The sequence below is a fragment of the Tursiops truncatus genome, chromosome 10 (assembly GCF_011762595.2).
Source record: "Tursiops truncatus isolate mTurTru1 chromosome 10, mTurTru1.mat.Y, whole genome shotgun sequence".
In the NCBI taxonomy this organism is placed as follows: Eukaryota; Metazoa; Chordata; class Mammalia; order Artiodactyla; family Delphinidae; genus Tursiops; species Tursiops truncatus.
Window position 1 is genome coordinate 99,934,022 of NC_047043.1, and position 142,015 is coordinate 100,076,036.

The window sequence follows — 142,015 nt, forward strand, 5'->3', positions numbered from 1 at the left end:
TGGATCAAAATGCCCGAGAGCGGCACAGCAACAGTCGCCATGGAAACGGGGCTTCTAGGGTGCTCGAGGAGCCATCAAATCACCCCGGAATCAACTATGTAAAACATCCCCTCCCTGCAATCTCCTCCACACTCGAAGCAGGCACTCCAGCCGGAGAGAGCGCTCTCTTGGCCACTGGAGATAAGCAGGGATTCAAGAGATTTGCCCCCAAAGAGATTTCTGCTCCCCCAAACACACTTTCAAGCCACACAGCCCTGAGTGTGAATCTCGCTCCCCAAGGCCCACCTGTGAGACTCTGGGCAGCCTGCTGGGTGCCCGAGGCTCCCTTTCCTGGTATGTCACATGGCTGCATCTAAGGCAGCTGTCGTGAGGACCACGGAGCCGGAAAGGGGGGGGGTCCGTCCTGCCCCACCCAGCGCAACAGGGGCTGCCAAGGCGGTGGGGGGGGGGACGGTCAAGGCCGGGGGCCCGGCCGAAGTGTGCGCTCCGCCAGGCGCCGACGCAGAACACACGCTCAGCACACACTCTGCCCTGTTTCTTTCCTCCTCCGTCTGTACGTCTCATGGGCTATTTTAATTCATGTTTCGGGTGAAAGGGAACATGTTAAAGCAGAGCATGAAATCTGAGGAGGATCCACCTTAAGGGGGAAAAAATCCACCTTTGCAATAACAAACGGTTGGAGCTGGTGCATTGCTGGTGAAATTGTTACCCCTCGAGACAAGTCTAAACTCTTCAGCGTTATGAAAACTCTGCAGATTGCCGTGCTACCGAAAATTTATGGCCCCCAAATCATTCCTGAAAGACAGTGCGCATTCCCAGCTGAGGGTTTTCCTCTGCGCGACCAACCTCTCTCTCCACGCAGCTGCGTTCTGGGTGCCAGTGACACATTTCTGCCTGAAGTGTCTGTCCGGTGGGGCCCCGGGGAGGCCCCTGCACACAGTAAGCACTCGACAAACATCTGTCTTCCTGTGTGTCTGTCCAGGGGCAGCACCAGAGGACAGGGCGGGAGGGTCCCCTTCTCCCGTCCCTACCTGCCACGCATGGGATCCCAGCTCAAGACGCATGCTCACCCGCAGGGGAGGAGGGACCTGCGCCATCCCCCTCCCTTACAAAAAACGCTTTTGCCTTCGAACATGCCTACACTGAAAGGGAACTTCTAAACTTCTAGAAGCTTCATCCCTGAGTTGCATAGATAAGGAAACCCAGGCTCAAGGTGTCGAGGAATCCTGCCCTGGCCACACAGGGTGGAGCTGGGGTCTGGGCCCTGCTCACTTGAACCCAAAGGCCTGGCTCATTTCACCCCAGCAGGTCTTCAGGAAGTGCCTGACACCCACGGTGAGGCCCGGTAGCAGGCAGGGATTTGAGTCCAAAGACCCAGACCCAGGCTGCAGTGGCCCTGCTGTCTCCACGGCCCCAGGGTAGGAACTCTGAGGACAGTGTGTGTATCCACCTCAATAGGACGGGCACGAGGGTAAGTGCATCCTTTTATGTCACAGCTGACGTCACAGAGAGACAGGTGCCCCCTTGCTCAAGACCCCGCATGGCTCCCCACACGCCACGGTGTGGTCTGGGCACCTGAGCTCACTTCCTCGGCCCTTTGCCAGCCCCCAGTCACCCCTATGGCCCTTCCCAGACCAGCTGCAGTCTTCCCAGGTGCCCCTCGCTCTTTCCCAGACTCCCCTCCCCCCATCTTTAGACCTCCTGTCCAGACCCTCAACTCCCTGGTCTTCCAGGAGGTCCTCTCGATGCCTGGCACCCCCTCAGTGGTGCCTCCTGGGGCCCTGACTGCCCTGGATCATGAAGCACCAGCTACATACCAGGCCCTTTCCCGCACTAACCCCCGACCTCCCCACAACCACACGCCTCCAGGGAAGAGAAGCCCACAGAAGCAGGGGCCTGAGAGGTTAAGTAACTTTCCCAAGGTCACTTAGCTAGAAAGTGCTGGAAGCAGGACTCAAATCCAGGTCCCTCTGCCAAGTTGTTCCCATGCCCACTGCCTCCCTCTGACGTTTCCTGCATTGCCGCTCACCTCCTGTGCGCACTGTGAGGGGGAAGCACTGAGCTCTCCTACAGGCCCCAGCAGCCCAGCTGCCGTCAGCCAAGACCAAGACGTTCCCAAAGCACAGACGAAATGCCGAGAGGGCCTGTGCTGAGAACCTCTCCAGGTGCTGCATGCTTCAGTCCATTCTGAGGATCAGAGAGGCTAAGTGACTTGCCCAAGGTCACACAGCAGATAAGAAAGGAGGCAGGAATTCCAAAGCAGGTCCATTTAGGCAAGTTAGGGGGTCTCGAACTCAGGCGTCCCAGGGGCCAGCGGAGTACATCAACAAGGGCCCTGTGTGGAAGGGGGTGCGGGGGCTGGAGAACGTGCCCTCCACCTAATGGGGAACCACTTCCAGCTCTGGCCGGCCTGTGACCAGCAGATGGGAACATCAACAAGACCAAAGTTATCTGATTCTTTAAGAGAAGGTGGAAACCAAGATTTTTATGGGAAGCCTCCTATTTTGAACATTGACCCACACCTGCTCTGAATGCTCGATGTAACACAGGGCGCAACAAAGAAAACGCTGCTCTGATCAAGCACTAAGGCCCCTGCCACGGAGCTTGGGATCCTCAGGAGGAAACTGAGGCCCAGAGATGGAAACGGCAGCCTGCGGTTACACAGGCACCGCGGCAGAGCCCAGGCCAGCCATGGCTGGCCTTCAGCAAAACGGATGAAAAACCCAACAGACAAATGCTGCCTGACTCCGGACCCAGGGGCACAAGCCGTGGGGCAGTGTATGGGAGAGACCAGGGACTGGGGCCAGAGGCCTTCCTGTGTGGCTGGAAGACCTAATGTCTCTGGGCCTTGATTTACCCACCTGAAAATGCAGAAAGGCAAACCTAAGAACGTCTCTCCTCGTTTCTGTCTTTGTGAAGATGACAACAGAGCAGCGTGCTAAAAACCGAAGAAGGGGCAGGTCCCCTCTCGGTCCTGGACAGACCTTCCAGGTCTGAGACGCTGGAATGGACCCCTGTGGAACGGACCGCTGTGACCCCGGTGTCACAGCCCTCGACACTGAAAACACGTGCAGGACTAGACCCTTCTTCCTCCTCTCCGGGACCACATTCACAGGCCGAGAGGCTGCGGCTTAGCAAGCCTTGGTGAGTGGCCGGCAGACTCAGGCCCGGGAGCCTCCTGGCCGATTGCGGACAGGCCCCCCGGGCTCAGTGGGCTGTCACCACTGCCCCGGCTTCCCTCACTGCTCCCTTTGAAGTTCAAAGAATGGGCCTCGCCCCTCCGAAGCAGGCAGTAAATCAGGCAGGAGAAAGGAAACTGTCCACCCCAGCTGAGTTATGGTGGCCATGGCGAGACAGCCCTCACCCTCTGGGCCAGCCGGCCCCACCCTTACCTGCCCCTCCAGCACCCCCCCTGCCCCCTTCCTGCCCTGGCCGGCCCCTTCATCACCCCAGAGCCCGCCGCCCGACCCAGCTCCTCCATCCCCTCCGCCTCCCAGGGTCTCTGGGTTGAGGCCCTTCCACCCCTTCTCCATCAGGAGTTTAGCCCGTGTTTGCACACCTCCTGTGATGGGGCACTCACTCCCACACTTAGCCAGCTTCGACCCAGAGAAAGCTATCCCTTCCACAGGCTTGGGGTTGGCTTCCCCATCTCTGCTCCTGTGGGCTGGCCCCATGCTCTGGGTCACATGCCTCCTCCTCCCTGCGGAGATGGCAGACAACAGGGCCCCCTTGGGTGGCTCTCGTTGTCTCAGAGGTACTGGGGGTGGTCACGGGGAACCTACAGGTTTGAAGGTGTGAACTTGGGGACGAGGACGCACGTGGAGATTTGCACTCGGGGCCGTGGCCTCATGGGTGGGCTTGCGGATCAGGGATGGAGAGAGTGCACGTTGGGGGCAGGGGAGGGGTGGAAGCGAGCGTAGTGTGTGTGACACCAGCGTGGCCCTTGGCACGTGAGAACACGGACCTGAGGGAGAGTGCGCAGCAGGGCACGTGCGCGCGTGGGAATGCGTGTCGGGGGTGTGTGTGTGTGAGACTGGGGAGTGTGTGCTCTGTGGCCAGGGGGGCAGGACAGTGAGTACAGGCTGTGTCAAGGGGGGAAAGCACAGGTGTGGGAGTGTGATGGGGAGCGGCTAGGGGGTGTCTGAGGGCTGTGGTCCCCAGCCCCAGGGGACAGCCCCGGGCCAGGTGACGTCACTGAGCTCATCTCCTGGAGGATCCGAGAAGCCGGCTCGGGAGGGTGACGGCCGGGCTGCGGGGAGGGCGCACATGTATCTCAGCCCGGGACCACCAGGGCCTCGAGGGCAGAGGGAAGGGCCTGGCTCCTGACTCCCCAGGATCCCGGGGCTTCTGGGCCGGGGGAGACAGCACAGAGGGTAGTAGTGGGGCTCAGGCTCTGAGCCCAGACAGGCCTCAGCACCTTTGCGCCCCAGAAGTGGGCTGTTCGCACCCCGTCCGGCACTGCAAGGGCTCGCCGCTGGGCTGCCTGGTCTGGGTCAGCGAGCTCTCTCCCTGCCGGGCTGGACATGGCCAGCCGGCCAAGAGGGCAGTTGGGACGAGGCCTGCTCCTTCTAGAACCCTCACCTGCTTATCTGTGAGTCAGCCTGGTACACCGGCCAACACCTGGAAGCCATCCTGTCCTGCCCACCTCCTCCGGCCCCCCATCCAACCACCGCCAAGCCCTCTTGGTCTCTCTGTGATGCAGTCCCAGCTCTCAGTTGCCATGGCAACCACTGGAGTTAAAGCCGCCATCACCTCCCACCTGGACAACACAGCATCCTCCTTCCTGGGCTCCTGCCCGCTGACAAACACACCCCCACAGACACGTGTGCCCACCAGGCCTCCAACAGGCACTCACATACCCCTTCCCAAGCCAGCCTCACTGTGGCGCTGCTCAAGCCAGGTTCTGTGTCCCTCCCCATCTAGTCCTATGCTCGTCCCCAGCAGAGTGAAAGCTTTATCTTTTTCTTTTTCTTTTTTTTTTGGTAAGAGACTGAGAATTGCTTGTCACCTTTGGACGTGAAGTAGCTGCAATGCCACACACCGTAGGCTCTCAGTAAGGAGAACGTCACTGAAAACACAGAGACGCAGAATGTCTGAGCTCAGAGGCCGGCGGGGTCACTTAGGCCATGAGTGCAAACCTCAGAGGCCCACAGGGGCCCAGCAGCCACCGTATATGAGGGGAGTGGGCCGGGGGCTGTGCAGGGCGGGGAGCCAGTGACCCAGATACGGTGGCTCCGTGCCCGGCACCAGCTGCCCTACGGCCCTGCAGGAGTGTGGACCCAAGGGCCTGGATCTCCCTGATTCCAAGAGAGGCCAGAAATCCAGGGCAGTGTGTGACATTTCCCAATTGTTAAAATCCCCTCAATGGGCTCACACTGAGAGCCTCTCATCTAGACCAAGACGCTCCTTCTGCTGGGGGCTCCGCAGAAGTAGTGGCCCAGCAGTGCCCCGAGGAGGCAGAAGTCGAGGCAGCCCTCCACCTGCTGCGCAGCCCGGGCCCCAGGGAGCAGGTGCAGCCAGGCTGGTGAGGTCGTGGGTGCCGCTGGTCCCCAAATCCCCTGAGCGGGCGGCACCCATGCCCCAGCTACTAACAGCTCGTAGCCATGCCTTTACTGAGAAAGTACCCTAAGAATCTGGAAATAAATAGCAGGGAGATTTCTGTCCATCCCACACGCGCCCTCAGGAGCGGTGACTGACCAGTGATGGACCTTACGAGGTCCAGTCCCCCCACGGGGGCAGCTCCACAGCACCTCTCCTCTGCAGAGCTCTCCATGGGTCAGGCTAAGGCCACACCTCTCCTGAGACGCATCCTTGCTGTCTCTTTCCCCGTCTGACCCTGCTCCTCTCCCTCCCAGGTTCCCCTGAGAGCTCTCTCAAGAAACCCCAGGCACCCAATCCTCGCCTCAGGCTCTGCCTGCAGGGAGCAGGGAGACTGACAGCAGGAACGCAGGTGGAGACAAGGGCAGAGGGACCTGCTGGCCACGGACAACAACGGTCTGAGCACATCTGAGCCAAGAGGAAGGAGATGGGTGACAGAGAAGGAAGCTGCTGGGAGCGTGGGTGGGGGGCGCCCCCAGGGAGGAGTGTCCTTCACTCTCCACAGTGTCAGAAGACATCAAGTCAAAGGACATTTGGTGTCAACAACATGGAGAAAACTTGGGGGACCGTCATCATCACCATTTTCCCTAAGAAATCCCACAGCCAACTAGTCACCAAGATTAGGCAAGCCTCCTCTGGGCTGGGATGCTGCAGGGAATGCATGTGGCCAGGAGGTTTCAGCCCTTTAGCCCTTCCCTCCCTTCCATCCCTCCTCTCTCCCTCCTTCCCCTCCCTCCTTCCTTCCCTCCTTCCATCCGACCTCTCTTTCCAGACCATCTCCCAGCCCCTCCATCCTTCCAGATCCTGCTTACAGTAGATTTGACACACACAGAACACAGCAAAGTTCTGGGGACCCTAAGAGAGGAAGAGAGGACAAAGAGCTCTAGAATAGCCCAGAAGAGGGAGGTACTGAATCAGACAGCAAGGCAGGCGGAGAAGGCTTTGGGAGGAGAGGGGCGACACGAGGAGGGGATCTGGGTGTCAGGGAGGGCAGGGCTGTCATTTGGGGCAGTGTCCAGGCTCTCCCCTAATGCTCCCAGATGTCCTTCAGAGCCCCCCTTCCCCATTCTGGAGGTCCCCTTAGGCAGAAGGGGATGCCCACCTCTCAGCACCAGCTTCCCCCTCTCCTGCCCAGGGCAGCCCCACAGGCTGACGAACTCTGAACAAGGAGGAGCTGGCAGGCCAGCGGTCAGGTGACAACACGGTCTCTGCCAGCTCTCCAGAGAGCCCTCCAGGTACCTCCCTTTTTATAAACACTGCTCTTGCATTTTATACAAATGTATCATTGTAAGTATCCTTTCTGTACTTGCTTCTCTGGCTCAACGTTATACTTAGCCATGTTGACATTTGTCGTTCAAGTTCATTCATTTTAACAGCTATATGATTATTCCAGAATGTGAGTGTGTCAGAACTGCCCAGCTGAACCAGAGACTCGAGAGCAATAGCACAAGCTGATGTTTGAAGAAGCTGAGTTTGGGGTCGTTTTGTTACACTGCAACAGCTGACTGATACCGGCGCAGGTGCCTTTGGATTTCACCACCATGGGCAGCAGAGCAGAATCCAGTCCTATGTGTCTCACGGTGTCCACTAATCTGAGCAACTCCGAGAAATACCCTCAGAGGTGGTGTCGGTTAGGGAGCAGAGTTTGAGCATCATCAACTTTCGCAGATATTCTGGCCCACATTCCAAACTAGGTCCTCCTGACTCCAGTGATTCTGTGAGCTTCACTGGCCCTTCAGTAAACTCCCTTCTCTCAGGTCACCCAGAGTGGAGCCTGGTCTAGATGAGAACCAACCAGCTGACCACAGACTTGAGAGCAAGAATAAATGGGTGCAGAGTTAAGTTGCTAACTTGGGGGTGGTGTGTTACACGGCAATCACTGATCCAGAGGGCCATCTCAGTGCAGCTCCCAACTAAGAAGCATCCAAGTTCTCCAAGATGGAGGGAAGGAACACACGATACCAAAGTAGCCACGCGAAGACAGTTAGGGCATTCTCGTGCAAAAAAAAAGTGCCGTTAGAGCGCTTCACGTAACATCTCTAAACCGGGGCTCGGAATAACTGACATGTTGTCCCAGCTCTCCTCCGGCATCATCATGTCGTCATGAGAAGCAGGCAAGTCCCGTTCTGCATCTGAGTCTCAATATTCCTGTCTGTAAAATAGGGCACTAATCCCTAATGCACCGACATGTTGTGAGAATTAAATGAAAGAACAGGACAGCACACAGTTGCTGTCTTTCAGGTCCACTACCCCACGGACTGAGTAACCTGGGACAAGCACCTGTCGCTTTCCAGACCTCTTCGCCTACAGTTTGGGATCACTCACTACTACTTCAGGAGAATCTGTGGCGTGATGCCAGAACGGATGTCACGTGTTGTGGCAGGAAGGATGCTTTTGGTGGCGAGTAACTGAAAACCCAATTTTAACTCATCTAACCTATAAGGCGGGTTTACTAGATCACATAATGGAAAATTCCAAAAACAGATGACTTTGAGCATGGTTTGATCAAGGCTCTGTCTTTGTTTCTCTGACTCTTTCTTCTCCACAGTCCTTTGGATGCTGGCTTTGCCCTCGGGGTGACTTGTCCCAGTGCACTGGTTGGTTTAGGCACCCATTAGTGGTCCATCACTACGGTAAAAGAGATGGGATTGTGCCTACTGGCTTGGAGTGTCCATGGTAGTGCTGAGGTGGAGACAGTGACCTCCCACACCTCATGACCGCTGCTTAGTGGGAAGGAGGGAAGGGTGGATGCTAAGGTGGCCGCAATGAGGACCTTGGCAAGTGTCCAGTCCTATGACAGATGGGTAAGGTACCACCAGCTCCATTAAGAGCATACCCCTGTCTGGGCCTCAGTCTCCCTTGCAATGATAAGAGGGGCTGCCTGCATGGCGTCTCTAGACCTCCACCCCACCCCAACTCCTGGCACTCAGGTCCTGATGAACTAGTCTGCATCTTAGGTGGGAGACTGGAGCCCACTGCCTGCCACTCGTGGGGTGGACTGGACTCCACAAGCAAATGCTCTGAGCAGAACCAGTTCAGGGCCTTGCTTCTCGTTCTCCTCAGGGTAAATGATTTCCAGAGCTTATTAGGGTGGGTGAATGATTTCCTCACCCTGCCAAGCCCTTTCCAAGACTATAATTGCATTTCTAGTGACACATTCTCAACCGGAGCCCCCAGTGAGGGCCGGGATGTGGTGAACTCCAGTTCACACGTTTTGAGGCCGCCTGTCTGTCTGTGGCCCGCCTACCTCCTGTCTGCAGCTGCACTGAAGTTCCAGGCCTGGTTCCAGCACCGCACCATCCCGTGGAGCAGTCGCTAGCCACATGTCTGTTCCAATAAAAAATTCTGTCTTCTGTCGCACTAGCCCTAATTCAAGCTCTCTGCAGCCACGTGGCTAGTGGCTACCATATTGGACAGTGCAGACATGTAACAGCTCCATCACTGCCGAAGGCTCCACTGTCCAGCCTATCTCCAGTAGAGATTCGATGGGAGACCTCAGGCCGGTCCCTCCTCTCCTCTGACCTTCAATGCCTACCTGCCCTTCCCAGCTCCGAGCCTCAGCTTCCTTCTCTGTAAAATGGGGGTAACAGGGCTTATAGAAATAGAGCTTACAGAAATAGATGCATGAGATAAGGGCTAGGAAATACTGAATCCAGGTCCAGTAGTCACTGGAATATGGTCCGGAGTTTAGGCTCTCTCCAACCCCAAGGTTGGGGGCTTGGGGGAAGAAATGTGACAGGGGAGGGGCATCGCAGCAGACTTCACAAGGCAGATTTGGCTGGGTGTCCACACAAGAGTCATTCCTCCTCTCTGTTTAGTAACAAGGCCCTCATTTCTCAGTGGGGCTAAAACACATCGACCCAGAGAACAAAGGATGATTGCTGCATGCTAATCATGACATTCTTATCATCATTTGCCTGTGACTGGCCAAGGGGTGACCATGTGACACCAGGAGAAGTCCGCTGGAGGCTTCTGGGAAAATGTTTCCTCCCTGATAAGGGACTAGCACATGAGGAGAAAGTCCCTGGGTACCCTGCTCTCTCACTTCCTGCTTCGGGTCTACGGTGCCTGGCTGGCGTCTTGGCAGCCGTTTTGGGACCATGAGGCACAACCCTGAAGGGAAAGTGACCGTGCAGAGGAGTCCACTTGGAAGGATGGCAAGAACTAGGGCCCTGGTGTCTGTGTTGAACCCCTGAACACAGGCACTGCCTCCCTCACCTCCAGACTCTCTGTAAGGTAAAAATAAATGTCCTTGATGGATAGCTTTCGTGCAGTCAGAATCATCCTGACTGACTCTCATTCAAGAGTGAGTCAGAGTTTTCATGTCAGCAAGATGCACAGGTACATTCTGAGCAGAGGGGACGAGGTGTGTGAGGGTGCAGAGGTGTGGGAGGGGATGCCCCCTGCAGGGAAGTGAGAGAATCTCCCGGGGGGTGGGGGGCTATAGCTGATACTGGAGCTGACAAGGGTCGAGGGTCCGGTTCGCACCCAGGGACAAGTGCTGGAGTTTGGTCTCCACCTGCAGGAAGGTCGTGGGGGGCAGGGGAGGCGGAACATTGCAGCGTTTTTAAAGGAACAGTTGGTTTTGAGTTACAGGGTGAACTGTGGGTATGGACAGGCTGGCAGAGAGAGACTGGAGGCAGGGAGGCCAGGGAGGAGGCTGACTGAGAGCTGAGAGTGTGAGAGCCGGCGAGTGACAGGAGGAGGGACAGGGTGACGGGAGGTGAGACGATGGCGAGGGAGGAAGGGAGAAGCAGGCAGTCTTGAGGTGATGCAGGGGAAGGAGTCAGAGGCAGAGGAGAACCGAGGACAGAGCCCTTGAAACCTCGACACCTGAGAGAGGAAAGAAACCAGCCCAAAGGGAACAGAGAGGGGTCAGAGGAAAGGCAGGAGGAAAATGCAAAGAGGGTTTCCAGGAGGAGGCTGGGTGCCTGGCAAAGCCTAAGCCAGGTCACCGCCCTCCCTGCTCCACACCCTCCCTTGGCTCACAGCCACCTGGGATGTTCCAGAGACACCCACCCCCCACTCCAACCTCATCTTCAACTACTCTCCCCCTCTTGAGCTTCAGCCACTCTGCCTCTGTGCTGGTCCTCAAACAAGCCAAACGTACCTCTGCCTCCGGGCCTTTGCACTTGCTGTGCTCACTAACAGAACACATTTCCTGGAGATCATTCCCTCCCCTCCTTGGGCGAGGTCTTCCCCGGCTACCTTATATTTATACGATCTGTTCCCTCCCGCCGTGCTCTCCACCCTCACCCTGTGCTGTCCTCCTCCTCCGCAGGCACATGCAGGACACCGGACATGTGCACAGACTTTAAACGCCGCTGTGTCCATCAGCTCGAAGCAGGGGCGGGGATTAGGGTCTGAGATTCTCTTCACCACGGTTACCCCTGGGCTACAGTAAGTGGTCACTGAAAATCTGTAGAATGAATGAATGAATGAGGGTCAAATGTGAGAGGTCTGCAACAGTCCTTTTTGGCCATGAATCCAGAAAGTAGAAGATGGGGAACAGAGACCGGGGTGTAGAGGACTCATTCAGGAAGTGTGGAGAAAGGGAGAAAAGAAACAGCCTGCCAGGGAAGGAAGTGAGCCAGCAGAGAAAGAGGGCTTCAAGACACAGGAGAGGGGGTAACTCACAGAGGCTGCCAGGGAATAATGAGAATCATGTCAGTGGCAGTGTTTCCTCCTTTACTTGGCTACTAGGAAGCTCAAGCCAAATTTTAAGGTCAGCTTCTAAAGCTGTGTAGAATTCTGTGGCCCGTATAGCTGCATTCTTACTTTCTTCCCAGACTTGATCTCTAGAAAGGTTTACATTTTGCCTTGTTGGAAGTTCTTGGTTGTCATTGCTTTTGTTTGTGGGGCTGCACTAGATAGAAAATCTAAATAACTGTGGCTTAAAACATGATGCTGATTTGTTTTTCTCTCTTATAACTAAAAACCAGGAGGTATATAGGCCAGGCCTAGGCAGCAACTCCGCACTATCCTCTACCTTCCTTCAGGTATGCCCCTTGTCCTCATGCTCACAAAATAGCTGTAGAGTTCCAGCCATTACATCCAAATCCCAAGCAGAAAGGAAAAGAATTGCCAGAGGATGAGCAGCCAAATGAGTTTCCCAGAAGTCCCTCCCAACAGCACCTGCTTAGAACCCACTGGCTAGGACTGTTTCCCATGACCACTCCTAGCTGCAAGGGAAGCAAGAGAAGTAGCTCTTTGCCTTGGCATAGTGCTGCTCTGAACAAAATCACATTCCTGTTATTGAGAAAAGGGGGATATGGTTATTGGTTAGGTAAATGGCAGTATCTATCATGCTAATCTATATTTTTCTCTTTCATTCTTTACAGAATTAAAATATATACAAAGGTTGGAATGGAGCATTAAAGCCCTACAGTTTTTAGGGTAGCTATAAGCTCTGTGTCTGTAGCTCTGTCTTCAGCTCCATGAAAAGGAACCAAGTTCCCCTTGCATGGAGGTGTCACTATCCCTTCACAGCAGAGGAAACAGCTCTTCTCCAGAACTCAAAGAACATCGAACCACAGAATCACTGGGCTTAAAGTTACTATTCCACAGAGGAGGAGACGTGGCCCAGAGACATTAAGTGACTTGCTCAGGATCACGCAGCACAACCATGGCAAAGACTAGAGCCCAGATCTTTGAAGATACATTTCAGATTGAACCTGGTCTGGACAGATCTCAGCCCTGAAGGTTGTCCAAGGCAGGGTTTCTTACTCCCCGAGATGCTGAAATTCCACTATCCACAGTAGCCTTACACGTGGGTCCCAGTGAGGTGGGAGACCAGAGTCGCCTTTGAGTCCTGCAGCTGCTGTAAGGTCAGGGGAATGGGGAAAATAATTAATCAAAACTTTCAACCAAATGCAGGGTGAAACTGCTAAACAATGAACTTGAGAGTTGGAAAAAAATGTTTTCCACTACAAGTCCATTTCCTTGGGTCAAAAGCATTTCAGCAGGATGGGTTTCCAGTAGACCATGAAGACCTGAACATACCCAAAATATGTAATCCCTTAAGAAGCGCTGGAGAAACCCTGTACCGGCGCCCTAACAAGCTGCCACCCGAATCACAATACAGTTTCAGCCCCCAGAGAGGAATCAAAGTCCCCGTTATTAAAATGCGTTATTTATGGCTTACAGAAAGTCTTCCAGACCCCTGACAGCTCAGGAATGACCTCAGAAATTAACTCTTTGATATTATCAGGGCCAATTCATCTCTCTGAATTCTTCACCCTGTGTTCTTCTATTCTTTTCTTTTTCTGAAAGGCACATACGGAAGAGGAATTTCATTCAAGGCACACAGGAGTGACGAAGTTGGCTGGGGCGCTGCATTAGTCCCCTCACTGACCAACCCTCTGATTCATCCGTCCTTTCTGTAAAGACAGAAATGACTTTTTGTTTCACTGAAGGTGGCTGTGAGGACCGGAGAGCCCAGGAGGTGGCTAGGGATGCAAAGCACGAGGCTGGAGAGCTCCCAGAGACCACCTGATCCCACGGAGGCTCAGAGAGGGCATGGAGCCTGGCAGACGTCACACAGCAAGCCTGTGGCCCAAGGTTGGGCTGGGGTGGCAGAAAACCAGAGTCTCAGGCCAGTGCCTCCCCCCTGAAGGGCCCTGGCAAAGTTCTGACTCTGCTTGGAGCCTGTTTTTCCATCTGTAAAATGGCTGTGGACATGAGTTCAGCGTCTTTCAAACTTTTTTAGTGGTTGAATTCCTATTTATTTTTCAACTGAAACCATTAAAGAATCCCCAAAACATAAAACAACAACAACAAAAAAGATGAAAAATGCTGTCATTTTCCTCCTGGCCCATCGACCATGAAGGCCGAGGGACCCCAGAAACTCTGGGCCACACAGAAGCTTGTGTGAGCTTCAGGCATGAGTCGAGACTGAGGCTCTTCCCATGTGGAATCTGCTTCTGTGTGTGGGAAGCTGTTCCTCTGCCCCTGAGCTGAATTCCTCCTGCGCTGGTCCTCGGCAATAGCACAGCAACCGTCCCCAGCTCTAGCTTCATGTCCTGCCCCAGGGCCCCCAGTACAGAGACGGGCCCCTGCTGGGAGGCAAAAGAACTGGCCCACCCACCTTGCCTGATTCTGGGGGCTCCCAGCCCCCTACCAGCTCACCCTCCCAGAGGCCATTCTAAGCAGGGCAAAGAGGCTCGGAGAGGCAGGGCCTTGGGTCAGCTCCCGTGTCAGTTACCAGCTCACTGGGTGACTTTAGGCAAGGTCTCCCTCTCTGGGTCTCCCTCCCTGGTTTCTCTACAAGTACAATGCCGGAGGGTATACTGGGCAGGATTACTTCAGGTGCAAAGGGCAGCCAATGCAAACCGGCTTTTAAAAAAATGGAGAAAAAGGCACCCTTGTGTACTGTTGGTGGGAATGTAAACTGGTGCAGCCACTATGGAAAACAGTAAGGAAGTCCCTCAGAAAATTAGAATTAGAGCTACCATATAACCCAGCAATCCCACTCTTGGGTATTTATCCAAAGGACACGAAAACAGGATCTCAAAGGGATAGCTTCACTCCATGTTCACAGCAGCATTATCTACAACAGCCAATATATAGAAACAAGGTAAGTGTCCAACGAGGGATGAACGGATAAAGGAGATGCGGTTTATATATATACAATGGAATATTACTCAGTCATTAAAATGAAGGAAATCCTACCATTTGCAACACCATGGATGGACCTTAAAGGCATTATGTTAAGTGAGACAGGCCACACAGAGAAAGACAAATATTGTATGATCTCACTTATACGGGGAATCTTTAAAAAAAGAAGTCAAACTCATAGCATCACAGAGTAGACAAGTGGTTGCCTGGGGCTGGGCACGGGGGGATTAGGGAGAGCTTGGTTAAAGGGTACGAGCCTTTGGCGATAAGATCGATAAGGACCTAAAGTATAACATAGCGCCTATGTCGACAGCCTGTGTCGTATAATTGAAATTTGCTAAGACGGTAGAATTTAAATGTTCTCACCTCACACACACAGAACACAAACATACACATGTGAGGTGACCATGTGTAAATCGACCAGATGGGAGGCACCATGTATACGTAGAGCAAATAATCATGACGTACACTTTAAGTATCTTACAATTTTATTTGCCAATTATACCTCAATAAAGCTGGAAAAATACATGAAAAATGAGAAATGGAGAAGTAGGGAACACTGGCACACGTAAATGAAAAGCTTAGTGGTGGATCAGGACTCAGGCAAGGCTGGACATCTGGCAAAAGGTGTCCCCAGGACTATCTCTTTGCCTATTTCAGCACCGTTTTGACCTGTGTGGCTCGTCCTCAGGCAGGATCTCTCCTGCGGTGGCGAGATGCCGGCCAGCAGCCCCAAGCCCCTAGAAGGTGGCCCCCTGAGGGAGCCAACCTCAGCACCGGTGCTGACTGGCCTGTCATGTGACCTCATGTGTCTCATGTCATGTGACTATCCCTGAGCCACATTCAGTGTGGTCAGGACATGCTCTTCTCTGAATGGCCAGGTGTGAGTCATAGCTCACGTCTTCAGAAGACCACATCCACAGAGGACCCTAGAGAGACGTGGGGTCCAGCTCGTGTAAGCACGAGACCCTGACCTCAACACCCAACGCACGAGAAAGCTCAGGTCGCTTTGGTGGAAGGAACTGCGTGGTCCAAGACCTGCTCACACGCTGCCTTCCCCTCCTCCCTGCATCCCAGCAGGGATGTTCAAAGACCCATCCAGCTCCCTAGAAGAGATGCTTCCATGGCCTCGGGGGCTAGGACTCGCGGTCTGTACCGCCAACAATAGCCTGAGATCAGGACAACAGCGCCAACCTGCGCCTCCCCGCTGACAGGCCCCAAGGTCATCCTACCCCACCTCCCATGTGACAGCTAAATCCCTCCCCAGCAAACGGTCTCTCCACCCTCCTTCCCACCTCCAGGGTCAGAGCACCCACTCGCTCTCCTGACTCTCACCCCTCCAGGTGTTGTCGCCTGTTCAGTCTTCACTCCAGACTGTGAGCTTTGCAAGGGCAGAAATAGAGCCTGTTTCCACTGCTGTGACCAGCCTAATGCAAGGAAGATCGATAAATACCGGATGGATGGGTGGATGGATAGATGGATGGACAGATGGATGGATGGATGGATGGGTGGTGGCTGGACAGATGGATGGTCAGATAGACAGAAGGACAGATGGATGGATGAATGGATAGATGGATGGATGGATGGGTGGATGGATAGATGGATGGATGGATGGATAGATGGACAGATGGATGGGTGGTGGCTGGACAGATGGATGGTCAGATAGACAGAAGGACAGATGGATGGATGGATAGATGGATGGATGGATGGGTGGATGGACAGATGGATGGACAGATGGATGGATGGATGGATGGGTGGTGGCTGGACAGATGGATGGTCAGATAGACAGAAGGACAGATGGATGGATGGACGGACGGACAGACAGATGGATGAAAGGAAAACATATCTCTGAAGATAGCCCATCTCTTCCCCAGAAGTTGGGACTGGGAAAAAGCACTTCTCAGACAGAGCTACCAGCCTCCCTCACTGTCACATACACAGAGGGCCCTGACCCTGTGCTCTGACCCACAGACTTGCCTGCTCCCCAGCCCCCACCCCCCTTCATTTCAGGAAAGTCCCTACAAAAGACACCAGAGCAGGCAGTGACTGGGACCCTGGGTTCGCCTCTCTAAGCTGAGTGGCCCACCTCCTCCAACCGTTCCCCGTGAAGTGATGTCTCTGTTGCCTGGCTGCCCACCAGACACCCCCAGCCTACACCTGTCCTTGTCCCAAGGATCTCAGCTGTAGCATTTAAGGGATTCTGAAGAGTACAAGGGTGAAGGCAGCAACCACCTTCCCCCTTCCAGGCTCTACGCCCTAAGTAATATGGCCTGGGGCACATCTGCTTGTCTATACCACACAGGGACTGAGCTCCTGACCACCAGGGACAGCGCTAAGCCATAGCCTCTGACTCTGGCCACATGCCACTTGCTTTGGGGACCCCAGTGCTGGAATTGACATTTATTGCTAATTAAATTCACTTCGCATCGTTCCTGCCAACGTGACAAAACCATTCCAACTCCTGAATCCGTGTGTGGCCTGTCCATGGCTCTGGGCCATCTCCACCTGTGGCCCAGCCACAGGCAGGACATGATGGCATTTTCCCTGGAGGGACCACAGCTGACAGGGAGCTGGAGAGTGGGGAGGGCAGGGCAGTGTCCTCGTGGCGAGTGCAGGAGTTGGACCCTGATCCTCGACCTTCCCCTAAGTGTTTCCTTTTCCCTCCTCTGCTTTTCCTTTATCCCACACTTGCGGCTGCAGTGCCCCATCTGCCAGAAGCTTCCCAAAGACTCAACCCTACTTTTCCCCCCGAGAATCACTGACAAATGTGGGCAGATAGGGAAACTGAGGTCTTTGGAGATGATGCACCTTGCCCAAGGTCTCCCAGAGCTCTGGGAGCCAGACCAGATCCCACCTCTGCTAAGGCATCCCCACCACTTAACACACAGGGCTGTAGAAATGAAAACAAAGATAAACGAATGGCACCTCATCAAACTTACAAGCTTTCGTACAGCAAAGGAAACCACAAACAAAACAAAAACACAACCTACGGAATGGGAGAAAATATTTGCAAATGATGTGACCAACAGGGCTTAATTTCCAAAATATACAAACGGTTCATACAACTCAACAGCAAAAAAACAGACAACCCAATTAAAAAAAGTAGGCAAAGGACCTAAATAGACATTTCTCCAAAGAAGAAATGCAGATGGCCAACAGGCACATGAAAAGATGCTCAGCATCGCTAATTATTAGAGAAATGCAAATCAAACTGCAATGAGGTACCACCTCACACTGGTCAGAATGGCCTTCATTTAAAAGTCTACAAATAAATGCTGGAGAGAAGGGAACCCTCCTACACTGCTGGTGGGAATGTAGATTGGTGCAGCCATTATGGAGAACAGTACGGAGGTTCCTCAAAAAACTAAAAATAGAACTACCATATGATCTAGCAATCCCACTCCTGGGCATATATCCAGACAAAACTATAATCCAAAAAGAACCATGCACCCCTATGTTCACAGCAGCACTATTTACAATAGCCAAGATATGGAAACAACCTAAAGGTCCACCAACAGATGAATGGATAAAGATGTGGTACATACATACGGTGGAATACTACTCGGCCGTAAAAAAGAACAAAATAATGCCATTTGCAGCAATGTGGATGCAACTAGAGATTATCACACTAAGTGAATAAAGTCAGAAGGAGAAAGACAAATACCATATGGTATCACTTATATGTGGAATCTAAAATATGACACAAATGAACCTATTTATGAAATGGAAACAGAATCACGGACATAGAGAACAGACTGATGGTTGCCAAGGGGGAGGAGGTTGGAGGAGGGACGGAGTGGGAGCTTGGGGTTAGCAGATGAAAGCTATTATATATAGCATAGATAAACAACAAGGTCCTACTGTATAGCACAGGGAACTATATCCAATATGCTATGATAAACCGTAATGAAAAAGAATATTAAAAAAAAGAATGTATACATATGTATAACTGAATCTCTTTGCTGTACAGGAGAAGTTGACACAACATTGGAAATCAACTATACTTCAATAAAAATTGTTTAAATAAATAAATAAATAAAAGTAAAATAATGAATTAAAATTTAAAAATTAAACTAAAACAAACAAACAAACAAAACAGGCAGGGTCACACAGTGGTTATACAAGGGGGTGAGTTTCTGCAGTGGAATCCTAGCTCCAGCCTCCATGACCTTGGCCAATGACCTCTCTGGGCTCAGTCCACCTGGTTGTAAAATAGGGATGTTTATTCTGTTAGGAATGGGGCCGCACAGCAGGAGGTGAGCGGTGGGTGAGTAAGCGAAGCTTCATCTGCCGCTCTCCACCGCTCGCGTTACCGCCTGAACCGTCCCCCTCCTCTGTCCGCAGAAAAATTGTCTTCAGTGAAACCGGTCCCTGATGCCAAAAAGGCTGGGGACCGCCGCTGTATTATAGGATTTACCACATACCGTCCAGGTGCTATGAGGATTAAATGAGGTACCCTATGCAGGTGCAAAGAACAGAGCCCCAGACATGGAAACGGCCAAGATGAAACTCTGCATATCTCCACTACTGGGTACCAGACATGGCACTGGGCACCTGACATACATCATCACCTTTCTTCCTCACAACGCACATGCTAGTTAGAAAGCATTATTCCCATTTTACAGCTGAGGAAACTGAGATTCGGAGAAGGAACCAGGCCTGCTGCCCTCCCTGCCCCTCAAACTGCCCCATGTATTCTGTTGAACAAGAGGCCAGAGTGTCCACTCTCAGGTCACTGCCCACCTGCCTCCCAGCTCATGGTCATTCTCATTCTCATTTCCAGGCACTGGGCTCTCGGGAGACTGCAGGGAAGGGCACAGGGGAGGTCCTGCTTCGTCTGTCGTGCAGAGACCTGGGCTGACCTTCAGCCAATCCACTGCCTTCCTTTGGTGCCCCCGGTACCCCTTATGCAAGTAAGCAAATACCTAAAAAAGACAAATTCCAAAAGTGAAAGTGCTATGATGAGAATAAACAGAAGAATAAAGAGATGAGGGTGGGCAGGTATTTATTAGCTAGGACAGCCAAGAAAGACCTCTCAGTAAATACAATTTGAGTTCTTGAGGAAACAACTCAAATTGGCTGTCTGAGGGAAGGATTCCAGAAAGAGGAAACAGCAGGTGCAAAGGCCCCGAGGCAGGCATGTGTTTGGCAAGTTGGAAGAACAGTGAGGTGGCCAGCCCAGCTAGAATGAACTAGAAGAGGCAGACAGTGTGAGGCTGACACGAAGGAATGAAGTCTGCCTCTCAGGAGGTATCGATTCTCCCAGAGCAGGGGAGATCGTGTTTGAAGGAGGAAACAAACAAGACACAATCACTTTTCATCCCAGGACATTTTGCATAAAAACTAACACACAGCTGCTGGGAATATGAACGGGTATCAACAATCAAACATTAAAAATGCACATCCTGGGACTTCCCTGGTGGTCCAGTGGGTCAGACTCTACGCTCCCAATGCAGGCGGCCTGGGTTCGATCCCTGCTCAGGGAACTCGATCCCGCATGCGTGCTGCAACTAAGAGTCCACATGCCACAACTAATAGTTCACGTGCCGCAACTAAAGATCCCATGCGCAGCAACGAAGCTCCCGCGTGCCACAACTGAGACCCGGTGCAGCCCAACAATTTTTTTAAACATTTATTTATTTTTTAAAAAATGCACATCCAAAAAAAAAAAATGCACATCCTTTGACCAGGCGATTTTAGCTGCAAGAGTGATCAGATGCATTTAATTACAGCGGGCACGAGGTGGTGGCGGGGGAAGGGTACGGAATCTAGTCAACACTTTGTGTCGATGGAGGGTTAGGCTGGGTGGATCATTACACTGTATCCAGGCCTCAGTGTTACGTGGTGGCCATGGGAAATGATGCTGCGGAGTAATGATTACCAGCACAGAAAGACGTGCACTATGTTCCGTTAAAAGGAAAAATGGCGTGGTCCCTTTTATCTAAATACAGATACACACAGGCGTAGCAGAAGAGACTGGAAATGCCAACGGCCATCTCTAGGGGAGGAAACTGCAGGCAAGTTTTCTTGTTTTCCTTTTGTTTATCTGGGGGTTTTCCCTCAAAAGTTACTTCAATTCCCCTGAGTTAAAATGGGAACTTCAAGGAGCTGCATGGCTTTGTGGTTCTATAGCTGGTGGGTGCTGGGCCGTGGCTCTGGGAGATGTGACACATATGGTTGCCACCTCCATGGGTAAGTCTGCCATCCTCAGCCCTGGCTGGTGATGTGCTGACCCCCAGCTGAGTTGTCAAACAGGACACTCTTGGGGGACCCGGGGGGGCCTACATGACCCTGGGCCAGCGCAAGGAGAGGGGAGGTGTGGCGGCAGGGCTGGGCCTGCCGGGCAGGCAGGACACCAGTGGTCAGCATCCGTGGGGCGGTGGCCTTGGGTGCCCAGCCCTGTGTCAGAGCTGGCCCCACACAGCCTTCCTTCACGACCCCAGCAACCCAATCTGGGGGATACTGTGGTCCCCACTTTACAGATGGGGAAACTGAGGTTCAGAGAAAGGCACCAAAGTACCCTGGGTCTCACAGCCTAGCAGCACCAAAGCCAGGACCCAAACTCAAGGTGTGAGGACGTTTGATTGGATGAGAGGGTCAACCTACAGCCGGCGTCCACCTGCCCATTCAACAGCTCTCAGCTACTGCCACAGCCTCACGATGGGAGACAAGCACAGAGAGATTAAGCAACTTACCAGAGGCCACACAGCCTGTAAGTGGCAGAACCTGGGGCTCCAACCCCCACTGCACACTTCGGCTTCCACAATGGGAACAGGCCAGAGGGAGCTGGCAAGATAGCCACCTCCTGTCCCTAAGGACTCGGTGGGGAAACTGAGGCAGTTGTGGGTGGGTCTTGGGAGCTGCTGATGACCCCCTTCTGGGGCATGCCAGCCTCCCTGCCTGACCCTCCAGAGCCTGAGGATCTTGAGTGGGAACTGATCGAAGTATCCATTGGAGGTGCTCTCAGAGCCATGGGGTGCCAGGAGGAAGCCCAGAGGGGGCAGTGACTTGCCCAAGGTCACAAAGCACAACAGCAAGGTGGGCCCCCTTCCCGGGCACCACAGCCTGGAGTAAGGGGGTTGTCAAGGAGGAGGAAGGAGAGGAGCTGCGTCTTCCAGGCAGAGAGAGATTCCTCACGTCTGGCGATCACGTCATCGGCCGGGACGCCGGCCCCCGGAGTCTCCGTCCCCGTCCTTCATGACCTCATCTCTTGGCTGGGCCCCAGCACAGCGCCTGGTGCCTGGAATCAATACCCCTTGGCAGGGCCCGAGGCCCCCTTGTCTTCCTGCCGGCCTCTCCCGGGCGGCCCTACCCAGAAGCACATCAGCCTTCCGCCCACCTCCTGCTCCCAGGCAGGGAGTCAGGTCGGAGCTGCCACCGCTCACCGCAGGTTGGAGGTGACCCGGAGATCTTCAAGGGGTTCCAACTCATCCTCCTGCCCAGCAGCTCCCCCAGGCTGCACTGTCTGTTCAAATCCAGATCCCTCGCACACTTGCCGCCCCCTCAGGCAGCTCACACGGCCGCCTTGGGGCTCAGTTTCTTCATACGTGAAAGCCGGTGATGAATCCAGCTTACAGAGCGGCTTACAGTGCCTGGCAAACAGCAGGTGCTCAACAAATGCTCCCTTCAGCCTGGAGCTTAATAAAGCGTGTTCAGGGCCATTATCACTCTTGGCAGCAACCATGAGAAGGAGGCAGGGTGGGGACAAAGGACTCCACTTTACAGATGGGAAAGTGGAGGGTCAGGGAGGGACATATGGAAACAGGTTTGGAATCCAGCACTTTCTCACTTCAAACTGCAGCTCAAGGTTGCATTTAAGTGCCCGGGCTGGAAAGCCTCTGAAAGAACACGTCACCAGCCCCCTCCTCGTTCACAGGTGGGAAAACCAACCAAGGCCCAGCAAGGTCAAGGGAGCGCCGAAGGTCACACAGCAAGTCCCAGGTCCGGTCCTGTGCATTCTGGTCAGGGCACACCCCTCACCACACACCTCACTCCCACTAGCCCAGACTCCCCCCGAGGGCCACACCTGGCGGTGGGCAGGGGCCGCATGTTGGCCTTGAGAGGGCATGGCTGCCGCGAGAGGCAGATCGTGCTCCCCACCCCGAGACGTCCACGTCCCAACCCTGGGACCCCGAATGTGTTACCACACACAGCAAAAGAGACTTGCAGATGTGGTTAAGTCAAGGATGTTGAGATGGGGAGACGACCCAGGCTATCCAAGTAGGCCCCACATAACCACAAGGGTCCTTAAAAGGCAGAAAAGAGAGACAGGTCAGAGTCACAGGCACTTGCCTCAACAATTGATCCAGATAACCCGGAACCAGAGCACCGGCATCCTCCTGCCCCAGGAACTGGCACAGAAACGACCTAATCCCTGCAAAGGCCAGAGCCTCTGCTGGCCCTGCTAAAAATCCCACATGTGAGGCCTGGAACCTCTGCAGCCACTTTGCCGTCCTGAGGGGGTGAAAAACCAGAGGCGGCAGGAGCAAGAGAATCACAGTGAGAGAAGCTGAGGCCTGAGCTGGAATAGTGGCTGTGGAGAAGGCAGAGGGGCCAGAAGGAGGAAGACTCAGGAGATGGGATGGGAAGCTGGAGCTCCATGCTGCTGGGGCAGGGGACAGCCTGCAGGAAAACAGCCGCCAGCGTCTCAGCTACATTCTGCCCACAGCAGCAAGGGGCACCCCGTGAAGACCTAGGTCAGAGTGTGACCCTCCACTGCTCAGACCGCCGGCTGCCGCCTCACGCCCAGTAAGAGCCAAAGTCCTTACAATGGTTGCAAGCCCCGCATGACCTGGCTCTGTGACCTCCCTGACCTTGCCTCCTGCCGCCTTCCCCTCTGCCCAGCCCACTCCACCCTGGCCCTGCTCTGTAACTCAAATGCACCAGGCACACACCTGCCTCAGGGCCTTTGCTTGGGCTGTGCCCCGTGCTCAGCACACCTTCTGCAGATGCTTACTTGGCTCACTCCCTCCTCTATCTCCAGTCTTTTTGCCCAAGTGTCACCCTCCCAGCAAGTCCTTCCTTGACCACCCAGATCTAAAACTGCAATCCCTGACATCACCCCAACCCCCTTTCCTGCTTGGTTTTGCTCGCGTTTATTCACTTATATCTTTGGTTAACTGACGGCAGCTCCCCGGGGGCCGGGAGCTTCTCTGCTGAGTGCCCAGTGCCTAGAACAGAATCTTACTCGGAATAGCTGGAAAACATACCTGAATCAAAACCAGGAGGCCCCCAGGTAGAAGCTCTGGCTCTGACCCCACCCCCACCCCACCCAGTGCCTGGAGCCTGCTCTCGGGCGCCCCCCCAGCGCCCGAGCCGGCCATGGCGCCAGACCTCCGGAGTCTGCACGGACAACTCTGCCTTAAAAAGAGCAAGCATTCCTGGGCGGCCCCCTCCTGCCGCCCCTGCCCCGGGCCCCCGGTGCACGAGGCACATGTGCAGACAGGCCGGCACGAGGGGATTCCAGGAGCCGAGGGAGCAGCCCGCCGTGGGGCACCACCAGCCCCCCTCCCCAAGCTCCCCGAATCTGCTACCTGAGCCCTGCTCCTCAGCACCTGGGCACGCACACACACAGGCACACCATTTGGAAATGCTAGAATCTCAGAATTTTGAAAGCTTATTTCAATTTAGCCCACGTTGTTTTCTTGGAAGTCTGGACATGGCAGACTGCACAATTCCAGACCCTCAGACCCCTCAAGAGTCAAAGCGGAAAGGCCCCACGAGATCACCCTATGGCAGAGTCAGCTGGTGGCCCCCAGCACCACCCTCCCCTCTTTCTCTGATTTTCAGCTGGGCTCCCAGTATGAAGACCTCATTCCCAGCCTCTGCACATCTAGGACTGGTCATGTGACTCAGCTCTGACCAGCGGGATGTAAGAAACAGCATCCAGCATCAGCTTCCATGAGCCTTTCTTAAAAGACTTCTGATACCCACACTTTGCCCCCTTTTCTTCCTTTCTTCTTCCTCCTTTCTGCTGCTTAGAAGTCAGATGTGACAGCTGGAACTCTGGCAGCCATCTTGGACCCCAAGGACCAGATCTCCACCTCTGTTTGGTAGGGCCAGGAGCTAGAGGGAGGCTGGTCCTCACACGACCTGTACCACATACCCCTAGGTTTAGATATGAAAGAGAGAGAAATTTCTCTCTTGTTTAAGCCATTGCTCTTTGGCATTTTCTTTTACAGTCCAACCCCCTTACTGCCTAGACGGGGCAAGTGGAATGGAGTTACGCACGGACCTGTGCAAGGCCAGATGATGAGTCAGGGCAGAGCCAAAACGCAACTGAGGCACCTGCCTTGTCTTGTTGTGAGGCTTGGGCCAGCTCCCCTGATTTCTGCTCCAGTGGGTCACAGGACCTTCTTCGCCCAAGGTCACCCAGGCCAGCCCGCTGCCTCATTCTCACCCACGGTGATCCCAAGGTCCCTAGAGGCAGCCCTGTGTGGAGGCACTGGAGGCCTGGGCTCTGCCAGGGCATCTCCATGAGCCCGGGCAAGGCCCTTCCCCTCTCTGGGCCACATCTGTTTTCCCTAGCCTCCCCCAGGACCCAGGATTCCTGGGTTCTGATTTGCCCTTAAATCTTAAGACCAGAGGCCCTCAGGAGTCCTCTGACCCAAACCCTGTCCCTCCCCTGGCATCCCTGGCACATGGTCACTCAGGTCCGGCGGAGACACCTCAGGGGACAGAAAGAACACTTCTTTCCCAACATCCTAGCTCGGCCCTGCCCTGCTGAGCTCTGACGGGGACACCTGAGGCACTCTCTGGGCTCACCTGGGGACGGGGACCAGGGTTCCCTGAGGCGGCTCCTCTCCAAGCTCATGGGTATTTGCTGACCTGCCACTTCTGAAGTCTGCATCCCAGGGAGATGTCCTGCAGGAGATTGGAGGGAGGGAACGCAAACTCATTGGGCTTCTCGAGGACTGGGTTTCTATCTCAGTGGGCAAGGGAGCTGCAGGAGCTGGCCCAGGCCTCGCACAGCATGGCACGGGACCCAGCCCATGCTGAGCCCTGCTGTGCACCGTACAGAGCGCCGCTTCATCACAATCCTCTAAGGCACACTCAAGGATTAACCCCATTTCACAGATAAGGAAACTGAGGCGCGGAGGAAACTGTCCACAGTCACTGCCCTGACAAATCCAGATGCAACCCAGGTGGATCCTATTCCAAGACCCACACTCGTCCTGACCCAGACTCAGCGGTGGGGTCTGGGCGCTGGCCCACGGCCTCCCAGGGCCCCTCCCTCGGCCCACGTCGGGACAAGACTCCGACTTGCAGGAGAAATTATGAATAAGGCGAAAGAAAGTTGTCCTGGCCCCTGTGCATGCCTTAAGTATTTAAATTCTTTTTCATAATTATCTCAAATAGTAATTATTGTAGGAGCAGATGCGCTTATCGCAGACAAGAAACCACCTGCCTTCCCATTTTTGTCAAAAGTGGAAACACTGACATTATTTTCGCGATTCGCTTCAATAGCTGTTTTCACTGTAAATACCACCTTAACCACAAGAAAAATACCCTGGGAGACGCTGGAGGTATTCGAGGTTTCGGAGGAATTACTCCAAGAGGGCTGTGGTGTTTCACAAGGACGTGGAGAAAAAGGGGCTCGGGAGACTGCCCACAAAACACCACAGGGAGAGGTGCACCCACTGCGAGAAGAGTTCACCCCACGGGGGTCCACACGCCACTCTCCCAAACCCCCTCCTTCTCTTGTCCCAACTCTCGCCCCCGCCATCACCTCCAGCTGCCCCCCCCCACCGACGGCCCACCCTCCAGAAACACCTCCTTCACCCCAAAGGACATCAAAATCAAGGGGCGCTCCCACAGGTTCCATCGGAAATGAGGGGCCCCAGCTCCAAGAGGAAGCTCTAAGAATTCAAAGGCGGGAAGGGACGAGGTTTCCAAGAATGTGGTGTTCCAAGATTTCCAGGTCTCTAGTCCTCCACAGTCTGGCACAGGGGAAGCTGGGGAGAAAAAGGAACCCAGGCGCCATGGCCTGAAAAGTGCCACTCTCGCAAGCTCCTTCCTGGAGTTCTACAGAGGCCCAGCACCGGCTTGTCAGGGAGAGAGGTGACCTCCCTGGGGGTGTGCAAGCAGGGCCTGGACAGCCACCATGGGGAGGAGTGTCCAGAGCTGGGTGATAGGCTGGGGACAGGAGCCTTGAAGGCGGAGGCTCTCTGGACGGGCAGGATAAGCTGTGGCCACAAAGAGGGCGTCCTGGATTCCAGTCCTGTGTCAGCTGCAGGATGGCCGTGGCCGGACTTGGAGGGGCTCTCCGCCTCGTTCCTGGCGAGTGAAGTTGGGCAAACCACCCTCCCTTTTCATAAGCTTCAGCTTCTCATCTGAACTGCAGGTCTCTCTCGGCTCTGCGCCCCCCAGTCATGCATGCGCTTGTCGTGACAGTATCACCACGGAGCCTTTACTGAGAGCCAGGCTCTGTGCTGGGTCCCTGGTGGGCATGACGCATTTTGTCAGGTTTCTCGCACAAGATTCCCCGCCGCCGTTCTGCCATCGTTCCCATTTCACAGTTGGGAGACTGAGGCTCGAAGAGTGTACGCAGGTGGCCCCAGGCCACATAGCTAATTGGCTGAGGCACACACGATGGCAAACAGACACTGCTACTGGGACCCACGCAATCCTCGAGATGGAACTCTGTTCCCACCTCACAGATGCAGATCCCAGTCTCCAGGGGGACCCACCTTACCTCAAGAGCCGGAGCCAGGACTGTAGCATGTGTCCCTGCTCGTTAGAAGGGAGGAGCTTGAGAAGACAGTGGCAGGATGGGTGCAGAGAAGCGGAGAGGGAGGGGTCCAGTATTCAGCCCTGGTTCCCGACGGGGGTCCCGCGAGCCCGCAAGGCGCTCAGATCCAGCCAAGCCTCCCCAGTCCTTCCCAGTGGTGTTCTCTGTTGCCCCCGTGTGGCCAAAGGAATCAACACAGCCCCTTAGAGACGGCTTTGGGGTCTTGGAGCCAGCTTGAGTGAGGAAGCGGTGACTGGGCAGGAGGCAAGGGGGCCCTGGGCACGGGGCACAGCCCTTCTTTGGAGCCTCACCCCCCCCCACTCCAGCCATACCGGCACATTCGTACTTCCTGGCTTTCGCCCTTGCACAGCCCTCTGCCTGGGACGCTTCCGGCCTTTCACATGGCAGCCACCTTCCCATCATCCAGGTGTGTGGTCCTGTGACACCTCTGCTCTCCAACCCGGGCCCCCGTGTTCTATGTGCCCCAGACTCTGCTCTGTTGTCCCTCTTCATACTTTTCACCACCTGCCATCACATTCTAATTTAATTTGTTCACTGTCCCTTTCTCCAGCAAAATAATGTCAGCTCCAGTGTCTGGCATACAGTAGGTGCTCAATAATGACTTCTGGACAAACAGCTGCATGAGCATTCCTGTCAAATGGCCATCCCAACCTGCGAACCCCCATTATGGGGCGGCTATGAGCAAAATGACGGCACTTCCTCACAGCTTTGGGCCCTATCTTCCCAAGGGTCCCAGCCCAGAGGCCTCCCAGGCCCTCCTGCCCCAGGACAACCCTGCAGAGAATTAGGGACAGCAGCTGGAACCCCTGAGGCTGTGCTTCTCCTGGCTGAGCCACTCCATCTGTTCACAGGAAGGAGTCTCCAGGAGCTGCTCTCCATCTCAGAGTCCACTGAAGGATGTGGAGCTGAGCACAGGAACCAAGAAGCTCAGAGAAGAGCAAAGCCTAACTGGACATCCCCTCCCTCATTACAAGCATAGACCTTTGGTAATGTGGCCTGACAGACACAGTCATTCACTCAACAAGCAAATCTTCATGCCGAAAGGTCTGCAGAAGTGAACCTGGCCTGGATATTGTTTGCAGGAGAGGCATACGGGCTCAGCCCCGCTTCGTCCCACCCTCCTCCATCTAGCCACGTGACCCTGGACAAGTCCTTTATCCTCGCTGGCTTTAGCTCCTCTTAGGTACAGTGTGGGGCTAGTGAGATGGTCACGAAGTTCCCTAGGACCCAGGCAGCCCCCATGTCATTGCCAATGATCCTGTCCCCATGCTGGATCTGTGCCTTTCACAAGAACCTGCCCCTGGTGTGCTTTCCTGGTCCTACAGTGACTGCCCATGGTGCCCTGCTGCTCAGGGGATGGCAGCCTCAGTAGGGGGCTGTGCCCAGGCGAGGCGGACGGCCAGTGGAAGTGAGGGCTGCCATCCACCTGCCCAGCACCCTTCCAAGATGGCCCGACAGCAGCTTCCATTGCCCTCTTCCGGGTGAATGGGCTGGCCTGTCCCAGGCCCCCCATACAAGCCCCTCTCCTGCTGTGTGACGGAACTAGAAGAGGCAGCCACCCACGTTTATTAAGCACCTACTGTGTGCCACGAGGCATCCTGGATGCGCCTCCTCAGCCCTACATGAGACGCATCCGCATCCCGTTTACGGCGGGTGGGGGGAGACAGGTTTGGAGCACCCCACAACGTGCACACAGCCCCCAGCTGGCTGGCGTCTCCCAGGCCACGGTCTGGACCCCACACAGACTTCACCTTCTACAGCTCAACCTCCCAGGGCCTCTGGTCCTCTTCTTCCCAGTAACAGAAAAGTCTGGGCCAAATGTCTCGTGGACGCCCCCAGCCATCAGGGTTCACACAAACTGCGTCTCTCAGCTTCCTGACTCTGCACCTCCAACTGTGTCTCTGGGTTTCTGAGCCCATGAGTCAAACACGCTGTGATGAGCGATAATAATCCCCACTTCACAGAGATGGTGATGTGTAGCCATCTCTCAGCTGAGAAAACAAGGCACAGAGAAGTTAAGGGCTTGCCCACCGGCACTAGCTGCTTAGTGGCAGAGTGGGGATTTGAAGTCAAGACATCCGGCTTCAGGCTCTGTGCTAAAATTTAGAGCGCATGGAGCCCAGAATTCTGGTGCTGGGATTTGGAAAACGCAGTATTACAGACACCGAAGGGACTGCAATTTCCTTCATGGAACGTCTTCGAGAACTCAGCCTTCAGCTCTCCAGGAAAAACATCGGTGCCCAGAGATCTCTGCGCACCCGTGCCCTTCGGAGAAGTGGCCCAGGATGCCTTGAAGGAGCGGCTTCCACCACGGGCACCTGTCGGTGGGCGCTCAAGCGGGAGCCGCGGCGGTGTCGGGGTCGGAGCCGCCGGCCCGCCTCCCCGGGCAGCGATAAGCAGCCAGACCAAGGGGTGAGGTGGGCGGTCCATCGCCTGGGCCTGGGGAGCAGCCGGGAGACCCGCAGCGCCGCAGCGCCCCCTGGCGGCGTCTGGCGGTGCGGCTCCCACCTTCCTGCGGTACCCGGGGAGCCCAGCGGGGAGGCCAGCTGGGAGCCCAACGGGGCGCCAGGTGGCAGGGGAGCGGGGATGGGGCGCGGGGCGGCGGGAGGGGGCGACTCCGCACGGCCGGGCCCTGCCACCTGTGCGAAGGGCGGCCCTTCCAGGGGGCCCGGGCTTCCTACCCCTCCAGACCGGGCAGCAACAGGACGGGGAAGAGAGCGGCCACACCCCAGCCCGGGGTCAGGAACCTTCCGGCCGCGATTGGCCGGGAGGCAGAGCAGGGCTTCCTGCCGCGCCGGCGCCCTGACCTCTCAGGACGCGTCTTTGGTGGAACCTAGCGGGGACCCCCACCCCCCAGCATAACTGCATACTGCCCCGTAGGCCTGGGCACTGGGAGGGGGCCCAGCATCGATCTTGTCAAAGCAGAGCTGTGAGTTGATGGAAATGCCAGGGCTGGGGGTGCAGAGAAGAGCGGGGGACTTGCCTAAACACAGGGTTGGGTCCAGATGCCTTGGTTCCCTGGGCCCCTGATCCTCCACCCTGTCCGGTGACTTCTGCCCTTCCATCAAGTGTCTCACAAACTGATGGAGTGAATGGCAGGCTGGAGGGTGAGGAGGATGGCCGGCCTTGCCCCTCAACAAGCACAGACCTCAGGCAGCATTCTTCCCCGAAACCAGGCAGCGGGGCCCCCAGAAGGCAGCCTTCCCTGGATCTAACAAAGGGAGGTGGATGCTCCCTCCGCTGGAGCCTCAGCCTCTGTTTCCATGGCAACCTCTCTTCCAGGACAAAGCGAAGACTCAGAATTACCCACATCACATTAGCAGGCAGTACCAGAGGGAGGGCGCAGGCCTTAGGGTACAGAGGAGAAACTGAGGCCGAGAGAGAGGCAGCGCCATGCTCCGAGACCACCCCCAGAGCCCCGAGTCGCCCCCATCGTAGCACTCATCACACCACTGGGTCGGTCTAGCAGGGACCCCAGACGGTAATCACACAACTAAATGTACAAAATATTATCAGTGCATGTGCTTTAAAGGTAAATAAAAAAGGCTAAGAAGACAGGGAATGCTAGGCAGTGGGTCGGGGGGTTATTGTACATGTGGGGTCAGGGAAGACCTCTGTGGGGAGGTGACAATTGAGGAAAGACCCGCACAAAGGGAGGACAGGAGTCTTAGGAGTACCTGGGAACCAAGCGTTCCAGTCAGAGGAAAGAGCAGTGCAAAGGCCGTGATGCACTAGGCAGGACGAGGAACAGCGAGGAGGTGCCGATGGACGTGGAAGGGAGCGAAGGATGTGAGGTCAGGTCGCAGGGTGCGCAGGAGGCGGAACTAGGGCGGTCTCAACAGGCTACAGTAAGGAACTGACATTTACCCTGGGTGTGATGGCAAGCCATGGGGCGGGGAGGGACTGAGAACAGGCCAGTTACTTAACATAACTGCTCAGGCAGTGAGGAGAAAGGGTTGTGCAGACAGGAGGGCTGTGGCTCAGGGATGGGGCTGAAGCCACTGCCAGGACCCAGGTGAGAGATGCTGGCGGCTGGAGCCGGGCTGCCGACAGGACAGGAAGAGGAGCTGGCTGGGTTCTGAGGTGCTCTGAGGGTTAGGGGAGGCGGAGAGGCCGGGGAAGAGGTTGCGTTCTGGAATGTTCTGAGGGTCCAGCGGGCAGGGCTCACTGATGGTTTGCATGTGGGGACTGACAGGAGTCCAGCCACTCCAGATTTCTAACTGAGCAACTGGGTGACCTGAGACGCCACCGCCGTGCACCCCCTGATCCAACTCTGGCTCACCTGCCCCTTCCCCGCAACCCTGTCCGCTGTGATTTCTGGAACTCAGTTTGCAGCCAGCAAGCCCCCTAACACCACCTCTCCCTTGACTCCTTGAACATCTGAGTCACGGCCAGTGCCTGAGGACCCCTGCTGAGGAGGCTCCCTCTTCAACCCCGATGCCTGGGCAGATGGACGGGAAGGCGTTCGGCGAAGACCACGTGGATGGGGGAGGGGAGCTCCCCAAAAGAACATGGGGTTGGGGTGGCCGGTCCAACAAGTAGGGAAGAGCCCCCCAGACAGACACAAACAGCTGGTGTCCCCGCGTTAACCAATGTGGACGTACACTGTCCGAGGGGCCCGAGGGGTGGCTACTAAGATTTAAGCCCATTGACAGTTGAGGAAACTGAAGCCCTGACCAATGTCCTAGCCAGTGTCTCAGCGGGACCAGGCTGGGCTCAGCTCAGGCCCCCTCGCTCAGATGCTACCCCCCACCACGGGAGTTCCCATCCCGCATCAGTGACGGGGGACCTGTGTTCACTCTGGGCCCAATCTGTGAGGGCAGCCGGGATCTCAGAATGCCTCCCTCTTGCCACCTCCTGGCAAGCTCCCGGCCCGCAGGCCTGGCCAGGCCCCCTGCAGGGATGGCCCAGCGTCAGCCCGGTGACCAGCTCTCAGGGTGGGGGCAGCGAAGCATAAATCCTGACGTGGCTGACAGTGTCCCGGGGCAGGCGCAGAGACCCACTGTCCCCTTCCTGTCCCCGCCCTTCCTGGCGTGTTTCACAGGGTCAGAGTGGCTGGGGTAGGGAGGACAAGCACATAAACCTTGGCCCCAGCTGGGCCGGACCAGCCTTGAGCTTCCGACCTGATAAATGGACAGAGGAGAGGATAAGGTGTGGCCCAGCACTGACCTTTTAGGGCCGAGACTGAAAGAACCACAGAGGGCTGAGCCCATGGGGGACCCTCGGGGGGACCCCCCCAAGGAGCACGCGGCGGGTGTGCAGCTCCCAGACCCCAGCCTGGGACCCCGCCCAACGCTGCCGCCACCACCAGCCAGCCCTGCTCCTACTGCAGCTCTGGGCCCAACCTAGACAGTTGAACCAACTCTGATGACCACCTGAGTAGCCGGAGAGGACCCAGCCTTTCTCTGGAGCAGCTCATGGGTGGGTGCGGGGGTGTGCAAACATGTGTGTTTATTCATTCAATAAACATTTATTAGTGCCTACTTTATGCTGTGCCCGGTGCTAAGAGCTGGGGAAACAGATCATGTTTATCTGGGTAAATCCTGAGAAGGGCTGCCCCCGGGGCTGTGTGAAGTCAGTGGTGAGCACAGCGGGACGCACCAACTCTATGTGGAGTGGTCAGAGCAGAGGTCTGCAGGATGAGTGAATCTGCCAGGCACTCCCAGCACAGGGAACAGAATGGGCGGAGGCCTGGAGGTGTGAAGGCGCTCAAGGGAGCCGGGAAGGGCTAGTGCTGGGGTAGCTGGAGCACCGGGATGGATTGGGTGTGATACCAGGCCGTGGAACTTGGACTTGAAGCTGGGAAGGATAAGGAGTCGGGATGGGAATTGCACAGGAGAGGGGCCAACGCTGAGACCCCCCCTTCTATCTCGGCCTCAGGCATCTTCCTCTCCTGAAATGAAAGGCAAGGACGCCGAGGTTCAGAAACACCAGGAATCCTGCCCCTCGTCATCCATGGCTGCACTGCCTGTGTGGCCTGGGCAGAACACTCAACCTCTCTGGGCCTCAGTTTCTGCATCTGTAAAACGGGGGTGATCACGGGAGGGAGAATGAGTTTGGCGACACAAAAAGGCGACACGGAGCCCACCTGTCTCCCTCAGACGAGGCAGGGCAGACCCCCCCACCAATACCACCTGCCACCCCTGGAAACACCTGAGCAAAATCCCCTGTGAGGGCCAGAATGACCAGGCTGAACACGGGGCTGTAGGTCAGGCCGCTGCCAGAACCCAAACACCAGAGACAGACCCCCTACACACACACACACGCACGCACACACGCATGCACACACACGCACACACACGGCACCCCCCACATCAGATGCACTCCACTGGTTCCTCCACACTCAAGCTCACCCACCCACAGACACAACCACTGACGCCCCATAGGCCCCCGATGCGAGGGAGAGTCTGTGCACACCTGCTGCCCCTTTTGCACCCAAGCGTGCAGATGCAGACGATAAATTGTATGGTCAGCACCTTACAGGGGGCACTCGCTGGTGTCATCATTCCTCCTGGGAGGCGGTCGCAAACACTGTGTGTGTGCTTGTGCATGTCTGCGTGTGCATGTGTGTTTGTGTGTGCATATTTGTGTGCACGTGTGTGTGCCAGAGGCACCTTTGACAGTCTGGAGGACACTGTAGGTTTTTAACTGCCAATTAGATTGAAATTATAGTTATCAAAATACTAAAAAGAAGTCTATACTACGGCACAATGTGGGCCTGCTTCCTAACACCATGCTTCCTAACGCGATCCAGCGGCAGGTGGTAATTTCGAAGTACTGACGAGCCGCTGTTTTGAGACTCCTGAGATGTGACGGCAACACAGCTAATGCTACTGCGGTTTGTTGCCTGTGCTCATAATGAAAGGAAACGCTTCATTTCCATTAGAGGTTAGTGCCAAACAAAAGATGTCATATTTTGCGCATCTATATTCACGGACCCCCTGATTTCTGCTCCAGGACAGGGCCAGCACTCTGCCCAGCCCAGCCCGCCCAGGCGAGCACAGCTTCTCCCTGGTCTGCGCCTGCGCGGCCGCCCGCAGTTCCGCGCGCTACCGCCAGGTGTCGCCGCGGACCCCACCCACCACCACCACCACCTCCACCTTCGCGCCCAGAGGAGCCCGCGCAAACCCAGACCTCGCCTCCAGCCTAGCCCACCTCCTGCGACTCATCTCTGCCCTCGAAACCCCACTCTGCACCTCGAACTTCCGCTGTTCCCCCAGAGCCTCACACCTCCATGCCCTTCTTCGTGCTGGTTCCTCGGCCTGTAATGCCTGCCCTGCTACTCCAGACCTGGGCCGTGAAAGCCCACTGGAGACAACACTTCCTCCAGGGAACCTTCCCTGATGCCAGTGTAATAGCTCCTCTGAGTGTCCACAGCCCCCGTGGCTTCGTCATCATTGCAGTGACTGTCCAAATGGTTGTACCTGTTTCTGTCCAAACCCCACCAGACTGTGAGTTTCCAGAGGCTGGTTAGGCAACTCAGTGATTTTTTCTTTTTCTGAGCAGTCTTAGGTTCACAGCAATATTGTGTGGCAAGTGCAGAGTTCCCACACACCCCCTACTTGCACACGTGTACAGTCTGCCTAACCATCGGCATTCCCCATCACAGTGCTGCATTTGTTACGACTGACGAGCCCTGCTGCACTGTTAGTAACGGAAGTCCATCATTTATATGAGGGTTCACTCTTGGTGGTTCACATCTTATGGGTTCAGAAAACGTATAATGACATCTGTCCCCCATTGTAATACCATAAAGAATAGTTTCACTCCCTTAAACAGCCTCTGGTCTCCACCTATTCATCCCTCCCTCCCCCCACACTCCTGGCGACTACTCATCTTTTTACTGTCTCCATAGTTCTGGCTTTTCTAGAATGTCATAAAAGTTGGAATCGTACAGTTTTCAGCGTTTTCAGATTGGCTTCTTTCACTTAGTAATAGGCATTTATGGTTCCTCCTGTACTTTCATGACGTGTTAGCTCATTTCTTCTTAGTGCCGAATAATATCCCATTGTCTGGAGGTACCACAGTTTATTCATCCATTCACCTACTGAAGGACATCTTGGTTGCTTCCTAGTTTGGGCGAATATGAATAAAGCTGCTATAAACATCCATGTTCTCGCTTTTGGGTGCACATAAGTTTTCAGCTCATTTGGGTAAATACCAACGATGGCAACTGCTGAATTGTATGTTAAAGAGTATTTTTAATTTTGTAAGAAACGCCAAGTATCTTCCAGAGTAGCCGTACAGTTTTGTGTTCTCACCAGCAGTGAGAGAGAGGGCCTGCTGATGCACATCCTCACCAGAATTTGGTGTTGTCAGCATTCAAGATTTTGGCCATTCTAATCGGTGTGCGGTGATACTTCCTTGTTTTAATCTATAGTTCCCTAATGACATATGATGTGGAGCATCTCTGCACCTGCTTGTTTGCCATCTGTAGATCTTCTCTGGTGAAGTGTGTGTTCAGATCTTTTGCCCATTTTAAAATTAGGTTATTCATTTTCTTATTGTTGAATTTTGAGTTCTTTGTGTTTTTTAGATAACTGCCCTTTGTCATCTGTATCTTTTGCAAGTGTTTTGTCCCTTGTCCTCCCATTCCCTTGAGCCATGAGCTTTTGCAGTCAGGCAGATCTGGGTTTGAGTCTCTGTATGACCTTGGGCAAGTCACATGCTCTCTCTGAGCCTCAGTTTCCACTTCTGTAGAATGGGAACAGAAGCCCTCCCTCACAGGTCACAGCAGGATGAAAAGCAATCTTAGCGATGCAGAGCCCCAAGCACAGCAGCTGAACCCCTGTGGTGTCTCCCGGTAGATGCTGGCGGAGCCCAGGCATGTCAGTTCTCTGCGTGGCACCATTTACCCCCAGTTCCACCATTAAAGCACCTGGCCGTCAATGGTGGTCCCATCCATGGCAGGGCAGGCCAGGCCAGGTCAGTAAATTCACTTGCCAGGAAGATTCTTATGGGTGGGAATTCTTGGTCCCACAGATAGGGCAGAGGAGCAGAGCCTGGGAGACCTCAGCACCGGGGCCACGGACACACCTGCTGTTCAAGGGAGGGGTGATCACGCTGCCAAAGTCAGGGCGCCACTCAGGCCCATGTCCCCTCGAGGACCACTCCTCGCTCCGCACCTGGTGCCCTCCCCATCTGGCCTCCCCCAGACCTCCAGCCTCTGCTCCCACTACAGCCTTCCCTCCAGCCACACTGGGCCATGGTCAGGGTCTCTCGTGCGCCACCATGAGGTACCAGGGCCCTCCCTGCCACCAGAAACACCTTCCCCCATCCCACTTGTCCAAATCCATCCCTCTCCATTAGTCATTGGTAGAGCTCCTGGGCTGGGCTGCAGCCACGAGGGGGCACCGTTGCCCGGCTCATGTGCCTGGAACGTCCAGCCTGTTGGAAAGAACCTCCTCCACCCCACTGGCTTGCAGAAAAGCAGGAGCGGACAACGCCTGCCTCACAAAATCATGGAACGTGGACAAGACAGAAACTCCAGGGCCCCATCCCATGTCCAGTGGACCTTCTGGGCCCAACTTGCACACCTCCCGTGACGGGACGCTCACCATCTCCAGCCAGGCTGTCACCGCTTTGCCATATGGTCTGTTTCGCAGGGGCCATGAGGTTCTAAGGGGCCACGGGGGCTACCGAATCGACACATTTTAAAAGAATAGCTTTACCTTGGGAAACCACAGGAAGGAAGAGGCCTGGGGTTTCCAGAAAAGCTGAAAACCTACACGTTTGGGTGAAAATTCTCCATGTTTCCATGTTGGCTCAAGACTTTTCTAAACACTGTGCCAGCCATGCAATGGAGCCCACGGGCCCTCAGCTCTCCGGGAGGGACCCTGATGTTGGGGGAGCTCAGTGACTTGGATGAAGCAGGCCTGGGCACCCACGTACAATGCTCAGAACCACCACTACCCCCTCCCCGCACACAGGCCAACGGCCCTGCCCGCTCCTCCTCTTGGCACGTGTCAGCAAGTGAGACCACCCATGGGACACAGGGCACAGGAGGCTGGCTGGTGCTGCCTTTCTGGAAGGCAGCCCGGGAGGCATCACAGGGTTTACTGTAGGGGGGCATCCCAAGGTGGGCTCTGCAGCAACAGACCAGACCCACAGTGACAACGATACAAGTTTAAAGCGGTGCAAAGCAATTAAGAGACTGAATGACACCTAAAACAAGACCATTACAGACCGAAAAATACTACCAAAAAAAAAAAGAAGCCCCCTACAGGGCTTGCCCTCATGCTTACTATCTACCCTCCAGACTGCAGCCAGAGGGATGGTTGTAAACTGCAAAGGTGGCCCCCAGTGCTTCAACAGACCCCCACTGCCCTGAGAACTAATTAGGGTCACATCTGCGGTCTGCTGTGACTCCGGCCACCCGCCCCCCACCCTCTAACCACGCCCCTCACTCCTCAAGTCTCCAGCACACCAGCCTTCTTCCGCAGCTCAGAAGCTTTGCACATGCCATTCCCTTTGCCCGGCACACCCTTCCTCACTTGTTACTGCATTCTGTTGGACTTTGCCTGTTGCATTTGACAGAAAACAATCAACTAGCTTACATGAAAGAGAAGATAAAGGCAGAAAATTCACAGGTCCGGTGGCCTCAGGCCTGGTAGGTTTCAGAGCTCAGGCTCTGCGGTTGTGCTGCCCCCTCAGGGGCTCCACCCAGACTTCAGTCTCAGCTTTCACCTGCTGTCACGTGGCGGTGGCCGCTCCAGGCCCGACAGCCCCTTAGGTTCAAGGGCAGGGGTCAAGAAAACCACCTCCATCTCAGTACCCCCGCAAAGACCTCGGGTACATCTGAGGCCCATCGTGGAACCAATCAGTGTCGGGAAACACGGGTGTCATCGGCTCAGGCCCATCACATACGAACTCCACTGTGCAGGAGGGAAAATTCCCAAACAGACTGAATCTGTTATCAGCCTGGCAGCCAGTAGAGGAGGCGAGGGCAGCTCCTGCGGGGGCACCTGCTGCCTGGCGGTGGTGAGGGAAGGTGGCTGACAGCATTCTCTTCAGGCACGACAGCGCTGGCTCTTACTGAAAGGGCCGGTCTCCTCTGCACCTCCAGAGGGCCTCCTCCACCTTGAGGACCCCAGGTTTCCACACCAGCCCTTAACGTCCCACGGCAGACCTTGGCCGAGCAGTCAAACGCCCCTGGATCTCTGTGACTCTCACACGCAGGTCTTCAGCCTGCCACACGGCTCGGTCTGCCCTTCCACCGCAGGAGCCAGGCGCCTCTTTGGGAGCTGCCGCCGAGGGCCCCTGCCTCTCACCCTTAGCCAATACCTGCTCGTTAACAGCTCCAACTTTCTCACTGTCCCTCTGCAGGGCAATACAGCTTGGCGGCAACCAGCCAATTCTGCTGTTGTATTTTTCAAATGCTTGCACCGTCGCATCTGTTGCAGCATCCCCTCCACCAGGACATGCCCCCAGGTCACCACTGGTAAGAGCATTGGCAATTGTACTGCTCCCTTGTGTCAGGGAATAGGTGTGCCCCAGCTACCAACCAGCTCCAATAAAAACTCTGGACACCAAAGGCTCAGAGGAGCTTCCCTGGTGGGCAATGCTCATACGTGAAGGCTGGGAGGAGGTTATGCCACCTGGGACTCCATGGGGAGGGCATAACCAGAAACTGTGTTAGGACGCCTCCTGGACCCTTACAGATACTGTTAAGCGTGTGGGCACGAGAGACAGTGTGCCAGTTGGGACCACCAAATCACATTTCTTCAAACCAAGGATCACACGTGACACCCCACAGTGTCAACAGCAGGCAGAGAGACCTCCTCCTTGGAATGATGTTTAGGCAGAGAGTTAGAACGGCATCTGAGACCCCAGTCGTCTGACATGGGGCAGGGAAGATAAAGACGCGAAGGGCTGGCTTTCAAGCCTTCCTGAGTATACGTTCACCCTCAACACCAGGGAGCCAAGGCAGGTCCCCACTAGAAAGATTCCTCTGCTTTTTAGGTGATCTGGGACAGGGGGTGGGGTAGAATTCTGTTGCGACCGCACAATTCTTCACACAGGGGGAGGATGCTGGCATGACACCGTCTCAACTTTCTTTTTTTGTATCTGACGCAGCTGTCCCGGGAGCAAGGCTGCCACTGTGCACGCAGGAAGCAGGGCTGATTCCTAAGCAAGAAACCATAACTAGAGTTTTAAACCTTGGTGTCAGAATTCCTAAGGGCCTGATGGGGTGGACGGTGCCTTCACCCCATCTGGCAAACTCAGGGTTGCAGCTGTGTGTCGCCCGCTGGTTGAGATGGCCCCCTGGTTAACTCTACCTATAGGAACGGAGTGCGCCGGGGTACGGGGGGGAGGTGCTCGCTGGACGGGCATTGCTGCCCTTCATCTAGACCAGCACGATGGCCAAACCTAACGTCCATTCCCAACGTGGAAGAACTGGGGTACAAATGGAGAGAATCGGAATGGAGAGAATCGGAATCACACAGGGGAAAGGATGAATGGGTTACGCAACAACTACGTTTGTCCAGGACATTAGTATCTCATGAGGCTTAGAGAAGCAGGCAACACCATCTCTCGGCTCCATTATACCAGACGGCTGAAAGGGTGAAGCCGAGCTCACTCCTTCCTTTGGAACCTGACAAAGTGAAATGGACGCTGCAAACCTGAATAGCCTTGTCCTGGAAGCCATGTAGTCACATGAGAGACGATTCGCTGGATGAACTGCTAATGACTGGAGGGCACTCCAGTCTCATTTTGCAGGTTACTCCTACCTCCCGTGATATGTCCCCATAGCCCTGGCACCACTGGTGAAGCTATAATACTGACAATGGCCAAATACACTGGGACACGGAGTTACAGCCTCCGCAGGATGGAACACCAATGGAGAATGGCTGGCCCGAGAGAGAACTGGATTTAGCTAACCATTAGCTCATTTCTACGCTAAACAGTCTCACGCACGTTCGTCATCAGGTGCGAAGAGCAGTCGGTCAGGAGATGACAAAAGTAACACTAAACGTAGATGTCCAGCTTCTGGACAGCGTCCAAAGTGACAAGCCAGGTGCGGCCCACATGTGGAGAAGGAGAGGAGGGAAGAGGGAGACGCAGGCGGAGGAGAAGAAGTAGGATCAGAAGCGAGCACGCTCCCACTGCCGTCCTTTCAGCAACCCAAGGTGAGGCCCGAGGCGGGGGCCCAAGACACGCAGGCACCGCTGGCACACGCAAACGCTGCACAAAAGGAAGCGGGTTTTCTGTTTTCACTTTTTTACTTCATAACCCTTTTGCACTATTTGAATATATATATATATTTGCAATATACATGTACTACTTTATAATTAAACAAAAACACTTAAAAACGATTTTTAAAAAAAGTGAAGAGCTAATCACAGTGGAACATGAAACAGAATATCATCATTGGGGACAGGTCACCCAGTTGAGTCCAAAATCTCCAACGTGGTCGCTGATTCCAGTCTTGGTCATGTCCAGCCTCGGATCCTCCGACCCCATCCACGGGGCACCAGCAGTGGCCTGCGCAAAGCTCCCTCCAGGGGCACAGGAGAGGCCGAAACGCGAGGAACAGGTCAGCAAAATTAAGTTAATTTACAGGGTCAGAGTAAACTGGCCACATCGCCCGCCCCCCACGCGGCCGGCAGGGAGCACGGAAAGAGGCGTGCGGCCGGGGCGCCGGGCCAGGGAGAACCGGGGGCTCCTCGCGCTCGTCCGTGGCCGCGCCTCACAGGGCAAAGGTGGTGAAGAAGATGTGCATCTTGGCCAGGAAGGTGGTGACGGAGCCCTGCCGCCATAGCTTCATCTCCACGTCCAGGGCGAAGTCCCGTGGCTCGCGCACGGACCGCTGCAGGAAGACGACGCCCGTGTAGGCGTTGAGGCGGCGCGTGCCGAAGTAGCCCTCCTCGTTGCCCTTGGTGATGGTCAGCGCGATGGTGTCGCCGGCGAAGGCGGGCACCGGGCTGATGCGGAAGATGTGCGCCGGCACGAGCAGCCCGGTCTGGAAGTTGAGCCGGTAGTACGTGATGCGCGCCGGCGCGTTCTGGCACTCCATGAAGTCGTGGCACAGCGCGCGCTCGCACTTCCTGCGGGGCGCACGGCGGGGGCGTCAGCGGCGGGCGCGTCAGCGGCGGGCTCGCTCCCACCCCTACACTCACCCAGCGCGACCGGGCGCCGGCCCCCAGCCCAGCTCCGCCCTCGGCAGCCTCGCAGCCTCTGCCGGGTCACCTGACCTCCCTGGACCTCAGCTTCCTCGTCGTAGGACGGGTTAATGGCCTTGCGATTTCACTGGTGGGAAGGGGTGAGGTTATAAACATGCGGGCTCTCAGCACAGCGCCAGGTAGCTTGTCATTCTTACCTCCCTGCCTGCATTCTTTCCCTTGCCTATGTGCATGGATTCCCTGGCCTCGGTGTTTTTACTGTTGTGATCTTTTCTCAGATTCCCTTTTCTTCCATGATTGACTCTCCCGCGGAGCCATTTCCTCTTCTGACTTGGGATGGCCTGCCCTTTCCCCTCTCCGAGGATCAGAGAGCTGAGTCACACCTGCTCCAGAGGACGCCGGGAACTCGGCCACGCTACGGGACCACGATGACAGAACCTGCACCAAACCCCACGGGGCCCAAGGCTTCGGTTTCTAAGCTCAGCAACAATCTGGTCTCTTCTGGGTGCAATGAGACACTGTCACCTCCATCACCAAATCCCTGTCTCAAAGCTCAGTGCTTCCAAAATGGCCACCAGGGCTCAGCAGGGCTCGTGGATGTTCTGAGCAGAGCTCCCCAACTGGGGGACCACAGTGCCCAGCCACGCGGGGTTGGGATATGACGTCACCAACACATGGCACCAATGCAGCGCCAGGCCATGCCACACACTCTGTAAACTCATGACGTGTTTTCACTCATGCCGTGCTGACACCCACCCTGGGGCTGGCGCTACCATCACCCATGTTGCAGGCGGAGCAGCTGAGACCCAGGGAGGGGAGGTCACCTGCCCAGGGTCACCCAGACACAGTCACCCAAGCGTCCCAACACACCTGCACGTAGACACTCCCCAGCACTGTGTGTATTAGCAAGCATGTCACGGGGTCAGCAGGACAGCCGGCAAGTAAATCACGAGCGCATACATGCTCAGAAGCGCCACCCCAGGCGGGCTGCACGCACAGATGCAAAAGACGGCGACCAAGCAGAGAAAGCACGCTTCGAACAACCGAGCACATCCACATGACAGCACCGCGCAGAGAAAACAAGATGGGCGCTCCAGCAAGTCCTCTATGGAAATGCATGTTTAGTAAGGAAAGGACAGGAAATACGGCGAAACACCAAGAGGCATCACTAGGGAGTGTGGTCACCAGCCTGCGAGATGGCCCCGGTGTGTCCCCTCCTGTCACTCACACTTTGAATGTTGCCTCCCAGGGTACCCCATGCAGTGCTGGACTGTGTGGCCAGGAGCAGAAGTGAGGAAATGTCACTTTTAGGATTGGGACCTTCACTTGCCTTCTTCATGACCCGTGCTGGGAGAGCTCCGGCCCCATGAAGAGGCCACATGGTGAGGCGCTGAGGCCTCCTGCCCAGAGCCATGAGTGGGCAGCGGGATCCTGCAGCCCCAGTCAAGCCTTCAGAGGACCCAGCCCTACGCGACCCTTAGCCAGGACCACCCAGCTAAGCAGCTCCTTGGCTCGTGACCCTCCAAGACTGCGTGAGATGATAACTACTTGTCACGTTAAGATGCGAAGTGCTGGAAAGAACTCGTTACACGGCAAAAGATAATATGTGTGTGTGTGTGTGTGTGTGTGTGTGTGTGTGTGTGTGTGTGTTTGAAAGAGATTTTTGTGTGTGAGTTTTCCTCCTTTCATGCTCTATGCTCCAAGCTTTCCGCAAGGTGCTCTCTTGTACCATTTATAGTCATCAGACCACAGACCTGGCAGTGGGGCCTGTGAAGAGCAGGAGGTGGTGAAGGCATGCGCCGGTCAGCTGGCCTCCGCCCTGGGCAGTGTGGATTGGCCGAGGCCGGGTGGGGGCACTCACGTTTCAGAGACCCGGACGTAGTTTGGGGGACACTCGAAACGCAGGCAGCGGAAGCCACCCTGGATGTTATGGCAGGTCTCAGCCTCAGAGCAGTTGTGGGTGCCCAGTGCACACTCGTCCAGGTCTGGGGGGAGCAGAGGAGGGCGATGGGAGGGATGCCCAGAGCTGGAGACCCTCGTCCGAGCCACCCCAGCCCGCCCCAGGGGCCTGGGTCTCAGAGCAGCTCGGCCTGTGGGCGCACAGCTCACGTGCCACCCGAGCGTCACATACTCCCGTCTCTTCCACTCTGTACAGTAGCCAAGGGCCTGGGAGCCTCTGTGCTGCCAGCACTGGCCATTCCCCAGCCCCCGCGCCAGGAAGGCCAGGGAGGAGGGGTCGGGGGAGATGTCCTGAACGCGAACAGGTTTCCGGCCTGAAGCGCCTTCAAGGACCAGAATCATGGCAGCGTCTGAGCCGCCCAAGAAGCCCGTGCTGTGCTCCCACCATCAAGCAGAACAGGGCCTCAGGTTCAAAACTGAAATCACGCTCTAGGCACATGGAGTCATCGTTCCCGCACAGCTGTTTGCGGCAGGTAAGACCCTCACCTTTTACAGAGTCCACACTGATTTTTTTTTTTTTTTTTTTTTTTGCGCTACGCGGGCCTCTCACCGTTGTGGCCTCTCCCATTGTGGAGCACAGGCTCCGGACGCGCAGGCCCAGAGGCCATGGCTCACGGGCCCAGCCGCTCCGTGGCATGTGGGATCTTCCCGGACCGGGGCACGAATCCGTGTCCCCTGCATCGGCAGGCGGACTCTCAACCACTGCGCCACCAGGGAAGCCCCAGACAGATTATTTTTTAAATTAAAAAGCAGACAGCTCTGCAGCCACGAAGGCTTGGCCAGCTTCTGGGACCCCTGAGGCTTCTCTTGAATAGGCTGGGTAGGTCTCCTGTCTTTAGAACCATCCCACAGGACCCCCGTCCCGCTCGCAGGGCAGGGCCCAGAGCAGAGTCCAAGCCTCTAAGCTGGGTCAAGCAGCAGAAAGACTGCCACCTGCCTCATCCCAGGCGTAGACCTCGGTGAACACGGCCACCAGTGGCATCAGCCATTCTCTGCCTATGCACTTGGTGTCAGAGCTCTGGGAGCACAGCCAGCTGCATGAGGCTTCTGGGCCTGCTTGGAGGCTGCCTGAGGCCCCGGTGGGGCGGACCCCGCACTCACCTTTGCAGGACCTCCCGTTGGCCGTCATGGTGTAGCCGCGCTCTGGGCACACGCACTGGTAGCTTCCTGGCACGTTGATGCAGCGGAAGGTGCAGAGGATGCCGGCGCCCTGAGCGCACTCGTCAATGTCTGCCAGAGAGAGTTTCAGCCCCTCGTGAACCCTGGGTCATCCTGCCACAGCAGTGGAGCCTAGGGGCCCATTTTACAGGTAAGGACGACAGGGCTGAGAGAGGAAGAGAGCTGCCTGAGGCCACAGAGCTCACAGGACCCGCATTCCAGGGCTTGCCTCCCGGGGCCGCCCCATACTTGCTACTGCCAGCTGAGGGCCAATCAGGTACCAGACAGGGTGTGGACAAGGTACAGCTGACCCCTGAACAACACAGGTTTGAACTGCACAGGTCCACTTACACGAGGACTTTTTCCAATAAATACTACAGTACTACGCCATCTGTCCTCGGTTCAACCACAGAGGCGGAACCGCAGATACAAAGGGCCGCCTGTAAAGTTATATGTGGATTTCTGACTATCGGGGAGGGGAGGCCCTAAACCCCGTGTCATTCAAGGATCAACCGTAATTAACTTAATCCTTCATCCCACTGACGTCAGACGTGGGAAGCATTTGTCCAAGGTGGCACAGCCAGGAAACGCCCGGCTGGGACTCAAACTCTGATATGACGCTAAGGCCTCCGTGTGGCCCGTGTCCCCAGCCCGGTGGGGACTCGAGGAGCCTGGCACACGGGAAGTGGTGTCTCTCAGGAAGGGGGCCCTGGGCAGAGGAGAGGTACCTGTGCAGGTATGCCCGTCCTCGGCCAGCTGGTAGCCCTGGCGGCAGTAGCACTGGTAGGAGCCATAGATGTTGGCGCACTCCTGGCTGCAGCGCTGGGCCTCACACTCGTTCACGTCTGCAGACAGACCAGCCGGAGGTCACTGAGGTGTCCTTCCAGCGCAGAGGGCCAAGGTCCGGCTCACCCGGAGCCTTATCTTGAGAGACCATCAGTCCCAGCCTCCCTTCGGGCCGACGGGGAACCAGAGGCCCAGAGAAAGGCAAGGAGCCTGCCTGAGACACGCAGTAGCAGGGGCAGTGATGTATTATAGCTTGCTGGTGCAGTCCCGGCCTACTGCCCAGAGGAAGCAGCCACAGGTGGGGCTCAGATCCCCACACGGGGAGCTAGATGCTGCCCTACTGAGGGTCCACAGCACTGGGTAGAGATGGGTCCGGGAGATGTCACCTAGGTGCTAACAAGGACCTGCCCTTGACCCCCAGGGCCGGCCTGCATGGGGGTGGGGGAGGGGGGAGAGCCGGCCTGCGAGGCAGCGGGTGAGCTGTGTGAGTGGAGGACGGGGGAGATGGGGCATCTGCTGGACTCTGAGTTCCTTGTGGGCAGGGACTTGTCTCTCATTCATCCAACCAAGACCTGCCGGGCTCCGACAAGCGCCAGGCCTGTGCTGAGCGTGGGGACAGGGCCACGAGCAAGACGGACAACCACCCCCCTGTCATAGAGCTGATGTTCACGTGTGTGCTGGGGAAGAAGCGGGGGGATTAAAGGGGCGGAATACCTAGTACGGCAGAAGATGGCGCATGCTATGGGAAGAGAGCAGAGAAGGGGCAGGGGTGCGTCTGGGAGGGCTGCAGTGTTAGAGTCGCGCGGGCATCTGGGGAAGCGTTCCAGGCAGAAGGCACGGTGAGAGCACAGGCCCCGAGGTGAGGGTGCGCCCTGTGCACGCACAGAAGAGCGAGGAGGCCGGTGTGGTCAGAGCAGAGTGCGGGGGACGGGGTCAGCTCACACGTGGCCTTGAGGCCACTGTCTGACGCATGATCCTCGGGACCTCACAACATACACAGCTTTCACACAAAATGATGGAAGCCGTGAATGAGTGAATGAGTGGCTTCTCTCCTCTACCGGGCTCTGAGCTCCCGGGGGCCAGGGGCCACGCTGGTTCCATCTGAGTCTCTACCGTCCAGCCACAGATGGAGCTGGAGAGAAGTGGCCTGAAGTAGGGGCGGCGGGGGAGGCAGAAGGGCCAAGAAGTGAACGAATGAACTACAACTAGGGTGGGAATGACGCTCCATCCCCACGGCTGTCTGCACCCAGCCTGGCCGGGGGGAGGGCTCACGGGTGGCTGTAACCCCCGTGAGTGAAAGGGAGTGACAGGGTCTGTTTTGGGAGCCCATCCAAGTGCCGTCTGACACAGCCAGGCCTGGGGTCACTCCCCTGTCCCTGGGCTGGTCCCGTCCCACAAGAGGCCAGCTCTTTGGCCAGGCCAGGCAATCAGAGAGAGGTGCATGGCCTTCCCAGGGGTCTCAGCAGACTCACCTCCCCAGGAGGGAAATGAGGAACGCGCCTCCAGGGGAGTGCTGGGAAAGACGGCACCAGCAAATGGGGCCAGAGACCCCACACCCCCTTACTCACGGGGCCCCTCCCCACTTCACTGAGCAGCCCGGGACCCCTGCACCCCTCCACACCAACCCCCCCAGACCTGGCCCAACCACACCATGAACACAGGTGGGAACAGTGTGACGGTCCCTCACGCGTCCCCTCCGTCAGCCCCAGGCGCACCCCACATGGGCGAGTTCACGTGCTCGGTTTAACACACAGTGTGTTTAAGTTTAGATCCACCAGCGACATGTACAAACCAGCAGACTTCGCATAAATATCTAGATTTCTGGGCTCTGGAAAACCAAGATGGGGTGACTCTGGAGGGCACTGCCAGGTGCTGTGTGGCCGCCGGGCCGTCCGCGTGGCCACGGGCCTACCTCTCATCTCACTCACTCTGCCCCCCGCCTGAAGCCCAGGGCACCGCGGTCATGACCAGGGTCAGCACCTACCAAGGGGCAGAGGCTGGGCCGCCGCCCCTGCCTGCCGGGAGCTCCCGCCCAGGGGTGCACACAACACACACACCCAGCCCTTGGGTCTGAGATGGCAGTGGGGGGCCCTGGCAGGAAACAGCGTGCAGCTGAGGCCTGGGGCCCTGCACGGGGCGCCACGGGTCAGAGGCCGGGTCGGCCGTACCTTCGCAACGCTTGCCGTCGGCCGCCAGCCGGAAGCCGGAGGCGCAGGAGCAGCGGTAGGAGCCGAGCGTGTTCTCGCACGCGTGCTGGCACAGGCGGCTGGGCGAGCTCCAGCACTCGTTCACGTCTGCGGGGCGGGCGGCAGGTGCAGGGCCTCAGGGAGGGCGGAGGGGGCCTGGACGCCAGCCGCCTCCAGCCCCGGGGAGGAGAGGGACCCAGGAGCCCAGAAGGAACGCGGGGGAAGAGGGAGCAGGGGAAGACGGCAGAGGAGGTGTTGGACAGAGACCAGAGGCAGACATGGAGAGACAGACGGCACAGCAAAGGGCAAGAAAAGAGCGCGATGGGGACCGAGAGCAGAGCCACAGCTGGACAGGACGGCAGGAAGGCTGTCCAGCCCAGAGCGGGCCGGCCATGTGGTCAGGGCAAGGCTGGCCGGGGGGAGGGCCTGGGGCAGGCGGGCACCTCTCAGGGCAGCCGGACGGGGTCCCGGCCACCAGTCCCACCTACCGACGCAGGCGCGGCCGAAGGCGTCCCGCTGGAAGCCAGGCTTGCAGTCACAGCGGTAGGAGCCGGGGAGGTTGTGGCATACCTGCCCCTCGCCGCAGCGGTGCACGCCCGCCTCACACTCGTTCACGTCTGCAGGGGGAGGCGAGCAGGGCACCCTGAGGCCCGGACTCTCCCCCTGCACCAGCCGCCCCGGCCCAGGGCACCCGGGAAGCCAGAGGCTAGGGGGAGGCGGGCCTTACCCACACACTTGGTCCCATCCTGGCTGGCGTGGTAGCCACGCCCGCAGATCACCGGGTTCCTCTGGCACGTGTAGGAGCCCACCGTGTTGACGCAGCTGAAGCCTGGCCGACACGGCTCGGAGAGTGACGTGCACTCATTGATGTCTGCGGAGGCGGGTGCGGGTGACAGGGAGCCTGCTGGAGCCCCTCCTGGAGCCCCAGCATCTGAGTCCAGGGCTGCACTGGGAGGCGGCCAGTCCTGGGCCCCAGACCAGTCCAGGTCGGGCTATCCAGTCCCTGAGTCCCAGGACCCGTGGGCTTTCCCTCCCAGAACCCAAGCGCTGTTGCGTAGGTTAAAAAAACGTGATTCACTTTCATCCAGTCCAATCCCACAGATGGGTAAACTGAGGCCACAAGAGGAGTAACTCAGCCGCGAGCAGACAGTTCAGGATAATAAGAGCTTCCATTCTGCAAGTGCCTCGCGGGGCCCAGGCACTGACACATCCATTCACAGAGGGACACTGAGGCCGGGAGGGGGAAAGTGCAGCGAGCCAGGGCTCCCTCTTCTGTAAAGCCCTCAGAGCCTATCCCCACAACGACCTCTCCTAAAGACCCCCAGGGCCAGGCAGCCCCTCCAGGCCCCACTCACCCACGCAGTTGCCCTCGGGGTCCTGCAGGAAGCCCTCCATGCAGCGCTGCCGCGCCTGGCAGTAGAAGGAGCCCTTGGTGTTATGGCACACGGAGCCCGCCTGGCAGTTGTGTGTGCCCAGCTCACACTCGTCCACGTCTGCCACACAGACCAGGCCGGGGGTCAGGGGCCGGCGGGCTGGCAGGCCCCTGCCCGCACATCCCCACAGTGACCTTGACGGTTACAAAGGTCTTCTGCGTCACAGGGAGCTGCCGTGGCCCATGCCAGCAGTAACAACAACGTTACCCCCTCACTGAACTCTGCCGTGCTACCAGGCGTTGTCCCAAGGGCTCTGAGACGTACTTATTTACTCAGTGCTTACATGTACCCGGAAGCAGGCTATGACGAGCCCCCTCCTTCACAGGGGAAACTGAGGCACAGGCAGGGTTCCATAGCTGGGGCACTGCTTCTGGGCAGCCAGGCTTGGAGCTTCCAACGATGGAACTGCCAGACCTGGACGGCACCGCTGTCCCCGCCTGCGGTGTGGCACCAGCAGGTCACAGGTGCCCCTCCCCGCTGTGCAGCACCCAGTTTACAAAGTGCAGGCCCCATGCTTCCCCTGTGCTTCCCGCACAGCAGGCATGTCGGGCTCTTTCCAGACGAGGAAACCGAGGCACGGAGCAGAAAGGGGACACAGAGGGCTAGTGGCACAGCCGGGACCGCCTCGGCCTCCTGACGGCCTGACCAACCTTGTGGGTCTGTCCGTGTGTTGTTCATCCATCCACCCCCTCCAGTTTCCAAGGTTTCCACCACTTTCCCAAAGGAGCCCAGCCTCTAGGCAACCCTGTGCTGGGTTCTAGAACCCCCTCCAAGGACCCCCGGGAGGCTGAGAACACAGCCCCTGCCCAGCCACTCTGGTCTAAGAAGGAGGCCCTGGGATGAGAGGGGCGGGGTGCTGGGGCGTCCAGGGAGACGGCCCCCCTCCCCACGTGTCAGGGTTCTCTAAAGGGGGCTCACCGTGGATCTGTGTGAGCCCTGTGGGCATGTGTGGGTGTGCACAGGTGTGCGCCGAGGGGCCTGGGCTCATCTCCTGCCAGCTCACCCCACCCCTGCTCCGCGCCCAGCTCAGGGCCCGGCATGGAGTGCGTTCAGCACCTGCCTGAGCTCCCGCCGACCTCAGAGCCGCTTCCCACCGCCATTTTCCGGGCTTGCAACAATGGAGCACTGCTCTGGGTCTCACCTCCTGGGTGACTTTCTTCTAGACGTTTTCAGTTAAAATAAAACACTTCCCGTCACAGGTGAAACAAACTCCCAACTGCTCGCCTATCTGGGCCTGCCAACCCCGCAGCCTCCTTCCACCGGCAGCGTGCTCTCACCCGAGACGCCCTTTCTGCCTTTTGTGCCAAGACTCCTCCCCTCCCTAAGGGCATGACACCTGCTGCTCCCTCTGCCTGGAACACCCTTCCCAGGGGCCTCTCATCCCGCAGGTCTGTGCCCAAACATCACCGCCACAAGGGGCCGGCCTCTTTGGACCCCACCTAAAGCAACACCCAGCCCCGCGTGCCTGTGGGCCCGCCGGTCCCCCCAACAGGAGGCCAGAGACAAGAACACAACCCCACCGGTACCCCTGCCACCCAGAACCCTGCCAGGCCCACAAACAACACTGGGGAAGCATCTGCTGAAACGGTTCAATGGAACCTCTCTCTCTTCTGAGGCGGCTAGAATTTTCTGGTAAAAAGGACAGAAGTGACCGTTCTGTGGGAACTGAGGCATAGGGAGGGGACTAACTGACCCAGACACACTTACCTCGGAGGCCACCCCCCGCCCCAGCCTCTGCCCCTAAACCGGCGCAGGAAACCCCAGGGCTGGGAGCTTGCCAGAAGGGAGAAGGCTCTGGGCGGGCCAGGTGGGCTGCAGGCGGGCTGGGGGCGGATCAGAAGGTGGGGCGGGGGTGGGGAGGTGGGCAGGGCCTCCAGCCAGCTCGCCTCACCTGTGCACTCGCCATCCTTGAGCATGTAGCCGGACTCACAGGTGAGAGCCTTGTAGCAGCGGAAGGAGCCCACCGTGTTCATGCAGTGCTCGCCCCGGCTGCACGTGTGCAGGTCCGTCACGCACTCGTTGATGTCTGCGGGGAGGGTGAGGCCGTCAGAGGCTGCGGGGCCCTCCCGGTACGGCGCACGCGCTGCCGGCCAGCCGGCCCTGCCCTCAAGGTACTCACTTCCCAGAGAGCAGCACGGTCTGTGCAACCACCCGTTCAACAAAGATTTATGGAGCATGTGCCATGGCCCCAGGGGTCCATGGTGAACAAGACAGACAGAAAGTCTGCCATGGCGCGGGACACTCAGAGCGGGGGTACCAGCGGACAGACAAACCTAAGAGGGAGGGTGGTCCTGAGTCTTGTGCAAGAGAGAGCGAAGGAGACCAGGAGTGGGAGGTGCAGGGGGCGGAGGCACGAAGGATGCTCAGGGCAGAGGACACTTGAGCAAAGCATTTGAGGAGGTGCCAGGATGAGCCGAGCATGTATCTTGGGCAGAGGGGACAGGCCGCCAGGCAGGCCCAGGCTCTGGCCCAGAGGGGTGTGACTGGGGCGGGAGAGGAGAGTGTTAGGAGATGCGGGGGAGGTGGGAGCCATCGAGGGCTCCAGCAGAGGAGGGAAGTGGGCTGACTTATTGGTAACAGGGTCCCCTGGCTGAGTGCAAATACTCCAGGGGTGAGGGTCTGTTAGACTAGGAGATGATGGGGCTTAGGCTGCCGCCCACAGAGGCGAAGAGAAGCAGTCGGGTCCTGGAAGTGCTGTGAAGGTCAAACCGACAGGATCTACGGTGGATGCGACGAAGGAGAGAGAAAAAGAGGAGCCCATTGGCCTTGGCAAAGCTTTCTGGACGAGCAGCTCTACAGATGGGGGCCCCGCACCCGGGCTGGGGCCAGCTGGGAGGAGCAGGCTCACAGCGGAAGGCTGGGAGCCCTTGACGTCACACTGGGCTTGAGGATGAAGCGGCAGCCAGAGGCCTGCCTCGGAGCTCATGGAAGGGGTCTGAGGCGAGACATTGACGTGGGAGTGGTCACTGCTGAGGTCACCCGGGGGCCGAGTACTGACGCCTGGGATGCGCAGGTGGGGAGGGGAGAAGCCAGCAAAGGAGGGAAAGAAGTGGCATCAGGGAGGGCGGAGGAGACCCAGAGAGGTGGCCAAGTCAGACATCCCTGCAGGTGGGCAGAGGACACCCCGTGTCTCTGCCACGCTCCACCTGGCAGGGGAGGTACAGCAGTCGTGCGGATTCGTTCATTCACTGGACACACCTTAACGAGCAGCTATTCTGTGCTAAGCCCAGGTGGCCTAGAGGTGTGTCACAGCCTCTGCCCCCAAGGAACTGCCAGTCAGCAGGCAGGGAGAGAGGACAGGTCAGGCGGAGACGCTGGGGAGGTAAGCTGCACAGCCCCGGGCTCGGGCCAGGGCACTGCCCGCTGTGGGCGCTGCGCTGTCAGAGCTGCTCTCAGGGACAGTCATGTCTGAGCTGAGCCTACCAGGACGACAGGACCACGTGGAGAGGAGGGGTACAGGGCTGTGGGGCAAGAGACTGTCCCAAACTCACAGGTGAGCCAACTGGTGTACAGGCCCGGCCAAGGCTGGTTGGGTGGGGAAGAGGAGGAGGAAAAGGGAGAGTTCTGGCCCGTGGTTTCCAAGGAAGGGTTGGCTGGGCCAGACAGAGACTTCTGATTTATAAGCTGGATTGACAGCGAGAGACACATTCTCAGGAGCCCAGAAACATCATGGGCCAGGAGCCCGCCCTAGCCTGGGAGGAATCGTGGTGAGAGATGACAGCAGACACCACTGACTGTGTGGCTCACTTAGGGATCGGGCGGCTTACAGGAACTGCCCTCGATCCCCCAGAGATACTGCTTCACAGATAAGGAACTAGGTCTCACAGAGGGGATGTGACTGAAGTCTCCCAGCCTGCACGGGACAACAGCAAGAACAGAACCCAGAGCGCCCAGCCCTTTCCCCACTGCTGCAGAGTGGGCCCCAGAGACGGGGCTCCCACCGTCTCAAAGCCAAGCCCACCTGGAACACTATTCCCAGGACCCAAGATGTTCCTCAAAGGACAGGGCACAAAAGGCCAACAGCAAAGCACAGGGGATTCCCCACAGAGGTCACCTGTCTGTTAGAAGTCCTGTGGACTTGGCACCGCCCAATACTGTCCCACTTCAGCTTACATACCTCCAGTGATGGGGGCTCACTACCTCTGCAGGCTGCCTCAGTATAACACATTTGTTGAATCACAATTACGGCATCAAACACTAGCAAGTTCTTTACATGGATTCATGTAACCGCCACAGTGACCCTCTGAGGTAGACATTAGTCCTCTCTTTTCACAGGTGAGGAAACTGAGGTTCAGAGAGATCAAATGACTGGTCTCAGGTCCTACAACTATAAAACGGCAGAGCCAGGATTTGAACCCAGCCAGTCTGGCTGCAGAGGCCACACTCTTAACCCGGGCACCCGTCTCCCATCTCACCAGCCAGGGTTAACAGAACATGCCTGGAGCTCACAAACGCACCGCAGAAGACACGTCTGTGGATGAGCAAGTGATGGAAAGAACGAGTGCTCACAGGTGAGATGAACACATAAGCGGAACACAAGGACGAAGAGGACACTGGGGTCCGTGCCGGATGATAAGGAAGGAAAGGCTGAAAGAATGACCATAAACTTTGCTGAATGGAATGCACCTCTGTGCTTTCATCCCAGAACCCGTTTTCCAGCTGCCCGGCGACCCCTTTCAGGACAAGGTCTTCTCTCCAGGCCGCCAGGGAACCCTGCACACCCGCGTCCTGGGAGGGTGCTCACAGGGTGGACCGCCTTTTCCCAGACACACACAGACACGAGCCGGACGGGAGGAGCTGCCCCGCCACTGACAAGCAGGCTCCAGAGGGCGCATGTTGGGCCGGGGGCTGGAGGCCAGGGGCACACATGTCTGCAGCGGCCACTCCGCTGCCCGGCGGCGGAGGGTGAGGAAGAGGACATGTCCAGGTTGGGCGTGGTCCCCAAGCACAAGGACGACACACAGGGGTCTGGGCACGTGCAGTGCAGTTCCCACCTCCACATGTTTGTTGCAGCCGTTCCTTCCTCCCTCACGCCCCTCCCAACTCCCAAATCCCCATCGTCCTTGGAGACACATGCACACGCCACCTTCTCCAGGGAGTGTGTCCAGACGCTGCCAGCTGGAATGGCCTCTCCCTTGGCCTCTCGTGTCCCTGCCACAGCATTTCCCAGTCTGCCCCGAGCCCCTGCTACCCTGGGTCTATCTCTGTTCAGGTCCATGATGTTTCCTAAACGAAAACACCAGACCCCCAGCCATGGGAGAACAGCAAGTCCTTGCTGCCCACAGAGCAGGCCTGGAGCCCCAGCCCTGGCCCACAAGGGCACCGAGAGGCAGGAGGGCAGGCGCATGACTGAGCACCAGCCCATCCGTGCACAGGCCGGGACCTGGGTACCAGCCCGTGCCAGGCCTCCGAGCCCCGAGTTTAGAGGTGAGGAAACAGGCTCAGAGACGCAAGCACTACTGCTCCGGGTCACACAGCAAATGGACGCCTAGCTGGGGTATTTGCCTCTGAAGGGGCTCTGGCCGCATCTAAGGACAATCTCAGCAGCTGAGGTCCCATGCACACCATGCCCTGGGCTCTGGCTATGCGATACACATGTCACATAACCTCCAAACGGGGAGCAGTGCCCTCAGTGCTCCCTTTTCACAGATGATAAAACAGAGGCTTGGGAGGAAGTTCAAGCCCACAGAGATACTAAGGGGTCCTGCTTCGAACCCAGGCCTCCCTATCCTGCTGCCCACATGTCTCAATGACCTCATTTCAATGACCAGCCAGGTCACACCTCAGACAAAGTTCTGACTCAGGCACGTCCCTGGGGAAAGCAGCTTCCCGGTGGCGTCGGTGGAGAAGCAGGACACGAGGGGCACGACATGGAGCATGGGGTGGCGGGCCGTGCTGAGAGCTCATATGCAAAGGGCAGGCCCTTTAGCATGTGGCTGCAGTGTGGCGGGCTTGGCGTGGAGCGGGGCAGGGAGCCGTGACAGTGGCGGCAAGCGGGGCTCTGGCTTACCCACGCACTTCCTGTGTGCATTGAGGATAAAGCCCTCCGCACAGAGCACTGTGTGGTTGACACAGTAGAAGGATCCCAGGGTGTTCACACAGAACTGTCGCCAGCTACAATCGTGAGTGCCCAGCAGGCACTCGTCTTGGTCTAGTGACGGCCGCGGGAGGAAAAACAGAAGGGCCGTTAGAGAAGCGTGGCCCCCAGTGACATGGAGCCTCCAGTGACAGATGGGGAAACTGAGACCCAGACGGGCAGGGACCTGCCCAGGACCTCCCAGCCCATCAGTGGTCCCTCTGGGCTTTGGGCCCAAGTCTGAGTTTGTCCAGTTGAAAGATGTCACAGCAGGAGCCCTAGCAGAGACAGGTGGCAAAGTGAAGCTCAGAGAGGGTAGACAGCCTGTCCGGGGTCACACAGCGGGCGGGACCAGAGGCCGTCTCCCACCCATGCTCTGGAGACCCTCTACCTCCACGGGCAGCCACGGGAGCCACACAATAGCAGGAGTTGCAAACCTAAGTGCTTAGGGGGCCAGGCTGGAGACATAAACAGGAGAAGGGGCCAAGGGGGCTCTAGGGCACTGCAGAGCCTGTGCTCTGTCGAAAGGGAGACCAAGGTTGTGGGCTCCTTGTGGACAGATGTTACAAAGTTTCAAGAAAAACCTGAAATTTGGACATTAAAAAAAAATTCTTGATCTGTCACTGCTGGTAACTTGTTTGATTATTTTAAACAGATGATAAAATGTCATCTGCAGGACTCCCCTGCGGGGCAGGCTACACCCACAAAACGCCCTCTGCATCCTCTGGCCTGGACCCCACAGCCTCTACCACTGGGGGCGCTGCAGAGAGAAAGGGAGGCCTGGAGGGATAGGGACACGGGCCCATGGCCTGAAGGAGTCCCAACCCAGAAGAGATACAGTCCTCATGGCTTCAGGGCCCTGGGAGATGAGAAGCAAAGCCAGATCTGCCCCCACCATCTGAGAGAAAGGCCTGTCAGTCACCACCATGCTGTGTGCTCTGGGCAAGTGTCCTGTCCTCTCTGGGCATGAGGATGGTTTTCATCCACACCAGAACAGTCCTGGGCAATTGGCTAGAGGTGGGTTTCGGCTTCTGACAGGGATGTGGGTCTCTTCCCAGGCAGACTTAACCCTGTTACCCATGGACCCAAACCAGGTTCATGTCTCCTGAACTTGAACCTGAAACTAAAGCATTTCCTAGACCATCTGCATGCTGTCTGCCTGCCTGTCTCCACACACGAGGAGGTGCTCAAGGTGTCATTCACTGTGGGAACCACCCCAGCAGGTGTCGGATCCGATGCCCCCCAATTCACAGGGGGAGGTCCCAGCCCGCAGAGACCCCATCGGGACAAGACCCAGACTGAGCGGGTTCGTAAGTAAGGGAGGCCTGTGCTTTTAAACCCTCTTCGGCCCTTCTGTGAAGGCAGAGTCACCAACATCCACCGTCCCTCCTTGGTTTCAGAACTGAGAATGTGCCCTCAGCTGGGGCTGCCTCTCCCCAGCCTTGTTCCCCATGGAGGCCAGCCGGAGCGATGTCCTGCCGCAGGACGACAGGGCAGGCACCGCCCTCTGTCGGCTCCACCCGTGGCTGGGACGGGAGCAAGGCGGTCACAAACCCAGTCAGGCCACTCAGATGGGGTGACCCTCGAGGACAGAGCTAGTCAGAGCGTGACCCAGGGAGTCTCGGGCCTCCCCGGCTCCAAGACCTACTAGGTCAGACCCCTGGGGCCGTGTGGACTTCTCAGGATCCTGTGGTCCCAGCCCACAGGTGACCCTGTTGCACACTGAAGTTTGCGGAGGCCTGCTCCAGGGAGTGGCGGGGCTGCGGCCAGCCCGTGTGCCCACCTGGGCTGCACGCACACCTGGCACGTGATGTGGGCGGACGCAGCTGTTTCAGCTGGTCGTCATGGCAGCCACACCTGCTCCCCGCTCACCAGCACAGCGAGGTTTGGCCCTGGAACACCTCCCCCGCTCCGGGCCCACTCAGGTGTGCGGGGCCCACGGCAGGGGGGACTCACCTTCACAGGACACGCCGTCCGCCATGATGGCATAGCCGGGGAAGCAGGAGCACATGGCGGTGTCCCCGACCACGCTGCACACCTGCTTGCAGGGCCCGTTGTCTGCGAGGAAACCGCACGAAAGTCAGAGACCATGCGGCTCCGGCCTACAGGGCACCCCACTCCTGCCCCTTTCACGAGGTCACCCCTTCAACCCGCTCACACACCGGCTGGTGTCTGGGACCTGCCCCAAAACACCCCTCCCTCAAGTAACAGGGATGCGGGTGAGGAGGACGGAGGGGAGGACGGGAAGGTCGCAGAGAACGCCCGCACGTATCTGAACGCGGGCTCCGTGATGCCTGGGCGAGCAAGGATTGTACTCTCTGCTTTACAGAAAGCGAGGCTGAAAGCGGCTGATGGGCCATGCTGGGGTCACCCACGCCTGCCCCAGGCTGCGCCCCCCATTCTCACCTCTCACAGCTCCTCACCCAACCTCCGACGGCGAGGCCAACCGACCCCCCGTGCCCGAGAAGCAGCACGCCCCGGTGGGGCCACCCCGCACACGCCCAGCCCCGAGGGCTCCCCGCCTGCCCACGGCCAGCTTACCTTTGCAGGTGTTGGGCTGCGGCACGGGCAGCGCGATGGTGTTGGGGACCACTTGGGAGGATTCGGGCCTCACCGCTGACTCCTCGGCGGCCTCCGGCTTGGGGCGGTCACCGTCTGTCACGGACAGAGCAGACAGGAGGGGGGTCTCGCGTCTTCAGGCAGCCTCGGGCCCTAACAGGCGCCATGCCGGGCTCTCGAGGTCGGGGGGCGGCTCATTTTACCCACCCCCATCCACCCCACGGGAGAGGAAACTGAGGTTCAGGGAGGGACGCACCTCAGGCCAGATCCGTCTCACCGCTAATCGGGGCAGGGAGGGTGGAGGAGGACCCGTCTGTGGCCCCAAATGAATCTACCCCGGGAAGCTGGCAGGGAGAGGGTCCTTCCAGACCAGGTGCCGGAGCCTGACCGCCGCGGGCCCGGTACTGGGGACGCGGCTAGGTAGGCGGGGGCCTCGGTGGCCCAGGTCCCGGCCCTGCACTTGAATCCAGGGTGGGCCGCTGGGGCTGCCCTGCAGATGGAGCCCCAGGAGGGAGCCCGTCTGCCTGGCCTCACAAACCCATCGCTGGGGACCCTCGGCGCCGGCGGGTTCCACAGTGTGGGGTGGCGGGAGGCGAAGTCCCCCACGGTCCCCACCCGAGGAACACCACGCTCTGCGGTCAAGATCAGCCCCGCCCCAGCACCTGCCCCAACCGTCCGGGCCCTCACCTGGGCGGCAGGTGCGGCCATCGTCCTGCAGCGAGAAGCCAGGAAAGCAGGCACAGTGGTAGGAGCCCACGGTATTGATGCACAGGTGTTGGCACAGCTCCCCCGGGAGGAGCAGGCACTCGTCCTGGTCGTCACCGGGCAGGCTGTTGGGCAGCTCAGTCTCCGTGCCCAGCGACAGGGCCTCCCGGCTCGTCAACTCCGCCTCTGAAACTGGGGCAGGGGTCCATGCTCATGATGAGACCCAGGCTGGCCCCAGCAAGTGGTTGGGACCACAGGCCCTCAGGAAACCAGATCAGGTCTTCACCAGAACCTTCTGTGTGCTCAGCTGAGACAGCACGATGAAGGACGGATGGGTGGGTGGATGGGTGGATGGGTGGACGTATGAAGGATGGAGGATGGATGAATGGAGGGGTGGGTGGATGGGTGGATGGATGGGTAAGTGGATGGGTGGGTAGATGGAAGGAAGAATAGATGGGTGGATGGTGGATGGATGGAGGGTGGATAGAGGGGTGGGTGGACGGAGGGGTGGATAGAGGGGCGTGCGTGGGTAGGCGGACAGATGGACGGGACGGAGAGGTGGGGGGGTGGATGGAGGGTTGGGTGTGGAGGTGGATGGAGGGGTGGACGGATGTGTGAATAGATGGATGGGAGGATGGGGGAATGAGTGGTGCATGGACCAGAGGATGGGAGGGGGATGTGTGAAATGGATGGGTGGATGGGGAGGAAGAAGTATGGATGTGTAGGTGAACAAAGAAACAGGAGGGTGGGTGGGTGGAGAGTGGAGGGAGATGGGTGGTACTAACTGGGCAGAGCAGATGGTAAGTAGAAAACTGAATGAGACCACCATCTCATTCAGAAAATCTCATCTCCTGAAAATCTCATCTCCTGAAATAACAGGAGCCCATCATGGGAGGCCACAGAACTCTGTCCAGAGCGGAACTTGTGCCTTGAACCACAGATGAAGGTGACCAAGGTCCCCACAGAAGGCCAGAGGACCCCCAGCCTTGCCTAGAAGCCCCAGCAGTTCTCCCCCGTCGGCCAGCTGGCCCATATGCCTGGCCTGGGGAGCAGCACGCACCTCTCCGTGGTACAGCCTCAGGCTCCGGAGGCCGGCGGACCTCGGGCACGATGAGGGGGTCTTCGCCCTCACAGCAGGAGAGCATGACGTGGTTGCAGGGGTAGCCGAGGTTGGGGTTGGACTCACACGACTGGCCCTCGGCCCGCACGCGGAGCCCCAGGCCGCAGCAGTCACAGCATTGCTGGAGAGAGAAGAGCCGTCACTGCCCAGCCCGGCCGCTCAGGGCCTTCCGCATGGCCTGTGAGCCTGTGGGACTCACGCTGGAGCCCCAGGCTCTGGGGAGGGGCTGACAAATGGGAGCGAATTCACCCTCGTCTCCACATTGTGCCCGGGATGTGCTCTCCGGGGGCAAAGGTGTCATCTGTCCCCATTTCCCGTGTCTGGCTCAGCTAGTGCAAGTTTTTTACAATAATTCATAAATGGCCTCTTATGAAAAGAACTACAAGTTAACCCACAGCCACACCAATTAACTGCTCCCATATTTACCAGCAGACTGCAAATCTATTCAGGCCACCTAAAAGGCAGCACTTCCCTTAAAGTTACAGATAAGAGACACTGGGTGAAGCTTTCAGGAGAGCTTTTAACCAGGGCTGACTCAACTTGAAAGTACATCTTTTTTGCTCTCCCCCTTCCTCCTTTTTGGAACAGATGTGATGGCTGGAGCTCTAGCAGCTATTTGGGGTCATGAGGTGACCTTAAAGATGGAAACTACAAGCTAAAGATGATCGAGCAGAAATATAGAAGCCTGGGTGCCTGAAGACATTACACAGATTCACCCCTGTCCCAGACTGCATGCCTCCAAAAATAAAGTCTTTGATTCGTTTAAACTACTGTGGTAGACTGATTACAATAACAGCCCCAGTCGTTCACTCTTCACTGTGTCCTCTGTCTTTGCAGTCTGATAGTACAGTTCCTCCTGTCGAAAGACAGGGTGCATTTCCCAACCTCTTGACTGTGCCTCATGACTTGCTTCGGCCAACAGGAGGAGACAGAAGTGACAGTGCGCCTCTTCTGAGCCCAGGCCTCAGAAGGCCTTGCACACATCTATTCCCCATGTTGGAACCCTGCTCAGCCACTACCTAAACAAGCCCAGGCTAGCCTGCTGGAGGTTGAGACCACATGGAACAGGGAAGTGTCATCCCAGCTACAGCCATCCTAGACCTAGTGCCAGCAGAACCATTAGCTGGTGGCAGCCAAGGTCAGCTGGGCATGGCCCAGGTCAGCACAACTACCCTGACTCATGACCTGAGCCGGTCATCAGCCACTAGGTTTGGGATGGTCTGTTACACAGCAGTAGCTCACTGATACTCCAGACTGCATCTCCCAGTGGTGAACATATCCACTTAGTGAACATATCCACATACTTGGTAAACAGTTTGCATTAAGGTAATCTCTGATCCTCACAAACACCCCGAAAGACATGAACTATTATCCCCATTTTATAGATGGAGAAGCTGACGATGAGGAAAAAGGACTGGTCCAGGGTCAAACATATAAACACAAATGGAATTCTAAACTCGCCAGTCACCAAGGTCCTTTCGTTAATATCAGTTATTTTTTAGGAAAAATTGACCCCAATGAGACAAAATTCGATGTCAAAAGCCTCTGCCAGATGGTGCCCTCCTCCAGAGGTCCCTCAACCGTCATCCAGGCTTGTGGTTTCTTCAACTCCGTCCCTTTCTCTCCCCCAAACACAACATCCTTCTGTGATACTTCCTGAAACTGTTCCAAGTTTGCCCTCATCCTCTACAGCACAGACAGCCAGCTGTTAGCCCCCAAAGTCCGTTTTCCCTCCTTCCACATTTGCAGTGGGCACACGACCTCTCCAGAATAAGGACTAAATTTCCCAGCCTTCCTTGCAGCTAGGCAGCCGCCAGACTAAGTTCTAGCCAATGTGATGTAAGTGGACGTACCGTCTGTCCTCTAGAGAGGGGCTTTCTTACACCCACGTTCGCAGCAGCAATATTCACAGTAGCCAAGAGGAAGAATCAACCCACGTGCCCATTGACAGATGATGGATAAACAAAATGTGGTCTCTCCAGACACAGAATATTACTCAGCCTTACAAGGAAGGGAGTTCTGCCACATGCAACAACGTGGATGAACCTTGGGGACATCACACTCAGTTGAAATGCCAGTTACAAAAAGACCAAAGAAAAAGAAAGCCCCGTGAGGGAAGGGAGTTTTGTGTTACTCACTTCTGCGTTCTTAATGCCTACAACAGGGCCACCACAGACTGGTGTTCAAACAGTATTTCCCGAATGAATTGGTCCGTATGATAACTGGTGATGTTTTCTATGCAGATGCAGAGCTCCCCTGCCCCCAGGCGTGAGCATCCTCCCCTCAGAGGAGCCCCACAGGGCGGCCCACCCCCTCGGCCCTCAAGGACCTTCAGGCTCAGGCCACACACGCCCCAGGGCAGGCTTGCCTTGTACAGGGAGACACCGCAGGTGTCGCTGTCCTCATCCCCGCACGCCGCGCCCTCCTTGGCCCCCATGACACCGGCCATGCAGCTCTTCTCCTTCAAGTAGGACACACAGCAGTGCTTCTGGGCCGTCCTGCAACAGAGGTGCGCCTCAGCCCCACCAAGTGCCCCATCCTCCCAGGGAACCCGCCAGGAGGGACCGCAGGCCCTGTTTCACACAGGAGGCTGCAGCTCAGGGAAGAGAAGCCCCCGCCACGGCCCACCGCCGGTGGGGCCCCTGCTGGCGCCAGGGCATCGGCAAGGCCAGCGCATCCTCACCAAGTGACATGGGTTTTGTTCTCAGCTTAACTAAGACGACTCAGGCCTGGGTCCCACTGGGCTCTGTGTCCCTGACCAGATGAGGGAGGGGGTCCGTACTCCAAGCCCCCCAACAGGGCTGAGAAGGAAAGGGAGACCCAATCTCAGGAAGGGCTGGGCGGTCGGCCTGGGACCGCCAGGGTCCCTGGTCAGGCCTCCAATAACTGTAGGGCTGCCCCGGGCAGAGACAGCTGATGGGCCAGCACACAAAACAGGGAGATGAAAAGGTGGGCTTCAGTCCCACCTGAGGAAGGGGTTCGGCCTCACCTGAGGAAGGGCGTGTCCCAGCAAGGGCCATCTGGTGATGGACCTGGCTGGCTAGGAAGCAGTGAGTCTCCCACCACAAGAGGGATACAAGCACGCACTACTTCAAGCCTCCTGAATGCTGCATGCTCTGACTCCTAGGCAGCCCAAACTGGTGGGATGACCAAAGGGAAAGGAAAGGGACAAGGCTAGAATTTAAATGTTTCTAACGGAGGCATTGTGGGCGGGACAATAGGAAACATGGAGTCTAATCCTGGCCAAGCTCCCAACGAGCTGTGTGGCTTTGAGTGAATCACATCACCTCTCTGAACCTTATCTTCCTTATCTGGAAAGAGGAGTAGGCTGGACAAGATGGCATCCCTGGAATAAAGAAGGGGTGAATGGCTGAGCAGGATGTCACCCGGGCCTGGCACAAGGAGGGTGTGGGTATAACTGCTTCCTTTGCTGAGAACACTGTCATCAGAAGAAGCAGTCAGCGCACACAGCAGAACACAGGGAGAGGCCAGCCTTCCTGAGACCCCAGGGTAGCAAAGTGGGGAAAGAAAGAGGGCTGACGGGCTTCCCTGGTGGCGCAGTGGTTGACAGTCCGCCTGCCGATGCAGGGGACACGGGTTCGTGCCCCGATACAGAAGGATCCCACATGCCACGGAGCGGCTGGGCCCGGCTCAAGTCTGAGGTAGGAAATTCCAGTGGGCTGAGCACCGCCCAGCAGCAACGCAGCACCTGGTAAGAGAAGCAGCTGGCCGTCCCCAGGTGACAGCGGTCCCAACGTGTGCTCTTCCGACCGTGCTCACCAGGCCGGCGACAAGTCTGCACTGTTAGTTCATTCTTGGGGCAAGTCTCGGGCTCCCCACACCCGGAAAGAGCCCGGCCAGCCAGCCAGGCAGCCACATCCAGCCACCTGCGGGCACCTGGACGCAGGAGGAGTGGTGCTCACCTGGCAGTGCGGGGCCCGGGGCGGGGAGGAGGACACAGGGACATGGAGCCGGCGCCCACCCTACCTGCACACATCACTCTCAGCACCGCTCTCGGGGATGTCCAGGCACTCATCGTTGTCAATGGCCCACTGCTGCCCTGCCGCACAGCACGTCTCGATCAGGTCCTTCGTGGACACTGTGGGTGGTAACACAGGCAGAGTCACCGGCTGGAGGAGGTGCCCGGTTCCCAGGTGTCTAGGCCCAGCGGGCGTAGTACGTGCTGCTGCCGCCGGGCCAGATCCCCATGCATTACTGGGCTGGGAACTCACTCACCCGCTGCCTGGGCCTGTTGCCACCAGCAGCTCACAGCCACAGGCTTCTCTGCAGAGCTGCCTGGGAGGGTAAGTCCACCCAGGGGGAGAGGGCCGGGAGGAGGATGGCCAATCACTGAGTAGTGGGGCTTCAAGGGCCAAGCCCGTCTCCAAGGAGACAGCCCTGTGCGGCCACGCCCGCTCCAGAGCTCTCCGTGGGGCCAGGACCATCACCAGCTCCTTCCCTGCCCCCCGCCCTGGGCAGTTTCTCCAAATGAACCACGTGCACAAGAACCCCCAGCTCAGGCTCTGCTTCCGAGGGACCAGATAAGACACCAAGACAGGACAAGACATAAGAAATAGCAACAGCATCGAGGAAAGCTCCTGGGGAAAATATCTGTGACCGGGGAGGGCAGGAGTCGGGGGTTGGGAGAATGTCTTAAAACTCAAAGGCACAGACCACAGGCTAAAAAACGGATGAATTTTCCTACCTCAAAATTAAAATTCTCTGTATAACAAAGAATTCTGTGGAGAAATATAACAGACTGCTGACAGGTTAAGAGATGTTTTGGGAATGTTCTAAAACTGACAAAGAATTGCTATTGAGAAATACAGTAACCTTCTGAAAATTAACATGAAAAAAACCAACCCCAAAGTAAAATACCTATGAAACCGGAAAAATGAGAAAGAGTGATAAATGCCAGGCACAGGTGCGAACCCTCATGCCCTGGGGTGTGGGAGTGGCGACTAGAGCAGCCAGTCTGGAGGGAGACCCAGCACCTCTTACACAATTAAACACAGGCATCATCCCGGACCCAGTCGTTCTGCTCCGGGGTGTGTATTGCAGGGAAGTTGTTTCCCGGACCCATATGTAACCAGTACAAGCTCACTTCAGTGTGATTTATGGAAGTGGGTGGGAGGGAGACTGGACTGTCCATCACTGGAGGAGTATGAAGAGAACATGGGGACGTCCTCCACGGAGGACTCCACAGATGTCAGAAATGGCAGACGAGAAGTACACACCACACCATGAAGCTGGACACACGTACACACAGCAACACAGAGCAGCAAAGGACAGAGCACTGAGGGGAAACAGGAAAAAGCCAAGTGAGATCCATTACGTGAATTGAAAAGATCGTGTGCAAAATTACAGTACACATTCGCATGAACACATAAAAGCAAAAAAAAAAAGAAACCCACACGGATTGAAGAGAACGGTTGCCTAGGGTAAGCGGAGGGAGAAATGTCAACGGGGAAAGGAGATAAAAGGGAATAAATACATCAATTAAAAAAAAGAGAGTCTTGCTAAGATGATAAGGAACCAGGAAATAAGGAATGCAATTAATGCAGCCGTTTGCCTCCGAGGTCTGAAAATAAACGACATTCAAAGATGAAGCCCGTCTCGGACACCTACATACGTGCTGAGGACACCAGGGTGTCACAGAATAACTCTGAACCTGGGTCCACACCTTAGTACTGCCATGTACAGCCATTTCTCCTCCCTAGAGACTCAGTGTCCTGCTCTGTTATGAGGACCTACAGCTGGACAGCCGCTGAAGCCTACAAGGATCTCTAAATGTCCTTGAGCAGTTCACATAAGCTGGCAGGGAGGAGGAAGAAATGCACCAAGAAATGTCAGCTGCCTGCAAGATTCTAGGAACAGAAAGAGCTCACTAAGAATCATCCTCTTCACCGGCTTAGTGGGCGTTTCAAGTCATTGAGCGCTTCTGAGTTTCAATTTTCCTTCTAAAAGACGGGGAAATAAGCTTCAGTATCAACCTGAGGGCTGTTCTGAGGCACCAGGAGGAAAAAAAAAATTCTCGATAACCAGTGTCTACCAGAAACAAGTAGCAACATCACACCCAGTGGTGAAACATTAGACACACACCACACTGAAGTCAGAAATATGACAAAAGTACCGACTGACACTACTGTTTAACAGTGTCCTAGAGAGGCTAGCAGATGCAATAAAGCAAGAAAAAAAGCAGCAGCAGGAGTATTAGAAAAGAAGAGACGACAGTCATTATTTGCAGATGTTACAAGTTCATCTTTCTAGAAAATCCAAAGGAATCAATATTAACACCGTACTTAAATGAATACTAATTTATTATTATCATATGGTGGCAAAAAACAAAATCAACATACACAAATTCGTGGCTGTCCTATACACCAGCAACAATTAAATAGAAAAGGTAAGACAAAAAAATCCCACTGAAAAAAGAAATAAACCTGGAAATCAATCTATGTAAACACATTAAATCTACATGAAGGAAAAAAAAAACATGTCTCATAGATATATAACAGTTTACTTTGTTAGAAATATATACCATGTGTCTAGATGGAAAGATTCAATACCGTAAAGATGTCAATTTTCCTTTATTTAACCTACAGCTTAGGTGGAATCCCAGAGTCCCAAAATAATTAGTCATGAAATTTGTCAAGTTGATTCTAAAATTCATCCCAACTAGGAAATGTCTAAAAATACCTGAGAAAATTTCCAAAAAGAAAAGAAGAGAGCACCCTTTAAAGTTTTAATAATTAAAAAGATAAGGAGATCAACGGAACAGAATAAAATTCAGAAACAGGATGACGTGCATATGGGAATTTAGTATATAATGAGAGTGGCATTCACACTCAATGGGGAAAGGATTGACTATCTGATGATGGGCTCTACCACACATCACACACAAAAATAAATTCCAAATCTATACAGTCAATACTAGAAGAAAACCAAGGAAAATAATTTTAGGATAAAGAGAGACTTCTTCAGAAATAAAATCCACCAAAGAATGATACTGTACTCTTGTCTCACACCATATACAAATATCAACTCAAAATGAATTACTGAAACCATACAACTCCTAGAAGAAATCATAGGGGGAAAGATTCTTAACACTGGTCTTCACAACAAATTTTTGGTAATGATACCAAAAACACAAGCAATGAAAGCAAAAATCAACAGGTGGGACTACATCAAACTTAAAAGCTTCTGTACGGCAAAAGAAACAATAAAATTAAACGACAATTTACGGAATGGGAGAAAATATTTTCAAACCATGTATCTGATAAGGGGGTTAACATACAAAACATATAAGGAACTCATAAAACTCAATAGCAAAAAATATATATATATGTATATATATATATTAAAAAATGGGCAAAGGACCAAAAGAGACATTTTCCCAAAGACATAAATGGCCAACAGGTATGTGAAAAGGTGCTCAACATCACTAATCATCAGAGAAATGTAAATCAAAACCACAAAGAGATATCACCTCACACCTGTTAGAATGGCTACTATCAAAAAGACAAGCGATAGTAAGCGTTGGTGAAGATGTAGGAAAAAGGGAACCCTTGTGCACTGCTGATGGGAATGTAAATTGGTGCAGCCACTATAGAAAACGTTACGGAGGCTCCTCAAAAAAATTAAAACTAGAACTATCATACGATCCAGCAATCCCACTTCTGGGTATTTATCTGAAGAAAATGAAAATACTATCTTAAAAAGATATCTGCCTCCCCATGTTCATCAAATTATTCACGATAGCCAAGACACGGAAACAACCTAAGTATCCATCAATGGATGAACGGATAAGGAAAATGTGGTGTACACACACACACACACACACACACACACACACACCACGGAATGTTATTCAGCCATAAAAAGGAAGGACATCTTGCCTTTTGCAACAACATGGATGGACCTTAAGGTCATTATGCTAAGTGAGATAACTCAGACAGAGAAAGACAAATTCTGTAATATCACTTATATGTGGAATCTAAAACAGCCAAACTCATAGAAACAGAGGAGAACGTCTGCCAAGAACTGGGGGAGAGCAGGCTGGAGGAACGGACCCATGTTGGTCAAAGGGCACACACTTCCAGTCACAAGACGAGTAAGTTCTGGATCTAACGCACCGCACAGTGCTTACGGCTAACAACTTGAGAGTTCCAACGAGAGTAGGTCTTAAATGCTCTCGCCACAAACAAGAACAAGAGAAAATGGTAACTGTGTGGGGTGACAGGTGTGTGAACTAACTTTATTGTAATAATCATTTCACTACACATGTGTATATCAAAGCATCACATTGTACACCTTAAACTGACACAATACTGTAGGTCAATTACATCGCAATAAAGCTGGGGGAAAAAAAGAAATAAAATCCACAAGCAAAAAGGAAAACCTTAATACAACCGACCAGATAAAAGTCTAAAATACCTGTATGGCAAAAGACAGCCCCAGTCTGATCACATCACTCACTTTCCAGTCTCCACACAGCATTTATCACTATGTGAAACCCTCGTGTTTATCTATGAGCTTACTTTTTCATTTGTCTGTTTCTTCCCCTACAACGTCAGAGTTGCGACTTGAGTCTCTGTGGCCCCTGAGAGTGACGCCACCATTCCACGCTTAATCCTCTCTCATCACACTCCGTGCACATGGGGGTCTCACCTTGTTTGAATACCTCTGGTGGTGGGGATCTCGCTCCATTCAGGCAGCTTGTCCCTTTCTGCATAGCTCAGCTCAGAACGTCCTTTCTTTTACTGGACTGAACTTTTTCTCCCTAAGCCTTCTCCAAGATTGCCTTACAGAGATTAGGAGATTCCAACAGGCCCCTGGGTCTCAGCTAGATGACACGAGATGGGTGTCCTGTCAGGGGAACAGTAACGGCTGGAATGCACTGGTGCTCGCCACGAGCCAGGCGTGAGTCCAGGCACGTTCATCCCCACTGGTATTACGGTGAGGACCGCTGCTAGGCTCGCTCTAGACCAGGCGGGGAGTTAGAAGCCCCAAGCCTTCATTTCTCCTCTCCGGCCTCAGCTTCCTGTCTCTGCACGGGCAGCTTGATGCAGCCGGTCCTGGAAGCCCTCTCTGAGAATCTAAGCACCGGCCTGAGGAGGCTCTACTTCCCTGTGGACTGAATGGGGCTCCCTTCCTGCCCCTCCCGAGCAGATGCAGGTTTCAGCCTGCGCTTGGCGGCCTGCCCTCCATTCTCTCCTGGCCTTTCCCATCCTGGTTTCCCCTCTTTCCAAACAAAGGAACTCAGGGGCGTGACCCCTTATGCTGGGGAGGCCACCCACTTGGAGCGGGAGTGGGAATCAACACAGGGGCCAAGGGCGGCGCTGCCCAGTACCGTCCAAGGCGTGCGAGAGGGGGCCGGGCAAAGCCCACAAGGTGTGTACCCCTGCTGCTCGTCCAGAGGCCCACCCCGAGGCCCCCTCCCTGACCACCCCCTCCGAGGCCCCAGCCTCTGTCTCTCTCTAACCCCTCAGAGTTTGAGCCCCAGGGCCTCTTCTCCCGTCCACGCCCCAGCCTGGCTGACCTCACCTGGCCGCCCTCCTTCATGTCCGTCTCCTGCAAACACACAGCTGGCTAAGCGACCACCACCGGGCATCCCCGGCAATCCCACGGCCTGAATCTGTTCAGCAGCCGATTGTGCCCGGACCACCTCTCCCATGGTCTTCCCTGTGCCAACCTCAGGACCCTCCTGGGCCCGTTCCTTCCTCCTCACCTCCCTCCTCCCATCCGTCACCTGCAGGGCCACCTCCAAAGTCACCCCTGTCACCACCTCACCCCTCACTCTGCCACCATCTCTTGGGCCCGAGAGGTACCCTGCTGCCCTGTGTCCTCCTCTGGTCCATCTTCCAGATGGCGTCAGAATGACCATTGACAAGTATGAATCAGACTGTGTCTCTCCACGGCCTACAGCCCCCCAGAGTCCCCCCTTTCTTTACCAAGACCTACCTGGTATGGCCCTGCGACCTCCCCACCGCGTCTCCTTTCTCACTCACTCTCTCCACTTGAACCCCTCAGGCTCTTCCTGCCCCAGGGCCTTTGCACGCACTGTACTTTCTGCCTGGAATCCTCTGCCCTTTTCCTGAGCCCTGCCCGACCCCCACTCTCTACAGGGCTACCCTTGTTTGGGGCTCTCATCTCCTCAGGCAGGATGTCCCTGACTTCTGAATCTAAACTAACCTGCACCCCAACCCTCGTTGCAGCACCCTACTTAGTTTTGCTCATAATGCCCTGGCCTTCGCCAGCTCAGAGTCATCTCGGGGATCCCTGAGGCCCACGGACCCCACTGGAAGGCCACTGCCCTGCAGGATAAAGCACCCCTGCCTGGAGCGACAATCGGGGCCCTCACAGCACAGCCCAGACTCACGTCTCAGCACTTATTCCACCAGCTAGCAGGCTTCTCTGTGCACCGTATCTTTGCACGTGCCGCGCCAAGCTGGGAACGCCCTTCCTCTACCCTGCCCAACTACCCAGCCTTAACAAGCCAGCCTGCACACCACTCCCTGCCTCTCCATCCTCTGTGGTCCCGCCAGCACCCACCTCCGTCCCGGGCAGAACAAACAGCCCCTCGTCCAGCCTCATTCACAGCAGCACTTGGTACATATACAACGTCACTGCCAGGGACATGCCAGCCTCAGACAGCAGAGGGACAGGGTCTCAGGGGCCAAGAACGGTTCGCAGTCATTTCAGGGTCCCCAGTGCCCGGCACAGACCTAGTACTTGATAAACCCTGGGGCTGGGTGGAGCACACCCCAGGCCCGTGGTGTATACCATCTCATGCAAAGCTCACCTTGACAACGTGAAATCGGTCAATTACCTTGATCTCCCAGATGTATAAATAGCGATCTAAGGGTTTAAGATACACAGCCCAATGGCACAGACTCAGGAAAAGGAGGGAGAAGAACTTTACACGCACACACATCACCTCCACACAGCAGTTTCTACCGAGTCTCAGAGGTGAGCCTGGGCGTGTCTGACCCATCACCGTGAGCACTGGTGTTCAGCCAGGGCACCCCTCCCTGCCTGGGGGACGTAGCCAAGTCACTCACCCTCAAGCCTCTGTGCCCTTGCCGGTGAAATGGGCAAATCACCCCTCCTGCCCGCATTTCACAAAGTGGGGAGGGGAGAAGCCAGTGTCTGGCAAAGGACAAGAGGACGGGAGCTCAGTAGGCAGTACCTCCCCACCCCTGGCACTCTTCAGTTAATTACTTAATTACAGAGGGACAGGCTGATAAAAGGATGGACAGGACGGTAATCCCTCCAGAAGAGGCAGGAGCGGCGTCCAGCAACCCCTCCCTGCTCTGCTCTGGGTTTTCATGGACTCCCCCATTTCTGTTCACTTTGCCTGCGCTCGGCCCAGAGGGAGCATGGCCTTCCTTGCCTGCCGGTTAGGCACGAGCACCGTGGCCAGAGAGGTGAAGGCCACCTCCCACTGTGACAGCTGCAGGCTGGCTGGCAGGCTCTCACCAGCCTCGTGGCTGACCCGGGCCGGGATCAGCCTGGCTCCCAGATGCATCCCCACGGGCTGCCCCTCAGAGTCAGGACACCAGGCCCCACCAGCCAGACAGCACGACCTTGACTCTGGCAGGAGTCCCACCTCTGACACCCCTGAGGAGCGGAGGGAGGATAAATCCACTTTGGAAGATGATCTACCATCATCCAGGAAAGCGGAGACACACAAACCCGATGACGTGGTGATTTCACCCCCAGGTCCACGCCCAGGAGAAACGGGCACCCATGGTCTCCACCTGGGGACCCACAAGCAGTAGCTCCAAACTGGAAATAACCGGAGCGCCCAAGGACAGGAAAAGGTGGCCACTAGGACATGACCAGGCCGTGCAAATGGGCGCGCGGTGACCACACGGCGAATCACGGGGACACGGCCCCAGGGGAGAAGCAGTCACAGAAGGACACTGTGCACTGCCTTTCATGTGAAGTTCAAACCCAGAGAAAAGCAAAACACCTGTTGAGGTGGTAAGAACTCGTGCTCACGGAAGCCAGGACAGTGGTAACCAGGGAGGAGGTCAGGGCAGCCATGGCTTCTGTCCCCAGGGCTGGTGCCTTGGGGGGTGCCCTTCCTTAACTGTTGAGACAGTCCCTTACGCTCTTCTAGTCACAAATACTCCATGACAAAAATATTACCGGAAAACGTAGTAGGATTAGAAAATTCTAAGACTAAAGAGGCAAACAGCCTTTTAAAAATGTGACCCAGGTCTTCCCTGGTGGCACAGTGGTTGAGAGTCCGCCTGCCGATGCAGGGGACGCGGGTTCGTGCCCCGGTCCGGGAAGATCCCACATGCCACGGAGCGGCTGGGCCTGTGAGCCGTGGCCGCTGAGCCTGCGCGTCCGGAGCCTGTGCTCCGCAACGGGAGGGGCCACGACAGTGAGAGGCCCGCGTACCGCAAAAAAAAAAAAAAAAAGGTGATACAAGCCAGACACAAAAGGACAACTATTATATGATTCTACTTATACAAGGGCCCTAGAATAGGCCAATTCCCAGAGACAGAAAGCAAAATAGAGGTTACCAGGGCCAGGGACGGGGGATGGGGAGTTAGTGTTTAAAGGGGCCAGAGCTTCACTTTTGGGAAGATGAGAAAGTTCTGGAGATGATGGTGGTGATGGCTGCACAACAGCGTGAATGTTCTTAACGCCACGGATCAGTACACTTAAAAACAGTTAAAATGGCCAAATCTATGTTATGTGTATTTTACCACAATAAAGAGAAAATAATGCATTGAAGTGTAAACACAAAAAAGTGACCCAGCACTTCCCCTTCTAGAAATCTAATGGCTGACAGACGTGCCGTGGGCACAAACACGTAAGTCACGGATCCTGGCTGCGTCCGAATTTGTGACAGCAAAGATCCAGAAACAACCAACCCCCATCGACAGGGCAGTGATGAAATGATTGGTGTTACATCCGCCCAATCTCACGCAAGTGTTAAAAAGAACGTGTTAGATCTTCACTCACTTCTGTGGAACAGTTTCCAAATATATCACAAAGAATGAAGAAGACAGGCTCAATGCTGAACAGTATGTATAATAAGTCACCGTTGGTCTTTTTTAAAGTAACACGTGGACACACGTGGAGGATTTCTGGAAGGAGGTCCCAGAAACGGGTAGCAGCGGGTGTCTCAGGGAGGGACCGGGCCCTGGGGAGGGAGGGAGCAAGCTGACATCCACTGTTTACCTCTTTTGTATCTTTTATGTGTTTTCCTTCCCGTGGGCAGGTATTACCTATTCAAGAAACATGCTGTCGTAAAAAGATCCTGAGATTCCAGGGAACCTAACCTCCTTTGATCACAGGCAGTGGGTGCCCAGAACAATCCGACCTGGAGGTCATGACCCCTCTAGACAGTCCCCTCTCCCGGACATCAGAGCCCAAAAGAATGGTGGCTTCGGAAATGCTGCAAAAAACACTACACCTGGGGGTGATGAGCGGCCACCTCCACCAGCACCCTGTTTGGACAGGATGTTTGTGGGGCCTGAGCAAACACCCAGGGAATGCTGCAGCTCTGATGTTCTGTACTGCGGGGGGGGGGCGGGCAGGGGGGCGGCGGCAGGGTTGTCACCCGCAGGCCCTGGTGGTGCCGGGAGTCCTTTTACAATGACTAGAAGATGGACAAACAAGAAGGATCCTGAGCGTTGCCGTCCTGCCCCGGGACCCCAGACACAACGGCTGAGAGCCAGCAGGAGCTGCTGGGCTGAGCCCACCTGCTGGGCCCACCCAACCTAGCCCCTTAGAGATGCCTTCATCCATCACCTGAGGCAGGACAGCCCCCAGCCGCCCCTGCCCTTTGCAGCACCTCCCCCAGCCTAGCTTCCTCGTAGGGGTGTTGACTGGCTCCCTCCCCCCGCCCAGGTCAGCATCCCACCCACCTGCTCACCACCCCAGCCCGGTCTGGGAGGCGCTGGGCCACCCTGGCTGACTAGCTGGACCTCTGGCCTGGCCGAGCCGCCTGGCGGGCCCCAACCTGCAGCCACGGCACCTTCCCTCCAGCTGTAGGAAGAGGGTCCTATCCCCACGACGGTTTTACAGGTGAGCAGGCAGCAGCCCAGATCACATGCCCCAGCCAGGGGCAGCCACATGACCAGATATCAAAAATGACTGGAGGACTCTAGTAAATCGAGGCAGTGTGCAAAGACAGCTTGACAACAGAACAGAACAGAGAGGGCAGAAAAGACCTACTCATCTGCCCTTGGTTCCTGACTAAGGTAACAGTGCAGTGGGGGAAGAAGGTCTTTACCACACCCAGCATGGGGGCAATTGAACATCCCCTGAAAAAAGAATGGGCTCTGACTCCTACTCACACCGTCCAGAGAAACAAACCTAAATGTGATCTAATGCGAAAGGTGAAACAAGTTAAAATGTCTAGACTGTAACACAGGAAAATATCTTCATGACTCTGGGGTAGACAAAGATTTCTTGAAAAGGACACAAAATACAATAACAGAAAAGTAAAGATCAGTAAATTGTATTTCCTTAAACCTCGGAATCTGCGTTCCTCAGAAGACAGCATGTGCAAAAGGTGCTCATCAGGAAACGTCCTCACGAGAGTGGAAAGAAACGCCAGAGAGCGAGACACGGCACTTGTGATCCAACAAAAGACGCATCCTCAGAATCTATCAAGAACTCCTAGAAATCGGCAAGACAGAGAAACCTGATTTAGAAACGGGCAAAGAACGACAGAATCCCAACAGTAACATGAGAGCGTGTTCAACGTAGTAAGTTATGAGGGAATGAAAATTAAAACCACAGTGAGATCCCACTGCACAGCCATCAGGTTGGCGACAGTGAAAAAGAGACCACATCCAGTGTCGGCAAAGACTTCCACTCATGGCTGGCGGGGACGGAAACTGGTGAGGCTTCGGAAAACCGTTCGGCAGCGTCAGCTAAAGCTGCCAAACCCTCCAATACGGCAATTCCACTCCTGGTAAATACCCGACAAATTCACACAGGATGTCCACAGCCCCTGTATTAATCACAGCCCCACACTGGAAACAGACCAAACCTCCAGCCACACTAGGACAGATCAATAAACCATGATTTATTCCTACAATGGAAAAATGAAGAGCAACTTTTTTAAGTGAATTACTGCTACACGCAAAAGTCTGGATGAGTCTCAAATACAGGATCTTGAGCTAAGGAAGTTAAACGCAAGCAAAATCACACCATATGGTTCCCACTACACAAAATAAATTCAAGAATAGGCAGGAGTCACTGATGGTGATAAAAGTCAGCCTCGTGGTTTCCGTGAGGGGTGGGGGGCAGTGGGGGGAGGGAGAGTAGAATTGGCTGAGAAGGGACACCAGGAAAATTCTGGAGTGCTTGAGATGTTTTGTATCTTGACTTGAGTGGAGCTTCCTGGAACCCACTGAGCTATTTTAGGAAGAAGCGTGTGCTTTACATACATAATACTTTATAAAACTACATAATCAGATATAAAAAAAAATTTAAGGGAGGACTGTTATATTAATCTAGATTGAAAGATACTCAAGAGTATCTATAGTATACTTTAATAAATACTTTCCAATAGAAGGAAATTCAAGAGAAAAAACAACCAAATAGGAACCAAAAAAGATCTCACCACCCCTGATAAAATATTACTTTACTAAACGGGCTATACGTTACACTTTGCGGGCAAGTGGAGAATACAAACATGCCACAAGGGAACTGGCAACTGTGGCAGGTGTAGGATCACAGTATGCAGTAATACAGGAGATGTCTTTATTTCTCCGTTGCGACACACCGTGTCAAGGCTGAAATGTTTCCATCACGCACACGTGCGCACATGCCCGCGCACACGCTGTATCTCAAACCACAGAGAAAGAAGAGCAAGCACTGGACCGTTACGGGGCTGAGACTTCTTCCCTGAGCCCCCTGCCCTTAGAGGGTCTGTCCCAGCTGCCAGGTGGCGGCTGGGGTCCCAGGTGGGACTCTGGGATGCTGGTGCGCTGCGGCTGGTGAAGCCGCAGTTACGAGAGGACTCGACGGCGGGCTTTGCTCATGTGGAGGAGCCCTGAGGCCCCACGGTGCTTGGCTTCAGGCTGGTCCCCGGGAAGCTTTGGGAGGTGGGGTGGTGAGGGTTGGATCACCCATGCACAGGCCCTACCCTCCCTCCATGGCCTCCCAGGGAGCAGGGGGTGTGCGTCTGTCATGGGCATTTTAATGGGCTACGTCTGTTGGTACTTTCACAATCAATGAGAAAAGCCGCTTGTACACAAACAGGCTGCCCTGATGCGGAGCAGCGCCAAGACTTGCGACAAGCTCAGCTCTGTTCAAGAGGACTATGCGGCCCTGGCATCTGGGTTAGAGGATGCACCCCAGAAAGAGTCACCGGCCACATGGAACCCGCAGGCAAATGCTGAAAAACTGAATGGGACCAGCCTCATTTTCTTAGAAAATAACTTCCCCAGCACAAGGACAGAATAAAGAGATTCAAGTACTTGGACACAGGAGTGGACAGCTCACATCCTAAGAATGAACGAGTCACCGGGAGATCAGTCTAGAATCACACCATTGCAAGCATCCTTCTAGCACAGAGCGTGTGACCGAGGCTGGATGCCCATCAGGCGGGCCTTCACCTAAAAGGAGAGCTGTCCCTCCCTCCGCCAGGCTCACTCCGCCACCAGTCATGTCCACCCCCTGCTGTGCTCCCCAGGCCTCCGCAGACCCCCAGCCCCACCCAGCACAGCCTTCCAATGTAACTCACACTTCACACAAACCAAACGTGTGGACTTCCAGAACTTCACCAAGACACTTGGGACGCATTCTGTTCCTCCTCAAAAAGAACTGCGAATTTCCTCCCTTTCATTATTAGTTGAAGAAACCGCGGCCACCCCCGACTATGCTACGGCTCAAACCAGAGTCTGATGGCATTTCGCTTCTTGGGATAGCGCTTTGTTTCATACATGAATCTTGTAAATGACTTAATTCTACTTAACTGTTCTTTCCAGATAGTTTAATTTAATTACCAGTGCATCGTACATGCACACAGTTTAATAAGAGATGATGTTTAACTTTAAGGCAATTTTGGTTTTCCCGGGCCAGTATTTACTATAAGAGAAATGTAAACATAACCTTATTTCCCACCTTAATGAAAGTGATTGGTTAAAAAAATACAAAAGTTGAAAATATCACATAAAAAACTGGACATCGGGCTTCCCTGGTGGCGCAGTGGTTGAGAGTCCTCCTGCCAATGCAGGGGACGTGGGTTCGTGCCCCGGTCCGGGAGGATCCCACATGCTGCGGAGCGGCTGGGCCCATGAGCCATGGCCGCTGAGCCTGCGCGTCCGGTACCTGTGCTCCGCAACGGAAGAGGCCACAACAGTGAGAGGCCCACGTACCGCAAAAAAAAAAAAAAGAAACTGGACGTGTTTTTTTTCTCCTCTTAGAGGCAAACAGGAAGCAGGTCACCAGTGTGGCTTCCTGCGAAGCCCCAGGTGGTATCACTGGGCCGGGCGGTGGCAACATGGAAATCCTGCCTGCGGAACAGGCAGTGGGCACACTGGGGTCAGGCATCAGATGAGGCGGGGGGTTGGGTGGGAGGGCTGTACTGGCCAGGGGTCTGGGGGCGGCAAGTCTGTGACCTCAGGCTCCTAGCGTTCCCAAGTGGGATGCCATGCGGCCAGGTTGGGGCTCTTCTAGCCCAAATTCCCAGGGACCCCACGCAGCAACTTTCCATTTCTCTTAAGCCACATACCTGGGCCACAGCCCCAACTAGACCTTGACCAGACCTCTTCCCCTCCCCACCCCAAATATCTCCATCCTTTGTCCCACTCCCCCTGCAGCCTGCAGAGTGGCTGGTGAATATTCAAAGTGAAGCAATGAGCCCCAATCAAGGGGCCCAGGAGACCCCCCCACACTGAAGACCCTAAACTGGGTGTAGGTGGAAGCAGAGCTAGGAAGCCAGAACCCTGCTCTGCTTCCCACTGGCTGAGCCATCTCAGGCAACACCCTCGGCCTCTCTGTTCCTGCATCCGGGCTTCAGGGGCCATGCAATGGCAGACAAGGAATAGCGAGACCTTCCCAGGTGATCACCCACCACCCCCCCGCTGCCCACCTGCCAAGTGAGGCCAACCCAGGGGGGGAAAAACAGAAGCCTGGCCGATCATTTTCCTCCTCCGGCCCGGACCTCTTCCTAAGGCACCTCCCCTCCCCTGGGGGTCAGCGAGTGGCTCCGACACTTCCAGGATGGGATTGACCATAAGCCGCCCTCACCCACTGACCTGGGGTCGCCCATCTCAGGAAGCACGCTGCCGCACCTGGGCCTGGGAGGTGGAGTCCTGTAGATCCCGGTGCCTCCGCAGCCACCAAACCTGCCGTCCCAGATTCACCTTCCACCCTGCCCACTGCTGATGGAGCCTGGCCCCCACTCAGGCATGGCCACCTCTGTGTAAGGCCACAGCTCCCCTCTGGGCCTGGGGTGACAGCTCCCACCGCTGCTGTGCCCTCACCCTGCAGTCCCCTCTGTGACTCTCTCCAGGGGCTTTGAGCATGTGCCACCTGTTTCCTGGGCTTTGACTCTGCTGGGCAGGGAGGTCTGGGGGGGAGCACACTGGCCTGGGAGCCGGAACTTCGGGGACCCCACCCTCGGAGCTCGCTGTGAGTCTCTGCCAACCCCCTGCCTGCCTCTGGGCGTCTGCGACCCAGACGTATAACAAGAAGCAGCTGGCGCTCCGTGAGTCTAAACTGGCAGCAAACCGGTGCCCACTTCATGCTTTACTGAGGCTTTGATATACGTGAATTAGTTGCCAACATTTACAAACGGGGAGGTTTTATATAAAATTCCAGATCCTAGGCTTCTTTCAGAAAACTTAAAGTGATGGGCCACGCTGGGCCCCCAACTCCAGGGCGACAACTGGAGCCCGGGAGCGGCTGCAGCTGCATCCTCATCCCCACGACCAGCGGCTCCCCTCCACCAACTGCCTCACCGGGGGCACCTGGCTTTGCTCCCTCATCGCGTCCGTCCCAGGCCTGCGCGTCACAGCAGGCACCCCCACCCCGGGCAGGAGTGTGCTGGGCGGGGAGGTCTCCACCGTTCTGGTTCCCACTGCACCCCCAGCACCCGATACAGTCTGGCCCAGAGCACGGGGCCCATGAACTGTCATGAACGAGAACTCAAGTGGGGCAGGGAGTGGGGGGCTGCAAGGGAGACAAGACAGCTTGTCTCCTTCTCTCCCCGCCCACCCCGTCAGCTTCTGGGAGCACTGGGCCCAGGCAGGCAGGCTCCCCCCAGCCAGACTGGCTCGTTCTGCTCCCCCTTCCCTCCACCATATGGACCCCAGAGAACCCCAGAATCTCAGACTCTGGGGCTGGGGGCCTGCCAGCCCTGCCCTGGGCCCTGTTTTGCCCCTCCTGGGCTGGGGACACAGGGCAGCCCTGGAGCCTCGATCTGCTGACAACAGGAAAATACCTACTCGTGCCAGGCAGCTGGGCAAACCCTGGGAGGTGCTGGGGCAAAGGCCGAGAGTCAGTGGTCGACAAACATCTGCTTCGCTGCCCTCAGTTACCTCCCTGTGCCTCAGTCACCTCAGCTCTGAAATGGGCGTAATGACCGTCCCCCCGCACATGGGTGTCACGAGGCTTTGACGCACCGATCGATTCACGTCCGGGATGCCCACAGCCACGTGATAAACGCTGCCCCTGCGAGGGTGAAGGAGGAGACCCTCCCCATTTCTGGGACGTCAGCCCCGCAGCTAGGCTGTGCCGCTGAAGGCGAGACCTCAGGAGGGGGCTGACTCCGTGGGCAGACGCTGGAACAAAGGCGCAGGGCAGGGACGAAATAGTGGAGGGGCAGCACCCCCTGCACACCTGGAGGCAGACGGAGTGACCGGCGGGGTGGGAGCAGCCAGTGAGCAGTTGAACACCCTCAACCCCACCACACGAGACCTGGCCCCTTTGCCTTTTCAACAGCGGGACAACTCCTGGCCACCAGAAAAGACCCACATCTGTTCACTTAAGCGAAAACAAATCCGTGCCCCACCACCCAGAGTGCAGGGCCCTCGGGCAGGGAAAGGAAGGGGCTCACAGCCACAGCAGCTGCTCTGAGCCAGCTGACGTCCTCTCCCTACCCCTGTCAGTAATCCTGGGGGGATAGAGATTACTCTTCCATCTTGCAGACACTGAGGCTCAGAGAGCGTGAGTCCATCACCTGAGGTCACACGGCCAGGGCAGCAGAGGCAGAGTTCACACCCACGGCTTCACCCTCTGAGGACCAAGCTGGTTCACCCCCAGCACTTCTCGGCCCCAAGCCCGCTTTCCCTGTACGGAGACCCCGGAGTACACAAGGAGGGCCCAGCAGAGCCCCAGTCCACGCAAAGCTGACCTCGGCTAGACGGAAGTTCCTCCTAAAAGCTCCATTTGCTGCAGGACAAGGGACCCCGAGGCCACACAGCCCCTGGCCCGGCGCGGACAAGGTGCTGTCAGGCAGACGACGTTGACCGCCCCCCAGGGAAGGTCACAGCCCAGACTTCTGACCTCCAGTTCACGGAGGCACCCGGGATTCCAGAAGGCTCAGGGTGCAGGAGGCTGGGGTGGGGCGACTTGGCTCAGCCTCGGGAGAGCCGCTCGGCACGTGAATGGGAAGCAAGCCGGAGCTCAGAGGCCGCCGCCCTCCTGGCACAGCCCCCAGGGCTGAAACCTCAGCGACCAGGACACCAGTGTAAGTGGAGCCCTGCTACGCGGCAGACCCCAGCACCTGAGGCCCGACACCAGCTTTCTCCCAGTGAGAACACGCTCTAGGAGGGAGCCCTCGGTAAGCCCACTTTACAGATGAGAAAACTGAGGCCCGGGGCAGTGAAGTGATTTGCCTAAAAGTCTCACAGAGAGTGAGGGGCAGAGCAGCCTCCCCCTGGGGGAGCCTTGGACCAGGCCAGAGACGCCTGAAGCACCGAAGGACCTGGATCCAGAGCTGGGCCCACCACTTACTCGCGGCTGGCCTGTGGGCCCATGTCCCCTGGGCAGGGGAAGGGACTCATGGTAAGGTCGTGTGGGGACTGAGATGAGGCACCGGCCGGGGCCGGGGGTAGCTTCACTGTCTGACCCCCCCATCCTCCTCCCTGCCTTTCCCACGTCCCCGGCGATGCCCATCAAGAGGAGCCCTCGGGGCTTCCCTGGTGGCGCAGTGGTTGACAGTCCGCCTGCCGATGCAGGGGACACGGGTTCGTGCCCCTGTCCGGGAAGATCCCACATGCCGCAGAGCGGCTGCGCCCGTGAGCCATGGCCGCTGAGCCTGCGCGTCCGGAGCCTGTGCTCCGCAACGGGAGGGGCCACGACAGTGAGAGGCCCGCGTACCGCAAAAAAAAAAAAAAAAAAAAAAAAGAGGAGCCCTCGACCCCGGGCTGGCCTCCTGACAGGCAGGCAGCCCAACGTGGAGAAAGCAGTGGCTGAGCCAGTTCCAAGCCTGGGCCCAAGAGTTCCTGTGCGCGTCTCATCTTTCACTCTGAACCCTGTTTCTGCGATGGGAACGAGTTCGTGGAGCAGAGGCAGCCGCCCTGGCAGAGGCTGTCCCAGACCAGCCACTCCCAGCAGCCACTCCCAGCCTGGGGCAGCAAGCCCGGCTGACCAGTGGACTTGGGATCAACAAGAAACGCCTACTGTGCGCCCCAGACGTTCTGCAGTCGCCTGCGACTCGCACTACTGAGGCAAGAGACTATTCGTTCCATGACCGAGGTGTGTCCCCGGCAGGAAGGACAGGAGCGGGTTTGGCGAGAGGGCAGAAAGACCACCCCCCACGCCCACGTGCTGCTGGCGGGGGTGTGGCCAGACTTGCTGGGGAGCCCACAGCCAAGGTGGGGGCAGGGGCGTGGGGGGGAGCAGGGCACACTCACAAACTAACGCCCCTGCAAGACAGCTCCCACCAGCCAAGGTGGGAACATCTGGCTGCCCCTGCTCGGTTTTCTCCCTAGCGCTTCTCACCATGCAACACAGATTTTACGTAATGAATGACTGTGTGCCCCCTGCCCCTGCCCCGATCCCACGGAACACAAGCCTCGTGAGGGGTACCAATTTCAACCATTTTGATCACGGCTGTATCCCTGGCACCTACAACTGGGCGGTAGGCACTCAATAAATATTTGTTGAATAAATAACCTGGGGAAACAGGCATTCCCATACATGGCAGGTGTGAGCAAAATCTGGTACACCATCAATGTAGATGAGCTGGCAAGTACCGCGTTTTAAGTAGGCCTCCTGTGGCCTCTGCAGCGGAGCCCATGGCAGCCAGCACCTCCCCAGAGAAAAGTGTGCAGACGACCATCAAAAGACTGGTACGGCAGGTGCACGGCAACACTCTTGCTAACGGTCCAGGCTGGAAACAACCCCAGAGCCCGTGGCAGGAGAAGGAGCCACCAAACTGGGGTCTGACCATACCATGGGGCAGCTCTCAGCCACGAAGAGGACCAACCACGGAGCCCAGAGCATGTGGACCTAGAAATGCTGTGCTGAGCACAAGAAGCCACACACGAGAGCAGACTGCGTGGCCCCGTTTACGAAAGTCCGAGAGCCAGTCACAGTCAGGGAAGCGGTTCCCGGGACGGGCACGGAGGAGGGGACCCGGGTTGTCTCGGGATGTTTGACGATCTGAGTGCCGAGCACACGGGGTGTTCCTTTGTGAAATGTATTACTGATTTGCATGCTTCTAATAGGTTCTCCTGGTTACACTTGGATAAATGGCTTACAGAGAGAAAATAAAGGAACGCATGTGCACACAGACCCAGCGATTCCACACCGGGTGCAGCAGGAAGCCATTCACTGCCAGCAATGGACACAACGCAGCATCCGTCTGCCAGGACAGTCAGTAACAGCTGGGACGTGCACACGGCGGAGCCCTGGCTGGTAAAGGGAGCTCCCCACGTGCCGACAGCGAGAGTCCCAAGGGGGGCTGTTCACGGAGGAAAGCACAGGACAGAAAGGTGTGCACAATATGCTATACGTGAGAAAAACAGTGCACACACCTGCACGCTTGCCGTCGTAGGACCTGTGGTTCCCAAGTGTGGTCCTATAGGCCCTGAGGGTCCCTGGGACCTAATCGGGGACCACGGGATCAACATTATTTTCAGAACAACACTGCAACACTGGTTGCCTCCTTCACACCCTTTCTCCTATGAGCATACAGTGGAGTCTTCCACACACTACGTGACTTAGTAATGATGTCATCACTTTGATGGCCAATGGAATGCGTACTTGTGTATTCTCTGTTTTCTAGAATTTTCTGAAGTAAACTCATGAAAAGATGCTCAACATCATTAGCCGCCAGGGAAGTGCAAATTAAACCTTCAGTGAGATACCACTTCACACTTCACACGCTGGGACGGCTACATTCAAAACGACAGACGATGACAAGTGTTGGTGAAGACGTAGGGAAGCTGGAGCCCTTGTGCGCTGTGGCTGGGGATGTAACATGGTGCAGCCGCTGAGGATGACAGTTCGGTGTTTCATCTTATGGTCACACACAGAGTTCCCAGATGACCCAGCAATTCTGCTCCTGGGTACATTCCCAAAAGAAATGAAAACATACGTCCGCACAAAAGTATGTCATGAATATTAACAGCAGCAGTGCTCGCAATAGCTCAAAGGTGCAAACACAGTGTCTGCCACCTAGTGAATGAATAAACAAAATGGGGCCCATCCACACACTGGAATGTCCGCCACGGAAAGGAATGAAGCACTTATTCATGCTGCAACGTGCAGGGGGCTTTGAAAGCGTTACGCTTGGCGACGGAGGACCGTCCACAAAGGCCACATATTGTATGATTCCACGTCCAGGAATGTCCAGAAAACGCAAATCCATAGTGACAGGGAGTAGACTGGAGGCTGCTGGGGGCTGGGAGGAGGGAGTGGGAGGTGGCTGCTACCGGCATAGCAGTCGGGTGACAAGAATGACCTAGAATTAGATTCTGACCATGTTCTCACGACCCTGACAAAAACTACTGAACTGCACACTTTAAATGGGAGGGCTTTATGGTACATGAACAATAACTCAATAAAGCTGTCTAGGAAGGAAGGAAGGAAACACAGTTTTTAAAAATTAAAGAACCCCACCACAGGCGAGCCTTGGCCCCAGACCCTCTCTATGGGGAGCGGCTGTGAAATGCAGCTGTAGGCTCTGGGGCAGCCAAAGCCAGGGGGCCCAGCTACAAGCCACTCAGACCCCCTCCTGCCCCACGTCCTCCATGGGAGCCACGAGCCCAGCCCCTCCCCTGGGAGCCTAGGGCCCCCTGCCCAGCTCTACTATGACCCCAGAAAAGCCTCCTCCCCTCTCAGGGTGCCATTTTCTCTTCCATAAAGCAGACCAAACAGTCTCTCTCAAGGTCGCCACAGGGTGAAACTCAGTGCCTGACAGATGCCCCCAGCAGAGGACCCAGCTCTCCTCGGTTTTATCACCTTTAGAGCCCCCCCACCTCCCCGCAAGTCTGACAGTCAGGCAGCCCCTTCTCAGCTCCCCCAGTGTATGGCCCAGGGTACATGGGCCTGGTGTGCCCGCAGCTGCCGATTTTCAACAAAAGCCAGAAAGCTGGAATTTATGGGAAGTCTTCCAGCTTCTAAATGTTTGCAACAAAATTCTAGTGCTTACAAAGATGCTCTGCAGAAAGAAGCTGACCGGTGACAGGGGCGTGCACCATTAGCAGAGCAGCAGACAGAGGCGGGACCAACCCCGGCTACGCGGGGTCAGTGAGGAAACCGGGGCTCAGAGGCATCGCGGCCCAGGCCCCAGGTCACACAACGAGCGCGTGTGAGCTTCGGCCCGGGACTCACCACGGGTGAGCAGGGGCTGCGGGAAGCCCAGGCCCCTCGTTTGCAGGCCCTGCTGCCCTCGGCAGAGCCTACGCTGCCCTGGAAGAGTCAGACATCCCAGGTCAAGGCCCGTGGGCTGGGGGTGAGGAGGGGAAGGGCCGGCTGGCCCACCTGCAAGCTCTCCTCGCAGGGCGCCCCCTCCCCAGGCCGCTTTGGGGAGCCAGGAGCTCCTATGGCTGATTCTGGCACACAGAACATGAGCTCAGGTGTCCAGACTCCCAGCCTGGCTCCCTCTGGTCCCCAGGCTGTGCTCAGGGACCACTCAGACCCCACACAAGCTTAAGTCTCCCACAGCTGAGCCTGGAGAGGAGAGGGGAGGGTCTGTAGGAATCCTCTGGGGAATAGGGCGAGGCTGGGCGGGTCTCCCTCTGCCCCCTGGAACCACAACCCAGTGATTCTGGGGGACCCTGGAGACCCCCAGACACTGAAGGCCCAGGGCTGGCTCCTGGGGCTGCAGGGTGAGGCGGGGAGAGCCTGCTCCTGTGCTCTCCTCCCTTCACCCAGAGGAAGTGCTGCATGACACAAATAAGATCCTGCCAGTTCCTGCCTAACACCTGCAGTGGCTCCCCACTGCCCTTGGGGAAGGGCCCAGATCTTCATCCTGAGGGTAAACACCATCGCCCTGGGCCTGGCCCCTGACCACTCCCCAGCCTCTTCTCACACCAGCTACACAGCCTCCTTTCAATCCAACTTCTTCCCTCCAGCTGCAGGGCCTTTGCACGTGCTATGCCCTCTGCCTGACGCACTCTCTTCTCTCTGCTCCCCACCTCTCACCCAGTCAGCAGCTCCTTGTGCTCAAACAGCACTTCCCCGGAAGACCTCCCTGATCCCCAGGGGAGTCCGATCCCCCAGACAGGCTCACAGAGCACAACCACCCCATTCCTCGGTCCTCGTCCTATGACTACCACGTTTTCTTCCCCGCTAAACCATAATGTCCCGAGGGCAGGGGCAACACGGTCCATCTGGCGTCTGTCACAGCCCCTGCACACGCCGGGCACCAGACATGACTATCAGGGGTGAAGACATGAAGAAACGGCAGGGGCACCTGGATCCACCGCTTCCTGCATGTGTGTCCGTGGGCAAGTGGCCCTATTCCTCTGCTGTGCACCAAGGGGGCGGCTGTGGTGATTAAAGGAGCCAGTGATCTCAGAGGGCTTACGATGGTGCAGGCACAGGTCATAAGCCAATATGGTGTCTGCAATTAATACACAGTTATTTGAATTTTAAAGCTTCTCTATTAACTGGAACGTCAAACCGTTCAAGTACCGCTGCCCCACGGGATCCGGTGATGTGAGGCCCCGAGGAAGGAGCTCCTTTCCTGCCACGGGGTCCTGGGGCCTGCAGGTTTTGCTGGAGCCCTTTTCCAGGAGAGGGGCTGGAACCTGCATCTTCTGAGGGCGACCCTGACCCAGGTTCCCACCCTTGTGGCCCAGGAGGGCGGGGGGTGGTCCCCAGCTCCCTCCATCGTGCCAGCCCTGTGGTAGAAGGCGCCCTCACAAGCCCCCTGAGGGACGACAGACGTCAGGGCCCTTCTCCCCGGCAGGGAGCAGGGCATGTGGCTTCCATTAGGCTCCATCTGGACATGCTCAGAGGCAGCCTGGATCCCTGGCACAGCTCCGGCTCAAAGACAGGACCCCCGCTGCAGCCGGGCCTGGGGCAATGGCTGGAAACCTCCTCCTCCAGGCCCCAGGGCTGCCATGGCAACATGGCCGGGGGTCATTTCCGCCCCACGGTGCGCCTCTCAGCCGGCCCCACGGGCAAGCAGGACAAAGCTACCACCTCCCCAGTCCTCCCCACTGAGGGCCCCTTCATCCCTTGGGAACCCCCAGGGCTCCCCCTACAACAGCAGTCAGAAGGCTCTAAGGCCCTCACTGCCCCAAGGACGCTCGTCGGGTCCCTGAGCCCCACCCAGCAGGCATCCCCTGGCCACCCTCCCCACTCCGTGTGCATGGCTGTGACCACGGACAATCTTTGTGGGCTCGTCCATTACCGCCCTCCACCCCCATCAGACCCCAAAGGGGAGAGGCTGTGCCCACCCGGTTCACTGGACGGCCCCTGGTGCAGAGAGGGTGCTCTGCACCTATCTGCTGCAGAAACTAAGTGGGTGGATCGAGGAACAGATGGTGAATAGTGACGGCTAACATTTCTAATTACTCAGCAGTGCTAGGCCCCATGCCGAGTTTGAATGAGTTAGCTCATTTCATCCTCAAAACACCCCCAGGAAGCAGGGCCTTCTCTGCCGCTTCCAGATGGAGAAAATGAGGCACAAGGCGGAGAGCCGCTCGCCTGAATTACAGAGCACATGCGCTGGTGGGTGTCAGGTGGACACTGGGTGAGCAGAAGCAGGGAAGATGGACAGGGGTGGTGGACGGCAGCCAGCCTCTGCTTACACGGCCTGGGCCAACTCCTGGGTCCCATTTAAATTCACCCTGCCGGCCCACCTCTCCCAACTTCCTACATCTCCCTTTCCCCGAGCTCCAAGAAGCACAGCCTGTCCCTGCCCTGCTCTGGGCTTTGCATGGGCGGGGCCTCTGATGGGATGAGAGGCACTCAGTCAGGGGCCCCACCCCCAGGCGGCCTTCACCAACAGCCACACCCCAAAATCCATTTGAGAAAGCCTGGGGCAGAGGAAAGAACCCGGGGCTCCTGAGAACGAAGCATCTCTCCAGGGTTCCAAGGCCCACACCACAGAGAGGCCTCTGGTAGCAAGGGGGCGGGTGATGGGGCCGGGGCCGGGGCGTGTCTATTTTGGAAACCCTGGAGGCTGCACGCACCATCCCCGGCGCCAGGCCTGCAAGCCCGCCCGGGCACACGTGGACTTCATTACAGCCCCGCCCCCTGCAGGCTCGGGGCTGGGCGGGGAGGAGCCCCCGGAAGCCCCCCGCCCTGGTCCCCGCCGCCACCTCTCACGGCGCGCCCTGCGGCCACGAGCCACACCTCTCCACCCTCAACCTGGTCAGCTGAAAATGAGAAGGAGCCCAGCTCCCAGCTTGTGGGCGGATCGAGTCACAGACGGGGCCGGGCACCTAGTAGGTGCTCAGCAAGGGCGAGTTCTGTGCCCGTCCACGGAGAGCAGGATGGAAGGAGCCGCCAGGGCGGGGGCCTGGGGGCTGTGGGAGCCTGCAGTCTCGGCCTTAGCACACAGCGGTCGCCCAGCAAGGGCCATAGCTCTGGACACACGGGCCCCCTCCCCCAGGAAACCATCCCAGATGCCACCCGGGCAGCCCCCACTCACAGCCTGTGGACCACACTGGCCAGTTCCTGCCTCCCAGCGGCCCATTAGGGCCTGTCCACAGTTGCTACCTAATAAGGGTCTACAGAGTGAATGACACAGGACTGAACAAGACATGGACTCGCAGCTGTGGAGAGAGATATCTAGACACCCAGACAACTCCTAGGGCTCCCTCAGAGGTGGGGGCAGGGAGCTGCAGAGTGGGGATGGAGGAAGGGTCATGCAAGACACAAAGACCCAGTGAAGGATTCCTGGAAGCGGTGCTGCCTGAGCTCACTGGGAAGAGTGTGAGCAAAGGGGTGGGACACAGGGGGATGACAGTGTAGGGTGCTCATGGGGTGGCAGAGAACTAGCACGAAGGGGGATGACTGGCAAAGGGGTGGCCAGAGAGCCCCCCCATTCCCTCATTAATTCACCCAATGTTTACAGAGCACCAACTGTGTGCACAGCAGAGAAGATGGCAGATGGGGTCCCTCCACTCATGGCTCTAACATTCCACCGGGGGAGACAAAATTAAACAAGTAACGATGTGCTACAATGCCAGGTATTACTGGGAGGAATTAAAGCAGTGTAAGAGGAAGGTGGGGTGCTCTTTGACTGGGGTGGTCAGGGCAGGCCTCTCTAGGCAGGTAACCCTGAACAGAGAGCAAATGGCAGGAAGAAGCGAACTTCACGGACACCTGGAAGAGCACTTCAGGAAGAGGCAGTGGCAAGTGCAAAGGCCCTGGGGCTGGAAAGTACTGGAAGGGGCCAGGAGGCCCGTGCAGCTAAGCACAGTGCGGAGAGAGAGGGTTGCTAGGCACTGAGTGTTTATGCTCCCACCTCCAAACTCATGCGTTAAAACCCTAATCCTCAGTGGGATGGTATCTGGAGACGGAGCTTTGGGGAGAAAACTAGGTCTTGAGGGTGGAAGCCTCATGATGGGATTAGTGCCCTTCTAAGAAGAGATGCTGGAGAGCTTGCTCCACCTCTGATGTAACCCAGATGAGATGTGGCCTCATCTGCTCTACCAGGAAGCAGGCTCTCATCAGACAACCGATCTTAGACTTCCCGACTCCAGGGCTATGGGAAATAAACACCTGCTGTTCAGCCACCCAGTCTATGTATTTTTGTTACAACAGCCAAAAGGCACAAGAAAAGGGTGAAGAGAAGGCCCGGGAGGCCCCAGGGTCAGGCTGTGCAGGGCCTGAGGCCCCTGAGAGGACTTCAGTATCAGAGCTGAGTAGGTGGGAGCCCCAGCAGGTACTGAGCAGAGGAGGGACAGAAACCACTTGTATGTTAGCAGGACCCCTGGCAGGAAGGGGTGACAGACCCAGTACTGGGCTCTTGTAAGGAGCCCCAACAAGAGCCTGCATCCATTCTGCTGCCACCACAGAGGCCAAGAGCCCAGCATCCATGACCAGAGGCTACTTACTGTCAGGGAGGTGTGAGCAGGCAGCTGTATCAGGGTTGTGAGCTCCCACTTCCTGCCAGGGCACCTGTGGACCCCTCTGCAGGGGCTCCCCAGCCCTGATAAGGTACATGTAAGAGGCCTTCGGCCACAGCCCTATCAGGCAGCCCAGCACCTACCGTGACAGGGACCCCACCCATCCACCCACCATGCTACCCCCAGAAGCTGAGCCAGGAGGAAGCCCCATCTCAGAGCCTCCAGCCCAGAGCTCAGGGGATGGCGCTGGCTGTCCCTGGCCTGGCCCCGCAGACCCAGCTTCCCCTGCTCCAGGCAGCTGTGCACAGACCTGGGCCAGGCAACAGAGCCCCGAGGCTGCCCTTCCCTGGGATGAGTGTCCCTGGAGAAACCAGGAAACAGGCTTACCTTCAGGGTCACCTCTGGGGACAGAATGCACAGAGTTGGGGTCTGTGTCTTCCTCTGGCCGAGAACGGGGCACAACCGGTGGCTGCTTGGGCACTTCCTGGGTGGGTGGGACGCGGGCCGCCTCCTGGTGAGGTGTGGTCAGGATGGCGTGGGTGCTGGGCTCTGCCGGGCCCTCGGGAGCGCTCTGCGTGGCCTGTGATGCGGGGACACTGGCCGTGGTTGACGCTGGAATGGGCCCAGCTCCCTCCTGCCCAGCGCTGCGGGGGGTGGCCTGGGCGTCCGGGATGAGGTTCTCTTCGGGCCGTGCCCTGGCCTCTGCCGCCTCCTCTTGGACAGGGAGACCAGGGGCTGGACCTGCTGTGGGCCGTCCATCCAGGCCCCTGGGGCCACCTGCTGCCGGCTGCTCCCTGACTGTCAATTCCTCTCTGTCCTCCTGTCTGTCCTCCGTCACTCTCCTGGCCTTGGCCTGCACGGGGGCTGGGGGACCCAGGGCGGCAGCTGCCGTGGGCCTGGGGAGGGCAGCCGGCCAGCGGGTGGCCTGGATGGCTGAAGGTGGCTGACCCCCAGCTCCCAGAGCAGCCGGGCCCCCAGCGCCCGCCTGGAGCTCGCCCTCCAGGGCCGCCGCGGCCTCCGCCTCGGCCACCTCCTGGTCGTAGCTGTAGGGGTCTTCATAGTGTCGCTCGGGGTCACCCTCCTCGGCGTCAGAGAAGTTTCCAGGGGCGGCGTCTCCGTGGCAATCGGGGAGCCGGTAGCAGATGAGCTCGCCGCCGGCGTCGGGACAGTGGCAGGCCCGGCAGGGCGACAGGTGGACCGTGTGGCCGGCGGCGTACTTGCGGCCGGAGTGGACGCAGCCCACCTGGCCGCACTGCGGGCAGCTGTCGGCCGCCACCAAGGCCTCGATGCAGTTGGGCGGCAGCTCCGGGCAGGGCATGAACTGGCAGCTGATCTTGCCACCGCCCGGCGGGCAGGAGCACTCGGTGCTGCCGAAGTCCACGAAGTAGGACTGGCCGGCGGGCACGCGGCCGCGCACGAAGCCACCCTGCAGGCAGTCGTAGTACTGGTAGCCCTCGCAGGCGCAGCCCTGCTGCATGCACGTGGCGCAGCAGGCACCCGGCTCCAGCGCCTCCTCGATGCAGTTCTCCAGCGGGGGGCACTCGATGCCCGTGCAGTCCTGCCCCGGGACCGCCGTGCTGGGGCTTGGGCCCAGGGCCAGGGCCACGGCCACGGCCAGCCAGGCTCCCACGGGCTCCGCGAGTGATGCCATGCCCCGCAGCCGGCCACGCGTCGCCTCCAGATCAACCGTTCTCTCTCACGAGGCCCTGGAGGAATCGGAAAGGACACGGATCAGCACCACGTGGCGGCCACAGGGGGACACGTGTGCACACCTGGCACACACACCGGCACATGCGCACGGCTGGGCAGCCTCCCCACCTTCACTCACACGCATGCACTCGTCCTCACATCCCTACGCACACGCTCCCACTCGCACCTGCTCAGATGCACAGACAGGCATGGCCGTCGCTCAGGTGTTGACAGAGTTGCCAGCGTGGCCCTGCCCAGGGCCGCTGACCCCCACTCTCACCTGCCACCTGACACGTGTCCCCGGGTAGGACCCTCAGCCGACGGTCCCGCACACACTCACACTGTCACATGCATTCTCCAGGCACATGGCTGGCACGCCTGGGGCATCGGGGTCTCACGCCCTCCGTGGCAGGCACGCAGAGGCCGGGTTACAGCCCTCCAGGCACAGTTACATGCGCTGTCTCACCCACAGCCTCACCTATGTGCCGGGACACCACGAGTGGTCTCACACACACAGTCACCAGCGCCCAAACAGTTTATCTCCCCCCGAAACCCAGCTTGAGCCCCAGCCATGCACCCAGAGTCCCGTGGCTGCCAGCCAGAGGGCAAAGCCAAGTGGACACTGGGCAGGAACCAGGCCCTCCCAGGCCTCGGCACACAGCCAAGCCCCCTGCCATGGCCCTCGGACCCCAGGGCCCAGGAACACCCCCTAACAGATCCCCTTGCACTGCAAGTTATGCTGCAGGGGAGCCTCCTGCCAACCTCCTCAGATGCCTCAGCAAATAATACCACCGTTCCCAGAATTATCCTGGACACCCGCTGTCCCCCGCACGTGCGCACGCGCACACACACATACACACACACAGACACACACACACCAAGTCCCGCCCATCCACTGAGCTGCGTGAACACCTCTCTGCCCTCTGCCCACTTCCCTCCACCACCGCAGCCTCGCCCTGGCTCGAGCTGTACCCCCATCTGCCCTGGAACACGCCTGCCACCTCCCTCCCCGCCATCCACTCCTGCCCTTTCTCTGCAAAGCCGCTGTGGTCTGGAAGGAGCTGACCCCAATGTGCATGGCTTCCTGGCTTCCCAACCAGGAAGCAACAGTCTGGGTTCCCTGTGCGAGCCACCCTAACCCTCCCTCCAGGGGCCCTGGCATGACCCTCCCGCAGCCCCTCCTTGTTACCCTCTACAAGCCACTCAAATGTCACCTTCTCACTGTCCTCGCTCCTCCCCCCACCTCCATCCTCACAAAAGTCGCCGGTCCCACAGCCCTGGGACCCGCGTGACTCGGGGCCAGGCCTGCACCCCTGGGCTGCATGCTCCTCAGTCACAGGCAAGGGCTCCCTCTCCACCCATTCCCGGCCCCGAAGCTGCACTATCATTTGCAGTCACTGCAACGATTGTCTGATTTAGAAAAAAAGACAATAAAGTGAGATCTCTACTATTTTAAGTTTGTAAATTTCAAACCTAAAAAATAGAACAACAGGAACTTCTTAAAAGTCTTTAACAGAGAGAAGAAAGAAGCAGCCATCGTGCTGCCCACCTCCTGGCTGAGCTGGGGAGAGTGTGACGGCAGCGCAAGGACCCTGTCGGGCAGGGCAGTGACGGAGCAACTCAGCGGCCATGCAGCAGGAGGGGAGGTCTGCCTCCGAGGCCAGTCAGCCAGGATTGAGGGCACAGGCCCTCCAAGCCGGCACCCTCCAGAACTGGGGCTTACCAGCAAGTGAGGCAGGCCCCATGGCCATTCTGCCAGCGCTGGCACTCTGGTGCGTGGAGCAATTCCAGAGGCTACTGAACGCCAGGCAGTCATGAGGACAATGAAGACATAAATGAATGAAAGCCAGGAAACGGGACAGGAAGAGGCCGGGGTGTGGGAGAGCCTATTTTGGCCAGGGTGGTCAAGCAAGGCTTCTCTAAGGAAGTGGCATTTGAGCTGAGGCCTGAGCAAATCGGTGAACACAGCCCCATGAATGTCTGGAGGCAAAGCATGTCAGGTGGCAGGAACAGCAAGTGCAAAGGGCCTGAGGCAGGACTGCACAAGGGAGGTGGGGAGCAGCAGGGGCCACTCCAGCGGAACCAGTGGGCAAGGGCCAGGGTGGTAATGCCCAGATAAGCCCTGGAGCCTGGAATGACCTGATGGGACGCTCTACTTAAAGGGTTCGTCTGCTGCCGCGCTGAGAATGGGAAGGTGGGCGAGAGATGGGCAGCGGGAGAGGACGTGGCGGGATGTGCTGACGGCCTGGGTGGGGGTGAGAAAGGGAGTCCAGGATGAGCAGAAGTTTGGGCCTGAACACCTGGAAGGACAAAGCTGGGGCTTCTTGAGGCAGGGAAAGCCGTGGAGGAGGGCCACAGGCCTGCATGGAGATGGGCAGCCTGGTTTGGGCCTTGTCGAGTTTGAGAAGTCCAGAGATGGTCCGGGTGAGGATGGTAAGGGCGCCTCCAGGGACAAGAGCCTGTGCTGGGCGCGGAAAGAGGCGAGAGGGGGCGTCTCTGGACAAGAGCTGACACGCATGTCCCCCCAAGCTGAACGGCTGCCTCAGGAGGGTGGAGGGCCCCGTAGGACAGAGGCCCAAGATCCCCATGACAAACCACGGAAATGGGAGGGACGAAGGCCCTCCCTCCAGTCTGCCCTCAACAGTGTCATTTAAGAAAGAAGCCTCCTCCCCCCGTGCCCCCCACTCCTCCTCATCACACACTCACAGGAACCCTGCATCCAGGAGGCAGTATTCCCGCCACAGCCCACACACGGCTCCCAGCGGGGCCTGGCCCTTGGACCCCCTACCGTCACAAACGGCCCACAAGCATGTGAATCCAGGCCCGGAGGAAAGACAGAGAACATCAGCCCCCCGCTTGGCATTTTCACTTGCTGTGCAACCCTGAGCAAGGCCCTTGCCCACTCTGAGCCTCTCAGCTCTGCATCTGTACACAGTGGAGAGGCTCTACCACACCTCAGGTCATAGTTGGGGCCCACGGGCACTACCGAGCCCACGAATGCACTGTGTGTCCCACGCAGTGAGCTTTTTTAAAAATTTTTATTTATTTTAATTAATTTATTTTTGGCTGCGCTGGGTCTCTGTTGCTGTGAGCGGGCTTTCTCTAATTGCGGTGAGCGGGGGCTACTATTCGTTGCGGTACGCGGGCTTCTCATTGCCGTGGCTTCTCTTGTGGAGCACGGGCTCTAGCCGTGCAGGCTTCAGTAGTTGTGGCGCACGGGCTCAGTAGTTGTGGCGCACGGGCTTAGTTGCTCCGCGACGTGTGGGATCTTCCCAGACCAGGGCTCGAACCCGTGTCCCCTGCATCGGCAGGCGGATTCTCAACCACTGCGCCACCAGGGAAGTCCCCCACGCAGTGAGCTTTTACTTTTCAGTTAGTAACCAGCACTTACAGATTGGAAATGCTCACGTGAAAATTCCAGCTTCTTACTTCTCTGGAAAATTCCTGAGCCCCAGCCACCCTGAGGTGTCATACAGCGTGTGGCCTCCCGGTTCCCCACGAAGCCTACGCCATGGACTCTCTGCTCACTCACACTTGGCTGGACGTGCTTGAGCTCTGGGTCCCCCCAGGCTCACCTCTGAACTGGGAGCCCCATGGTCATCCCCACTGTGGTCTCCAGCTGGGAAAATGGAAGTCCGGGTCCCTGCACGCTGCTCAGAATCCCCGTCAGTCTGCAGGGGGTGCGCCCACCTTCGAGAGGGATGGGGCCGGCTGGGATGTGTCCGCAGGAGGTGGCCCAGTGGCGAGGGGCTGGGTCCCTTGGGGTGGCTACCCTGGGGAAGAGCAGCCTCAGGGGCGCCTGGCACAACTCCCCAGCTGCTCAGGACGGGTTATGGCCCCTCAGGTGTGTACGGAGGATGGAGGGCAAGAGACCTCAGCTCCACGTGGGGAAAGCTTTCTCCAGGTCAGAGTCAGACCAGGCTGCAGGTGCGGAGGGAGCTCCCCGTCCCTGGAGATAAGCTAGCGGGGCTGGGAACACGCATACGAGTAAGAAGTAGGAGGGCACAATCTCTACATTGCTGGTTCTCAGATTCAAACATGCCCCTCCCAGGGGTCTCCAGCTGCTGTTTCCCACGGCCCCTGCAGGAAGTGGCCCCCTGAACATGTGGCTTCTGCAAATCGGCCCCCCTCCAATATGAAAAGAGGAATCATGACGGGAGGGGCTGAAAAAGGGGACCTGACCTCCCTGAAGTGGGGAGCCCCAGCAGGCAGACTGTGGTGACAAAGACCCCTGAGGCTGGGCCTGAGGTTGGGTCACGGGGCGCACACTCCGAGGTAGGGGCTCATCGGGGACCCGGCAGACGCAGAGAAAGACCCCCAGGATCTCCTGACACCCACAGATGAACGAAGCTGGGTAATGCACACGCGTTAACAAGACTACGATTGTTACAGTGCCAGCTGGCCTCCGTGAGCCCTGGAGCGGACACCAGGAGAGGGGCACGCACACAAGCAGGCCACACGTGCGTGCAGGGTGAGTGCCGAGCTCTCCTCCCCGTGCATTTCCCTGAGAACTCCGCACCATGTGGCCACTGGGTATTTGTCCAGCTGGTGGAGGGGACACAGGACACGGGTACAGGCCACTAGGCCGGTGACCGGCCCCCAGACCCACTCCCTGCCCTGCCCTTCTCCACCTGGCTCTGCACCGGCAGGGACAGGGGCGCTGCACTCCTCAGACTGCGTGCCCGGGCTCCCGCAGTGCCCAGGGGCCACCACTGACAGGGGATTAGAGGGCAGGAGAGGGGTTGGGGTATTGGTTCCCCACCTCCCTTGCTCCTTCCCTCCAGAGCAGGGGTTTGGTGATGACTCCTCCCCCTCCCCCATGGCCACAGCTCCCGCTGGAGCCCCACTAGCCTGCAGGAGGGCTCAGGTGAGGGCACGAACACATCCAGCCAACCCACAAGCCCATCCCCCCTTTGCTGCGACTGGTGGCAGGGGGCTGTAACCATGAACCAGTGAGACTCAGAATGGTGACCACTCCCACAGGGGACGCAGAGGGACGCCGACACCCCCCCCACAGGAGCTGGCAAGCTTCCACCTTGGTCTCTGGAGTCCTGAGCCACCAGGAAAACGGGTGAGGACCCTGCCCGGGAGACCCTGCAAGCCCAGTGTGCACTCCCGCTGGTCACACACTGGCATGTGAATGAGGCCATTTCAGACACCCCCATCAGACCGGAGACTAGTATAAATACCACCAGGGTCCCCAACGACACACCTGCCTAAACCCCTGAGCAAATACACCGCTACCACCAGGTGTCGGGCCGCTGGTCACGCGGCAGCTGGACCCGCAAGCACTGGGACCCAAGTAAGCAGCCCCAGCAGAGAGTCCAGGGGGGACCTTCTAAAGGACAAAGGCCCCGAGTCCTCGGCACACAGCAAACGTGGGCAGGGGAGATGCTGTGCTGGGTTCACACTGACCTGAGACGTGACAGCCACCGCGTGCGGGATTCCCGCTCGGACCTGGAGCGAACAGACAGCTGAGAGACACCGGGCTCCCCGGGCTCCGAGATGGGCCACGGGCCAGGGGACATGAAGGGACAGCATCATTCCGTGAGCTCCGACAGCTGCAGACGGTGGTGCTTCTGAAAGACTGACACTCTGAGTACCACCAAGCCTGCGATGTGCCCTCACACACTCAGCAAGAAACAAAGGCCACGCAGCCAACTATGCCCAGCAGTGAAAGCCGGTGATGGCGTCTGGGCATCCTCTCCGGGCTTCACGCTCCACAACCAAGAGACGGAGACAGCAAGCCTTAGACGGGAAGGAAGATGGGAGCCCCCAACACCACACCGAGGTGCATCCAGCTGTGCGGAGCTGAAGCAGGCTTAAGGCAGGAGCGGGCAGGTGCGGAGGCCCTGGCTGGCCAGACCCCTGCTAGGGCGGGGGCAGCGGGCTTCTCACGTAGGCCGGGGTCAGCGTCTCACAACCAGGATGTGGGGGGACGGGGCAGGGGCACACTCCCGGGAGTGTCCAGGGAGACAGGAGGCTGAGGGCTCTGTGCAAGACACGCCCACCGTCCCGTATCCTCCCTCCCTCCCCCACCCCCGGGCACCCGGGCAAGGGAGGCTGGCGATCAGAGCTGACCGCACCTCTGCCGCCCTCACTGCTCCCACCCGCAAACACAGATACACGTCCCTACAGTAAGTGACCCCGTCCTGACAATGAACCTCAGTGGCCACCCAGAGAAGGCCCCAGAAGCAAGGCCACCCTGGTGCCCCCCCCATGGCCCTGGGGCACTGACTGATCACCAGTGCCACCACTACCGAAAGCGGGGTCTGGCCTCATGTGACACCGAATCACAAGGTGAAGGAAATTCTTCCTTTCCTGGTTCTCTGAGCCTTCTGGTTCTGACAAGAACAGGCTTGCCAGAGCTAGCAAATAAAAATACAAGACATACAGTTCCAGAGGAATTCCAGATAAACAGTGCATCATGATTTGGCATTAAGTAGGTCCTGTGCAATATCTGGGAGATACTTATTCACCACTTCTCTGAAATTCCAATTTAACTGGGCATCCTACATCTTTACCGGGCAGCCCCAGACAAGAACAAAGTCTCAGGTTGGTGCTGCTGTGGTTTCAAAACATTAAAAATGTTTGCAGGGGATCTGTCTTTTAAACAAGGGGCAGCTACAGCCAAACACAGATTCTCAAGCAGCTGGGGATGACAGAAGGGATATAGACACTCAGGACCCTGTAGACACACCAGTTACAAGCCCGCGAGTCATCAGGACCTCCTGGCCCGCCGGCCACCACCTCTGAGGGCGGTGCCGCTCCCAGCTTCTCCCAGAAGCCTGCCCAGATGGCTGCCGCTGCCCCCACGTCCAGCCAGAGGGTGGCCACCGGCCAGCCGCCTGGCTGGCTGTCTGTGGAGTGTGTTTGGGGGCCCACATGGCACTTTTGAAATTAGTTGCTGTTATTAAAACATGGCGATGCTATTAATTTATAATTGATTTAATGTCATAACACTTAAAATCAGAACATTTTACACCTAAGTTGGATTCCCAACTTCTCTAGGAAAATCAGAAGCTGGGCCTGACGGCGGGGTATCACTGGTCCACGCTCACTCTCCAGCGGCATCACTGGGCTCCCCCGTTCCCCTCTATCCTCTGGAACCCTCCTGGGCCTCTCCTGTCTACACACAAAGGAGGGAGGCCCAGGGGAGGCAGGAGTTCCTGCTCCCCCGGGCCCAAAGCCACTGCCTGAACGGCCTGGTTTCCTGGGTTAGGACCTGTCTCTCCTGTAAGTGGCAGACACTGGGAATTGTGCCCCCTCCAAGGAGCCCGCTCCCACCCAGGTGGGCTCAAAGGTCAATCGTACCAGAATCCAGCGGCATCCCCACAGCCGCACAACCACGGGAGGGACGCTCGAGTTAATTACACTGTCTGAAGCCGGGACCTCCCAGAAGCAGAGCCTGAGATGGGGTTCTGAGCATGTGGTTTATTGGGAGAACCCCTGGGAGAAGGGAACGGGAAACAGGATGGCAAAGACGTGGTCTCAGCTGAAGTCCGACACCAGCCTGCAACCGTGGTGGTGGGCGGGGGGGCTCTGCAATGTGACTGGCACCCCAGGGCTCATCCCACTCAGGGACATCAGTGGGTCATTGGCCAAGGCTGGCAGTGGGACGAAGCGGGGGGATCACCTCCTGGGCCCATGCGGGGAACCAATACCTGTTGGCCAAGGGCGTCTGAAGAAGCACGCAGGTGTGAGCCACTAGCGGCAGCTGGGGGACGAGTGCACCAGGAGGAGGAACCAGCCCGGGCACCAGCGGGGGCACAGGCTCTGCCACACACACACACACACCCCTGCAACAGCAGGTCAGAGAGTCTGCTCCTAGAAACGATCCCAAACCTAGCTTTAATTTCTAATCTGGGCTGAGATCACCCCAGGCTCAGAAAGGTAAGAAAGTAATGTACTAAAAACAGTATCTGCACACCGATGTTCATAGCAGCATTATTCACAGTGGCCCAAAGGCAGAGGTAACCCAAGTGTCCATCAACAGATGAGTGGATAAACAAAATGTGGTCTCGCTACACAATGGAATATTACTCAGCCTTAAAAAGGACGTTCTGGGACTTCCCTGGTGGTGCAGTGGTTAAGAATCCGCCTGCCAATTCAGGGGACACGGGTTCGAGCCCTGGTCCGGGAAGATCCCACATGCCGTGGAGCAACAAAGCCTGTGCGCCACAACTACTGAGCCTGTGCTCCAGAGCCCGCGAGCCACAACTGCTGAGGCCGTATGCCACAACTACTGAAGCGTGCACGCCTAGAGCCCGTGCTCCGCAACAAGAGAAGCCACCGCAATGAGAAGCCCGCGCACCGCAACAAAGAGTAGCCCCCACTCGCTGCAACTAGAGAAAGCCTGTGCGCAGCAACAAAGACCCAACGCAGTCAAAAATAAATTAAAATTTCTAAAAAATGGCTAAGAGGGTCAGTTTTGTATGTATTTTACTACAGTAAAAAGTAATAAAACGTGCACTGTGGAGCCAAGAGTGAGTAATCAAAGAGCAGAGAGCGGAAAGGAAAAACAGTGCTGCACTGAAGACCCAACAGGAAACAAGAGCTGCCCCTGAGACCTCCCCATCATGGTCAGCTTCCTGGCACCCAAGGCCAAAAGGGAAATTAGAGGATGACCTGGTGCTCCTTGTATGATAAGAGGAAGTCATCTAATTCACTGGGGAAAATAATAAACGTGTTCTTGGCACAGAAACTTAGGAGGGATTTTAGCTGTTGATCAGGTTCATATTAACTATCACTTCCTCGGCACCGACATGATGCCAAGCGCTGGCCTGAGAGCTTCTAGGGATGTTGATTTCATTTAACCATGCTCTGCAGATAAGGAAACTCAGGCCCAGACAGGATACACGACCTGCCCCCGGTCACACCATCAGTAAAAGGTGGTGCGCAGACACGAAGCCAGGTCTGCCTGGCCAGGGGAGCACAGCCAGAGGCCTTCAGTTTGTCGATATTCATTACACACCTGCTACCTGCCAGTCCCCACAGCAGGTACTGCGATGTGGCGGTGAACAAGGCCCAGAGAGGCCCTCCCCCCGTGTGGCCAACATCCTGGTGAAGAGAAGAGACAAAGAACAAGTAAGTAAGAAGATAGTAAGGAGGCTGTGAGGGACAGGGCCTGGGGCCCGCCCCTGGCAAGAGCGGGCAGAGAAGCCCTCACTGAGGAGGTGACACTTCGGCTGAGACTTGCCTGGCGCAGATGCGGTGGCCGTGCAAGGAACTGGGAAAGGCATCCCAGGCAGAGGTAATAGCATGGGCAAAGGCCCTGAGGCAGGAACCAGCCGGACCCACTGCGGCCGGCATTGCAAGGAACAAAGAAGGGAGCGGGAGGAGGTGAGGTGGGCAGCAAGAGGGAAAGAGGCGCGGGGCATGAAAATTAAGGAAGGAGACAAGGTCAGAAGAGGACACCGGTCAGTCAGTCACCCACGCCCAGGGCCCCAGAGAATGTAGCAAAGTGTCTTGACAGCGTGGACACTGTTCCAACGGGGCGGGGGCAGTGCACCAATGGGCCACAGCACGCTGGGAAGTCCTCAGGAAGGCGGAGGAAGATTCCAGCCCCAGGAAGCGCAGCGCTGGGTAACACCTTAACATCACGGAGGGAGTACGGCACCTGCGGTGGTGGTGGTGGGGGGGGAGATGGGGAAAAGACCGCGGAGGGGGAAGGGTGCTGGGGTTAGGGCAATGGGGGGCGGGTATACGCTGACTTCCATGTACTTTTTGTATGTTTTTATATGTATTTTTTCACAAGAGCAGAGACTTTTAAAAGAAAAGAGCCTATTATAATAGTCCAGAAAAAGGAAACAGAGCAGAGGCCAGAGACTTCTTGGCAGAAGAAATGGATAGGAGGGGAGGGATATGAAAAACAATCACAAATCACCGCAAGAAACGTGATCGAGCCTGGCTTCCACCGTTAAATACTTATTTTCCTTCATTTCCTCATGGGCAAAAATCTCAATAATCAATGCGATTGTTTGCAAAACGACAAGTCTGGCCTGGGGAGAGCGGGCAAGGCTGAGGGCACAGGGGGCTGGCCTGAGACCCCCAAGGGAGGGCTGGGGGGCTGGGTCCAGAGCACAGGGACACCGGGTCTCAGGCCAACCCTGGGTGCAAAGCGCTGACAGCAGTCAGGCCCAGGTGGAATGCACAGAGGGTGCTGGCGGCCCGTGTCCTCACGCTCATGGACCCCTGGGGACCCTCCATGGGTGAGCATAAAATCACTGGGAAAATCGTCCTTCCAGTACAACAGCGAGGTTTTGTTCCCTTCCCTTCCCCCTCTTAACTAATAAAGAAAAAATAAGTAAAATGAATAAAAAGCTCCTTAAACCCTGGGTGAGAAGTGACCCTGCATATGTAATCACTAATCTCATTATCAACATAAACAGGTGAAAAATTACACAGATGAATGTCCGTGACTTATAATCAACCTTTGAGAAAAGAAAATGTTGCTTTTGGCACAGGAGGGAGCGATATTTTCCTTCCCCACAAGTCATGACTCTGGAGAGAAGAAACACTCTTTGGGCAGAGTGATGAGAAACCGTCCTGCCCGTGGCCAAGGCTGAGCTCACTGCTCTCCCCAACTGCGTCCCCAATACCCTCCACCCGGCCCCAGACAGGCATCCAGCTTGCCCGTGGTCCTGCCTGCCGACGACTTCTCGTCTGATGTCCTCCCACCCTGCTCGAAATCCTGATGGTTCCCTACCACCTCTGGCCCTTGGGTAATCCACCCACGTCCACCAAAAGAGGAAAGTGTGAACAAAGCTTAGTAGTGGACATGGGGTGGTTTCTCATCACCCATCGCACATTCACCCTCCTTCCAAGAAGGGCCCCTGGATTTCATTCTGGGGTCCACACCACTCAACTGTCAGGCCAATCGGTGTTTCTCATTCCTCTCGCAACAATGCCTAACTCAGGGATGGACACGAGGCCAACCTGAGCCCGTGAGACCCAATTCAAGTGAGACATCAGGCAAATGGCCTCTTGTTCCCACTGTATCAGACAAGAGATGATTTAACCTTGAGGGTCCCTGAAGCCATCCTGTTGTCAGCCGGAGACCGTCTGAGTCTGGAGTCTACTCAAAAAATAAAAAGGGAAAAGGAAAAGCCAAGATAACAGAGTCACAGTGACAGCTGCTGAGTACCTAGATCCAGCCATACCTGAAGCTAACTGAAAAGCTGAACTTTGCAATGACAAAGTTGCTCAAGCAACTTTTTGCTCAAGCAACCATTTTGCTCAAGCTAACTTGGAACATGTTTTCTGTCACTTGCAACTTGCAACCAAGAGTCTTAACAGATATATGGGCTTATATATATAAAAAAAGCCGTTGCCTATCATTTTAGGGGTCTTACAGACGCCCTGGAACTCACTCATGGACCCCGGGTTGAATACCCTTGGACCAAGGATAAAGTGAAAACTCCTAAGGGTGGCATTCTAAGTCCTTCACCATCTAGCTCCCACCTATCTTTCCCTCCCACCTTTTCTTTCCATTTCCCTCCGTCGCCCTCCATACACCCAATTCCCGCTAACCTCGAAGACTCTGGTTCCCAACTCCTGATCTTGGTTTGTATCATTATCCCAAACCAGGGTGCCCTCCCTCCTGAATCTCTCCACACCCAAACCCTACCCCCTACCTTAAGGCCAAGCCCCAAGGGCAGGTGGATGGATGGATGGATGGATGGATGGGTACATGGATGAGTGGACAGATGAGCGGGTGGGTATATCACGTGGAAGACAGATGGAGGAGAAAGTGCCAGCGGATGGTTAAGTGAACTGGTAGGCAGATGGGTCGTTGATCGTTGATGAAGTGAACTGGTAGGTGGATGGATCGTTGATGAAGAGATGGTTGGGTGTCAGATGGATGGTGGTCCCATCATGGATAAATGGTGAGTGAATGGATGGCAGATGGAGGACAGTTGGATGGGAAGGTGGAAAAGTGGCTGGATGAGTAACCAGCCTGTGGATAAATGTCTAATAGATGGGCAGGTGGGTGGGTGGAACGATGGGTGACGAGATGGAGGAGGCGTGGATGGGAAGGTGGGTTAATGGTGGGTGCATCAGCACGGGGACAAAGGGCTGAAGGACGGCTGGCCGACTGGGCGGGTAATGGACAAGCGGATGCACGGATGGCGGGTGGGCCAGCGGATGGTGAGCGGAGCGAGGCCAGCTCTCCTGATGCGCCATCAGTGCTCTTCCCAGCCTCCCTGGAAAACCCAGAGCAAGGGCAACGGCTCTCCTGCAGGCCAGCATCTCAGACGATCCTTGCACCGCGGTGAGCAGCGGGAAAAGCACAGGCCCAGGGAGAGTCAGACTGGCCTGCGCTCACAGCCCAGCGGAGCCGCCACGTGCTGTCTGACCACGGAGCAGAGGCTCCGGCTCTCTGAGCCTCACCTTGCCCATCTGTTCAATGAGAAGCATCACGTTCCCCTCGCAGGGTGCTGTGGGATGAACTTTAAAAGCATCTACAGAGGCCAACCCAAGACAGGGTACAGTCAGAGCGGACGATAATTCCCACCCTATTAAAAACTTGTTCCAACATCTAGAAAAAGGAAGGTGGGTCCTCCTGCCATTTTATGCGACTAGGAAAGTCCTGATACCAAAAGCAGACGTGGTACTCCAAGAGGAAGGTAGTGGCCAGTCTCACTTAGGAATCTAGCTGCCAAGCCCTAAGTCACATAGCAGGAAGTCGACCCCAGCAGCATATTACAGGGATATAACACATTGTGTCCAAACAGGGTTTACCTCAGGAACGCAAACGTAGTGCATACCAGCAAGTCAATGCCATTCACTAGAAGACCAATCTACGTGGTCAGTTCAGCAGATGCTAGTCAACAAGCGTCAACGTTCTGTGACTAAGAGCTCGGGGAAGAGCAAGCGTCTCCTGGTGAAGGGGATCATCTACCAGGTCCCTACGGGAGGGGCCCCTCCTCCGCACCAGGCACCGAGAATGGGTTCACCCATCACCCCCCTCACAGAATAAACTGGTCTTTGGGGGATTTAATTCTTCCCCTGAAAGGAAGACAAAGGTGGGAGATAAACTTTGGGGTCCAACCCTCCTCCAGAGCCTCCCAAACCCTGGCACGGCCCCTTCTCACGCCTTCTCCAGATCCTGGATTTGAGTCCAGGGCTCCGTCTACACTAAGAAACCACTCCAGGAGGTGAGGGAGTCCCCAGAGCGGGGCCCGGACCCCGTCCTCACCCTACCTCTGAGCTCACGCAGACCGTCTCCTGCGTTCTCTTTTCCTTCTCCTTTGGATACAAGATGTGTTTTCAAGGGAAGCTGAAAGACCAAGGGTCCCTGCGTGAGAGGTGCGTGTACATGCGGGTCCGTGTGAGCACCGGGGGGCCGGGGGTCGGGGGCGGGGGGGGAGTTTGGGTGCGTAAGTGCTTCTGTGTGTATGTGAAACCTAAGTCTGTGTGAGTGTGGGCAGGTGTGTGCACGCGAGGTGTGTTTAGGCATGTGAGTGTGTGTGAGTGTGTGTGAGAGTGAGCCTGCGTGTGCACGCACGTGCATGCTGGGCCGCCCTTACCTGGTGGGTCCTGTCCCTTCTCCAGCCCCAGCAGGGGCAGGGGGTCCCTAGTCCCCGAAGCCCCTGACCTTGACCTTCTGCCCAGATCACGCTGCTTCCTAGAACCCAGGACTTGCTTCCTGCTGCCGCCGGGTTCACAGCTGCACTGGAGCCCGTCAGCGCCTAAGGCATCACGGGTCCTGTCCAGCCTCAGCGCAGGCAGCCCTGCCAACACCCCCTCAGCGAGGCTCACGCAGCGCCCTGCGAGGCGCACTCTGCTACCACCTCCTCTCTAACCAGACGGGATGCTCACTGGGGCTGAGGCTGGCAGGTTCCCTCCCACGCTAGGAGCTGACATCTCACATGGATGAGACTGAGGCAGGGACCCTGCTCTCCTGCTCAGCCCTGACCCGGGGTCTGGCCCACATGGGCACTCAGATGCTTTTGGTGGGTGGCAGGGTGGGGTTGGGTGGACTGATTAATTTGTACGGCCCCAGCACAGGGCTGACACAGGACACGAGATGAGTTATAAACGTGAGTGTCACCAACACTCAACCCCGTAGGGCCTTCAAAGACGGAGAAAAACTTGCCTAAGGCCCCCTGGCAAGTCAGGGGCTGAGCTGGGAGCCTCACGGCGTGACCACCGCCGTCCACCCTTCAGACAGAAGCCCCATCTCACGTGTCCTCTGAGCCTCACAGAGTGCTCAGCCAGGGAAGCTCTGCAGCTCTCTCGCGCCTTTGCCAGGCCAGCGCCCCTATTCATTCGCATGGCCCTGAAATTTAGGAATTTCTCAAGGCTGCCAGCAGGGCAGCTGGTACGCAGCCAACCGCGGCGTCTAGCCCAGGCTGTGGCATGACCGTAGGGCCCCCAACGCCATCAGCCGCCCCAGCCGGAGCAGAGATGGGCAGCAAGTAGGATCAAGCCCTGGGCCCCAGAGGTCAGGGTTCGAATGCGAACCCAGCTCCCCCCAGACTGCCGGGCGGCTCAGAGCACATGACCCCGGAACAGACACACTCCCATCTGCTCATGGGCCCAATCACAATGGCCTCCCAGCAACACGGGGAGGACTCAAGGAGGGGACGTAAAGACCCCAGCACCTCACCGGGCAAACAACAGGCATTCAATACACAGTCAAGTATAAAAAATAAATGACCTGCCCTAGGTCCTCTAAATCTTTCACAGCTCCTCAAGTCTGCCCATTCCTTTGTTCCCTCTGCCAGGCACACCCTTCTGTCCCTGAGCAAACTCCTGTTCATCCCTAAAAACCCAGCTCAGTACTCCCTCTTCAGGGAAACCTTTCCTCAGAGTTCATGGCTGCCTCTTTTGACCTCCCTGCGTTCTGTACATGGAGTTCCCGACCACTTGGACTTAAGTATGGCTGGGCTGGAGACCAGGACCCCGCAGTGCCAACCCCAACCTCCAACTCCCCATTCTAACAGGAACTACCCCAGGTGGTGAAGAGCTGCCTCTACTCACACTGGGACATCCTCATGTTCCCTCAGGATGGGTCCACCACGTGAAATGGGGACGGGGAAGGAAATGTGGGGGCCGTTTATGGAAAGCAGGCTGGCGATGCTGTGCGGCTCTCTGCCCCCTCCTCCTGGTAAGAGAACCCCAACTTTCCCACTCTTCAGGCTACGTGGCCCACAGAATGGCCAATCAGAGGCTCCTTCCTCCTTCACAATGACTGGTGAGGGATGGTCCTGTAACCCAGTTGCGCGGGCCCACGGTGAAGCCCCTGGGCCGAAGGGAGGGAGCCTGGAGCTGCTGGGCCACCCGACTGCCACATGGCAGAGCCCGCCTGAGAATAACCAACATGGAGGATGGAGACAGAGCCCTCACAGCATCTCTAGAGCCCACAGATACAGCCAAGCCTGAAGGCAGCCATTGTACCTTTTAGTCCCATGACATTTTTGCTAAAGTCGTACTTTCTATCACTCCTGACAGCTGTGATGAGGAAGCAAGAGTAGCAACTGTGCTGTATGTGTCACTGACCAGATTCCTAGAACATCTGAGTCTCTGGAGTTACTGAACTTTGTTCCTGCAGTGGACACCTCCTGGGGTGGCAGCCGGTTTCATTCAATGCTCATCCTTAGGGACCAGCTGGAGCTGCAGTCACTGTCAAGACTAAGTGACCCCACCCCTAGCCACAGCCGACTGACTGGCCCAGAGTGGAGGTTTGCCCAAGCTGGGCCAATCAGAGCTCTCCCCCAACAAACTGGGCCCATCAGAGTTCTTCACCCTCAGCTCAGCCAATCAGAGCTCCCCCACCCCAAACTGGGCCAATCAGAGCTCTTCCCCAGGATTTTGAACTGGAACTAGAAGAAAACACAGACCAACTCTGGTGGCAAGAAACTGTGAGTTGAGGGTGGGCACATTTAAGTCATTTTGAGAGAATCATCCAGACTCACAGAGAAAAGCAGAGACAAAAAAGATGGGGCGTGAGGCAGCCTTGGTGGCATGGAGTCCCCAGCCCTGCACTGACCATGCAGGGACCCCCTCAGACACAGATAAGCCTACATGAGGGAGACCCTCTCCCACAGCGACGGGAAGGCCTCTCCTGACGCCAGGAGCAGGGAGAGCACTATGGGGGTCTGAGCCCAGGTCGTGGTGGGCTACCTGGCCATGTGCTCAGGCTCCACCATCCCTGTGGGACCCCCCGGGGTCTGAGGCCAAGGAAGGGTCACTCCTCCCACCCCACGCATGGGAAGCCACAGCCACATCGAGGGGGTGTATCTGGGTCAGGCATGTCCTTCCTTGGGGACAGGCACGGGATGTCACCACCTTTCCATCCCCAGCAATCCCTTAAACGATTCTCGCTCACTTTTGAGAGTGTAAGGTCAGGCACTCAGAAAACACATTAGGGGACTCGTGGTGCAGTGGTTGGGAGTCCGCCTGCCAATGCAGGGGACACGCGTTCGAGCCCTGGTCCAGGAAGTCCCCACCTGCCGCAGAGCAACTGAGCCCATGTGCCACAGCTACTGAGCCTGCGCTCTAGAGACCGTGAGCCACAACTACTGAGCCCGTGTGCCACAACTACTGAGCCCGTGCGCCTAGAGCCGGTGCTCCACAACAAGAGAAGCCACCGCAATGAGAAGCCTGTGCACCGCAACGAAGAGCAGCCCCCGCTCGCCGCAGCTAGAGAAAGCTCGCGTGCAGCAACGAACACCCAACACAGCCAAAAATAAATAAATAAATAAATAGAATTTTAAAAAAGAAAACACGTTAGGTGGGGGGGTGGTACAAGGACTGGGGCAAACTTTCCTCCACGCCAGGTCCCGTGGCTAAGTAGGGCCTGACCGGCCGTTACTGTGGTGTCAGTGGTGTGACCCAAAAGAAGTAACATTAATGACTGCTCAGCTGGGTGCAGAACTTTACAGTTTACAAGGCACCCTCCCATCTGGCCAGGCCTAGTTCCCCACCTCCTCCCTGGACTGGGCCCAGCCTCACCTTGCCAGGCGCCATCGCCCCCTTTTCCCGGCACTGGAGCCCTGGCCCTGAGCTCCAGCCTGTCCCCCACTAGCATGGACCCCAGGCCACAGGACGGCCCAGGCTAAGCTGCCTTCACCCTCCAGGGCTCTGCCCAGGCAGCCAGAAGGGCACAGAGCTGGGGTGTAGGGGACACCATAGCCCCCACGTGGGAATGGGGACCAGCCGCTACCTGAGAACCAGGAACTTGGTCTCAGAGAAGACATCTCCGTTGGAGGGACAGCAGCCTCCTCTCACGGCCCCGCCCAGGAGGAAACGTGCCAAGGGGGGGCCCAGAAAGCAGGAAGGGATCCCCAGAAGATGCAAGGTGTGTAATGACCAGCTAGAGGGTCCTCTCCCAGTCGGGCTAGAGATGACCTCTCGGGGTGAGGTGAGACCTCAGGGAGAAGGCAGCAGTACCAGCGGCCCCACGATGTGTAATCATCCCCCTTTATCCTCTTACGCAGTCAGGACGGCAGAGAACTCTGTGTGGAGCGAACACCTCCCTGACCCTTGCCAACCTTCCTTCGTGGCACAGAGGAGGTAGGCGCACCGGGCGTAAGGCCGGCAGAGGCTGGGAACAGCAGGGGCTGGGATTCAGTCCTGCACTGGGGCTGTCATCTTTGTTCTCACGGGTATTGCTGATTTAGAGCGAGTGATCCTGATTCTATCTACAGTTGTGGAAAACGGCCTCCTTTCAGTATAAGTGTAAGTAAAACAGGGGAGGAACTATTTAAAATCTATTAACTATAATGTAAAGGCACAGGAGGTGGGGGCGATCCAGCACAAAACGTGACGGCATTGTGCTAATGGTTGCTTGAGCACAAGCAGAAGCCAACATGCCCTGGCTTTTTTTTTTTTTTTTTTTTTTTGCCAAGAAAGGGCACAAGACCCCCTATGCAGTGCCCGTGTTCGGACAACACTTGAATTCATCTGCTCTGAGGATATGCAGGGGGTCAGATGAGGGCGCTCGGCCAGCACTGAACCCCCGGGAGGATGGCTAATCTCTCAGCTCCCGAGGCCTCGGAAAGTTGACGTGGAAACCAGAATGAAGCATGGTGGTCTTGAAAGAGAACATGTGTGTGCGTGTGTGTGTTTACAGGCGCCTGTGTGTGTTTCAGGTCAAGGAGGGTACCGTGTGGTTGTGCACGTGTGTCAAGACCACTGTGGGGAGACTCTAAGAACAGAATTTTCTGGAGCGCCGAAAGCTCACTTGGTGATCGCAGACACAGCTGGATGAGAGACCCAGGCTGAGGCAGGATGAACTCTGGGAGGCTCAACAATGGGTGAGCCCGGAGCACAAGGCCCAGGGCCAGCCCTGATGCAGACGATGGCATATCAGTGATCACGGAGAAGGGGGGCGTGACCCTCGACAGAACCGAGCTAACACGTGTTAACTAAGCACTGCATATGTGCCAAGAGCCGCGCTGGGGGCTTTCCACAGGACCCTCCCAGGCGGGCACCGCCACCAGGCCCATGCTACAGATGGAGAAGCCAAGGCCCCCGTCATCTGGGCCCAGGCAGGCGCTTCCCTGGCCTGGCGAGGTCCTCACCCCACCATCACCCAGCCCCTCAGAACCCTTTTCCCACGCTTCAGGCCATTCCCGGGCACCAAATGACAGCAGAACCAGGAGGGCTGTCCCCAGTGCGCAGATGAGGAAACTGAGGCCCTGGGAGGTGAGATGGCCTGAGGCCAGCAGGGTCTGCTTGAAGACAAAAGCCTCCCGTGGCCGCAGGCGGCCATCCACTCCCAGGCACATGGGTTCCCGCGGCCCCCACCCTCTTGGCCTCGCGGAGGCTCTCAACGCTCCCCCCACCCCCCGGCCGCACCCACGCCCCCAGCAGACAGGCAGGCAGGCGCACCACTTCTTCACCAACACTGACCCGGGCGGGGTCGCCGTGGCCGCCCACATTATAGCTCCCACACACCGAAAAGCCAGGCTCCCCACCCTCGAGGAAGGAAATAACCTTTCCCCAAACCAGCACTTTCTCTGCAATAATCTCCGTATATGAGAAGACAGAGGTGTTTTTGCAACGTTTCCAAATTCCAACAACACTGAGGACAATGGGGCAAAATGACGCATGGCTTGACCCCAGAGGGGCCCCAGGAAGGGACCGGCCCAAAGGAGAGGAATTAGTGGTGCGTACGTGCCACAGTACCCCATAAGCCAGGGCGGCCAGCCCGGGGCAGGACCTCGAGGTGGACAGACCTAGCTCCCGCCCAGCCCCTCCTCCTCACTTGCTGTGCGGCTGCAGTCAGGCCCACCCCCTCCGAGCCTGTTTCCCTGCCGTCACCGCTCAAGCCTCCTGCCTGCCAGCTTGCCCCTCCACTCCCCCACACACACCTGGGCTGCCAGAGGGCCCCTCCAGCACTCTGGCCATGCCCCTCCCCTGCTCAAAAACACCCCGAGGCTGCCCATCTGCCACCCTCAGAGCAGGACATGAGGTCCTCCATGTCTGGTCCAGTGCACGGGGCCAGCCTTCCTTCCCCCCTCCTCCAACCCACCTTCCACTGTCCACCCCTCAACCTTCACATCACAGCGCCAGTATCACCCCCTCCAGGGAGCCCTCCCTCACCATGCCTAGGCTCCCAGAGCCTCTGTGCTCTCCTCCAGGACAGCCGTGACTGAAGCATTTCAGAATTGCCTACATGGGTCTCTGGGGCCCTCGGGAGGGGCAGGGAGGGACCATGGGCCGGCCCACACCAGAGGCTATTTTGAGTGCTGTGTGCAAGGAGAGGGACCAAGGCCCCTGATGTGGAAGGAACCCCGAGTCCAGCCAGCCTCTCCCAGCTGCTCCCACACAACCCCTGCCCAGGGTTGCCCACCCTTGAGGAGGGAGGCTGCAACTCCACTCCCACTGCCCCACAAGGCCCGGATGGAGGCCCCAGGCTGCTGCTACCCTCCAGGCTGCTACCCTCCCAGCAGCTGGGGCGGGGAGTGGAGGGAGCCTGAAAATCCCAGGAAGACCTCACCCCTCCCCGAACTGAAACCTCACCACAGCCAAGATAAAACTGAAAGCCCTCCTGCACCCCCAGATCTGACCACCCTCCTTGCTCACAGGGGTCCTGTCCTCCAGCTGCTCCAGGTCATTTGCACGTGCTGTGCCCTCTGCCTGAGTGTCCGTACTCCACGGGCCTCCTCCGACGCCCTACCTAAAGCAGCCCCACCCCCACCCTGGTCTCAGCCAGCTCCGTCTGCTTTTTAGCCCAGGCGCACACGGCCAGCTCTGACAGAAAGCAAGCTCTGTGGGGGCAGTGGAGGTCGTATTGGTACTGCTTTATCCCAAGAACAGTGACCAGCACCCTGGTAGGTATCACTTACTTCCTCCTTCCAACAACCCTAAGAGAGGGGTTATGACACCCATTTGACAGATGAGGAAACTGAGGCTCAGAAAAGGTCACTGGCCTGAAGGAAGCATGGCCTGTGAGTGGCAGAGGTGGGATCTGAGCCTGGCAGGTGTCCAAAGCGGGGACTTCCCTGTGCCCAGCTGCCACCTGCACAGACCCCCGGGGGACTGGACCTGTCGCTAAGCTCCGGTCCGGCTGGGAGGCGGGCTGTGGAAACAGGCTGAGGATGGGACGCTAACTGCTGTGGTGCCCACCCCAGGAAAAGCCAGCAGTCAAGTCGGCAGAAGGAAACACCCACAGGAAAAGGGGGAAGACAAAAAGGGGGCATTTTTTCTTTTGTCCAATTGCCAAACTGTGCAAAAGAGTGACTTTGTTCCCATCTAATTTTAATCACAGTGGAAACCTTTGTATACCACGCCAGAAAGAAGTCAGTGTGTTCGACAACAAGGTCAGTAAAGGGAACTTAAAATCCATCCTTAAACACTGCACTTAAAACCCACAAATGAACAGTCACCCACCAACTGCCCAACTGCTTTTGAATTTAATGTAATATTGGAACAGGCAATACAGTGGTACGGCTCAAAATCCAGAAAATATAAGAAGGCACACAACGGGAGTGTCCCCTCACCTGGCACCCTTGTCCCCCACCTGCACACGCCCTGCAGGTAACCACAGGTAACCACTGCAACCCCGCAGGGCTTCCTCTCAGTGTTTGCCTATGAGCCTATAAGCAAACGTGGATTTACGTCTTATTTGACACAAGAGGCAGCGTATTTTACACACCATTCAGCACCTCGTTTTCCTCTCAACAGATCTTAAAGATCAGAGCCGCCTCACTTTTTACAGCTGCATAATATCCCATTGTATGGCTGCACCAACATCTATGTGACCAGCGCATATCACCCTGGATCTCAAGTGTCTGTCCACAGCCCTGCTTCCCCACCTACCTGTGGCTTGTCAAGGCTGAGACCTGCCCTCCGGCACAGGGCCCGGGACAGGGCCTCCGCACTCCTGCCAACATCCTCACTGCGGAGGCCTACAACCTCTAGATCCTGCAGCTGGGGAGGGTGTCTTAAAATGGGAATCACATCTCATTGCTCCCTGGAGAGAAACTTCTCCGAAGCTTTCAAATGTCCTGCCCCACCCCTCTCCTCCTCCCCCCTCCCCTCGCCCACCCGCTCCTGCCTCCTCCCTTCCTGTCCCTCGCACACACCAAGCCAGGCCCCACCGAAAGTCCTTTCTTTGCACCAGCTGTACCCTCTGCCCACACCCTCCCATCTCAGCTCAGAGATCCCCTTCTCAGAGGGCCCCGCTCTCCCGCCTGGACTGGGTTGCCCACTGCGAGCTAGAACTCCATCCCAGGGCAGGGCCTTCAGCTGGTGGGGAGGCGGGTGCTCAGAGCTCAAGAAGCCAGAGAGGGGATACACCACCTACCTCCTAGGCAACAGACCCCCAGTTCCCATCCCCAACACCCACTTCAGTACTGTGAGCCCCAGAAAGTGGTCAGACAGCACCCACTTTACAGAAGGGAAGACTGAGGCTCACTGACGGGAGGGAGAGACCCCCTGCACCACCTGTGTGGCCAGGCCCAGCACCTTCCTCCCCAGCAGGAACGAAAACCTCCAGGAGGTACACGGATGAGGCCAGGGGCTGCCCACCATCCCCAAGTCCCGTGTGCCGCCGACAGGGCTGGTCCTCGTTCACTCAGTCAACAAACTTCCAGGAGGACACACATCACAGGGACATTCAGATCCCATGAATTCAGCCGCATAACGTGGTAAACAGAGACAGCAGAGAGTCACAGGAACCAGGACGTAAAATAATTCAGCAGCTGCCCCACCCCACGCCACCCAGCAAGAGGCCACCAAGGAGCGCGCGCGCGGGAGCTGGGCCTGTCCCTCGGCCCGCGTCCCTCCCTGCAGAGCGCCTCCTCCACCAAGGCCAGCCAGGGAGTGAAGGAAAAAATGCTCCCACCCACAGCCCCACGTGCAAGGCAAACACAGAATTCTGACGCCCAACAGGACACACCATGGTCCCCCTGAGGCCCTGCAGGGACTTGGAGTCTTCACCACACTGGTCTTGGGGTCACAGTCACCCGAGAGCAGAGCAGGAAAGTGTGCTGGGCTTTCAGGCCAATCAAATGGAACCGTGGTGGTCCTCTAGGTCATGTGAGACTGTCACCTTAGGCCCTGAATTGAGCTCCACCCTGAACCCTGCTGAGAAGGCAGCTTCACTGCCCTCAGTCCTTCTACAAGCGTTCATTAAGCACCTACTGCCTGTCAGGTGTGAACGTGGTTTGGGGAATTTGCCCAGGGTCAATGAGACCAAGTCCCTCCCCTCGTGGACTCACTGAAAGGCTGGCAAAGAGCTTGGTTTTAGAGTCAGAAAAACCTAGGCTGAAATCCCAGCTGTGCCCTTTGTTTGCTGGGAGACCCTTCCTGGGCCTCAGTCTCCCCAACTTTCAAAAGGGGCAAGACTGCGACCTTGCAGGATCATGGCTGGGATCTGGGGAGAAAAGCGAAGGACGCGGCCTGGCTCTGAGATCCCTGCCTCCCTCCCACAGGGACCCCAGCGCCCACCCCCAGAGCCCCGCAGACAGTGCCGGCCACCATCACAAAGAGGCCCCGCGCTCCAGGTCCCCTCATGGCTCCCACCACTAAGGCCATACGAGGCTCACCAGCCATGGGCGAGGGGACTACCCTAGGTCCACTCCGGGGTGGGCACTGCTGCAGAAACGGCCCAGTTTACACAGCAGGCACAGCCGACACAGAGGTCTACGCAGGCCGGGTGGGAACTGTGGCCAGATGGTCTCCTGCCCCAGCCCAGGGGCAGCAGAAAAGCAGCACTAGCGAAGGGCACCTCGCAGAGATGTGGGTCCTGAGCTGCAGACCCTGTGATTTTTCAGAAGACGGAAATCCGTACTTTTATGTGAAAGCTGCCAATTTGTAAATGCTGGCAGCTAATTAACTTTTTAAAAATAATAACAACAGGGTAAGAGCCAAACAAAACATGCACAGCCAGCTGCAGTAGGGGCTGGCAAGTTTGCGCCTGCAGGAGGTAACAGCCTTTCACTTCATCCCTCCCTGGCCCAACCCTCTTAACACGGGCGGGCGGGCGGGCGCTGGACGCCAAGAGGCGAGGGTGGGGGCAGTAGTTCCCGGGCCCTCCCTTCCTCCTGGCGGGGATCGTCGCCCCCATTTGCACGTGGGGAAGGTGAGGCTCAGAGCCCCAGTGATTCGGCCACAAACTCGTGCCAGGACGAGGCATCAGGGCTTTCTCAGGCAGCGCCCTGGACCGGCACCCTTACTCAAGGGGCTCTGGATGACGAACACCACCCCAATTTTCCTTCCATTTCTGGCTCGTCACGGCGACACCTGCTGGCTTGGACCCGCCCAAGTGGTGGTCACAAACCGAGGTGGGGTGAGACCTTGTGACAGCAAAGGGAGGGAGGGCACCCCTGCAGGGAGAGTGGGAAGGGGGAGAGGATGCAGGGGGGCAGGGGGTGATGAGGAATGGGGAGGTCCCCGGAGTCGGGGCCACCCCTGCCTACTGAGCCCCCTGCCTGTGCTCCCCACACCCTAAGGGAGCCTCAGCCCAGAGCTTCCCCCAGCCCGACTCGGGGCCCATCCGGCTCAGGAAGGCACGGAGGGCTGTGCTCGCCCAGGGGAGAGGGCCGGGGTCCGCTGGACTCTTAAGTTGTTGGCGTGTACGACTGTGTGTGCAAGAGTCACGGTGGGAGGGGAGGGGGTCTGTCTGCCGCCCCAGGGATGTGAGAGACACGTGTGTGACACATGTGAGACATATGTGTGTGTGACAGACACGCGCGTGTGTTAACGAGGCACACGCGTTTCACAGACGGCGGGCTGACAGAGGCGTGCGTGTCTGGGAGACGCCCGTGTGCCAGGCACGTGTGTGTGAAGCCTGCGTGCGCAAGAGCGACGTGTGACAGATGAGTGTGAGGGGCCGGGCGTGCGTGAGAGCGAAAGGGTCTGGAGGGGGGATGCGGGACGGAGACGCGGGGCCGCCCCGCGGAGCCTGAGGAACTTCTGCCGCCTGCGATGGGCGGACGCGAGGGGGAGGAGAGCGCGCGGCGGCGGCGGTGCCCGACCGAGGGCCCAGTTCCCTCCCGGGACGATGACCCGGGTTCGGGACTTGCGGGGCGGGGTGGGGGAGCGCGGAAGAGGGAGGGGGTGGCGGGACCCGGGCGGGTGGGGGCCCTCCGCCACCTCGCGAGCCGCCGGGCGCCGGCCAGGGTGTCGCATCCGCCCGCCGGGGCGCCGTCCCCACGGCCGGCCCGGGGGCGTGGAGCCCGCAGCGCGTGCCGAGGTCCGCGTGCACTCACCGCGCTGCGCTCCGCTCGTCCCGCGGCGGGCGCGTCTGTCCACTAGTCCGTCTGCCCCGCCGTCGGCGCGTCTAGAGCTCGGGAGTCCGGCGGCGGCGCGGGGCGGCGCGAGGCGGGGCGGGGCGGGTCGAGGGGCGGGCTGAGCCGGCGCCGGGCCCCCTGCCCGCCCTGCCCCCTCCACCTCCGGGGCGGGGTCTCCGCCGCGGCCGGGGAGGGGGCCGAGCCGGCGCCGACGCTCCTCGCCCAGCCGCGCACCCGGGGCCGGACTTGGCCGCGCCGCGCGTGCGCCCCGAGCCCCGTTCCCCCGTGGCGCGCCCCCCTCGCCGCACCCCCTCGTCGCCGCGTCTGAACGCGGAGTCCCAGCCCCCGCCCTGCTGCCCGCAGCGTTCTTTGGCCCGGAACCTCAGCCAGCCTGGGCCTCAGTGTCCCCGCCGGGAAGATGGGCCCGGCCACCTCGGGCAAGTTGGGAGGGCCTGCGAGGCTTAGAAGTAACACTGGCTGGAGGGAGGCCCAGCTTGGCCGCCTCCCATCCCCTGCTGCCTGCCCTGGGCGCCCCCACACCCCTTTCCCCCCCACCCCGGCCTGCTGGCACCGGGTCCCAGCCTCCAGCCTAGGTTTGTCCTTTCCCTAACCTCCACATCTGCCTGTGGCCACTGTGTGACCTCAACCAAGGCCCTTGACCTCTCTGAGCCCAGCCTCCTCATCTCTTGGGCAGATTAACCCTGGGCTGCTGGTGGGGAGCCATGGAGAACCCCATGTCGTGCCCTCAGCACAGGGCCCAAAAGGCAGTGAACAGTCGAGGCTCTCAGCTCAAAACGTTAAGTACCGTAACTCTCCCCCCCAGAGCAGAGGCAGGATGGGTCATCGTCGGCTCCCCACTCACCAGGTTTGGCAGCCTTGGAGCCTGTGCCTGGTAAGAGGACCTACAGGGAACAGGCTACCTCCCAGATGCCTTCTGCAGGCCAAGGGCTCAAAACCCCATCCCAAAACCCACGCAAGCAAAATCAGGCCCTGGCAGATCAGGGCAAACATTTGGCACCAGAGCAGACCTGGTGAAAGGGGGACTGGCCCCAAACCCACTGGGCCCTGCAGGCCCGGACTCTGGCACAGGGACCCACACCCTGGTCCCTTCCCAGAGAGAGTCGGGATCCCGGAAGTCTGTCCTTCCATCTCTGTCTCTCTCTGCCACCTTCTGTCTCTTCTTAATGTAGTAAAATTCACATAGTGTAAAATTCACCTTTGAAAGTGTACAATTCAGCGGCATTTAGAGCATTCACAACTTTTTCTCTTGTTATCTCTTAGCCACTCCTTCTCGATCTCTCTTTGCTGCTGTGAATCGACGTCTCTCTGTAGCTCTCCGTGTCCCCTTCAGATGGCCCATGTCTCCGTGTCTCTCTGGATCGTCTCACTCTTCACCCACCCTGTCTCTCCTGCTCTGGGTCTCCCTCTGGGTCTCCATCTCAGTTTTGACAGCAGTCTGTCTCTCTGTCTTACTCTGTCCTTGGTCTCTGCATTTCCCTCCGACTCTGTCCTTAGTCTCTGTGTCTCTCGCAGTCCTGGGGCCACATTCTCCAGGACCTGAGGCCTAGCCCAGGACCTCTGGGAGCTCCGTCCATCCCTGCCAGGAGACAGATGGCCCAGCGGCTGCCACCTCACATCAGAGCAGCAGCCGTGGACCGAGAGTGTGCCCCACTCCCATGCCGGGGGCCTCCGGAGCCCAGGACTGGGGTGAGGCAGCAAAGAGCAAAAGCAACGAGCGGGGAAGCCACCTGCCTGGGGTCACACAGCTGGGAGGCGGTAAAGCCAGAAAGTGCCCAGGGGCTCAGACAGGGCTGGCCGCGGAGGAGCCACAAATGAGACGGAGGGGCAAAGCCTGCACTGAGAGCCTGGGGCCAGGCTACCCCGGCTTTCTGTGTAGCCATGCCAGGCCCTTCCTCTCTGGGCCATTTTCCCCACTGGAGCTTGTTCTCCCTTGGGGCCTCTGCGCTTGCTGTTCCCTCTGCCTAGAATGCCCTTCCCCCAGGTCCCCATGACTGGCTCACCTTTGATTAGATACAGGTGCAATGTCACCACCCCAGAGAGCCCTCCCTAAGACCCCAGCAGAGATAGCAACTGCCCCTCCCTCGGTCACTCTTTCCCCTCTCTACACCTCAGAGTACTTGTCACTAGCGGCCTTTTTAAAATTCATTTATAAGTGACTGTAGGTAAGATAGCCTGGTAAAAACTCCACCACCACCCACCAGCTGTGTGACCTTGGGCAAGTTGCTTGACGTCCCTGGGTCTTGATTGCCTCAACTGTAAAATGAGCTGAACGATATCAGGGCCAATCTGGTGGGATTGTTGAGAAGATTAACGGAACTGAAATCCAAGAGTACTTTGAACAGGGCTTGGCCCCAGGGGCGAGCTCAGTAGCATCTGATGATTGAGTGAGTGGTAGATTGAATCCTTCCTTCCGTCATTACTTGCGGAAGGCACCAGGCCTTGCCTCGCGTGAGCCTGGGCGACTCTCTGCCCTCCAATGCGCTCCCTTCCTGCCCCAGGTGTCCGAGCGGAGGTTTGGCCTCCCCTCAGCCCGCCCCCAAGGCCTGGCCAGCTTTCAGGAGAGAAAGTGAGATACTTCCCTGTTATCTGAGCTGGAGATGCACTAAGGCAGCCGCCCCCTCGGAGCCCTGCCAGGGCTGTTATCGCAGACGGAGTGCACATCACCCACCAGGAATTTGGGGCCCGGGGCTCAGGCGAGACACGGTTGGAGGGAGTTCCAGGCCGATAAGGCCAAGACAGAGTGCTCAGAGTGGGCAGCCGAGTTACATCGGTGACATCTCGGCAGCCTCCCGGGCATCAAGGCGCCAGGGCTGGCGGGTGCGGGGCCCACCTGCACCCCCGGCCAGCCCGGGTGGAGCGGAGGAGGCCCGCCGGGCTTCCTGGGTCTGCATCCTCGCTGGGTAGCCAGGAGGAGGTTACTGTGCCTCTCCTGGCATCTGAGAAATGAGAGTGACAATAATAATAGCCCACACAGCAGTAGCGTAGGGTTTACACGCATGGGCCCTGTAGCCACGTGGCTGGTTTAAAGCCACGTGGCCCTGTGTGACGTTCACGGTGGCTTTAGCCCTCTGCCCTCAGTGGCCTCGTCCACACAATATTTCCTGTCTCCTGTGATTGCTTTGGAGATGCTTAGAGCAGGTCTGGCAGGTGATGAGCCCTCAGTTAAGTGCTTGCTGTTCCTAACGGCACACGACCTAGACCAGCTCGAGCCAGCATGGCGCCCCCGTCTCCCTGCACACCTGGGTGCCGGCAGCGTGGGGGCAGCTGGCTCCTTGGATGCTGGGCCTGACCCCCCTGCCAGGACCTGGCCTGCTGCTGCTTCTGGGGGCCAAGGGACCCCCCTTTGTCCAGGGGTGAGCTCTGCACTGGGCCGGCTCCGTCATCGCTCTGGCCTCACATTCAGCATCCGATGTAGCCACCATGACTGGGCAGCACGGAAAGGGAGTGTCTGGGCCCAGCCAGACTCGAGAATATTCCGTAACTACAGAATACACATTCAGAGCGGATGGGCAGTGATTTTCGCACAGAGGCGCTCCTCACCCAGGGTGGCAGACTTCTGCCCAACAAGCCCCAGGGCAGCGCCACCCAGACCTCAGCTGTAGGACAAATCCGTCCTCTAGAATCACCCGGGGGCGTCTACACCCAGAACGGGGGGAGCTGAGTCTCCGGAGGATGCAGCTGGGCATCAGTATTTTTTAAGCCCCAGGTGCCCGGAGATGCTGCCAAGTGTAGAAAGCACAGCCTCCCTCTACCCTTCTTCCAACTGTGTCCCTCCCACCTGGAGCCCACGATGCCTCATGCCAGGCCCTGGCATCCCCTGCTCAGACGGCCCTGAGTCCCAGGGTCTGTGTTGGCCCTGCCCCCAGGTGTGGGCCGCGGTAGACACCCCCCAGGCCCAAGGGGTGGCCGAGGGCAGCGGCTGGCAGGTGGCGTGAACGGAGCTCAGATCTGTGGGCACACAGGCAGTCCTGGGAACGCAATTCAGGTCCTCTCTGGTCTGGACTCCACCCACCTCTCAAGCCCCTTCGCCCACCCCACGCATGCTCCTGTCCGTAGCCCCGGCCTCCTACTCTTCAACCCCATGGACAGCTGATCGTGCCCTGAAAACTTCCCCACCTCCTGGCCTTCCCATCCCCTGTGGAAGCTGGGCCACCCGGGGCAGACGTGACCAGCCGTCCCCCACTCTCCACGTAAGAAACAAAACTATAGAAACGTGACACAGACCCACGGCTGCCTGACTAAAGACTACAGTCCCAGCCTCTCCGGCATCCAGGTAGGAAAGTGAACATTTGAGGCCACTGAATGGGAGCAAAAGTGGTGCGGCCCCTCCCTCCCTTTCTCCTTCCTGCTGGAGGCGGCGGCCTGGGGTGGGCACGGAGCTGCAGCACCGCCTCGACTACCAGGTGGAAGTCACACTTGGGTGGAAGGCATACCTGAGCATCGTGGAGCCACCGCACCTGGCCCAGACGTTCACCTAAGAGAGCAATGAGCTCTCAAATGCGGTAAGCTGTGAGTCTGCAAGGCCTGAAGCCAGCCCACCCCTTCCAGTTCCAGGGGCCACTAAATTCCCTTTGGGGCTTCAGCCAATCTCAATTTGGCTCTTACTGCTTGCACCCAGGAGCCTTGGCTAATAGCCCGAGTTTCACTGTGGCGACATTACCTACCGGCATTTCCCAGGCCCATTTTGGACACCGGGTTAGTTGGCCATCAGGATCCCTTTGGATCCCTGAGCCATCAGGGATCCGTTTTTTATGATCCCCAAGGATGCTTTACCTTAAATAAATGAAAAGTAAACTCGTATCTGTTCATCATACACTTTAATAGGCACCCTACACTGATTAATTCATTCGATCCTCAAAACAGTCCCAGTGGGACTAGATATTATCACCCCCATCTCACAGACAAAGAAACTGAGGCTCGGTGGCATAACTAGGGCCCCAGCCCAGAGCAGTCTGACTCGAGTTCACACGCTCTCCCTGCCCTTCCCGAGGCAGGAGGGAAGCACCCTGCAGTCAGGCAGTGGGTTCCCCATCCCCAGGGTATGAACAGGGACCAGGCGCCCCCTTGGCAGCGTGGCTGGAGGGGCTGATGCACGTGGAGGGGGGTATGCAGAGAGAGGAGGTGGGGGAAGCCGTTACAATTTTTCTCTCACTCACACTTTCCCAAGCTGTCTGCTTATTCCAGGAAAGCTGCCCAGCCTAACGCCTCCCATCTGGGAATGGTCAGCCCCTACCTCCTGTGGCCTCGCTCGTTCGTGACTCACCCCCGCCCATCCCTCCGCCTGGTGTGATGAAATTTCTGGCACTTCTGAGAAGTTCTGGCCACCCTAGACAAGACTTGGCCCAGCCTTGCAATCAGGCCAGCTCGCCTGGCAGGGGGGAGAGCAAGGAGGCCAGGGGCACTCCGTTCAGGGGCTGGGACCTCCCTAGCGGGCTGGAGAACTAGGCTGAAGGGTCTCAGAGCCGTTTCCCTACTGGAGCAGCCCAGAGACGGGAGGCCTGGTCCCAGCAGGTTTCTTGCTCGCTCCAAGCCTCAGTTTTCCCATCTGTGAAATGGGAGAGGCTGACTCTGATTTTTAATAAACAAGTTAGGAAACACACATAAAAAAACATTCAACACCAAAAAATCCACCTTCACAAGAGAACCTCTTCCAACCCCTTTTGTTTTATACATATAAGTTGTTGCATGAATGAATGTATGTATGTATACCCACGATCAAATTCTAATGAACACTTTTTCTGCTACATTTTTATGTGATCTATCGTGGCCATTTTCTACAACAAAACATGTATCTACACAATCACTGTCAAGAGCTGCCCAGTATTCCACTATCTGCTATAACCACGGTTGATCTGATCCTCCACTGATCATTTCCAATTTTTTTATCATGAAAAATGATTTGAAGATTATTCTTGAATCTGTATTTTGGGACATTTGTCCACCTCACAGAAGTCGCAAGGGCGAAGGGCATGTACATTTGCAAATGCTTGTGATACGTCCGCCAGGGGAAGATGCTGTCCCGTTGTTTGAAGCCGATTGCCTTTGTAAATGTTTACCAGCCATTTGTGTGTCTTCTGAGAGCTCCATGTACATGTCCTTCATTCACTTTCATTCTTGAGGCGTTCATCTTAATAATTTTTAAGACTTCTCTGTATAGTAGTAGTACTGGCCCTTTGTCCGCCAAGTACATACAGCAGACGCCTCTGTTTTAACTTGGTTTCTGTATATATATATTTTTTACATGTAGAACTTGTAAAGTTTGACGTAGAAAAACTTTCCAGTATTTTCCTTTGTGCTTAGAAAGGCTTTCTCCATTCTAAGAGGGACGTAGTAAGCTACCTATGTTTTCTTCCAGCACTATTTTTGTTCATTCATTCATCCATCCTTCATTCATTGTTACTCTTTAATCTAACTCTGAGTCCTCTGGTTACCCGGGTCCACAGAGCTGGTGGCTGGACCCTTAGCACAATGCCTTGTTGAGGGACAGGAATTTCCGGTAATTCCTGGAAGCCTCCCCTTCTAGGAATGTGGGGAGGGGAAACACATCTCTAAATAATGAACCTTGGCCTCCAAGGCTCCCAATGATCTCCAGTTACCTGACAGGGCTCCACCCAACCAGTCCTTGGGTGCCAGCGAGTTTAGGGTAATGATGTTCGTGGAGGCCATGGGAACACATCACTCAGATCTCCTGCCCCAAGCAGAGCGGGTAACCGCCCACCCCCTCCATCTGAGCTGCCCCCCAGCCAGCAACGGAGCACAGTGGCTACAAATGCAGGATCACTCCAGCAAGACCCAGTATCCCCCCAGCAGAAAAGTGGCTGAGGGCCCCCGCGTCCTGGATGAAGCTTTTTGGAATAATAGTAAAGACAGTAACTAAAATAGTCATGGTGTCATACACTTTAGGAAGCTCTGGTACGACCATGTCTCTTGCATCCCTCTCCACCACACCGCTGACTCAGAGCTGGGCTTGGGTCCAAATCCAGGCTCTCTCTGTCCCACCAGGCAGCTTGTGTGAGCCCCGTGCCCACTCCCACCCCAGAGTCCCAAGCCCTTCAGTGTAGGCCTCCCAGTCCAGAGCCATGGCCCAGCAGGCTCTGTGTTTCCTGATCCAACTCTGAGACCCCTGGGCCCCACTTGGCCATAGGGTTGCCGGGGGACAGGGCCCAGAACACCCTTCCCTGAGTGGAGGAGCCTGGAACCTCCTGCCCCAGGTGAACCTGGAAGAAGGAGCCAGAAACTGGGCTATTAGGTGTGGAGAGAAAAGTCTTCCTCACACAGAGAGGCGACTCCTTCCTGGGCTCCGGCCCTGCCCTCCCGTAACCGCAGAGCTCCCTGCTCCTCCTCAGTCAGGGCCCAGGGCGACTATGTTCCACACCGACAAAAGCCCAGCACCCTGTGGTCATCTCAGCCTGTCCCTCTCCCAAGGCTGGGCCAGAGGCTGAGCTCAGGACCCCAGGGCTCTCTGTGCAGCCTAGAGAGAAGTTTCACCTTCCACGTTCCAACCTTTAGACCTCAGGCGATGTGACCCAGGCTGGAAGTAGTTATTTGGGGTGACTATTGAACTGCCCATACACACGGACCGCAGTGCCCCTCGGCTGCCGGCTGAGCACACAAAGCTGAGGACTCCTTTGGGTTTTTTTGTTTGTTTGTTTGTTTGTTTTGCGGTACACGGGCCTCTCACCTCTCACGGCTGTGGCCTCTCCCGTTGCAGAGCACAGGCTCTGGATGTGCAGGCTCAGCGGCCATGGCTCACGGGCCCAGCCGCTCCGCGGCATGTGGGATCTTCCCGGACCGGGGCACGAATCCGTGTCCCCTGCATCGGCAGGCGGATTCTCAACCACTGCGCCACCAGGGAAGCCCTGAGGACTCCTTTGAAGGAAGGGCTGTGGAAGGACAGGATTTGACGAGGCCCGGTGGGCTCTCGGAAGCATTCGGTGTTTATTCTGAGAGCTGTGGGAGCTGCTGGCGGATTAGTGGGAACTGCTGAGGAGGCTGGTACTAGAGTCCAGGTGGGAGATGATGGAGTTCAGATGAGGGTGGTGACATGAGGACGTGGTAGGATTGGAGAGATACTGAGGAGAGAGACCACACAGGCTGGTGTGATGCTGGGAGCCGGGGAGAGAGAGGGGCAGGGGTGACTCCTGGGTTTCTGGCTCAGGAGGTGTCACTGATGAGCTGGGGAGGGGTGCCGGTCTGGACTTCCTGCTGCAAGTCACAGAACACTTGACTCAAAGAGGCTTAAGCCAAAAAAGGGAGGACTTCAAGCATAGCTGGATCCAGGTACTCAAATGTCTCCAGGAGCAAGTTTCTCCCCGCTTGTCTTTGAGCTCTCCTCCCCTCTCCTCCATTTTCCACCAGAAGCACCTCTCCTGGGGACCAAAATTCCCAGCAGCTCTGGCCCACAAGCCTTCAAGTCCAGACAAAATGAAGCAATACTCCACTGGTAGTAAGGTTCTCTCCAGTTGGGGGGGTTTAAGTCAGATGCTCAGGCCTGGACCAATCACTGCAGCCAGAGGAATGGGCTGTGCTGATTGGCTCAACCCAAGTCATATGCTCTCCCAAAAGCCTGGCTGGGGGGGTGAACCTCTAATTGGAAACTGGGGTCCGTTGCCAGATGCTGGAGAGGAATCCATGAATGACCCCGACAGGGCGGATAAATTTGCATTCTTGGATTTGAAGTTGATTTTTTTCTACATTCAACTCAGATACTGTCAGCTAATAGCACACATTCTTAAAGTATGTTCTCTGTAAAAGCCCCAATAGACACAAGGGGACTTCATCAAGCTCATCAGTGATTGGCTCTCAGCCGAGGAAGCCCTGAGCCAGTCCAGCCAATGAGAGCCCAGAGATTCCCGGATCTCACACAGTCATTGACTCCTGCTGGGCTGGGTACCAGAGGCCGGGCACCACCGTGGAAGCAACGTGGGCCTGATAGGAATTCTGTCGCCTGTGGCTGGTGACTAATAATAAAACAAGCAGGTTACACCCATTGCAAAAATGTTAAGCCAGCTGGAGAGAATGTGACATGAACCCAGTGGCTGATTTCCATTTTGTGAAAATGCCAGAAGGGGAGATTGTGAAAGACAGGGCCTTCCAGATCCAGAAGTCCCCTCCCAGGCTCCTCCCCAGTTGCAGCATCTCCCCAGTTTTCCTGAAAAGGGTGACTACCTCTGGGTACATCCCTAAACTGTTATGTCGTTTGGGCTGTATTTGAACTTGACCTAAACAAACACCGTGTGAATGTTCCTATTTGCATCGATGAGCGCACCCATGTCAGTCTGCAGCTGGTCTGCGTTTCCTTTCAGTGCTGTGTAATATTCCACTGCCCCTAACACGCTGGGTGAATCTCCTGTCTATCGACATTTAGGCTGCTGTCTGATTTTCCCTATTACAAGTGATGCTAATCTGATGGCTCTCACACCAGTCTTCCCGTGACATTTGTACTAGTCCTCTAGGGCCAGGGTCCAGGAGAGGCAGCGCTGGGTCACCCGTGCATGCATTTTCAAGTTCACCAGCTCAAGCCAAACTGCTGTTTCCGAGTGTTTGAACCAACCTGCACTCCCGCCAGCTGCTGCCGACGCTGTACCTCCACTCCAACCCTGTTAATGTTAGCCCATGTAGTAGGTGTGAAATGGTATCTCAGTGTGGTTTTAATTTACATGTTCCTTGTTACTAATGAGGATGAGCACCTTGCCAGCCATCTGCATTTCCTCTTCAGTGAAATTTCTGCTCGTGTCTTTTGCCCCCGAAGATATTGTTTTCTTCTTGGCAATCACTGATTTCTAAAGCACAGTCTGGCCATGTAACTCCCTGCCTTTAAGCCCTTCTGTGGCTTCCCAGGGGCCATGGAGCAAAGCCCACGCCCAGAGGCCAGGCCGGCAAGGCCCTACAGTGGTTGGGCTCTGATCTGCGTCTACCCTCCATAGGAGCAGAGTGTTTCTGACTCTCCTCTCACAGTGTCCCTTCCCCTCCATGCCTACGGGGCTTCTTCCACTTGCTTGCCCACACCCTGCTCTCTGCAACCTCCCGGCTCCTGCTCATGCTGTGGCACCTGCCAGAAACACCCTTCCTTTCCCCACTGGCCCCACATCCTTGCCTGCCTGCTTCTTTCTCAGCCTTCAGGTCTTAGCTGAAACATCACTTCCTCCAGGGAGCCCTCGTGGCTTCGCCCCCCCCAACCCAGACTGTGGGGCCACAGTGCCTGTGTGCTGTGTCTCCGGGCACTGCTCCCGTGCCATAATTGCCAGCAGCCTCATCAGCCTTTGCCACTGGACAGCAAACTCCCTGACGGTCAAGAGCATGACTGTTTTGCTCACACTTATGTTCCTCATAAGTGGGAATGTGGCTGCACAGAGCCAGATCAACAAAACTCTCTGTGGAAGACAGGGATGGACAGGGGCAGCATGGGCTTGTTTAAGAAAAGTGGCAGCCCCGACACAGACACTGGGAGGGACCCAGGGACCACTAGGAACCGACATTAGGGTGGAGGAGGGGGGAGCAGTGGACTGGGAGTCCGGGAGCTGGTGGGTTCCAGTCCGGCCGGACTAAGCCCTCTCTGTTTCCCCGTCTCACAGAGGGGAGCCCTGGCCTTGTTTCCATCAGAGATCATGCCCTGGGTGGCCGGTCTGAGGTCTGACCCACCATTTCAGGCCAAGGGAGTGGGCAGATGTGGGACCGAACCAAGGGGCCGTGTTCTGGACTCTTTCAACAGCTTGGCTGCCACTGAACAAAGCCACATGCCAACATGTGGGAGAAAGGGGCGGCGGGCAGGCAGCATCCCAGCATCCCTCAGCCTCCAGGCCCTGCCATGTGAGTCTCGCGCGCCCCCGAGCGCCAGTCAAAGCATGTTCCTCCCCTGGCTCGTGCAAGGCTCACACCAGCCCTCCGGGCAGGCGTCGCCGCCAGTCCCGTTTAACAGATGAGGAACCTGAGAGGCTTGGAGGTCATGGACACGGGCCCTCAGACTCTGCCAGGAGGGGCAGAGGCTGGACCGAGAGTCGCTGCACTGCCCAGAGGCTCCCTGCCCGGGGTCACAGCATGGTGCCGTCCAGTGCTCTCAGCAGCCAGGGCAGGGGCGTCCTCCCCCCAACCTCCCCTGACCCTGCCCTGAGAAGATGGGGTGCAGCACAACCTCCCCTCGGCAGATCAGAGGACAGGCAGGGGCGGCTGTCATCACCCGGCCTGCTGCACGGCTTCAAGGGAGGAGCACATCTCAGTCCCACTCACCACTTGGTGTCAGGAAATCTGTGGAGCATCCGCCCACGTCCCCTCCACCCGCCGCCTGCCAGCAGAACGCCTCCCGCAGAGAGCCTGGCTCAAGTCCCATCCCGCCTCCCGCACGCTGTGTGACATGGGGCAAGGGACTCCCTCTCCGGGCCTCTGTTCTGTCGTCTGTGAAGTGTGGTAGAGGCTCGTGGGGGAGCAGAAGGACATGGTGCGTCCCACGCCCACCGGGTTTGCAGAAGGAAGAGGACGGAAGTCTCCAGTGTGGGCAGGGAAGGACAGCAGCTTCTCGTCCGCCGCTGGTGGGAGCTTCACACAGTACGATCATCTCAGAAAACTGTTTGGTAGAATTGGCTAAAGCTGAACACTTGAACTTGGATAACCCGGAAACTCTCCTCCAGAGGAGGTGAGCGGGCGTCCTCCAGCGGCCCGACAAGAAGATCCCCAGCAGCACTGCCCGTAGTTCCCCAAACTGGAAGTCACTCGAGTGCCCACCACAGAGGGGACGGACAAGCGAGTCAGGGGGTGCCCACACACCTGCAGATGGTATCGCAGTGAAAACGAACAATTCCCGGTCACGCGCGACAACACGGACATCGCTCACTAACTCAGCCCAAGAAGTCGCTTGGGAGCGGGTACCCTCGGGGTGGCTGGGACTGGGAGGGAGCACACGGGGGACTTTCGGGGGTCTGCTCAGGTTCTGATTCTTGATCTGGGGGCCAGTTGCATGAGTCTGTGTGATTTGTGAAAATCCAGCACACACTTATGCCGGGGGCATAAGAAGTTACCCAAAGACAGGACTGCGGTGAGCTGCGATGCCCCCCCAGGTCTGTTTATGTGTGTTTTGATTAGGTCTCCAGAGGGTATCAGAGTGGTCCAGTGGCAGACAACGTCCGTGCCCTGCCCGCCGCCCTTCAGCCCATGTGGGAGGTCGCCGCAGCCCCCGTGGTCAGCCCTGCTCCCACAGGGCTTCTGGTCGCAGGGGTGCACCTGGCCCACGTGTGCAGGGCCACCCGAGTGCCACGGAGTTAACCTCGGCCAGCGAGGGGCAGGATGGCTGGGCAAACACCTGGTTTTCTCGGCCCCCGCCAGGGCAGTTCTGAGGGGTGTACTGCACTGGCCCTCCAGGGTCCCCAACTGGCTTGGGCTCCAGTTGACCCCGTGGTGACTCACTAATGAACACGCCCCCTGCTGGTGACTTTCCTCCTTCTCTTGCCTCCACCCTCACTGTGCTTTCTGGGGTCACTACTTGTACCCGAATCCTTGTTCCTTGTGTCCTTAGATGTCAGAGCAACAGGGAGTGATGGGGGGATTATCCCTATCTGGGGATCTAGAGGAGGGAAGGCAGCCTCAGATCTAATCAGGACACCCTGTGGGGTCGGGGCTGAGTCACCGCCTTATCGGAGCCTGTCAGTAGCCCAGGGTGTTGCGAGAGACTTTTGCTTTTCCAGGAACGAGTGGCCAGGACCCAAACCTAAGGACAGAGAGGCCCCCCGAAGCCCACACTCTATGAGAGTTTCAGATTATGGTTTTCGTACATATTTTCTTTTTTAGGGGGGCGCTGCACCACACGGCTTGTGGGATCTTCGTGCCCCGACCAGGGATCGCACCCAGGCCCTCGGCAGTGAGAGCACTGAGTCCTAACCACTGGACCCCCAGGGAAGTCCCAAAGCCCACGTTCTAAAGAGAGTCAGAAGCCTGCAGCTCCGGCCATCCCCCCAGGAACCCCTCACGCCCCACACACGCATCTGAATCTGTAGCCGACCAGGAGGATGTGGGGTGCTGGGAGGGCATTCCACAACCATCAGGGCTGTGCACTGTTCTTACAGGACATAAGCCGAACTTCCCCTCCCCCGGAAGCCAAATCTCTGGGAGATCAGGTGGGTCTGCAAGGACACAGGCCCCTCACTCTCAGTTTGGATGTCACGTCCTGCAGAGGCCCAGTGGCTCTGTATCCTGCACCTCCGTGTGGGCAGGAGACAGCGGGCGGGGCAGAGGGCGGCTGCAGGGACTGTCCGCTGCTGCCCAATGGTCAGCACAATAAAGGGGCCTGGCGTGGGCTGTCTTGTCTGTTTCCCACCCTAGAGGGACGCCTGGTAATGGGAGGACTACAGCAGCAGGGGGCCATGCTGGGGCAGGAACCGAGCAGATGGGAAAGAGTCCAGCTGGGCCCAGGTGCCCCAGGTCAGGGCTCTCCGCAGAGGGGGGGGCCTCTCCCTAACCACTTTTGGAAGAATCACATGTGCCGTGAATGTGATGGTTGCGATGGAGGCCACACTGGGGACACTGACAGCCGCTCAGTGCAGCCCAGGAGGTTACAGAGACCAGCAGAGAGAGGACAGCAGACTTGGACGCCGGCCTCCTCCCTGCAATCCCCCACCTCCGCAGGCTGCATGCAGAGGAGGGCGGGGAGCAGGGGAAGGCCGGCCGCACCCTCCCACCATGTCCCGGGCCACAGACCACATCCAACCCGGGAGGGGAAAAAGGGGAGGAGATTTGCAGTGGCCGGAACCCGACTTTCCCTAGCTGAGCCCTCTGAGATCTGCCGGAGGTAGAGATCATGGAACAGCCGGCCAGCAGAGCTGGGGGCAGCACGGACGGAAGGAAAAGAACCTTCTGCTTTGTCCCCCCAGGAATGCAGGCTGCTCAGTGAACCGGTGGCAGTGAATTAGGAAGCTGGGCCTTGTGAAGGAAGAGACGGGGGCTTCACGGGGCACCAGGCTGCAGCCCAGCTGCAGGAGGCCCCCATCCACCAAGTCAGGCCCCCACCTGCCACGCAGACTAAGGGGGTCTCCGTCCGCTCGATGACTTTGCCAGTGGCCACCAGCCTCACACATCAGGAGCCCCCCCCTCCCCAGAACCCCCCAGGCTGTACAGATGAGCTCAGGTCTACGCAGACCCAGGAAGCTGCACCCGCAATGACCACCCGGCCCTCGGTCTTGGGGCCCCGTCCAGCTTAGATGGCTGAGCTGGTGAGAGCATAGCGGGGCAGGGGGAGCTAAGAAATAGAAGACTCCCCCAAGTACAAGGAAGGACAAGCACAGGCCAGTCTCATCCAGAGACACAGATGCAAACATCCTGAACAAAAATGAACAGACCAAATCCAGCCGCCTCTGCAGAGGGAAGGCTTCACGTGCACGCACAGCCCATTCGGGAGCCTGGCCTCACCTGTAGGGCAGGTGGGCCGGGTACTGGAGACGCAAAAGGCCATTCCATCGTCTCAACGGGCACGGGGAAAAGTGCTTAATGAAGTCAACGTCTTCGCACAGACTGGGGTGGCGAGTAACCTGATAAAGTGTGTAAATATATCAATTCCACTCCTGCAGAAGATTGAAGGCAGGGCTGGACGAGCCCATGCCTAGTGTCCAGTCTCATCTCAACACCGATGGCTCTTCCAGACAACAGCGTCCCTCAGCACCTCCCGGGCCGGACCCATCACTCTGCTGATGTCGTACAACAGCACTGGGTCCCCACCTGGTGGACTAAATACCCCGTGGGCCATGCAGAGCCCTTGCCTTGGGGCAGAGCTAGCTGCCCTGGGGCTTTGGGAACAGGCAGCACCGGCCCTGGCGCCACCACGCCAGCCTCCCCGGCCTGCCTTTCCCCTCCCCACGGGAACATCACGGCCACCGTCTTTAAATTGTAGTCCTTTATACATAGCACATAACTGTAGTAAATACACATAATGTAGAATTTACCATCTAAACTGTTGTTGAGAGCACAGTTCAGTGGCCTTAAGGACATTCACGCTGTTGTGCAGCCGTCGCCACCATCCATCCCCAGAACTCTCTCATCTTCCCAAACTGAAACTCTGTCCCCATTAAACACTAACTCCCCCTCCCCCATCCTGGCCCCCACACACATACACCCGCCCATCCTCCTTTCTGTCTCTATGGATTTGACTGCTCTAGGGGCCTCATATAAGTGGAATCATACACTATTTGTCGTTTTGTGTCTGGCTTATTTCACTGAGCAATGTCCTCAAGGTTCATCCATGTTGCAGCAGGTGTCAGAATTTCTTCCTTTTATGCCCAAATAATATTCCATTACATATACAGACCACATTTTGTTTATCCATTCATATGAATGAATGAATCAACCCTGGGGTGTCCAAGCCAGTCCACCTTTGGCTATTGTGAAGACTACTGCTGTGAACATGGATGTGCAGATATCTGTTCAAGACCCCACTTTTTTTTTTTTTTTTTTTTTTCGGTACGCGGGCCTCTCACTGCTGTGGCCTCTCCCGTTGCGGAGCACAGGCTCCAGACGCGCAGGCTCAGCGGCCATGGCTCACGGCGCAGCCGCTCCGCGGCACGTGGGATCTTCCCGGACCGGGGCACGAACCCGTGTCCCCTGCATCGGCAGGCGGACTCTCAACCACTGCGCCACCAGGGAAGCCCAAGACCCCACTTTTAATCATGAAATGGAAATATTTTATGCCTGGACAAAAACATGCACCCACCAAGTGAAAGCATTTCTCTCAGAGTTTGCATTTTTTTCCCCACTGTTTTTAGATTTTAAACCCAAGTAAAAGCTCTATGTGGTCACATAGAAAGAACAATAGTAAGTCAAGTTCTGCTTTTCCATCTTTATAATCCCTGTGCAGTCACCGATTATTTCCAATCACTGCCTAAACACGGGTAGTTGGCACCACAGGCAGTAGAGACACCAAATGCACCGTAAGTGGCCTCGGTACTCTGAACCGTCACCAACTTACCCCCCAAACACATGCCTAGAGCTGAATCCACAGGTGCCAGGGCGACTGGATCACGGGGACTTCAATGAAATTCCACATACAACATAATGCTTATGAAAAGATACGTCATCAAAATTCGCACATCCGAAGCACGCATCTATGTTATTCAAACAACCGTATCCACAGCAATGGTTGGGCACAGTGAAGTATTTTATCCTTGACCTCTTTTTAGACGTTTTGGCGCGTGGTGATGATACAAAGCAGACTGCCTTTATTATTGATTCAAATCATGTACAGGCAAGGCCCCCATGTTCGTTATCAGGGGCATGGGGGGCTGTTCCCCCTGGTCCACACAGCCCTGGGAAGTCGCCAGCTGTGAGAAAGGGTCCTGCTCCCCAGGCCTTGCCCTGGGGCCACCACGCGGGCCCTGTGGCTGGAGCCTTTGTCTTGTTTGCTGGGCCCACCCGGTGGGCATCAGATCAACAGGGTCTTCGCCCTGACTGTGTCCCACCTGGAGTGACCAGCAGGCCTCTGATCTGAGTAGTGGCAGGGCTGGCCCGGGGGGGAATCTCTGAGGATGCGGACATTTCCGGCTCTGCCCTGTTACCCCAGAAAGACACTTGTCAGGCTCTCTCTGGCTCTCGTTTTCCCAGCCCAGATGGCCGCGAGCCCACCACTGCAGAGACGTGACCCAGCAGCCAAGCCCGTACCAGCAGGGAGGCCGTGCCCAGCAGGCAGCCTGGATCAACCCATGGCTGCTCTGCCAGACTGATGACCCTCATCCCACGTGCAGACGGGGGCCGGCCAGAATCCCTCCTACGCACAAAAGGCCTTTGTTCTGCTGCCCTTGCCCCTGGCCCCCCATCTCAGCCTTCCCTGAGGCCAGGGAGGAAGGAGGTTTCCTGCCTAGCATCTACCACCGCCAGACCCTGTGCAGGCCAGCCCTTGTGTTGCAGCTGCGGAAAATGCTAGAAAGGTCAAACGTGGGCTTTGGTGTCACACCCAAGGGGGCCACTCCTGATGGCCAAACACCAGCTACACAAGTCTGAGGCCCACTTCCTGGACAAAGAGATGTTCTAACTCCCGAAGCAGATCTTAGGGCAGTGGGAGTCCCCGTTGTCCCCATGTGTCCCCTGCTCCTTGCTGTGTCCCCCACCCCCCAGCCTGCCTGGACCCTGGGCCCTGGCGTCTGTGGAGCCCTGTGTCTGGGCCCTGGTGTCACCGTGGCCCTGATCACGCTGAGCAAGCAAGCTCTCCCTCTCTGTCTGCATTCTTACCCGGTGTAACACCTACAGGTGTATAACCCAGTGGGCCGCAAATAGTTTCCTCTCTGGATCCTTTACTAGGGTTGCCAGGTTTAGTACATAAATAAAAATACAGAATGCCCAGTTCAATTTGAATTTCAGATAAATGACAAGCAATTTTTTTAGTGTAAGTGTGTCTCAAATATTGGACATACTTGCATTTTATCTGGCAACCCTCTCCTTTACACTCTTAACAATTATTGAAAACCTCAAAGAGCTTATGTTTATGGGATTATAAACATTGATCTTTACTGTATTAGAAACTAAAATGGAAAAATTGCTAAAATATTTATTTTTAAAAAACAAGAAATAACGTATTTTTATGAAAAAGAGCTCCGGGGCTTCCCTGGTGGCGCAGTGGTTGAGAATCTGCCTGCCAATGCAGGGGACACGGGTTCGAGCCCCGGTCTGGGAAGATCCCACATGCCGCAGAGCAAGTAGGCCTGTGAGCCACAACTACTGAGCCTGCGTGTCTGGAGCTTGTGCTCCGCGACGAGAGGCCGCGACAGTGAGAGGCCCGCGCACCGCGATGAAGAGTGGCCCCCACTCGCTGCAACTAGAGAAAGCCCTCACACAGAAACGAAGACCCAACACAGCCAAAAATAAATTAATTAATTAATTTAAAAGAAAGAAAAAGAAAAAGAGCTCCATTTTGGGCTTGCCTGGTGGTGCAGTAGTTGGGGATCCGCCTGCCGACGCAGGGGGCTTAGGTTCGTGCCCTGGTCCGGGAAAATCCCACATGCCGCGGAACGGCTGGGCCCGTGAGCCGTGGCCGCTGAGCCTGCGCGTCCGGAGCCTGTGCTACCACAAAAAAAAAAAAAAGAGCTCCATTTTGCAAAACAAAAGAAATTAATAAGAAAAGTGGCATTGTTTTGCACTTTTGCAAATCTCTTTAATGTTTGGCTTAATTGAAGATAGCTGGATTCTGCATTCAGTTTACTGTGACATGTGATTCTGGTTGGACGTCGTGAGGAATACCTGACCTCACACAGATAATGTAGTAAGCAAAGGAAGGAGTATTCTAATAGCCTTTTCAGATTGCTGTGAATAATTGTCTTTGCTTTCACACCAAAACTCAACAAATGGTAATTTCTTAAACTTCAGTTGCTACATGGAATCTGAAAACATATGAATGAACTTTTCATACTTGGTTACACAAAAATCCATTTGTCTACCTTGCACTTTGAATGGGTCTTTTATTTACACAGGATTTTGTATTAATAACAACCTGCATTAGTCATTTGAGAAATACAGGTTTCCTGGTCTTCCTAATGTTTACATATTTCATTAACTAGCTACTAAACTTCACATGTGTTGATAACACTGCCTATCTCATCAGAAAAGCCTTAAAGTTTTGGCTTCTAGTGCACATGGAAGTTTTCCCATATTCTAAGTTTCTAGCTCAAATTTTATCACTGGCAACAATTACTGTCAGCTGCTCCCCTTGAAGTGACAGCTCTCTTCACTTTCGAGAATATGTCTGTCAGATGCCCAAGTCTGGATAACCCGTGCTTTTCTTTCAGTTTTCCTTTCCATAAAAAGGCAAGTGGTCGAGCTAGCGCCTCAAATAGTCATACACGTGCTTTTTCCTGAGACAACCATCATACTTGGGGATGCTTTCTGTGTGCTTCCCATGTCTTCACACAGAATAGGAAAAAGACGCGTGCTCAAGAGCAATACAGTCAGTTACGTCCTCGCTTTAGCAAGGACACAGCGCAAGGGCATGGTGGTGAAGAGTCCAAAGACCACTACTGCAGCTGTGCTGTGGCCCTGATCCATGCTGGACCTGCCATTTTTTGCATCATCAGTGCAAGTATCAGCAAGAGAAAAGGGCAAATAATATCTTAGGATTATTAGGAAGGTAGTTTTGACCTTGCGGCTCTTCTAAGAGAGTCGTGGGGATGGCCAGGGCTGTGCGGACCACACTTTGAGAACCTCTGCGTTAGCATGGACTCTTAGCCCCTCCACCGGTGCCTGGCACTTAGGCAGTGCTCCCTAACATACCACAGAGGAGGCTGATGTCTCCTTAAGACGCAGGATTGACCATCACGGCTTCTCCTCACTGCCCAGAGGGACCCATGGCCACGACTCTGCTGCATAGACATTCAGACATTTTTCTATGGGTTTCAATATATGTATAACACACACCCCTAGTAAATAAGTAATATTAATTCAACACATACTTCCTGAGCACTGACTCTGTGCCCGTCACTGCTCCAGGCACTGGGGACGCAGCAATCGACAAGTCAGATTCTCCGCTCTCAGGGACCTAACGGCTTAGTGGAAGAGACCACTGGACAAGACAGTGTGTCCGACGGTGACTCAGGCAGCAGGAGAAATGCAGGAAGAGCTGGCACCTGCTGGAGGGTGAATATTTAGCAGGGAGTCAGGCTCCTCTGAGAAGGTAACATGTAAGCAAAAAACCAAATAAAATGATGGAGTAAGCTGCGTGCATATGCAGGGAAACAATGCACGTGCAAAGGCCCTGAGGTGGGACTATGCCGGCTTCCTGTATTAGCCAACAGTACACGGGTTCATTCAACACCCCTGAGATATTTACAAAGTAGACTGCCAGGCACTGTTCTAGACCCTCATGGAGCCAGACACAGAGAGAGGAGAGAGACAGTAAAAAAGAATAAATGAACAAATAAATAGGTAACATGTCCGAAAGCGGTAGGTAAAAAAAAATACATCGGGGAAGGACAAGGACAGACTGGTTGCTGTTTTTAAAACAGAAGCTAGGGACGGCCTCCCCGAGGACGTGACATGAGGAAGAAGAGGAGAGCCTTGCTGGCTTCATTCCCATTTCACAGACAGGGAAACTGACCTGCCAGAGGCACAACCACCCAAGGGCACGCAGCTGTACAAGAAGGAGGCAGGAGGGGACCCAGGGGTCCCAGAGCAGAGCCCCCTCTTGCTGCCTCAAGCCAGCGGGGCCCAGAGCTCAGGGTGGGGCTGCAGGGGGGCTGGGCAGCTCTCACTAACAGGCTCACACTGCCCCAATCACTTCACGAGCACCCAGTGAGAAAGCGCAGTTATTACCCACATTATATAGGCAAGGAAACTGAGGCTCAGAGAAGACATCTCACACTTGGGGCTACGGGCACACTGACTCTAAAACCATGATTTTTTTTTTTTTTTTTTTTACAATTTTCAATACAAAACACTTCATTATTTAATACTGACGTATTCCTATATGCCATTCCAGGTCCAACCACAGTGTAACAGGGGCCAGCCCTTTGGGCCTTGTTACGGCCCAATAACATTCCGCTGTGTGGACAGACCACATTTACTGTACACGTTCATCCACGGATGGACATTTGAGCTGCTTCCACTTTGGGGCACACATTTATGTGGGGCACACATAGTGCCCGTCCACACCCACGTGAAGGCAGAATACTTCCCCACATTGTCATAAATAAAACAGTCCGGGGCTGAGGATTCAAAGTGAGAAATTTCACACCACAATAGACAAAGCACTTTGCTATTCTTTAGGATTTGCTTCATGACTTTTTACTACCTCAAATTTCCAGCAGAAGTAGACAGCACGGTGTAACAGCCACGGCAGGTGCCCACCGCGAGGCTCCCTGAGTTCCCGACCCCAGGACGAGTCTGCCCTCACCCCGAGACCACCACAGCCCAGGGTCCTGCGGGGCTGTCAGGAAGGGGTGCTGGCACTGGGCCTGCTAGGGGATCGTCCAACTGGTGGCCACCCAGGTGTCCCTGGTCACACTGCCAGCTTCCCCCAATTGAAGATTTTGGCCTGGGCTCAGGCAGCGTTATCTCTGGGTGGATACCTTCCCTGTGGAGCCGTCTGGGCAGGATGGAATGCTCAGAGGGCGGGGCCTCCCTGTGGGGGCCCCAGCACTGTCCCCACCTGGGCAGCTGGCCACCGTCCCCTGCCTCATCTTTCCCTGCCCCTGACCTCGTAATCCCCTCCATCCATCCAAGGACAGCCTGGCTGGAGCTGGAGTTGGGGAAACAGAGGCCCAGAAGGGTCAGGGAAATCTCCCCACATCTCTGGGGGCACACTCCTCAGAGAGCTCCTCCCTGGGGTGCCGCAGAGGGACGGCCGCTCTGTCTCAGCCTGGCGCTGCCCGGGGTGGGGAGGGGAGATGGGGGTCAGGTGGGACGGGGCTTCCGCAGCGCCCCAGGGCGTGGGGTGAAGACGCACCTGCAGGAGGGAGCCAGCCTCAGCCTGAGCCTGTGGGTACCTGTGGGGGCAGCTGGGCATCCCTTTGGTCACACACGGTGACCACCGTGGTCTCACTCTGGGGCCTCACTTCCCTCTGGTGGTGCTTAAGTCTTCACAGGGTTTTCTAAACGGTCCAGCCCTGGTGCAGGACCCCAGCACACTGAGGTCAGGGCGTCAGAGAAAGGTCACCCCCAGCCCACCCCAAGGCCTGGAGTCATGGGTGAGGGGGGAAAGACACTCAAGGTCAAGTTCAGTGGGGGCACTGTGATCCAGCTTCCCCACCAAGGAGGCTGCCCTTCCAAGACCAGCCTTGGGGAAGGGAAGCACCAGCTCTGAGGACGACCAGGGCGGCTGTGTCTAGTGATGCTAGGACACCCGGGCATGGGAAGCCGTGCCCCCCACCAAGCCTGAGCACGCCTGCTGTGTCTGCTGAAGGGCCACCTTCTTGCAACACACTCAAAGGCATTCTGAGGTCTACAGCTGCTCTGCGGGGCCACACAGGCTGGGTCCGCTGGGTCCTGCCAGCCCACCCAGGGATGGAGATCTGACCCCAGGAGTCCTGGCCCCAGGCCTGGAAGCCTGGTCCCGGCTCCCTGGCTCCGCACGCCATCTGCCAAGCCCTGCTAGACGTCCTCCCCTCACTCTCAGCAGCTCCCCTTCCCCGCCTCCCCAGGCCACGTGTCCAGCTGCCACAGGGAGCTCCCCGAGTCAGCCCTGTTCCAAGCATCCTTTGGGGAGATATTTGCTCACAGCCTGCAGGCTTCCCCAGCTCCCCTTTCCAGCCCTCAGTGGGGAGCACTGCTGTTTGCTCTAGACCCTGGCCAGAAGCCCCTGGCGCTGAACCTGGCGGGCAGTGCCCACTCTCCGTCCCAGGCCCAAGAGAGCTTGGCAGACCCCTACCCTCCCGTTCCTGGGATGGACCCAAGTTCCCATGGGCAGAGAATCTGTCTCTGGGTGGGCGTCGTCCGGGAGAGGCAGCCGAGGGCTGGCCTGGAGGTTCCCAGGGCCATGGGAACCAGAGCCGGTGCCCACACTACCCACATCTGCATCCTCAGCTCCCCGGACAGAGAAGGGGGGATGGAGGTGGCCAGAGGCACAGAGCACCAAGTGCTTGCGGGCTGTTGGTACACACGAGGGCCAAGTTGCACACATTGGGGGCATTACTTCCCCGCTTTGTGGAAGAGGAGTGGGGACTCAGAGAGGAGAAGGGTACTGGCCAAGGTCACACGGCCGGGAAGCAGCCCAGGCAGGATTAGCACCATGGCCCTGTCTCCTCAATGCTCCTCAGGCCGGCCTCTCCCTGCCTGGGGCCCGGGCCTTCCTGACCAGGGAGGGAGGGGACAGCAGCCTCTCTCCCATCAGCAGGTAGGGCTGTGGGCCCTGTCCTGACCACGACCCTGGGGCCTGAGTGCCCACTTAGTAGCTGTCTCCCTGCTGGGTCATGTTCATCAGGTCCTATAACTGGGCTCCTGCCTCCATTTTCCTGCTGCCCCAAAGGCTGGGCCCTGCTGCCCCTGCTGGTTCCAGCAGGCAGTAACAAGAACCCACGTGGGCCCAGCCCATCCCCAGGATCCACCTGGCCTGGGACAAGCTCCCCAGGCCAATGTTATAAATCTCCCCCCAGCTTCCCGAGGGCCCCTGTCCCATTCTGGGCAACGTGGTCCTTCCACAGCCCAGGAGCTGCCGCTCAGCCCAGACCCAGATGGGTCAGGGTGGGAGGAGGGGGTGGCGAAGGAGTGCAGGCAGGGACTCTGGGGGAGGTGCCCCACCCCTGGAGGCGCACCTGGGCATCTTCTCCCTAAAAGGGCAACGGCCATTTCTGCCTCTCACATGCCATCAGGAGGTGGCTCCCGGGGCCCTGCCCCACCCGCTGCGCCCCGTCCGCCGTCCCCCAGGCCTGGAGTGGGAAGGGCACGTGGAGACCCACAGCTCCATCCCCTAGTTTTCGGGTGGAAGCAGGGAATGGAGGGCCAGAGAGCACCAGGCCTACCGCTGGCTACCCAGGGCATGACGCGGTCAGCCAGGGGCTGTCCCAGGCCAAGGAGCCGGGGAAGCCAAGGGGCAGGGGGGCCGCCAGGGGCTGATGACTGCCGTCTCCTCCAAACAACAGCGCGGGACGGCGGCCAGGCGGGTGGGGACAGCTTGTTCTCACAGCCGGGCCCAAGGGATGTGACTGACCACATCTCAGCTATGCTGGACCTCACATCTGCTCGGCAGCGGCCCTGTCCCCACCGCAGCCTCGGTTTTTAATTCTGCACAAAGGGGGCCGGGACATGGCAATATCCGGGGCCATAAGTCCACCGTTTCTACGGCCAAAGGAGCTGTCCCCTGCCTCTCGGGGCAGCTCCCAGGCTAAAAGAAGGAAGAAGGAAGACAGAAGGGGAAGGAGAGCAGGAGGGGGGAAGGGGCTTCCACCTACCCCGTGTCTATTGGCTCACAGCTTCCCTACGCACCGGGTCCACTGAGGCTCGAGGCCAGACAGACCTACTTCACCGTAACAGTAGAACCCACAAGAACGATGACTTACAATCATAATAATCATGGCAACGCAATTCTGGAGTATTCATTCTGTGCCAGGCATTATTCTAAGTGCTTTGCGTGGGCCGACAGCAAGGCTGAGAAGTAGGCACTGATGTCATCCCCATTTTACGGATGAAATTGAGACCAAGGACGTTAAGTCACTCACCCAAGGTCAGAGGAAAGTGCCAACCAGCACCATCCACTTCACCCCTGTGGATGGAGAGGGTGAAGCTGCGCTCCTCCCGTGCCCGCCAGCGTCTCACCCCGAGCCCCCCAGCTTGGCTGCCAGCAGCTCCTTGGAAGCTCCAGGTGGAAAAACAATTGTGGTGTTGGCCCGGGGCTGCCGGAAGGGCCCAGGGCTCCCTCCTCCATGCCCCACAGATGCCAAGCTGCCCTGACGGAGAGACCTGCGAAGGGCCTGGGCAGGGGCTGGGGATGGGCAAGTGATGGGGCACTTGCTCAGGATTCAGAGGGGGGGTTGGGCTCCCCCCGCAGACGTGGGATGGGGAGGTGGTCTCTAGGCTTGCCTGGCAAAGACTGCTCCTGGCCTGTCCCCACGCCCAGCCTGCAGGGCGCAGACCAGCCTGACGGGCACCAGCCAGTCCCCCTCGCCGCCGGAACACAGATGGAGTGCTTACGGAGCACCTACTGCGTGCCAGCTGGCCCTGTTCCGGGGATGGTGCTGGGGGGCAGACCCCATCCCTGAGCGCTTACTGTCCGGCGGGGAGCACGGAGAGCGGAAGCAGAAAGGGCCCGACTGCTTCCCACACCCTGCGAAGCTCCATCTGACGGATAAGGAAACTGAGGCTCCACACAGTGAAGCGACTTGCCACCACGCCCTGTGCCAGCCCGTGCGCTGAGCACCCTCTAGGTGCCAGGGTGCTCCCATGCCCACCTGACCCCCCCGACGACCCAGCAGGTGGGTGTCAGCTTTCCGTCTCTTTTGAGAAGTGGCAACTACGGCTCCGAAGCAGGGAGCGCTTGCCTGGAGTCATCTAGCTGGAAAAGGCCACGCCAAGACGCCACCCCAGGTGGTCCGACACCAGAGCCCCCAGCCTTCCCCAAACCCTTCCTGGAAGCTCCCGGCATTTCGAGTCGTGAGCTCTCCTGAGCCGGGCAGAGTGGGGTCAGGGCGCTGGCCTCTGGGCAGACCCTCCTGTGCAGGGGACAGCTGGGGGCTGGACCTCGGCCAACACCATCCTTTCACAATGATACGTTATTTATCTAGCTTAAGCCACACACACATGTGCCCTCTCCAGATAATTTTGGTCTATCCTTTTAAGCAACAACACAGTTATACTTAACCATTCAAGAGGAAGTGAAGCCCACACAATGTCTCCTCTGTGCTCCTAAAGAAAAACAACCGCGCCGACCATGTTCAGGCCACAGCACAGCAGAGCAAGAAACTAGGTGCTTGTGGAGAGAGGGGTGGTTACTCACGCCTACATAAAAGGCCCCAAACTGATACTTTGTTGATGCTGTTCTTGTGTCTGCTTTTAATGGTTGTTCTGTTTCCTCTCTTATTGTTGGACTGTTACTTCCAGAAGCACCTAGGGTTTGCTTGGAAAGCGGCTAACAAGCTTGATGCGTCTTGCTGGTCAACGACTGGACAGTCAAAGACTCTTAACGACAAAGGGATTCATCACGAGAACAAATGCCACCAAGTCCTGCTCGAGCTCCGGATGCTCTGGGGACTCCAGGACTGAACTCGGGGACATGACACTGCAAGGCTGCCATCCTGGACAACAGTTCTGTGCCAAGTACAGCAAGGTTCCACTTCCTTGAGACACTTTACTGCCACCTGCTGGAAAACTGTCCTGATAAATACACACATCTACCCCGATTACTGTGCGAACAGGACACTTCAGAGTTGTGCAGTGAGCAACTTGCACAGCTGTCCATGGCAGCCCTATCTTGACGCCACCAGGATTCCCTCTTTCTCCATCATGTTTTATCTTTTTCTCCCTCCATTTCACTCTCTTGTACCTTAGACAGGCTTTATCTTTGTGATTGAAGTAGGGCTGCTCTGTAACTCGTTAGACAAGGTCCCTTCCCTTCCTGCCCCCAAATTTAAAAATCTAGGTAAAGACTCTGGTCCAGCTTGAGTCACACTGCATCACTGAACCATCCCCATGGTCAGGGGAAGGGGACGGGTATCAGTCAGGACCGTCAAGGTTGTGCTGTGCAACACGCCGTGGAAACCCTCAGTTCATTTCTCGCTCACACTGAATGTCTGCCCCCGTCTGCCTGGGGGCTCTGCTCACCGGGGGCTTTCAGAAACCCAGACTAACAGGTGCCACGGCTCAGAATGTGCTCCCGCCATTGCTGCAGCCAAGGGGAGGCACTCGGAGAATCGCCCCCTGGCTGGGGAAGCTTCCCCCCGGGAGACACACAAGCACTGAGCTCACACTTCTTGAAGCAAGTCCGTGGACACATCCGAGTTCCGAGGGCGGGGAGGTGCAGCCCTCTAGGGTGATTGACCTTGAATCACATTCTACTCTTGGGGCAGCGGGGGCTGGGCTGAGGGGGGCAGGGGACCGTGCCTGTTACAGGCTGGGACTGAGGGGTGGGAATTCCTCCAGGAAGGGAGGAGGGTGCCAGCGGCTCTAAACAATTGTTCAGAGCAGCAGCTAAGCGTGAGCCAGGCCAGGCGGGAGGGCCGTGTGTGAGCGAGGCCGCCGAGCGGCCACACCAGCCTCCGGACGCGGCCGCAGCAGGAGCCCCGACGGACCCACAGGGACCAGCACCCCGGGAAGAAGAGCACGAGGGGCCCGGCCTGGACTCCACATGGATGTTTTAGATGAGGAGCCTCTGTATTCGTTTCTCCTCTGGTTCTAGGGATGGCTGTGGGTGGGCGGAGGTGCCAGGTGAGTCAGGAATGATTATCGACATCCCTCAGAGCTGTAGACCCCGTTCGACAGAGGCTACTGGCGCTTGGATTGGTTAAGGAACTTTCTTGGGTTCATGGAGCTGATTGGGAAACTGGTGCTGACTAGGAACCCACCACATGCCAGGCTAGTGTGCCCCCCTCCAGGAGCTCCTGTCTCTGCTGCACGGGCGAGGAAGCACAGAGGCCAGGGGCACATAACACAGCCAGGCACCCCCCTCCAAGGCCTTAGCCCCCCACGGCATCTCAG

General features: G+C 56.9%; 1 protein-coding gene across 8 annotated transcripts; it reads right to left on the reverse strand.

The window, feature by feature from the left end:
• Positions 1-40,169: 40,169 nt before the first annotated feature.
• FBLN2 (fibulin 2) lies at positions 40,170-115,048 on the reverse strand. 8 transcript variants are annotated; one of them, XM_033865500.2, is made up of 18 exons: positions 114,899-115,048; positions 88,926-90,244; positions 63,058-63,169; positions 61,439-61,568; positions 59,011-59,191; positions 57,933-58,142; positions 57,228-57,341; positions 56,643-56,744; positions 54,621-54,761; positions 50,502-50,636; positions 48,533-48,670; positions 47,905-48,048; positions 47,666-47,794; positions 47,160-47,285; positions 44,934-45,050; positions 44,149-44,277; positions 42,950-43,073; positions 40,170-41,013 (listed from the first exon to the last, which is right to left on the reverse strand). In XM_033865500.2, the coding sequence occupies exons 2-18, from the start codon at positions 90,187-90,189 to the stop codon at positions 40,656-40,658; spliced, it is 3,654 nt and encodes a 1,217-aa protein (XP_033721391.1). In that variant the 5' UTR covers positions 90,190-90,244; positions 114,899-115,048; the 3' UTR covers positions 40,170-40,655. The 8 variants fall into 8 exon arrangements, with proteins under 8 accessions (XP_033721391.1, XP_073643861.1, XP_073643862.1 ...); XM_073787760.1 differs by having other exon boundaries at positions 47,905-48,093; XM_073787761.1 differs by lacking the exon at positions 114,899-115,048 and adding an exon at positions 111,504-111,636 and having other exon boundaries at positions 47,905-48,093.
• Between the last annotated feature and the right edge of the window lie 26,967 nt (positions 115,049-142,015).

What these genes read in the sequence shown, in the direction of transcription:
- FBLN2 (XM_073787760.1), bottom strand. Translation starts at nt 90,189, where the DNA reads ATGGCATCACTCGCGGAGCCCGTGGGAGCCTGGCTGGCCGTGGCCGTG. An exon ending in TGGCCGCACCTGCCGCCCAG is followed by an intron (nt 57,342 to 57,932) that starts GTGAGGGCCCGG and finishes TGTCCGTGACAG; the next exon opens with ACGGTGACCGCCCCAAGCCG. An exon ending in CAAGGATGGCGAGTGCACAG is followed by an intron (nt 48,671 to 50,501) that starts GTGAGGCGAGCT and finishes TCTGTGTGGCAG; the next exon opens with ACGTGGACGAGTGTGAGCTG.